The 116,773-nt window shown below is 47.4% G+C and overlaps 1 protein-coding gene and 1 long non-coding RNA gene across 2 annotated transcripts; one reads left to right on the forward strand and one right to left on the reverse strand.

Annotated features, from left to right (window-relative positions):
• Positions 1 to 7,502: 7,502 nt before the first annotated feature.
• LOC311587139 lies at positions 7,503 to 9,104 on the forward strand. The gene is made up of 2 exons (XR_014775789.1): positions 7,503 to 7,571; positions 8,636 to 9,104. It is a non-coding gene; the product is annotated as an uncharacterized lncRNA (long non-coding RNA).
• Positions 9,105 to 34,237: 25,133 nt separating this feature from the next.
• GLT1D1 (glycosyltransferase 1 domain containing 1) lies at positions 34,238 to 106,117 on the reverse strand. Its single transcript, XM_084763645.1, has 12 exons — positions 105,804 to 106,117; positions 94,484 to 94,632; positions 87,166 to 87,271; positions 81,788 to 81,839; positions 73,248 to 73,284; positions 71,832 to 71,888; positions 62,601 to 62,696; positions 61,788 to 61,837; positions 50,015 to 50,058; positions 49,416 to 49,536; positions 45,620 to 45,718; positions 34,238 to 36,009 (listed from the first exon to the last, which is right to left on the reverse strand). The coding sequence occupies exons 1-12, from the start codon at positions 105,869 to 105,871 to the stop codon at positions 35,788 to 35,790; spliced, it is 1,101 nt and encodes a 366-aa protein (XP_084619771.1). The 5' UTR covers positions 105,872 to 106,117; the 3' UTR covers positions 34,238 to 35,787.
• Positions 106,118 to 116,773: the final 10,656 nt, after the last annotated feature.

Consider the following 116,773-nt stretch of genomic DNA (forward strand, 5'->3'; position numbering starts at 1 on the left):
TTGGACCCTAATAGGTTTCCCCCTTGCTTAAAGCCAGCCTGGAGCCAGTGGGCCTGGCTACCACATTTGTGGCGATGCTGGCAGGACACCTGCCCTCTAGCAAGCTGGCCAGCCATCTGCCCAGGCTATGATAAAGATGGCTCTTGGCTCTTCCTGGAAGGCCCTGCCTCCTTCCAGCTCTCAGACACTGAGAGGGACATCTCACCAGTAGCCAAGCCTGATAGCCAGTGCCCCGCAATGAAGAGATGAATGGTTGTGTGAAAGCTGAGTGGGAGAGCTCCGTGAAGCTCTTAGAAGCTACCGCTTTGCAGCATCTGCAGCCAGGACCTGTCACCCCACTGCCACCCCCTCCACCCCCCCCACCCCCCCACCCCCCGCCGCCGCCGCCGCCTAGGCAAAGAAAAAAAAACTAATTAATAAAATTCACAGGTCCCATCTAAAAACCCACAGCCCCCACTACGGCTCTAGACACTCACACGTGAACCAAGCCAGCCTCTCACTGCTAGAGAGACAGGGGGGTGAGGGTAAGGGGCAGGGGGGAGGGAGGGTGTCTTTCTTTACACACTCAATTTGCAATTTATAGTCCCTCGTTGGTGCTTCTGAGCAGGAACAGCCTGCAGCGTGATTAGGATGTGAAGGCAGATGGACACTGTGGCTGTGAGACTTTCTGCACTAGGGAAATGTGTGCAGCCGTAGAATGTTGCGTTGGAAGCATGTGCAAGGAATGACTTGCCCCGTCCCTGGGGACGTGCTGTCCCTGAGTCTGAGAACCTCTGCCTGCCCTGTGGAAAGTAGACAGGAAAGAGAGAGAGGCCTGGAATGTGTTCATCCTTCCAGGCAGGCTTCTATGAAGGGCTTCTTTCAGTCGACCATGAAACAACCAAAATCTACAGCTACATGGGAGGGGAAGAAGAAGCCCCGGTGGCTGGGAGCTTCCTCTGGAGATGCCAGAAGTAGGGTGTGCTAGGTTCCTGCCTGGACAGGGGGGAAACATGGGATACAGTCCAAGTTCCTCAGAGTCACCATGCCTCTGTGCCTTGCTGCTCTGTTTATGATGCTGCCCCTCCACACACCTGACAGTGAGAGCACACAAAGTACACACACACACACACACACACACACACACACACACACACACACACACACACACATACCCCTAGCAGCAAGAGGGCACAGACACATAGTATAGTGCAGGGCTCTCCTCGGAGGTGAACTAAAACCATATGTTGGAGCCCAGCTGAACTTGCTCACCAAATATCATCCCATCTGGTCATCTAATGACCATTTACCTTCCCCCATGGAAGAAGTGGGCTAGGGAGAATATGGAACCTTCCCTGCGTATCCAACTTCCACTTCTAAGCAGTTGTATGTAATCCTTCCCTAATTGCTCATGGCCTTGGGGAGGGGCTAGAGCCTATAGGGAGGAGGCAACACTCCGCAGCCATGTGGGAGCCGCCATCCAAGCTGGGTGCAGCCCTTCCTGTGTGGCTGCTTTAAGGCCACCCACGCTTTTGCCGGGGTCATGGGGTCATGGTTTGAGTTGGAAAGGCCTCCCTAGGCTCAAATATTTGCATGCTTGGTCATTAGGGAGTGGCGCAACTTGAGAAGGATTAGGAGGTGTGGCCTTGTTGGAGTGGGTGTGGTCTTGTTGGAGGAAGTGTGTCACTGGGGGTGGGCTTTGAGGTTTCAAATATTCACACTAGACCTAAAGTCACTCTCTTCCTCCTGCCTGCAGACCCAGGTATAGAACTCTCAGCTCCTTGTCCAGCACCTTGTCTGCCTGTGTACTGCTCGTCATGCTTCCCGCCATGACGATAATGGACTAAACCTCTGAACTGTAAGTCAGCCCCAGTTAAATGCTTTCCTTTATAGGAGTTGCCATGGTCGTGGTGTCTCTTCACAATAGAGCATTGACTAAGACAGCCAGTAACCCCACACTCAGGCTCTATAAGGAATCCTAATGAACCCATCCATGCACTCCTCAGGGTAAACTTTGGTGGAACCACACCTCAGTTTGTCATTGAGACCTTAGCATGATTGAGAGACGAGGGGGCGATGCTGCTTTTGTCTCCCCTAGGAAAGGAATTTTAACCACACACACACACACACACACACACACACACACACACACAGTGACTGGGGCACACATGTACACACAGACTTAACAAGTAAGGAGGGGGATGGGTATATGTAAAGGTACATGTATATGTATTACACACACATATATTGATGCATATACACACAGCTAAAACCAGAAATCCAAGGGATCTGTAGCCAAACACTTTTTCTCCTAAATGCTGGGTCATTGCCCTCCCCATCAGTTTCCCTGTGTCTCTGTGTACACATGCGTCTCCTCACCGCTGCACACCTCACAGGGCTGCTTTTGTTCTCCAGACAGGGTCTCTCCCTGCCTCTGGTCTCATTGGAAGCCTAAGACATCTGCCCGCTTCTGTCTACCCAGCACTGGGATCTTAAATATGTACCATTATATCTGGTCTTTCTTTCTTTCTTTCTTTCTTTCTTTCTTTCTTTCTTTCTTTCTAGACAAGGTTTCTCTATGTAATAACCCGGGCTGTCCTGGACTCACTATGTATACCAGGCTGGCCTCAAACTCACAAAGATTGACCAGCCTCTGTCTCCGGAGTGCTCTGATTAAACTATTTTTTAATATGTATGGATGTTTTGCCTGCATGTGTATCTATCTTTACACAGGTGTGCCTAGTGCCCATGGAAGTCAAAACAGAGTGTCAGAGCCTCTAGGACTAGAGTTACAGGTGGTTGTGGGTGGCCATGTGGGGGCTAGGAATTGAACCCAGGTCCTCTGCAAGAGAAGCCAGTTGCTCTTAACTGCTGAGCCGTCTCTCCAGCCCCTACACTTGGCTTTGGAAAAAAACAAAAACAAAACAAAGCATTCTGGGGGTTGAAACCAAGTTGCCAGGCTTATATGACAAGTACTTTACTATTAGCCTACTATTTACTGTGACTAGTTTACACAATTTATTGTGCATATGTAAGTATAGAAAAACCAGAGTGAGCATGCACTAGGTTTGATACCATTCAGCATCCACCAAGGGTGAGAGACACAGGTCGTGTGTTGGCTGGTGCACAGATAGGTATATGGATGCAGTTCTCTCTCTCCCTCTCTCTCTCTCTCTCTCTCTCTCTCTCTCTCTCTCTCTCTCTCTCTCCCTCCCTCCCCGTCTGTGTGTGTGTGTGTTTTGTGTTGTGTTTTAAATTTTTTTGAGGTAGGAAGAACTCATACCTAGGTGTCCCAATGCCCTTTTCTGGGGCTTCTTGTGCAAACTGCATGCACACAGTGCACATACATGCACTCAGATACACATACAGACATGTGATATAAAATGGCTAAGTAAATCCTTCTTTAAAATTTATCGCATGGCCCACCCTGGCCCTTCCTTCCCTTCAACTCAAGACCAGCGCCATCCAGACTAGAGTTGCTGCTTCATGCTGATCTCAAAGGTTAGAGACATCATGACATCGTGACACGTCCAACATATGATCTGAGGTAAACCTCCAAATTTTCAGTTACTGTGATCAGCCCTTTGCTTCTGTGGCGTAAGTGGGCAGAGAACCCACTTAATTCCAAAAGTCTCTGCTGAGGCGCCCTTGACTCCATTTCACACGGATAGTTCCTAAGGCGTAGAGAGAGTCAGAAACTTGCTAAGGGTGGAAACACTGAGTGCCAGAAGAGTCTGACCTCAAACTGGGCCGATCTCACTGGTTTTGATCATCACATCAGCCCACGTCCCTCAGAGCCCACCCTATTCGAAGATGATGTCTTCCAACCGGAGAAGATTCTGGCTCCCTTCTTCCTTCCTGCAGCCTCCAGGTTCCAAAAAAGCACTCCAGCGCCTCATGGTTCGTGTATGTCTGCAGAGGCCAGTACTGCCATCTTCAGACTAGCCGGCCCAGAGTCTCATCAGAACACACTAACGAGGGAAGACTCTCCACTGAGTGGATTTATTTTCTTCCCTCCCGGGGTGCAAGCCGTATGGGTCAGAATAACTTACTCCATTCTACTGAAGAGAAATTATGCCTGGACGGCTCCCCGAAGGACAATCGCGGCCCGCAGTCCATATGTAAAGCAGCCTCGAAAGCTCTGCTCTGCAGCTGCGCCCTATTATCACCACGGCGGCAGGCCGCCTTCGTCTTTAACTGTAAACGCTCCTGACAGCTCCAGTGGAGATAATTACGATGCTTAAGGGAACTTTCGGCCTTGCTAAAAATACTGAGCAACAGTTCGAGGCGAGGGAAGTGCTTAGGAGTGATCTGGTAAAGACTCCGGAGCTGGGGGGCTGCAAGTGTGGTGTGGGAACCCCGTGGCTACCTGGTCACTGCTGTCTTCTTGGAGCCTCATCCATCATAGCTAATGCCGAAACACACGGTTTCAGCCAGTAGGATAGACCTGGTCCTGCCGGACAGGAGAGAACATTAAGGAGACGAAGCTGGTGAGTTTCATGGCTGTGGGAGGACCTGAGTGGTCATTTAAAGGCAGGGGCTTCTCTTGGGAACACAGTTCAACTCAAGCTCCCAGCGTTCTGGAGGCTGAGGCCTGGCCACTGGGCTGCAGAAGTGACAGGTGCCAAGAAAGCTGCTGGCCCTGTGCTCCCCGCCCCCCACCAGCTGAATGAGGATGCTTAGGAGGTGGAGAGAGTAGAAGAGGACATTCTTCTCCTCAGTCCACCGTGTGGGAGGATGCCCTCCACCGCACCTGCACTTTACTTAGTCTTACAGGAGAGGAAGGCTCACTCTTGAGCACACTTTGCACCAGTCAGTTACTTTAATCCCAGCACTGAAGAGGCAGAGACAGGAGAATCACAGGAGTTCATTGGCCAGCCAGTCTGGCTAAACCCATGATGAGTTCTGGGTTCTGTGAGAGACTCTGTCTCAAAATTATTATATTATTGTTGTTGTTGTTGTTGTTGTTATTAAATATAATTTATTATTATTGTTATTATTGTTGTTATTATTATTATTAATGTGGAGAGCAATTGAAGAAGGTACCCAATATCCACCTTTGACCTCAATGTTCTCACATGTATGCACACCAACACACACACACACACACATAGGAGCACATGTGTGAAAACACATACACTCAAAAGGAATAGGAGGGGAACGAAGAAATAACCAGTTTGTTTTCCTGCTTGTCAAAGGCAGACTACAAGAGAGAGCTGAACACGGCATTCAGCAGCAGGGACATCACAAGCGGCCTGGACAAGAGCTATGCTGTTCGGTGGCTGGCATCAAACAAGAGGTACAGCCAAGGGACGGAAAGGGGGAATGATGGGGACACCTTTCTGAAGGACAAAGCAGAGGAAAGAGGTATCCTGGGTACCTCGAAAGCCAGATCTACCCCCAACCTTTGCCAGCAAAGGAGAAGAGATAGCAAGAGGTCAAGCGGCAAACTGCGCGATGAGTGCCCGCCAGTAGCCGGTGGAGGGGAAGGGTGGCTGTCACTCAGAGCATGAGAGCTCATTCCAGACATGGGATAGACTCTGGAAGTTTGAAGAGCTGGGGTTCAGAGCATAAAAGGTTGTTTTCTCGCTGTTGTTAACTTGCTCAAAGAGCAAAGAAGCAGGTTGCTTTGGTGTTGAACTGAGGGTCCGTGGAAGAGAAGGATCGGAAATGTAGCTAAGACTTGTGGGCAAAGGTGTGCATTTCCATCAACACCTGGAGACAGGCGTGAGGCAGAGGAAGAGTTGAGGTGGCCTGTGGTCAGTGTCTCTCATAGCGAGAGACAGCAGAGGGTGTGGAGGGCTGCTGGGAACCATGGCATTGAAGCAAGAAAAGAAAAAAAAGGGGGGGAGGGGCTGGAGAGATGGCTCAGCAGTTAAGAGTACTGACTGCTCTTCCAAAGGACCCGGGTTCAATTCCCAGCACCCACATTGCAGCTCACAACTGTCTGTAACTCCGAGATCTGACACCCTCACACAGACATACATGCAGGCAAAACACTAATGCACATACAATAAAAATAAATAAATTATTTTTTTAAAAAAAGGGAAAGGTTGACTCAGTTCTGGCTGAAGATCAGCTGTCCTCCCCACAAGGATGGTAGATTGACAGCAAGGACTTAAAAGAATGCACCACTGAAAGCTAACTGGAGAGCTAGGAATGTGGCACAGGTGGTAGCCTGTATCCCTTGTACTCACAAAAGCCTGGGCTTAATCCCAGCCCTGCATAAATCAGGTGGTGCCTATAATCCTCGCACTTGGAAGGTAGAAGCAGGAAAATCTGAAATTCAAGGTCATACTCAGCTACTTAAACAGTTCAAGGGCACCTGGGGCTCCAAGAGACACTATCTTGATAAAACAAACTAATGGAAAAGGGCTTGCTGGAGCTGAGGAACAAAGGGGCTGAGCTGAAGAGATCGGAGGCAAGATCAGTGAGTGAGAAAGTGATGGGGACTTCAGAAAAAGCTCTGCAACACAGTCCTCATCACAGATCCTTTAGACTATCTCAGTTATATTAAAGGCCAGGGTCGGGGCTGGTGATATAGCGGCTACCAGCGCTTGCTGCTCTTACAGAGGGCCTGAGTTCACCATCCATGTCAGGTGGCTCACAGCCATCCGTAAGTACAGCAACAGGCAGATCTGACGCCCCCTTCTGGCTTCCTTGGTAACTGTACTCACATAAACACACACACACACACTTCAAAAGAAAATGAATTTTAAAGCATAAAGGCTAGCATTAATGACAGAAGGCCATGGCCTTGGTTTGAAAGCACAGGAAATGGGTAGTTAATTCTCACTTGTTCTCAGGCTTTATGTATAGGGGAACTTTGGGCCAACTCCGGAAGCAAGAGCAAAATCTCAGAGTGTGGTTGTTAGTGACATAGTTTCCTTTCTCAAAGGAACTAGTTTCCTCCTGGCTCCCTCTCCATGTGTGTCTGCATGTGCACATGCATGCATGCGTGTATGAAACTAGGAATGGAACTCAGATCTTCAGAATACCAGGCAATAGCCGGGCATGGTGGTGTACACATTTAATCCCAGCACTCAGGAGGCAGAGGCAGGTGGATTGCTGTGAGTTCGAAACCAGCCTGGTCTACAAAGTGAGTCCAGGACCGCCAAAGCTACACAGAGAGACCCTGTCTTAGGTTAAAAAAAAAAAAAGTAAAAACAAGTGAGCTACTCCAAGAGTGGCCTTCATATAGTGAGTCACTCAAAAAAAAGTAGACACTTGGGGACTTACAAGCAACAACAGTCCAAGCCAGAGAACTCCTGTCTCTAAAAACAAAACAAAACAAAAAAAGAAAAGAAAAGAAAGAAAGAGTACCAGGCAAGTACTCTACCAAAGAGCTACACTTGCAACTTGTCATGTTTGTTTTGACAGTCTAAGTTTCCCACATAGGCCAGGCAGCGCCTTGCCTTTCATTTCTCCTCCTTCATCTCCTAAATGCAGGGATGGGTGACAGGCATGAACCACTATGCCTTGGTTATGAATCCTTCTGACAGACTCCCAGGAAATCATATCTGAGCATTGGGGATGGCTTTCCTACTACAAGGTGGCTTTGGTTACCTGGGACCTTTCACCACCACCAAATAGTAAGTGGGACTTATGGTAGAGAAAAGAACATTCAGTTATCAGCTCAGCCTAAGGAAGGGCTGAGGATACAATCAGTTTGGATCTGAGTGTGGTCATCTGTGACCATGGTAGGCTGTGAGTGAAATCAGCCACAAGCATGGCCAGCTACATGGTCAATGGTGAGTGGTCAGATGTGAACATGGTCAGCCGTGATCTTGGTCACACCTGAGCTTGATCAGCTCTAAGCTTGGTCAATGGTGAATATGGTCAGCTACGAGTGTGGTCAATGGTGGGCACAGGCAACTGGGAGCCTGGTGAGTTTGTGATAACTCTCAATGGTGAGCCTGAGCCCTGGCAGTGTGGTTATCTACTGTCTGCAAGACCAATGTCCAGTGAAACCTCCAGAGAGTAAATTGTAGGCTTTTTGAGACTTGTTTGGCCTTTTGGGGAGTAAGACACATGGGCTGTGTGTGCTGGCTCTGTGGCTGTCCACTCAGCTCTTATGGGGGAGCTCAGCTCTCTTAGACCTGCCAAAGCATCTCTCCCATTTGGTGCTTTTGATCTGACCCTCCCACTGTAGTAAATTATAACCACAAAGGTAAAAGCTTGCTGAATTCTGTGAATCTTCTTAGTGGCATACTGCTCCTCAAGGTAGTCTTTAGGGGGAAAAAAAGGGATTATGGTTAAAGGTGAGGACCAAGGTATTCTGGGTAAGGTGAGAACCAGGGGAATCTGGATTAAGTTGAAAGCTAGAGCATTCTGGGTAAGGAGAGGACCAGGACATTCAAGATAAAGACCAGGGCATTCTTGCTAAGATTAAAGACCAGGGCATTCTGGGTAAGACAGGCACCTGGTCATTATGTAAGATAAGAACGGAGCATTCTGGGTAAGATAAGGGCCTGGGCCTTTCTAGGGAAACACCTGCTATGGGAAAAACAGAGAATTAGAAATGTCATTTTCACAAGGACAGTATAAAGAAAGAAGAAAAAAAATCCAAACACATAAAGAAGAGATTGAAGCAGACTCCATAATGTCCCAAGTGTGAATTAAAAGCAGGCAGCAGTAGTGTGTTTTTACCCCCCAGCAGATTGGCACAAATCCCAATGCACAGGAACATGCTGTGTTGGAGAAACTGTGGGAAGCAAGAGCCTCGCACGTCGCTGCTGGAGACACAAACCGATACAAGCTCCATATGGACGCACCTGGCAACAGCCACCGGCTTACAGCTGTATATCCCTCTGACCCTCCACCCACACCTGTGCGTTTCCCTCACCTGAAGACTCGCACGTGCCCAAGAATATTTAATGGCTGTGTTTTCTTGTAACTGATGGAAAAGAAACCATATGCTCATCCATAAGAGATTGTTTGGATAAAGTGCATTGAACCATTTACTGGAATATGTAATAGCATGGTGCATATCTAAAGGGGGAAAAAAAGGAATGGAAAGATCTCATACTGATGGAGAAAGAGAAGCGACTCAGAGTGAGAAGTAGGTAATGGTACAGTGTAGACAGCAGGCAACTGTGTATAAATAAAAGTCGAGGGAGCAAGAATGTATTTTGTATTTGTTCCTGCTTACATGAAGAAACCCTACAACCTACAAGAAACGAGTCAAAAAGCCATGACCGGCTTAGATTTGAACGGCGTAGGATGTATGCAGGTGAGTGTATTGCTCGCTCAAAGGATTAATTTAAAGAACGGCTTGTCTGTAAGTGGTGGGATGTGCAGATGCTTCCGAGCTAGTGGGCTGTAATTGGCTGCCAAAAGCTGTTTTGTGCTGCCATGCACCACGCTGTGGAGTCCGTCTCTAGGATGCCCTCTCTGGTGCCTACCTCACTACCTCACTCTATTTACATCGGGAGCCTTCCCTCTTTACATAGGTGCCACAATTAAATGCAGTGGAAGTGATGGGGCATTGTTTCCATATTAAGGTATAAAAGGGAGGACCCTTGGGCAGCATTATGTATGTGATTGGGTGCCCTCCAAAGTGTACAAGTCAAAGCCCTACCTTATAAGACTTGTGTCTTTACTAGATGAAAAAGAGGAAACTGCCGGGCGGTGGTGGCGCACGCCTTTAATCCCAGCACTCGGGAGGCAGAGGCAAGCAGATCACTGTGAGTTCAAGGCTAACCTGGTCTACAAAGCGAGTCCAGGACAGCCAAGACTACACAGAGAAACCCTGTCTTGAAAAAACAAAAACAATTGATACCCTATGAGCATATACAGGGGGAGGAGGTCCCCCTCAGGAACAGTCATAGGGGAGGGGAGTAAGGGGAAAATGGGAGGATACAAGGGATGGGATAACCATTGAGATGTAACAAGAATAAATTAATAAAAAAAATTTTTTTAATTGAAAAAAAAAGAAAAAGGAAAAACAAAAACAAAAAGAAGAAAACTAAAAAGATGGCTCCGCAGTTAAGAGCAATTGTTGCTCTTTCAGAGGACCGGAGTTTGATCACAAGAACACATTTGGTGGCTCAAAGCTGTCCATAACTCCAGCCCTAGGAGACCTGATGCTCTATCCCAGCCTCCACGGGCACCAGGCGTGAGCAAGGTACACATTTACACATGCAGGCAAAACACTAATATATGTATCAGATAAATAGCCTAAAAAACAGAGATGAAAAGGACATCCACACTTCATTCTTTCTCTCCCTCCCTCCTCTCTTTCTCCTTCCCTTGTTTCTTTTTCTTTCTTTCTCCCCCACTCTCTCTTTCTGTTGCCCTCTGTCTCTCTCTCCTCTGTATGTGTGCATCTCTCTTTTCTTTCTTTTCCTTTACACTCGTGTCCTCCACTATCTCTCTGCTCTGACTTTCTCCCACTCCCCTTATGTGTCTTCCCATCCCCCCATCTCTCCCTACACCATGTAAGCAGACAAGAATGGCAACCATCCTAATTTTAGTAAGGCAGGCTGGACCAGGCGTACTCTTTCTGAGCCCCTGACCTTGGGTTTCTACCTTCCTGAAGTATTGTTGAAGCTACACAATCTATGAGAGTTGTGAAGAACGAGGACACAAGAATTCACTCTTAGCCGGGCGTGGTGGCGCACGCCTTTAATCCCAGCACTCGGGAGGCAGAGGCAGGCGGATTACTGTGAGTTCGAGGCCAGCCTGATCTACAAAGTGAGTCCAGGACAGCCACGGCTAACACAGAGAGACCCTGTCTCAAAAAAACAAAACAAAAAACAAAAAAGAATTCACTCTTGTTCTAGAGCAGTGCTTTTCAATCTTTGGGTCATGACCCCTTCACAGGGGTCACTTAATACCCTTAGAAAGCCAGGCGTGGTGGGTGGTGGCGCACGCCTTTAATCCCAGCACTCGGGAGGCAGAGGCAGGTGGATCGCTGTGAGTTCGAGGCCAGCCTTGTCTACAAAAAGCATGTCCAGGACAGCCAGGACTATTACACAGAGAAACTCTGTCTGAAAAAGAAAAACTGAAAGAAAGAAAGAAAGAAAGGAAGGAAGGAAGGAAGGAAGGAAAAACAGAACAAGTGACCTGAGAAAGTATCTTGGTGTGAATTTGAGAGTCCCATGCTGTCGTTTTCAGGGTTATGTATTTGTGACATGGCAAGGGATATTCTGCACAGCTGCCAGAGTTGATACCGACACTGAGAGCATGAAGTGTCATTTTAGAGACCTCCCTGCAACATCTTTTATAGACTAGAGGTTCATATACCCTCGACCTGAAGGTGGGATAAGAGTGGGCCGGAAGGGTGCCGGGTGCAGAGTGGGAGTGAACGCAGGTTGACCCTTGAGCCTTGTGGGTGGGTGTCCATCGGCATCCGTCTTGTGTGCCTGCCTCCAGTCCTCTTTCTTTGTATCTACCCAGAACCTATAGGTGGGGGATGGGAACATGAATGACAGTGGACTCGGACTATCTGCCTGCCTCTTTCTATGTCTAGACGTCTGCCTTTGCCAGCACAGACAGCTCTAGCATGTGTTTTCTGCGCGGCAGGTCGCAGGATGCCAATAACTATTTATTAAGAATTCTCCTACTGCTGTGCTTTTAAGTTAGATCCAGTTTTTCGCTATTAGTAATAATCATAGCCAATCTCAAGGCTTGAGGATCACATGATTCCATTTCTGCAATGGCCTTTAAAAAGAATAAAACCCTCACAATCTATACTAAGGGGGAGGAAGTGAGGAATGCCTGAGATGTGGAGCTTAAAAAGATTGGTATGAGGACAAAGGGCAGCATCTGGAAACTTCTGGAATCTTGATCATGGGACAAGTTAGAATGCACATGGTACTGCCGGCCATAGAACTGAACATAGAAAGAAAATGAATCTTATTGCTTAATATTGATTTTGTGTGTATGAGGGGTAAGGGGTGGGGTGCGTGTGAGTACCCACAGAGGACACAGAGGCTGCTGGATTCCCTGGATTTGGAGCTTAAGTTACTGCCCTTGTGAGTCATCAGACATGGATGCTGGGAACAGAATACAGGTCCTCTGGAATAGGACTACTGAACCATAAATATATGTATACCAAGCATAGGTAGGTGCCCACAGACACCTGGCATTGTATCGCCAGTTCTGGAGTTACAGACACCTGGGAGCTGCCATATGGATATTAAGAACTGAATTCAGGTCTTCACAGCCAGTGCTGTTAACTGCTGAACACTGCTTTTGTTTTGTTGAGACACGGTCTTATTGCTCTCTAGGCTATCCTAAATCTGGAATTCACTAAATTAATACAGGCTGACCTCAAACCGTGGACAGTCCTTTTGCATTGGCCTCTTCCCAGATGCTGGGATTGTAGGTGTGAACCACTACACCCAGTTATATTTGGTTATTATTATTTTAAACAGAGTCTCCTATAGTCCACACTGGCTTCACACTTTCTCTGTAGCCAAGGATGACCTCGAACTCCTCATCCTCTTGCCTCCACCTCTTCAGTGCTAGAAATGCAGGACTATGCCAGTTTCCTGACTCCTCTAGTCTGGTTCTAACCAGCTTCTCGCTGCTTTATGGGCCCACATTCACAATGGAGGAGCAGAGGCACGGGAAGAAAAAGGTCTCCTCACAGGAGTGAATACCCTGACTGCCTGCAGGGCACACTGGGTTCCAAAGAAGACCCCAGCAATGGCGATAACATCAGAGAGGATTCCACGTGTCAGGCATGGGCCAGCTGACTCTCTGTGTCATAGTTCATCCGGTCTCAGAAGAACCTATCTCAGACCTGGGCTCACATACAGAGGTCTGGCTTCGGGGGAGGATTAAAAACCCAACAGTGCAACGTCCATCTGTAGCCCTGTGCCTGACCCCAGGGGAAAGGATGGGAGCTGGCGCTATGCAGATTCGACAGCTGGTTCTTATTTCTGTGCACCGCTGCCCTTAGGGAGAAACATTGACAGGTCTTTCATTTCTTGAAAGAGGTTGAAACCAGAATTTCTTATAAAATGTCCCAATTTTCAAATGTCAACTCAGCTTGTTTTTCATAAGCGCATGGACCCTAGCTCAGGTCTGCATTACAAGTCAGCAGAGGGACTCCATTTGAAAATGTCCACAGCAACGTAGCAGCATCTCTATGATTTTTTTTCCAGAATCTGGCCAAAGTGCAAGAAGAAACTCATCTTTCCATCACTTGTTATTGCTTAACAAACCACACAAAGTCCTAGAGAGCTAGACAGAACTGTGACATGACAATCATGTGACATGTGACAATCATCTGACATGGTTGTCAGCTGCACAGTACTCACAGTCACCTAGAAAAACACTTGAGATATGTCTTGTAAGGACATCCCCAGACAGATTTAACTGAGGAAGGAAGATGAATGTGGGCAGCACCATTCCATGGGCCAGGGTCCTTGATTAACTAAAAAGGAGGAAAAGTAAGCTGAGTCCTAGCATTCTTCCCACTATGATTCCTGACTGTGAATGCCGTGTGACCTGCCTCATACCTTCCTCACCATGATGGGGTCTTCCCTCAAACTGTGAGTTAAAAAAACACCCTTCCTTCCTTCATTGACTTACGAAAGAAAGAAAAGAAAAGAAAAAACAGAACAAGTGACCTGATAAAGTACCTTGGTGTGGGTTTGAGAATCCCATGCTGTCATTTCCAGAGTTACATATTTGTGACGTGGCAAGGGATATTCTGCACAGCAGGACACAGCTGACGGAGTTGTTACTGACACTGAGAACATGAAATGTCTTTTTGGAGACCTTCCTGCAACATCTTTTATAGACTGGAGGTTCAATATAGCCTCGACCTGAAGGTAGGATGAGAGTGGGGAGGAAGGGTGACGGGTGCAGAGTGGGAGTGAACGCAGGTTGACCCTTGAGCCTTGTGGGTGGGTGTCCAATGACATCTGTCTTGGGTGCCATATTTTCTGGCATATAAGATGACCCCCAACTTTTTAACTTTTCCAGTTAAAATATAGAGTTTTGGAATATATTCACTGTATACGACTACCCCTCTTCCAATGCATACCCTGTGCAGCAGACTCAAGGCTGCAAACTCTTTATTTTAACTTGAAAAGTTAAAGTTAAAGTTGAGGGTCATCTTATATGCCAGAAAATACAGAATCTGTGATCATATCATGGAGTTGGCTAATTATAACTTATTGTAGTAGCTTATGATGGTTATGGCCCATGAGTTTGCAGTTCTATTGTCTTAATCAAGATTGGTGGATAGTTGGGAGGCAGAGGCAGGTGAATTTCTGTGAATTCAAGGCTAGCCTGGTCTACAAAGCAAGTCCAGGACAGCCAAGGCTACACAGAGAAATCCTGTCTTGAAAAACAAAAAACAAACAAGATGGGTGGATAGTGCCTGGTCCTGCTCAGAAATCTATAAGCTGCCTGGCCTAAGCTGTCCTCATCTCAGGGAGTCTGTATGTATCACCACAAGGATCCTTGTCCTCCATCAAGCCATCCTGGGCTCCTCCACAATGAAGCACAGATGCATTTTTGAGCTTGGAGACACTGCTTGTCTTATTTAGCTTTGGCACAGCCAATAGTCACTCTCAGTTGTGGGATTCTCAGATCATATTGATCTGTAGGAATGTCTATGGAACAATGTCTTGGTTGCTAATTGATGTAGGAGGACCCAGCCCACTGCGGGTGGCACCATTCCCTAGGCAGAGAGTCCTGAGCTGTATAAGAAAGCTAGCTAAGCATGAGCATGCAAGTGACCCTGCAAGCAGCATCCTGTATGGCTTTTGCTTCAGTTCCTGCTTGAGTTCCCGCCCTAACTACTTATAAGCTGAAATGGCCCCTTGCCTTCCCTAGGTTGCATTTGGTCTGAGTGTTCTAGCACTGAAACTATGGCACTATTCCACTACATCCCTTTCCCCCTAGGCGATATAGTTTTTCTCATTCCAGATGAACCAAGCACCCAGACCAATATCCATGCTGAGGAGCGTACAAGGCCATACACCTGCCCCTGTGGCTTGTCACTGCAGGTATACCGCCTTTCTGCCTGGACTCCATGCTTCAGACTTCTCTGACTAAAGCCCTAGTAGGGAAGAAAAAATGAGAACCATCAAAAGAGCAGGCCAGTGTACTTAGTCACCAACACCAATGTTCACCTGTGACCCAATTACCAAAGGAAGCTGGGCTTTCAATCCCAAAACCACCATGAAGTTAGCTGTGTAGACTGAATACCCTTACATGTGATGGAGGATGAGACAAGACCTTGAAATTGTTCAGCCTTCATCAATATCATAGACCTCCTGTGAGGGCTTACTTTGCATCCTCCAGGAATGTATGGATCCATGGTACTGTAGTGTGCTGCTCTTTGGAAAGCAGTGCCTAGAAACAAGGAAGAATAGCCCATGGTCTCAGCAGCTTTGATGTATGTCATTGACTCCATTGCTTCTGGGGCATGCTCATCGAAAGTGTCATTCAGGAGACATATTGTAGAGCAAAGCTGCTCAATTCATGGCAGCCGGGAATCAGAGACACAGAAAGGGGCCCAGAGACAAAAGACATCCTTTTAACACCTGCCTAAGTAGCCTACTTGCTCATAGCTCATGACTCACAGTGTTCACAGAAGGATCGAGTAAATTCCTGTGTGGAGCTGTGTTTCTGGCTCCCCACACTACATAAAGGCCAAGTAATATATATGTAGGAAACATGTGCTCCAAATCTCCAGGGTCCCTCACACTAATTTTAGGAGTCATAGTAGCTAAGTATTAACATTACACATTCCCGTTGTCAAGTGAATTTAAGAAAAGAGTAGTAACTTGCATATGCCCATGTGCAATCTCTCTGCTTAAGCCCTAGAGACTCCTGTGATGGTGTGCATGCATGGGCCAGCTTATGTACACGTGTTTCAATGGATCTGTTTTTGTTATATTAGTTATTGCATCTTGTTCTATTTCCCTCCAAACTCCAGCAACTGCAGGACCTCTCTCTATATTTCTTATGAGTGTCTGGAAATGGTTCAGACCCTTTTGAATGTCGGTGAAGGTTTGAATGGATTAAATTTGAGCAACAAAGACGTTTTGTCTAGAGAAATGATTACACAGGAAGAAAACTGTCATGTGACACTCTGGATGCTAGGTTACCTTTTCTTCTCTCTAAAGCCTCTGCAAATCTAGATTCACACGAACATACTCTCATACTCAACTGATGCCCACCTGTGTCTCTAGAAAAGTGCAAGTGTTTTTTGAAGCCTGCAAGGGCTTTTTTTTTTTTAGGAGTCCTCTTATTTTCCACTGGGTCCTTTGCTCCTATGTCTAGTGCTGTCTGGAAGGAACAAGAGGTTGCCCAGTCCCTAGGCATATGCAGAGAAGGTAGCCAGCTAATTTATAACAGCCAGAATGGCAAAACATGTTTGCTTAGAGCATTGTGTCCAATTTCTATTCTCCAATTTCAGAAAGCTAATAAGGAAATTGATTTTCTTGCTGGGCATAGGAAAGACGTATTTCTTATATGCAGCAAGAAGGTTAGTAATTCACTAATGAGTTCTATATGTCTGTGGGGAGATCCATTTGACAATGGCACAATGACATCTAGAAGGCCGCCTGACTCTTCCTAGGCTCATAGATGCTTGGCCTCTTTTCTATGGTCATCTCTCACCCCCAAAACAAGGTCAACTGCATGGGACAGAAAGCTCAGAATGACGTTCACGCGAATACAATGAGCTCTGCTCTAACATGATGACTTAATAATAGAGTCTTTGGAGCTGGATGTGGTGGTGCACACCTTTAATCCCAGCACAAGAAGCAGAGGCAGGTGGATTTCTGCAAGTTCGAGGCCAGCCTAGTCTACAGAGTGAGTTCAAGAGCATCCAGAGCTACACAGAGAAACCCTGTCTCAAAAACAACAACAACAAAAAACCAAAAAAACATAAAACCACCACCACTACCAACAACAACAACAATAATAATAATGCCTTCAAATACCTAAGTCACTTCTCATTCATAGTCACCTCATGATAACCTCTGGAGCACCAATGATCACATGGTCATTCTGGACAATAAGAAGACAGAGAAAGAGACTCATCCCCTCTCAATAGAAATCAGATCTTCCTGGAAGCTCCTCCAAAGAGGCCTTCAACCTGATCTGACCAGAATCTGGCCACCTGCTGCTCACTCACACCTAGCTGCAAGGGATGCCAGCAAAGCAGACCTGAGCGATTGCCATCTGTATTAGTTACTTTTCTCAGCACTGTGACAAAAACCCCTGACAAGAAGTAACTTAAAGTGGAATGGGATGATTTCAGCTCACAGTTCAAGGGGCCACAGTCCATCATGGTGGGAAGGCATGGCAGCAGGACCATGAAGCAGTTGGCCATGTTGTATCTGTAGTCAGAAATAAACATCAGTTGACACTGGTGCTCAGCTCTCTCTTTCTCCTTTTTATTCAGTGTAGGCCATGGGTCCGTATTCCTTTCCTCAACCCAATCTCAAAACCTCCTCATAGACATGCCCAGAGATTTGTCTCCTTGGTGATCTTAGATCACGTCAAGCTGACAATCAATATTAATTAGTCATGGTCTTTCTGTAGCTGACAGTAAAGGAAGAAGAGACACTAGCCACACCCCAATCCTTGACAGTGGGGGCTTCCCCACCCCCATTCAGCTGCTCATGATCCCAAGGCTCATTTCCTGTGTTGCGTTACATACCTGACTTAACATCTCACACCTGCTCTGCCTTCAAAGTCATCCGGAGTCTGTCAGCTTCTGTCTCCTCCACAGCTCTACACAACCCACCACTGTACCCACCTGCTCCCCCACCACTCTCTTCACAGCAGAACATGATTCTGCCACTCTCCTGCCTGGTATGATCCAGTAGCTAGCGTTCCCTTACACAGGGAGTGACCACCGGAGCTCAGTGCACCTCCGAGCTGAGACCCTGTGAGATCTGAGTTCATGTCCCACCTCTGAACCTCAGTGGCAGTTGACTCCCAGTCCTTCCACGCCCCCAAGCCCCTTCCCACTGGAAGGGCAAAATTAATGCCGTATTCTATATGTAATGTATATTCTGCAATTAATAATGGTCGTATGAGAATTTGTCCCCTAGGTGTCCCTTCTCCCTCATTCTGGGAATGACACCTGCCAGCAGTCCCCAGAAACCCCACTAGAGCGACTACACACAATTAGCTCCCGATGTTCCTCTGAGACAAAAAAGACTTCCCCTCCAGACTCAGCCTCCACCCAACCTGCCTAAAGATCGGCATTCCTGTGACCCACAACCCTCACTTCCCTTTATAAGCCCATTGCCCTTGAAGCTCAGGGTCACTCTCCTGTCCTGCTGCATCAGGAAGGATTGTGATCCGAAGCTCTGAGCCCATAATACAGGACCCTATGTATGTTGCATTGGTATCGAGTCCTGGTGGTCTTTTTTCGGGGGGGGGGGGGTCTCGTGATCTGGATGATCTTGGTATTGCACTGAGCAATCTCGGCATAACACCACCACTGGGCTTCTTCACTTACTCTTTCTTCAACTTGAGCACCATGGTCCCCTGACACTGGTGAACTGCATCCTTCTGGACAGTCCTGTCTCAAGTAAAGACATCCTCCTTTCTCACAAATGCTTCCCTTCGCCCCCAGCCCCTTGGGATTCTGATGGATAAGGTTGACTTCTCTGGATAGCTGTTTCATGCTTGGCCTGTGAAGGCCGACTCCATTTCCTTAGTGGGGGTTTCACTCCACCTGATCTGGTAATCCCAGATCTTGTAAGGTCCGTCACAGCCTTCAGGGAAGATTACAAGCACCCCCCTTTCCTGATAAGGAAGTTGACCAGTAAGCACAGGGAATTCCTGGAAGCACCCCACCCTATGCTGAGATCCTAGCCTCCAGCAAACGACCTTTAACTGTAGCTAAAAGTCATCCCCTCACAGGTAGGATAATTAAGGACTGTTTTCTCCTTGTGATGGGACCTCCCCCAACCATGTCACTGCATGTAAATGAGCTACTGTACCACTGTATGTAGATTAAATATCTTGGTACCCTTAGCCCTAGTAAATCAGACACATTCACCCACAAAACCCCTCCCCTACTGCCGAACGTTTATAAATAAAAACTGGCTGGGGAGGCCTGGTGGCACTCAGAGGAAGGATAACAGGTCACCAAGAAGAGACTTGATACCCTATGAGCATATACAGGGAGAGGAGGTCCCCCTCAGTCACAGACATAGGGGAGGGGAGTAGGGCGGATACAAGGGATGGGCTAACAATTTGGATGTAATATGAATAAATTAATAAAGTTTAAAAAAATAAAAAATAAAAAAACAGGCTGACTTGCTGGGGGCTGGGGTGTCTTATGTGCTCATGCTCTCCATTCCTCCACTATGACAGTTTGAGACTCCATCTATTCCAAGGGGACCCGCTGCTAGATGCCCAGTGGTCAGACAGCAATAGCAGCCCTGCCTTTGCAGTGGTTGGGGCCTGCTCAACCCCTGCTCATAGCTCCGTGCTGCCTCCTGGCGAAGCACCACTGGGCCCGCATCTCACTGGACTCGCATCCGCCTGCTCCTGCTACTGCGCTTAGCACAGCAGCTCGAACAAGGAGCTGTAACATTTGTGCGGCTCCAAGTCTCCATTGCCTTTGGAGACCCGCAGTCTCATTACCAAAAGAGCTAACTGTAATACCCAGTGGAAATTCGACCTCTAGCCTCCCTGATCAAGGAACAGGACCTCTGGTCTCAAGGTCCATCCCTTCTCATCCTAAAGAAAGCAGCTCCTGGATTAACCTGCCAGACAACAGGGGGACCAGGACACACCCACCAGACGCTGAACTGACACACCAGGCATTCCTTCGATCTGTTTCTATCTTCTCTGCCACACTAAAGCCAGCGACAGAATTGTCTTTTTCAAGACTTGTTGGAAGCAGTATAGTCTGCCACTAGAACACAGCCCATCATCAAAAACAGCTGCTTCAGGCAGGCGTGGTGGTGCACGCCTACAATCCCAGCACTCAGGAGGCAGAGGCAGGTGGATCGCTGGGAGTTCAAGGCCAGCCTGGTCTACAAAGTGGGTCCAGAACAGCCAAGGCTACACAGAGAAACTCTGTCTTGAAAAAAACAACAAAACAAAACAAAACAAAAAACCCAGCTGCTTCCTTTAAAAAAAAAAACCCTATTTAAAATTTTTTCTTGTGAGTCTCATACATATGAAATATATATACATCTACATAAAATGGAATTTGATAATATATACCCCTGAATTTATCCCCTACTATTCTTTCCATGTTTTCTGGGAAAGCACCCCTTCCCAAATTAAAACTTACTTTTTTTCTGATAACCGACTAAATCCAATTAGTGTCACCCATATCATCATGTGTACATGTTGCCACCACTGGAGAGTGGGAAACCAACCAATGGCGGCACCCTCATTAAAGAATGATTTTTCTCTCCCCCAAGCCACTACCAATTGCCAACGGGTCCTCAGTAAAGGGTGGGCCTTGGAGAGCACCTCTACCCAACCTCCATCTGTGCAAGGTAGCCAAGGCTTCTAAGAGTTCATGAGTGCAAATGGCCATACGAAGTCCAAAATCTCGGCTCCAGTGCTATGCTTGCCTGCCTGCCGCCACACTCCCCAACAGGATGATAATGAACTAACCTCTGAAACTATAAGCCAGCCCCCAAGCAATTAAATGCCTTTCTCTATAAGGGTTGCTGTGGTCATGATGTCTCTTCACAGCAATAGAAAAGTAACTAAGATACCTCCAACCATTCTCTGGGAAGGAGCAAACCATGAGAAAGGCAAACCCTGCAATCAGTTAGGTGCAAAATCTGTAGGGAATGGCTCTTGGAGAGCATCTTCCAAGATACCTGTCCTGACCACTCAGAGCCATTGACTTCCTAGTGACTTTGTGTCCAACCCCAAAAGAACCTAGGAAAGAGCACTATCCCCACAATGTCCCCACAGTGATGAAGTTGCACCGGGTGACTTAATAAAAACTTCTCAGCTCCCGCTGAGGCATTAAACAGTTGATTTCCACATGGAAGCTCCCATCAGCTGTGACAAACCCATTTATAAACCATTACTTTCTCTCTCTCTTTTTTCTTCTTGGGAACGTGAAGAATGAAGAAGATTAGCCAAAGAGATTTTCTCCAAAATACAGCCTTGCCTTCGCGCTTCACCACTCACCAGTGGAGCCGCAGCTATGGGTAGAAGGACAAGAGTGTGCAAGACAGATTACGCTCTCACTTCCAATTATAATGAGCTATTAATTACACAGCTTGGCGTTAGCTTGGATTATAAACCACTCATACAGAAAGAGAGCTATTGTGCCTTTCCAGCTGAGTTCCCCGTGATCACCTTCCCACAGGAGAGATGAAGCCTCCTCTTAGAGACGCTTTACTCCCAATGGCTAACATTGCAAGGTTAAATTAAAAAAAAAAAAAGGAAAAGAAAAAGAAAAAGAAAGTCAACTTTAGGTCCCAGAGATTGAATCTTACCTTCGTGTAGCTGCTAACTCCTGGGCTGCCCACCAAGACTTTTTAGATCGCTCTGGATGACCTGGGATTGAAGCTGGCATTTCAAATGTCTGCAGTTAACCCATTGGGTATGCTTGCCACCAACTGTGAGGATTCCACAGAGCACTTCGCCTCTGACTCATCAGGGTGATGCCGCTTTTACCTGGGCTGAGAAGGGCTGGTTGGGTGGGAATTGGCACGGTATTTCCATCTTAACACCCGTGAAGATTAAAGTCCACTTCCTGAATTTCAGACCCAGGATGGCTCCATCCAGTCTATCACAATGTATCCATGGTGTTTCCAAGGGGCAAAGCTGGCCAAGACTGCTTTCACCTGAGACAAAGCTTACAATCCTTCCTACACCTTAGCTGTCCTCAGCTCACTTTGTAGACCAGGCTGGCCTCGAACTCACATCGATCTGCATGCCTCTGCCTCCCGAGTGCTGGGATTAAATGCGTGCGCCACCACACCCGGCTGCTGTTCTTATTGTCATTGTTGTTACTGTTTGAGATAGGGTCTCATGTAGGAATTGATCCCATGATCCTCCTGCCTCTACCGCCTCAGTGCTAGGATTACAGGCATGTGCCTCCATGTCTGGTTTTATGTGGTGGTGGGGAATCTGTAAGAAATCAAATCTAAGGGGCTGGAGAGATGGCTCATTGGTTAAGAGCACTGTCTGCTCTTCCAGATGTCTCGAGTTCAATCCCGAGAAACCACATAGTGGCTCACAATCATCTGTAATGTAATCTGGTACCCTCTTCTGGCCTGCAGGTATACATGCAGGCAGAGCACTGTATACATAAAAACTAAATAACATCTTTAAATTAAAAAAAAAAAGGTTGGGTGTGGTGGCGCACACTTTTAATCCCAGCACTCGAGAGGCAGAGGCAGGTGGATCACTGTGAGTTTGAGGCCAGCCTGGTCTACAAAGAGTCCAGGACAGCCAAAGCTAACACAGAGAAACCCTGTCTCAAAAAAACAAAAACAAAAACAAAAACAAAACAAAAAAAAACAACAAAAAAAAAAGAAAGAAAAAAGAAAACAAAGAAAGAAAACCTAAAGGTTCCTTTAAAAAACCAAACAAACCAGCCAGGCATGGTGGCACGTGCTAATCCCAGCTCTCAGAGAGACAGAAACAGGCAGATCTCTATAAGCCTGAGGCCAGCCTGGTCTACAGAGTGAGTTCCAGGACAGCCAAGGCTACACAGAGAAACCTTGTCTGGAAACAAAACAAAACAAACAAGCAAACAAAATGAATAAATATACCTTGAGTCATCTTATGATACAGATACAGATAAACAGAAGACACTGGGACCCTGGGAAGCCAGCTACTGAAAACCAACCTGTCTTAGCGTAGCTCTCACCCCTCCCCGCCCCCCTACCAAACCACAAGCCAAAGACTTGTAAGACAAAAAAGGCGCCAAACAAAGCAATGAGACAAGGAGTCTGTAAAAACACCACTGAGTTCTGTGTGTTGGCCATCTACTTCTGGGCACAGGGCCTACCTTAAGTGTGCTCTATATACCCAATGAGACTCCACTGGAGAAAATTAGTTTTTCCTTTGCACGTGTATGTCAATTGGACATAGTGTCTTGGTTAGGGTTGGAGACTTGTGTCCACTCCCCCGCCCTCTCAGCACTGGGACACCTGTTAAGTTTTCCAATAAGGAGGAAGTAAGGGAGAAGTGGAGAGACTCACCCAGGCCTTTTGTTGAAGGGGAAAATGTTATAAGCAAGAGAAGGAAAGATAAAGACAGTTGATACTCAGCTAATGAGGAAAGAGAAGCAGCAGCCTGTCTAGGGCTATGAAGACTGTTTTCCGCCTCCATCTACCCAGAGCTCCTGCTGGACTTTCAAGAATACAAAATAAACTGCCTCCTTTTCAAGACTCCAGGGCTCTTATTTTGAAGTGAAGGCCTGGGCTTCTGCTTGGATCCAACCCTTGGGTGTGCCAGACAAGCACTCTATTAACTGAGCTACATCCTAGCCCCACCCATGAAGTTGTTTTAAAAAAAGGACATTCAGTTGTAACATCTCTGGAAGACCACAAGATCTCTTGGAAGACATTATCTCTCCAGTGAGACACCTGGGAAATAGGTGGCGCATCCCAAGCCTACAGCTTCTTCATGGCATAAATAGTGTGTGCACATAGGTCCCTGAGTCACTGAGGAACGAGGCAATGCATAGCTAGTGACTACTTTTCTCACTTTGTCTTCTCTTATTTATTGTTATCTATTTGTTGTTTTTGTTTGTTTTGGTTGGGCTTGGTTTGGTTTGGTTAGTTGGTTGGTGGGTTTTTTGAGACCTCACTAGGTAGCTCTGGCTGCCTTGGAACTCTCTCTGTAGACCAGGCTGGTCTCGAACTCACAGAGATTCACTTGCCTCTGCTTCCCAAGTGCTGGGATTAAAGGTGTGTGCTGCTTACACCCAGCTACTGTTTGTTTTTGAGGCCGAGTCTTGCCACTTAGCCTAAGCTGGTCAGACACATATAATCCTTCTGCTTTACCTTCCTACATCCTAGGACAGCAGGCACACACCACTATGCTTAGTTATCCCCTTGTTTTTAATATAATTTGTTTTCTTTGTGTGCTTATACGTGCAGTATGCTTGCCCATGTGCATGCGTGTTTAGATGTGTGTATGCATCCCCATGTATGTGTGTGGAATGTACGTGCACATGCATGGGGAGGCCTAAGGGTGATGCCAAAAATCTTCCTTTTTGGTTCTTCTGTCTTATATTTTGAGTTGGAACATACCAATCAAACCCAGAGCTGGGCTTGACAAACCCTCATTTCAAAAACATATATTTGAAAAGAATTGAGATGCCATCCCAAGCTTCATCACCTAATATAAGGGTGCCCCTTTGAGTTCCAACTCATGGGCAGGAAGCGTCATTTGTAGTAAAACAGTCCTAACACACACACACACACACACACACACACACACACACACATAAACACACCTACACACTTACATACACTCAGCCTCACTGGTGATGTTTTTCCTTGCTGGGTAATGCCATCCACAATCTGATTTTATAACAAAACAATTGCTTAATTATGGAATCTATTATTTCAGGCCGTGTGCATTGTTTCAAATCTCCTACCATTGTAGTTGGTGTCCTGATGGCACCGTCTTCCACATAAATCTCTTTAATCATCTCTGATTGCATTGTTTGGGTAAATCCCTACAAGCAAAATGGTTAGGCAGAAGACAATTCATATTTTTAAGGCTCCTGAGGATGGGTGTATTGGGTTGTACACATATATGCTCAAATCTTTATTATCTTCATTATTTATCTTGCTATTTATGCTATGCACTTAAAGCCATCATCTATAACTTTATAAGTATCGTTTAAATAGATATGAATTTGAGAGCTATGATAAATTCTGCATTATAATTTCTGGCATATTCATTAAATATGCATCTTAGATAACTACTTAGATGTTAGTCTATTTTCTATCTGTACATTGTATATACACTGTATTCCTGCGACAGTTCTGCCAGTGATGCAGTGTTTCTACGGAGAGACACTGACTCTTGCTCTGAACCATGGCTTACCCCAAATTGAAAATTATAGCTCGTGAGGCCATGGGAGCTGGTGATGTTAACACGTTTACACCCTTAAGTATTGTTTTGAGCCACCAGAGTTTTTGCCATCTGTCACATGAAAGCCAAGGTGACAAATCCATGTTTGATAGCCCTTCTGGTCCCACAGGGCAGAAAGTGAGTGTGCTAGCTGAGTCAGGGATTAGGGATGCCGTAGCCCCTGCTGTCCTCGAGTCTCCATCCCACTGAACCCTGGGGCTTTTACTCAGTATTCCACATACACAAAAATGGCAGAAAATCCTGGGTCTTGTGATCATCTGTCTGTAAGGGTCTGGTTGATACATGAAAAGATGATATTAACTCAGCTTAAAAAAAAATCATGTGTACTGTGGAGCCCCATTGAACTGTGCCCCCCCCCGAAGATGCATGTCCCAAACTTCAGCGCACAGTGACATTTAGAAAGATCTCTGCAAACACAATAGAGGTAGCATCCTGCTGGAGCAGGGTGAACCCCAACAGGAGTTCTCGTTGGGTAGAGCGATGGGCAAGTCAGGAACACAGAGAGAGACAATGCAAATGCCAGGGATAGGAATCAGAGCAATGGGGCCATAAGCCGGGGATGGACTGGTACTGTGAGGACCTGGCTGAGTATCCTCCCCGAGAACCTGGGATGTAGCACAGTCCTGTCTGCATCTTCATTACAAGACTGCAAGCAGGCAGAGTCTGTTGTTTGAAATCACCAGAAACGTAGTCACCTGTCACGGAAGTGTTGGGTATGAATTAAGTTGAAGGACTCCCTCCACCCAGGGACTTACACTGCCCTCTTTTCTACCCCACCATCTGCCTGTAGGGGCTCCTGGTGCAGATGGACCTGCCTTGCTTCCCTGTGCCTCCCTGGTCTCACCATTGATGGCCCAGCATGAAAACATGATGAGGAATGAGAGAGGTCAAGTCTCTCCATGGAGCCAGGAGACCTGCACACACACCCAGAAAGCTGCATCTCCTATCAAGGGCCCCCTGTATGTAGCTCCTCTCTAGGTAAGCCACACCACCTCCGTGTCTTCAGGCTTATGGAAGGTATGTGTTCCCCCCACACACCAGGCTGTGACTTTCCTATCTACTGCTATATCAATATAAGAAAAAATTTTACAATACCCCTTCCTTAGTGTTGTTCCCACGGGGCTGTGACTGACAGCCATTTGTAGATGGTGAGTGACAGGTACATGGACACAGTGTTGTATTATTCCATTTGCTATTAGGTATGCTCAAATTTCTCTGTGACAAAGGGCCAAAAAAAAAAAAATACATGAGAACAGATTTATTTTCCCTGGAAACAGAAATGTTATAGCAGCCATGGAAAAAATACCATGGAACATCCCCGCTGTCTCCTCTTTCTCTGCCTAATGCCTCCAAGATAGCTGGCAGAGTACCAGCCATCATAGCTGAATCTTGCACGACAAGAAGGAAAGGCCCCTGTCTCTCATAGTGTCACTCCAGGTGATTCTACTCAGAACCTGTAGGTCACACCCGCAGACTCAGACTGCAGCTACGCAGCGTTGTCATTTAGGCACACTGCTTCCCTGAGCAAAGCCATGCTTTTGTTCATAGCGAAGGAGAGAGTAAACACTTGACATCCATCCATATGCAGTTAGCATTCTTTGTCCGAGACCAAGAACTCATGATTGCAAGTCTCAGACTACCAAGTGTGGTGACGGGCACAAAGGTCTAACCAAGGCGGAGACCGGTGTAAGGAGTTGCTGAATTGTTGGCTAGCCTCTCACACCGCAATCCAGCCCAACAAACTTATCTTTAAATTGTTTTAAAGATAAGATGGTGTTGTATAGTGTGGAACCAAGGCTAGCCTAGCGGAAACTGCCAGATCTAAGAATAAACAATCTTACTTGGTTTTTTGTTTGTTTGTTTGTTTGTTTATAGATAGGGTCTCAGTATATTTGCTATGTAGCCCTGCCTTGTTGTGTATAGATAGACCAGGCTGGCTCCTAGCACCATGCACACCAGTCTGAATGCTGCCATGCTGGTCCCGGACCAACACTATGAGACTGTAAGTCCCAATGACCGTGTCCAGGCGTCCAGTATAGGTCTGTGTCTTCACAACAATAGAAGAGTGCCTGTGACAGGGCTCCTCATGTCTTAGGCCTGTATATAAACCTGCTGAATTTTGCCACTGACTTCCTCATTCATGTATGAGGTGAAACCTCCAGATTTCATTTACATAATGATGCTGATAACACTTGAGATGATTAAAGATTTGTTCCATTTTTTAAAAATGTATGTGTCTCTCTGAGTGTACATGAGTCCAGGTGCCTCTGGAGGCCAGAAGAAGGTGCCAGGGACCTTGGTGCTGGAGTTAAGGAGGTTGTGAACCCCCTGATGTGGGTGCTGGGAACCAAACTGGGGTCTCTGCAAAGTAGTATACATTCTTCACCGCTGAGCCATCTCTCAAACCCCCAACATTTGGAATTTTATTTTATTTTTTGGTTTTTAGTTTTTGAGACAGGGTTTCTCTGTGTAGCCTTGGCTTTTCTGGACTTACTTTGTAGACCAGGCTGGCCTTGAACTCACAGCGATCTGCCTGCCTCTGCCTCCCGAGTGCTGGGATTAAAGGACTGCACCACCACGCCCGGCTTGGAATTTTATTATTATATTATATGAATATTTATACCATTCACCCTTTGGATTGGGGGGTAGTGGGTTGGGCAAATAGGCCACCATGACAGTGGGCCAACTTGTCGACAGAACACATCTCACGTGTGCATGATGATTGTGTATGACAATGACAAACAGAAGCATGGCAGGACTGTGGAATCCTCCCTCTTACCTGCACATGGGGCCCAGAGGGCAAGAATCTGCTTTGGCTGTGAAATTTTTCTCTAATGAAAATTCAGAAAGTTTCCCCGCCCCCATTTACAAAACTGTTAGATTGTTTTTAAATTATCTTGAGCAAGGACAATTTGCATGTAGTGTATGTGAGCCAATTTCTCCAGCCACCTTTCCGTGTAAGAAAAAGAATATTCTCTGTCTTGTAATAGAGGGGAGGAGGAGAGGGAGGGAGAGAGGGAGGGAGAGAGGGAGAGCTTCTCTTCTCTCCAGTCTGACAATTAAACCCCAGATATGCCTAGGCCTTCCAGACAGCTTCTGAGACACTTTCAGACCTTGCATTTGAAGGCTAAAACCTTTCTTCCCCAAGGCCCTACTTTGTGATTCAGATTTTGGCATTCAGGATAGCTACTCTTTAAGCTGACATTCAAAAGCCTCTTCTGAAATCCAAAGTCAAGAACCTGACTCGAAGCCAGGTGTGGTGGCACACGCCTTTAATCCCAGCACTCAGGAGGCAGACGCAGGTGGATCTCTGTGAATTCGAGGCCAGCCTGGTCTACAAAATGAGTCCAGGACAGCCAAGACTACACAGAGAAACCCTGTCTCAAAAAAGAACCTGACTCAAGGTCCTGGAGCAGACAGCTCAGCTCCATGATTAAGAATGTGTGCTGCTTTTTCAAAAGACCTGAGTTCAGTTCCCAGCACAAAATTGGGTACACACAACCACCTGGATCACCAGCTCCCTCTTCTGGCTTCACTAGGCAATGCATACACATGCACATAGCCACACACATACACATAAATAAAGATAATAAAATGAATCATAAAAAAAAAAACCAATTAGAAACTGACTCTGATATCAGACGGGGCCCTGCCTGTCTCAGCTCTCAATTGCAGAAAAGTTGTGAGTGTGAATTTTCCACAATAAACTATGGTCAGACGTGAGGGTACAGATATACAAAAAGTACCCAAGTCAGTGTTGGTGTGTTCTTTTGCACCCAGAAGCAAACAGATGTTCACACAGACACAGTAAAACAGTAGGATAGCCTGTGAGGTCTGTCCAGAGAAAACGTCCAGTCATTGATCAGAATCCCTGCCATGATATTGTCAACAGGCTGTGGTCTTTATACTGTGCAGCTTATATCTCTGTGTGTGTGCGTGTGTGAGTGAGTGTGTGTGTGTGTGTGTGTGTGTGTGTGTGTGTGTGTGTTCCCCAAAGTCCAGAAAAGGGTATCAGATCCCCTGAAGCTGAAGTTACAAGTGGCTGTGAACTGTCAGAAATAAGTGTTGGGAACTGAACTCAGCTCCTTTGTAAGAAAAAGCAGGATGTGGTCTTAATGACCAAGCCATCTCCCCTGCCCCCTGCACTCATTTAAAAAAAAACTTTTGTAGATTCATTTTATATTATGAGTATGGGTGTTTTACCTGCATGTGTGTCTGTGCCCTAGGAGGTCAGAAGATGTCAGATCTCCCGGATCTAGAATTACAGACAGTTGTGAGCCACCTTGTGGATGCTGGGAATCAAAGCTTGGTCCTCTTGCCGGGCAGTGGTGGTGGACGCCTTTAATCCCAGCACTCGGGAGGCAGAGGGCAGGTGGATTGCTGTGAGTTTGAGGCCAGCCTGGTCTACAGGACAGGACAGCCAAGGATACACAGAGAAACCCTGTGTAGAAAAACCAAAACAAACAAACAAACACACACCTTGGTCCTCTGCAAGAGCAGCCAGTGCTCTTAACTCCTGAGCTATCTCCCCAGCCCCATGAGTGACTTTAGTAGACACTGGCTGCCAGATCTCTTTGGAAAAGACCTCAATGCCCAGAACCGTTCAACACACACAACAAAATTCTGGCTCACTTCAGACTGCCGTGAGGACATTCAGAGGGGAGCGTGTGTTGGTGTACAATCAATATATTTTAGTTTACCGTTTCCCAGGGCTGTGCTTCACCTGAAGCAAAGGGACATTTTAGGCCAAAAAAATCACGTTCTCTCTTACACTGAGTTCTTAATTTAGGAATGGCGAAGTTTGAGAGGCTAATCAATACAGCGCGCTGGTGGGGAAACTTGGACTACAAATGAGCATCTGATGAAGAAAAGGTGAGCTGTAACCTTAAGGTCTAAATTAAAGCCCAGCAAAACACTGTTCTTGACATTAAAAGGCATTCAGTGATTATAGAAAGCAGGCTGCCTATGGCCACAACCAGCATCTCAGTTCAGTGTGTCGCAATGGCTGCTGCCACAGCGGGGCTGCCCTACGCATGCACCGCTCTCTTCTTCCCCAGTCACGGATTCCAGCTTTTCTATTGGATCCAGGAGTTTGCCATTCTCAGCTTCCCTTGCAGCTATATGTGGCTTTATGGGATATGACCCAAAGTAAGAATTGTCTTGAAGACAAGGATACATTTCTCTGTTCTTGCCTGGAATGCAGGCTTAATTGGCAGAGCATAGGCAACCTCACAGCATGAGCTAGTAATGGCCACATTGATGAGGGGGAAGAAGAGCAATTTGGAAACGAGTTGGTCTCCCACCCCATAGAAGACTGGATCCTCCCAGTGAGTCTTGTTACTTGAGAAGGAAAGAATTGTTTTCTCTACTGTTTAAAACCACCACTCATTTTGGGCTTTTTCTGGTGTGTGTTGTGTGTGTACCTGTGTGTGTGCTGGGAACTGAACCTAGGACCAAGAGAAGAATTATCAGTACTGTTTACCAATGAGCCATCTTTCCAGCCCCTGCATTATTTCTTTGAAACAGTCTCTCTCTCTGTCTCTCTGTCTGTCTCTGTCTCTCTATGTGTCTCTTTCTGTCTCTGTTTCTCTCTGTGTGTGTATCTCTGTCTCTCTGTCTCTCTGTCTCTCTGTCTCTGTCTCTCTCTCTCTCTCTCTCTCTCTCTCTCTCTCTCTCTCTCTCTCTCTCTTTCTCACCAGCAATCCTCAGTGACCCTCATGTCTGGGCTTCTCAGAGCACTGTGTTTACAGACATATATATATGGCTGTTAAATAGCAATTTCTCCTGTGTTGAAGCATTCCAATCTAGAGGGAGGCTCTTAAAACTCAGGAAGAAAACAACTCCCAAGTCTCAAGAAGACCCTGAAACTGAGCAGAGGCACAAAGCTTCTCCTTCCCCAAGTTATATGGAGACTCTGACCTATTAAACAGCTTGAACCTCATACTGAGAGGTACCCAGGCTGGCCTTTGCAGTGAGTCATTTATGTTCCTATGTAACTCCTCACCCACACTCCTATAAGTAACCCCAACAACCTCATTGTTTCACCAAATTGGGCCTTGGTGGTATTTCTACATTAGTCTGGCATCAGTTCCCTACCTGGGGTGAATAATTTATTTTCTAGTTGCCATGCTTGGCTTTTTACTTAGGTGTTAGGATTTGAACTCAGGTCCTCATGCTCACTTGACAAGTGCTCTTACATACTGAGCCATCTCCTCAGCTCCTTTTTTGTTTTGTTTTGTTTTCTTTTCTTTTGTCAGACACAATGTCCCCAGAATCCTCCTCCATATCCCTGTTAAGTTGGTCCCTCTGATGAGTGTTTAAAATGTTTAAAACACTTTAAATCCTACTACAGGGGCTGGAGAGATGGCTCAGCAGTTAAGAGTACCTATTGCTCTTGCAGAGGACTAGGGTTCAGTTCCAAGCACCCACAGTCACCTGTAACTCCTGCTTCAGGGACTCTGATGTCCTCTACTGGCCTCTGCAGGCTTCTGAATGCCTGCATTCACCCATGCAGGCTCACACATATACACATAAACGAAAACAAATCTAAATAAGTAACTAATGTGTTGTTTGCACCGTAAAGCAGAATTGCAAATGTTAGGACAGAGTCAGAAAGTGCTAGGGCTGACAAGACGGGGGTCAGGGAGCACTGCAGTTGAGTGAGAACCATCCACATTGACTTGTGTGTTGGACAACCCCGCTGATGGCACTTGCTAGAGAGGCTGTGGAACCTTGGGGTTGGAGTCACGGCCAATGGGGCAGGGGGTGGGAGGGGGACGGGAAGTCACTGGAAGCATGCCTCTAAAGATAATGGTCTGGCATAGCTTTTCCCACCCCAGCACTCTGATCAGCCATAGTAGGAATAAGCTAGGCCAACGCTCCTCCTGCCACAGACAGAGCCACCACAGCCTCCACGGCAGACTGAGTACCCTGGTCAAAGGAAACCTGACCTCACTTCAGTTGCTTCTGTTAGGGATTCTGTCCTGGTGACAGATATGGAAAGTTAATTGTGCCCCAGTCTGTGAGGAGCTGACATACTGAAAGTGTTGTGAGAGAAAGGGAGCAGTTAGAAGGCCAGGGTGTGCAGGGGACTGGGCATGCCTGAGCAGAAGCAGTCTCGAAAGCATCTTTGTGGTCTGGTCACGTGGTTGTTCCTTATTTACCTGTTTATGTGAAGTATTTCTTGTCTCTGTGTTCATGACTTCAACCACAGCCGCATCAACTAAGTTTGTTCAATGTTAAGAGACTTAGCCAGTCCTCAGTCAGAGACTCGCCCTTCAGAACCAATCATAGCCCGGCTCTTCTCAGAATGTTCTCACCTCCCATAAGATACTGGTCTCTGGGCCAGTGACATCACTCAGCAGCTAAAAATGTTTCCCATGCAGGCCTGCCAACCTGCGTTCAATCCCCCAGTGGGTTTGAACAGTGGAAGGAGAGAACCGACTCCTAAAAGTTATCCTCAGACCTCTGTATGCACGCAGTGGCATGTCTGCCCCACTCAACATAGCCAACACACCACACACAATAATAATAAGGAAAAATGTCTTTAAAAGATCCTGGCCCCAGCCGGGTAGCAGTGGTGGCGCATGCCTTTAATCCCAGCATTTGAGAGGCAGAGACAGGTGGATTGCTGTGAGTTCGAGGCCAGCCTGGTCTACAAAGCGAGTCCAGGACAGCCAAGGCTACACAGAGAAACCTTGTCTCGAGATTGCTGTTTTGAGTGTCCATCCTTGGGTAGACCACTTTCCCAGTATTTCAGTCCCTCTTGGGCCCACTGATGTTCTAAAGCAGTGGCTCACAACCTGTGGGTCTTGAACACTTTGGGGGGGGTGTGTGTCAAAAGATCCTTTCATAAGGGTCACCTATGACCATCTGAAAACAGATATTTACATGACAGTTCAAAAACGGTATCAAAATTAGTTATGAAGTAGCAATAAAAATAGTTTTTATGGGTGGAGGTCACCATAACACAAGGAACTGTATTAAAGGGTCTCAGCAGTAGGAGGATTGAGAACCACTGCCCTAAAGGGATGTCAGGGCGGGAGTGGTGAAGCCAGAATAGAGTGGAAGAAAGGAGGAAGGACAGGGAGATGTTACCAAGGTGTTCCCTGGAAACGTGTCCCCAGAGTCTGAATATTATTTTGTAGGGTGGGGTGGAGGGGTCTTTTTGAGAAAGACTCCTGTATCCCAGGCTGGCTTTGAACCTTCCTATGTAGCCAAGTTTGGCCTTGAACTCCAGATCCTCCATCCCCACCCTCCTGCCTCCTCCAAGTGCTGAGATTACAGCGGTGGTCCACGGCACCCAGCCATGATAGAACTGCAGTTCTCAGTGGAGATGGGAGTTGGGGCTAATGGAGGACGAGAGCACTATCAGGAGTGGGTTTCTTATAGAAGTGTAATTCCAGTGCGTCCCCCTCCCCCACCCCCTTCCCCTCCCACCCCAGCCGCCCATGCGTGAGCTCACTCTCTGTCCCTGGCTGTTTTTTTTGCCACAGAAGGATGAGTTCAACCCCTTGCTGAGTCTCAAACTCTGACCCACCAGCCACTCCATCTCAGTGCCTTCTGCATTTGCCAGCCTGCCGTGCTCTGCCAAGGCGGCGGCACAAAACGGGACCAGGAACCCATCCAGGGAGGCCCCACAGCAATTCTGAGCATTTCTGTCAACGGCAAGGCACTTAAAGTGTTCAAACATTTGCAAACCTCTCTCTTGGGCCTGCATGGTGGCGAGGGCGTCTCCCCATGGAGGGCCTGCCGCAGCCAACCCCACAGGCTCACTTGAAAGGACAGCTGCAATGGGCGGGTCAGAGGAGGTGGAATCTTTTTATAAGAGACACTGCCTACTGTGCTGTCTTTAAGGTCACTGTCCTTGACGGGGTCCTAGGACCTCTGCCTCTACTTTTTTTCACTTCCCAACCACAGGGAGCAGCTTTGCTCTGCCAACCACTCCTGAAATGCTTCTTTGCCACAGGCTCAGAGCAGTAAGGCCAACCAGGTGTAGACTAGGACCTCTAAACAGAGATCCTGCAATAACCTCTCATCTTTACCCGTTACTGAAGCGTCTGTTACTGAAAGGGAAAGCTGTCACACTTTAGTGTTAAGTTTATGTCAAACTCCTCTGATCAGACACATTGGACACCATGCATGACAGGGGATTGGGGGGCACTGCTCCCCACATGAGGTGCTCCCAGGATGAATAAGCAGAGGCTGGTTTTGTTTGGTTGATGGTATGGCGACAGGCTTTATTGATCACAAACCCTCCCTTCCCCAAAGTGCACATTTGCAGAAGATGTAGCTTAGTTAGTGATGCCATTGTGATGGAGGTCAGGCAGTGATGTCATCACCAGGCAAAGGAGGCAGCGCTCGCTTGTTCCAGGGTATCCCACTTTTGTAAACAACCATGGCTCCTGACCTTTGAATCCCACTTGGTAAACACTGACACCGGACCGGCAGGCCCCTCATGAGATGGATTTGGACTCTGGTCCCAGAAGAGCTGCCTCCAGGATTCAGGTTTCATTACTCCCCCACTTGCGCCCAGAGAGGTAGGACCCCAGCTCAAGCCAGAGGCAAAGGAAATGGGTGCATTGCTCAGCCCGCCCTCAGATGCTCAGCGCCTTCACGAAAGTGTGCCAGATCTGAGGTACAGAACATAAAGCCCAATTACACCCTACAGAACCGTGCTCTGCTCTCATCCCTGAAGCTCTGGCTTCTATTTTGCTTCCTTCCACCCTGCTTCTCTTAAGATGAGACGTTGCTGCTTCCATTTTTTTTTTTTTTTAAGAAAAGAAAAAGGCCCGGGATGTGCCTTCAGAGTTAGAACAAGGACAATATGGGTTCTGCCTGCTTCTTGGTTTCCTTGGGAGCCTGATACTTTCTTTCCAAGTGTGGCCCTTGGCTGCTTTCTTCTCTCCTCCTCCAAGCTCCTTGCTTCCGCACAGGTGGCCATTCCAAGCCATGTTGACAGCAGCACAGCCTTGTTGCACACAGAGCGCTGGTGTGGGGAGAGCCCATCAAAAGAGCCCGCCCCCTCCCCAGGCTGACCTCCCAGTACCCCCAGTGACCTCCTGTCACAATCTTGGGTCCCACCATTGTCTGGAGTCTTGTGACTCAGTCAACACTTTTGCTCAGTTCCCTAGCATTAAGAGGGAAGGAGGCCAACACGGAATTCAAGGTCTGAGTCTCCATCATAGGGACCATCCAATCATCCTCCAGGCTCCCTGTCATGTGATAGGAGTGGGCAGGGCCTGCAGGTGCAGCAGTGAGGAATGACAGGTCCAGGTACAACCCATTTGCTGCCTCTCCAGGGTAGCACAGGGTGTGGGGGGGGGGGGGGAGGGGGGAGGGCAGGGGTTGTCAGGGAAGGCATGTACCCATCAGATCAAGATTATGAAAAATCCTGCCATCTCTACTTAGTTGACAGTCCTGGCCTTTTTGTTTCTTCTTTGTGAACAGGCAAAGGTCACACTCTGAAGGCAGGGGAAGGGTCTGCACTGTGGTTGCTTAAAAATAAGCCTCCATAAGTTGTAAAAGCAGTCCTCAGAACACTCCCCCAGAGGCCCTGAGATGCACCTTCATGTCCTGCGCAGAGCTGCAAACATTATCTGGGACTGAGCCAAAGCACCTCTGGGACTGAGCCATAAGCACTTTCAGGAGTCAGCTATAAGCCCACCCAGACCTGAGCTGTCAGCACTTCCAGAACTGTGTCTGCCACACAGGAGAGTTTGGTGGGGACTTTAGGACTCCAATGGTCCAGGACTAGGTCCCATCTCAGAGCTGGACACCTGATGGTTCTTGGGGACCGGTGTGGCGAGCACAGACTTCCATCACCTCACCCTCCACAATCGTCTCCAGCTTCCTGATGAGGCGCTGGTAGGTGTCTCTCTCCACCTGCCAGGAATGGTGCGTCCTCACATATTCCCTTCCATTGGTCACGATTTCCTTCTCCAGCGCAGGATCGCTAACCAGCCTCTTTGCCAACTGAATGAATTCCTGAAAGACAGGAAGTGGGCGGGAAACACGCATGAGTGACGGGTGAGGGGAACCTGAGGACCCATCGGAAACCGAAAGCCTGTGTCTGCACCAGCTCCTGCTGCCTCATAGCCTAGAGAAACACACTTTCGGGGAGTCTGGGGTAGTCAGAGTAGTGCAAGCACTGCGATTAAGAAACACTGTTCACGTCAGGTGTCCAGATGGTTCAGTGAGTAAAGCTGTTTTCTACTAAGCTTAAGGACCTGAGTTCCATCCTCAGGTCCCAGACAGTGGAGAGAACTGACTCCCACAAGCTGTCACTTGACCTCCGTGTGTATGCCGTGGCGCGTTCACACCTGCACCCATGCACACACACATGCATACTCATGCATACACATGCAAAAACTGATAAAAATGTTAATATGTGTATTTGTAGACACAGACACAAATATATTTGTACACACACACACACACACACACACACACACAGACACACACACAATGGTGCCACGTCCACAAACATATACTCACTCCATTCTCATTGCAGCTTTATAAATCTGTACCTACAAGAAGCAGCACGCAGCTGGGTGTGGTAGCACCCGCCTTTAACCCCAGCGCTCAGTGAACGCTGTTATTATGTATAATTAATAAATGCTAATGAAAGAACTAAAAAAAAAAAAAAAAAAAACCCCATCTCCTTTCTTTTCAGTGACCCAAGAGTCTTCTCTCTTTTCTGGCCATAGCCAGAGACCCTTGCCTCACACACTGGGCCCAGAGAACCCTTTTTACACCAGGGGCAATGCCCAATAGACAAGGAAGCTCTAGGATTCAGGACCAAATCTGTGTTCGAGTTCCGCACCCCTTCACTTGACTGTGTGGTTCTGGACAGGCTAGTTACTACCTCTGAACTCACGGTGACCACCTGTGAAGGAGTAGAGGCCACTGTGCCTTCAGGCCACATGCGCAGAGCACAGGGCGGCCCTGCGTTTTTGTTTTGTTTCGTTTTGTTTTCTTGCCTCGTCCCCTGCAGCTTCATTTCAGACCACGCAGGCATTATTAATTGATGCACTGAGGGCCTCCTGCTGACCAGCACTTAATTTCAAAGCCCTTCCTAATTAGAAAAATTAAGATGTATTCTGATATCAAAGCTTGTTTAGGGAAAGGAGGGGGAGCATTCATTATTTATTACACTTGAGTCGAAGTCTCGGGAAGTGCTGAGCCAGGAAGCCTGGGTTAAGTTCACAAACTCCCCTGCCTGAGGGAGACAGCGAGGGAGGGCTGCAGATGGAACTCAGGCAGGGTTGTGAGGCAGGGCAGTGGTGGCAACTGCTCCAGAATCTCATGCTGACAGGGGTAGGGACCATGGCTCAGTCGGGAAAAGCGCTGGCCTTGCAAACGTGAGGACCCGAGTTCCATCCCCAGCACCACCATGTGGTGGCACACGCTTGTTGTCTCAGTGCCTGGAAGGAAGAGCCAGGTGGATCCTGGGGCACACTGGTCAGTGGGGCCTAGCTTACTTGTGAATTCGAAGCCAATGAAAGGCCCCGTCATACCAAAACAAGCAACAGGTGCACAGTGGCTGGGGAACAGCTGCTAATGTTGCTCTCTGGCCTCCACATGCGCCCCACCACCCACATGCATACTTGTGCCCACAACACAAGCAAACACATGTATGCACAATCATCTGTGCATGCACACAGACACTCACTCAGGAACTCATACACTCTTAATTATTATTATTCTCTTACTCTGTTGGCTTGAGTAAAGTCCAACCAGGGCCCTAGATTAACACACGACACTTTACTATCTAGAAGGAATGCCCACAGATTCTTAAAATTATTGTTAATTAAACGTCGAATGCCTTTTATAGCTGGCAATATAAACAGCAACATTTATGTGGGTGGGATTTTATTTTTATGTGGTCATGTATACACATTTTTCTAGTAAGCCGGTTTTTCTTTTCACCATAAAAACATAACGCATTTATTCACACTGCGTGGCAGAAATGCGTTCGTATTAAAATTCTTTGAGGGCTTAGTGCTTGGGAATATTACTTTATGATGCTGGCTGTATCTGTGATTTATCTGATGTGGAGGACTGGGCTGAAGCCAGGGCCCTTTGCTTCCTGTTGCTGCAGATTGCAGGGCAGTTCTAGAACAGAGTCCTGAAGGATGGGGGAGAGGCTCTGAGAAAGCAGTGTGTGTGTGTGTGTGTGTGTGTGTGTGTGTGTGTGTGTGTGTGTGTGTGTTTTCTCAGCAATGAAATCTGGGGAAAGAGGGCTTGAAGCATCAGACGTACCTTATGGCTGGCTTAAAGAGCACTGGGAAAGAGAGGGAAGGAAAGAAGAGAAAGAGCCAGCCAGAAAGAACAGAAGGAAGGAAGGAAGGAAGGAAGGAGAAGAGACAGAGACAGACAGACAGACAGACAGACAGAGCAAGCCTCCCCCCTGGCTCTGACTTAAGCAGGAGAAGTGGCTTTGAGAAAGGGGCTTTCTCTAGGACCAGTGACTCACTCTTAAAAGCCACAGGTGGAGAGCAGTAAAAGGCGAAGAAAATAAAATAAAAACCATGTACAGAAACCAGAAACCCAGTTCTTGCCGGGTGCGGTGGCGCATGGCTGTAATCCCAGCACTCGGGGAGGCAGAGGAAGGCAGATCTCTGAGTTCAAGGCCAGCCTGGTCTACAAAGCGAGTCCAGAAGAGCCAAGGCTACATGGAGAAACCCTGTCTCAAACTACCAAAGGAAAAAAAAAAAAAAAGAAAGAAAAGAAAAGAAAAAGGAAAAAAAAAGAAAAAAAGAAACCCAGTTCTTCGGAGAGCTTAGAAGTGAATGAGCATGGATACTTATAAATCAGCCTTAGGAAAAGCACGCACCTCCGGAGTGAGTAGTCAACTGGTTGTCACACTCAGTAAGTCACTCAGCAACACAAAGGGTACCTCCCACAAAGCAAAATGAAGGCACGGACCAGAGCTGCCTCCAGGGTTGCAAGTGTGCAGAGCTTTGCTCAGGTACCTGCACGAAGGTGTTTGTTTTTTATGTGACACAAAGAAATATCGTTTTGCTTTCAGATAAGTAAAGGAGTGCTTTTGGAGTTTACTTTCTTTCCATGCTATCCTCTATTTTGGTGGAGAGTGTATCCTTTCTTTCTTAAAAAAAAAAAAAAGATTTTGTTTGTTTATTTGTTTTGTTTTAGGTTTTTTGAGGCAGGGTCTCTCTGTGCATAGCCTTGGCTGTCCTAGACTCCCTTTGTAAACCAGGCTGGCCTTGAACTCACAGTGATCCATCTACCTTTGCCTCCCGAGTGCTGGCATTAAAGGTATGCACCACCACACCCAGTTTAATAAAAAACATTTTAAATTTATCTTTTAATAATTTCATATATGTATACAAAGTATCTCAATCCTATATACTTTCTGGCTCTACCTCCCTCATAGTCGCAACAGAATCTTAAAAAAAAGAAGTCCCTCAGAAGGTAGCCAAGGATTGTTTAAAAAACAAAACAAAACTGTGAGTCAATAAAAATAAAGGCCCCCAGAGTGATGTAGCATGTGCATTAGCCGCTATGCATGGGAAACAGAGGGTTCTCAGACGTGGTGGATGGGACTGAATTTTCATTATTTTAAACAGGTTCCTTTGGCTGCTTGGGGGGCCAGAAAAGGTGCTGCGATGGAACTGGCTGCTGAAATAAATAACCAGGTAGGACCAGGTGCTGCCTGGCAGAGATGGGACACACAGTAGCTACTGGGTTCTTGGAGACAGAGCCTACAGGAATTGGCGAGAGTAGGAAACACAAGCAGAGGCACCAAGCAGGTGACTGAGCTTGTTTGCAGTCTCTACCTTCTCCTCAGTCATCACCAGCCAGTGACAGCCCAAGGGTGTCCTCCAAGGGACGACACCTCAGACACCTGCAGACTTCCAGTGCGCTCACCAGCTAGTATCTCCTTTACAGTGAACTCACACAGAGCCTCACCAGCTTTGATCCAGCCTGGGGCAGGAACGCCATTACATCTGCCACACACCTGGGAACCAACGCTGTCCACCTACCTCTGTGCCCGGTGAGAGGCCCTGCAGGCACAGGTAGCCTGAAAGAATAAAGGAAGAAAGGAGAACCCTTCCCTTTCCAACCCTTTAGGCAACAACTAGCCCGTTCCCGGGGCGCAAGCACATCTCTAACTCATCTTGGTTTTTGCAGCAACACAGAGGCAGCGTTTGCAAGATGGCAGGTGACTATGCGGAAGCTGCGATGGTAGGGACACCATGCACATTCTCTCCCTCGTATTTTGGGAGCATTCTTGGCAAGCAGGATTCTCCTGACGTTGGTGCCCCCTGCCCCCCCCCCCGCCCCGCCGCAACGCCTTGGTACCCACACTGAGTCCAGGTGATGCTGAGGTCCAGGCTTGAACTCACCCCAGGTGCAGCTTCCATTTTTACCTAAGGCATGAGCCCCATCTGGTGGCTCTTGCCTTCCAGCCACATTCAGCAAGCCCAGGCTCCATGGGTCACTAGGGGCTTCCTTTCGGCCACACTGTGCCATCTGCCTCCAGCAAAGGGCGGATGGGTGTGGGCCTTTAAACAAGAAAGGTGCCTTCCCCAGATGAACCAGGATGAGTAAGGGCAAGAATCTGCTGTGGGGGGCTGCTAGGTGGGAAAGTGCCAGAACTCCTCTCAAAAGGAGAGCAGAAGGAAAAGAGGGGGAAAGAGTGGAGGGAGGGAGGGAGGGAGGGAGGGAAGGAGAAAGGAAGGGAGGACTGAGTCAAAGAGACAGGAGATGAAAACAACTATCAGGATTTGTGCAGGGTAGGAGTGTGGGTGTGCATGTATGCACGTGGGGGGGGGGACGGTGTGCGCATGCCCAGGACCATTTCTGCCTCTCTCACCTGGGCTGGGCTCTTTGCAGGACTTTCAGTCCCTGGAGCACAGATCCACTCTCTCAAGCCTCTTCATGGTAGTGTGACTGTCAGGATCCCCAGAGCTAACCCTTCCTGGTGCCTGCAGACCACACAGATAGACCAGGCTGGACCCCTCCCATAGGCCAGCCAAGGCCCAGGGCCCTTGTGTCCAACACTGGAACCGTGGCCTATTCCTACTGGGGCGGCTGAGCATCCAAATGCATGGGGACAGGAAACTGGATGCTTAGTGGCTGTTTACCTATCTTCTGTTTCTTTCTGTACACCTACTGGCTTTTTTTTTTTTTAAAGAAAGAAATAGCATGTAGACGTCAGAGGACAACTTGCGGGAGCTGGTTCTCTTCTCTTCTCCCGCCTTGTAGGTCTCAGGGTTGATACTCGAATCTTCAGGCTCACTGGTGCGTGAGCGCCTTTGTCATTGAGCCATCTGGCTGGCTCTAAATTTAAATTTGAAAACTGACACTGCCTAGATTCGATCATTCAAAATCTCCTTTGCGGCACAAAAAAAAATCTCCTTCGAGGCACTTGGCACAGCATTTGCTACTTCCAAAAAAGGGGCAGCCAGTGTTACGTCCATTTTCTGGATGAAAGAAGGAACAGCATGTAGCAGACATGCCTATGAGCCACTGTGCATTTCAAATGGGAACAAGACACCTCTCACCGTCCCCCCCCCCCAGTACCGCCTACCTCCCAGTCCGGACATAAGTTTGAGACTGATATTTCCCAGAGTGCCTTGCTTTCCCCAAAGGCAATCAAAGTCATTGCTGCTTAAAGAAAAAGGTGGTGGTGGGGGCACAGGCCTGTAATCCCAGCACTCAGGAGGCAGAGGCAGGTGAATAACTTTGAGTTCCAGGCCAGCTTGGTCTACAAAGTGAGTCCAGGACAGCCAAGGCTACAAAGAGAAAGCCTGTCTTGAAAACAAAAACAAAAACAAACAAAAAACCCAACCACAACAACAACAAAAAAGAAAGTCATCAGCCTTGAGACCAGATGTAGCTCAGTAGGTAGGGTACGGTCAGGAAGCCCTGACCCCCAGGACTGCATACACTCAGGGTAGTGGTAGCCACCTAGCATCTTATCACTGGGGAGATGAGGGAGGGCCGGGCATTCAAGGTCATGCTTGACTATATAGTGAGTTTGAGGACAGCCTGGGCTACATAGACATTGTCTCAAAAAAGAAAAAAAAAAAAAATATATATATATGTATGTATGTATGTATCTTTAAGAAGACACAAGGTGAGCCAGGCATGGTGGTGCATAGCACTCAGGAGGCAGAGGCAGGAGGATTGCTGTAAGTTCGAAGCCAGCCTGGTCTACAAAGCGAGTCCAGGACAGCTAAGACTACACAGAGAAACCTTGTCTCAAAAAAAAAAAAAAAAAAAAGAAAAAAAAAGAAAAAGAAAAAGACACAAGGTGACCGGACAGTGGTGGCACACACCTTTAATCCTAGCTCTTGGAAGGCAGAAGCAGGCAGATCTCTGAGTTCAAAGCCAGCCTGGTCTAAGAAAGCAAGTTCTAAGGACAGCTAAGGCTACACACACACACACACACACAAAAAAAAAAAAGACCAGAAAAGAAAAAAGAAAAAAAGAAAGAAAGAAAGAAAGAAAAGAAACCATAGCCATGCTGACCACGAAGAATAGGAGCTGAAATTTAGCGTCCCCCTCGTGAACAGTAGCCAACTGCCACCATTAATATTCCAAAATTTATTTCGCTACAGTTGTTTAAAGAACAAATAGAAAACCTTCTAGCAGGTAAGTGTGAACCACACTTGAAGAGCCCAAGCCTGGCAGAATATGAATTCATAGCTTCTATTAAATGTCGTATGGATCTTAATCCTGAAGCTATAAAAACTAAGCTATAAAAGCACCTCAGAAAGTCACTGGACTCTTTCCTTCTTAAATGGTGAAATAACCAGATTGTTGAGGTAATGAGAAATCAATGCTGCGCGGGTTTGGAAAGCTTCACTTAAATTGAAAATTTTTTCAGAGGTGAGGTATATAAAAAGAGAGATTAATTCTGTCCCTACAACAGTGAAATATGTTTAGCCATCAACTTTTTAGAAAAACAAATAGATCTAGGTATTAGATAGATATATACATTAGATAGAAATACAAAATCTAGACATACACATAGATGAGGATACAGATATAGACATAGATACACAGAGAGAGATAAAGGAGGTTCTCCTTATATGGTCCCCAAAGCAAAGGCCCTGTCAGCTTAGTTTCTGTCATCCAAACTAGAGTCACCTCGGAAGAGGGACCCTCAATAGAGGGAATTGTCTCCAATTGGTCTATAGGGCGTGCCTGTGAAGAATTTTCTTGATTGCTGATTGATGTGGGAGGGAGCAGCCCACTGCGGGTGGTGCTACCCCTGGCCAAAGTGAGAGCCACCCAAGGCACTCTGGGAAATACCAGGGAGTGGCCCTGGACTGTGTAAGAAAGCAGGTTGAGCAAACGATAGGGAAGAAGCCAGTCAGCAATGGTCCTGCTCCTGCTCCTACATGAGTCAGTGCCCCTAGTTCCCTCAGGGATGGACTGTGCGACCAGGATGTGCAAGCCACATAAAACCTTTTCCTCCCCAAGCTACTTTTTGCCATAGTATTTATGACAGCAATAGAAAACAAAAACAGCCCCTTCCTTCCAGATTCCTCCCCATGCGCCTGCAAGTGGCTGTCACAGGGGTGGGGGCGGAGGAGTGTACGGTTCCAACTTTTACCATTCAACGTCAAAGAACAAGGGCTTAGGGGCAGGTGCTCTCTCGGGTGCCGGAGGACTGCATAATGTGGAGGTCCTAAAGGGGCCCCTGAGGAGAAGGTTGGAGACAGAAAGGTGGCCACAAATAAAACCAGTGGTGCGGCACCCTGGACCACATAGCCGTCCCCAGGGACAAGCTTGAACTTTTCATCCTCCCAAACACTGGATTTATACACATTCACTACCATGTCCAGTTTCATACAGTGCTGGTGCCTGACCCCAGAGCTCCATGCATGCTAGGTTGGCACCTTACCAACTGAGCTGCTCCCCAGCATCTAAAAAATGACCCTCATGAGAGGCATGGCGGTGCACGCCTTTAATCCCAGCACTTGGGAGGCAGAGGCAAGTAGACTGCTGTGAGTTCGAGGCCAGCCTGGTCTACAAAGTGAGTCCAGGACAGCCAAGGCTACACAGAGAAACCCTGTCTCGGAAAATAAAAACAAATATAAAAATGGTCCTCAGTCTTCCTCAGTCTCCACACCCAGCTATGCTGCACAGTCCACGGGTTTCCGTTGCCCCTGCCCTCCCTCAAGCTTACGCGGTGCCTGGCCGAGTTCAGTGTTTACAAACTAAGACCACTTTTTTTTTTGCTGCTGCCTGTCCACAGGGCTCCCAGACTGCCCAAGGTTCCTGGCATGTACCCCACTCTCTTATACAGTCTCTACTGCACCCCACCCCATCTCTCTGAACCCTTCAGTCTTTTATCTCCAGCCCTACATGGAAAGATCTGTTTCTTTTTTGTTCTCAATTAAGGAGTAACAGCTAACACAGAATGAGTAGCTATATTTAGCTTGAATTCAAAGAGCATTTGTGCTTACACATTATTTATGTCCTATGCATTGCAAATACACATTTTAACTCCCATAGCTGGTGGTCTGACAGGACAGTTCTTCTTAATAAATGAAATGCTGATTCTCATACATATTTGAACGCATATTTGAAATTACTCTTGCCCTCCCTGCAGCCCAAGTCTGCGTTCCACGGTTAAAACTAAAAACAACGCCAGCCTGGAGTTCCGTAAAGTTTTGCATTATTTGTTTTCAGGGCAATGTATCCCACCATGCACTGGGTAAGGTCTGGTGGAGGCGATGAAGAAAACAAAGTACGTGAGACATCCGTGTCTCGCACACTTATTTCCGAGTGTGAAGAATCACAACTCTCCCCGCACAGAGCCAGGAAGGGCTGCTGTTCTAAACATCCTCCGGTAGGGCCAACGTGGTGAAGATGCTGGATTGAAACACGTTCTGCAAGTAAGTTCTAAACTCTGAAGTGCCGGGTTGGGCGGGAAGGGGCGGGGGGGCGGGGTTGGGGGCGGGAAGGGGCGGGGGCGGGGTTGGGGCGGGGTTGGGGGCGGGACAACCCTGGACTGTGTAAGTGACTCATAGGGGCTGGTACTAACCCTGAAAGGACCTGAACAGGGAGAGGGGCAGGAAGCTGTGCCTCCAGCTCCCAGAATGCATCAGGAGGCTAGAGAGGTCTCTCTCTTCTACTCTACCCCGCCCCAGACAACTACCAAGGAGGACACTTGCAGGCAAAGTCCTTGTGCATCTGTGTTTTGTTTGTTCTTTTGGGGTTAGTTACTGTTGTTGTTCTTGTTAGACAAAGTCTCATGTAGCTCAGGCTGGTCTCGAACTAGCTATATAGCAGAGGTTGACTTTTAAACTTATGATCCTCCTGGGCCCTGAATGCTCGGTGACAGGTGTGTGTGCACCACCAGGCCTGGTCTATGCGCGCCAGGCAAGCATTCAGCCAACTGGGCTAAACTCTTCAGGTCAGAAGTGCCCTGGGATTCTACATGCTGTGTGTCCCCTCCTGGGTGAGAACAGAAGCACAGAGCACGCTGGGTAGCTCTGCCTCCACCAGGGCCTGGGAGGCTTCCAAGAACCCTGAATTCACAGGCGTTCTTCATACAGACAGGCAGACATCACACTTACCGAGGCAAACATGGGGAAAGGACTCTCCTTACCTGAGGGTTCGAAAACAGCAGTCCTGTGACTCCGTGCTTCACCACAGCCGAGTTGCCGGGGATGTTCCTGGCTAACACGGGGACTTCCAAATCCATTGCCTGTGAAGATGAGAGGAGTGAAAGGGAGGGTGTCATTTAAGAGTCAGGCAAGGGGGCTGGAAGATGACGTAGGTGGCAACGTGTTTGCCCCTGCAAGCATGAAGACCTGAGTTCAATTCCCAGCAACCACATGGTGGCTTCCAACTGTCTATAATGCGATCTGGTGCCCTCTGCTGGCATTCAGGTGTACATGCAGGCAGAACACTATATATAATAAATGAATGTTAAAAAAAAAAAAAAAAAGAGTCAGGCAAGGGGGCTAAAAGATGGCTTAGGTGGTAAAGTATTTGCCCTGCAAGCATAAGGACCTGAGTTCAACCTCCTAGGATTCACGTTAAAAAAACAAAAACATAGCCAGGCACGGAAGGGCATATCTGCAATCTGAATACTGTACCAAGTGTGGATAGGGGGATCCATGGGGCTGACTGGCCAGCCAGACTAGCCTAATTGTCGGCTCCAGGCTGCGAAAGACCCTATTTCCAAAACTAAGGTGGATGGGGCTGAAGAGATGACTGGGGGATTAAGTGTGCTTGCTGCTCTTTCAAAAGATTAGAGTTTGGCTCCTAGCACTCAAGATGGACACAGCTCACAACCACCTGTGACTCTATTTTTTATTTTTATTTTTTTAAGATTTATTTACAGTGTTCTGCCTGCATGTACACCTTCAGGCCAGAAGAGGGCATCAGATCACATTATAGATGGTTGTGAGCCACCATGTGGTTGCTGGGAATTGAACTCAGGACCTCTGGAAGAGCAGACAGTGCTCTCTTAACCTCTGAGCCGTCTTTCCAGCCCCCCCCCCCCCCGTGACTGTAGCTCCAGGGGCTTCAGCGCCCTCTTCAGGTCACTACAGGCACTCCCACACATGTACACACACAAACACACACCCCCACACAGAAATACACGAGTGTACATTATTTAAAATAAAAGAAATCTTTTTTTATGGCAAATTCTGAGCACAGACAAGCTCTGAGAATATGAACATACTGAGAAGCCAGTCCTGATAGTGCGGCAGCTGGCAAAGCCACGCGCTAGACAGTGTTTGGAAATAGGCACGCTTGCGTTCAGAGCCGACTCACAGAGTGAGCAGAGAAAGACAGAGGGGGTGAGCTTGGCACTTGGGACGGACACATGAGGTGCCAGGACACAAGATGCACAGCTTCCCTTCCAAAAACAGACCTACCTGGCTTCCTCACACCAACTCAAGCTCCTCGTGGGTGAACAGACTCTTCCTATACCCGCCCCCCCCTTTAACATCTCTGCAGCCAGCCTCCCACCCCTTATGAGAGCTGCCTGGGATTTATAGAAACAGGTTTTGGGGGTGGGGCAAGTGAGACAAGGTTTCTTTGTGCTCTGACTGTCCTGGAACTAACTCTGTAGACTATGCTGGCCTCGAACTCATGGAGGTCTGCCTGCCTACTGCCCCCCCCCTCCCCCCGCCACACACACCTCCTGATTGCTGGGATGGCATATGTCACCACTGCCCGGCTGAAACTTCTCATGGCTGAGAAGTCATGAGAAACTCAGCTACCGGAACATTCACCCCCCCCCCAAAAAAAAAGAATAAGAACAGCCAGGCTTTAGAGGTGCACAGCTTACCCGCGTGTGTGGCTTGTGAAGGTTGCAGGCAGTGCAGTCCTGGGTCACACCTGAGGCTAAACTGCCCTATCTATATTTTCTCAAAGAAAAATAGGATTCACTTAGACTTTGTGGTGTGAGCGACCATTCTGAGTGATCACCGCCAGTGAGTTGGAGTGGGGACAGAACTTGATCTGAAGGTGTTCATAGAAACCCACAGAACTGAGTGGAGAGTACTTTCTTCTGTGGGATTGGCCAGTGGCCGGTGACATAGCTCATCTATGCAAAAGATGGCCTAGCCTCTTGCAAAATTCCTCACCTCTGGCAGCTTCCACATCCCAGATAAGTGCCCGTATCAAATCCTTTTGGTGCTGACATTTAAAAATAGCTTTGGGGGGGCTGGAGAGATGGCTCAGTGGTTAAGAACACTGTCTGCTCTTCTGGAGGTCCTGAGTTCAATTCCCAGCAACCATATGGTGGCTCACAACCATCTATCATGAGATCTGGTTTCCTCTTCTGGTGTACATGCAGGCAGAACACTGTATATGTAATTAATAAATAAATCTTAAAAAAAAAATAGCTTTGGCTGCATGGTGGTGCACGCCTTTAATCCCAGCACTTGGGAGGCAGAGGCAAGTGGATCTCTGTGAGTTCGAGGCCAGCCTGGTCTACAAAGCGCATCCAGGATGGCCAAGATAACACAGAGAAACCCTGTCTCGAAAAAACAAACAAACAAATAAAATAAAAATAGCTTTGGCTTTTCAAAAGGATACGAAATGGTCCTGCCTTGTGTACCCACATAAAAATCAATCTATCTATCTCCCTCTCTCCTTTCTCCTCACCCCCGCCCCCCAACACACACACACTGGCACCAAAATGGTTCCTGTGTTTTGAACCGTTCTTACAGGGTCCTTCAAGGCTCTCCAATCACTAGGGCTTTACACCTTTTGTGTGTGGAGGGGTATGTGTGGATTGTGTAGAAGACAGGCAATCTTGGGCTGACTCTCTTCAGAACGGTCCGCCTTGTTTTTTGAGACAGGGTCTCCCACTGCCTGGGGCTCAGACTCTATGAGGCTCAAGCGTCCAGCGAGCCCCAGGGATCTGCCTGCCTCCCCTCTCCTCCACCTTCGTCAGCTCTAGGCTTACACTCACAGGCAACCACGCCTGGCCTTTCCTGTGGGTCCAGGGGATTGACGTCAGCCAGCAAGCACCTTTACTGACTGAGCCAGCTCTCCATCCCCCTCTTTTAAAGTATTTCTATGTGGGGCCTCAAATCAACACTATAAATGGGAGGGGCCTGGCGGGCTTTTAGCGGTAATCACGCAGTCGTTGTGCGTGCGGCCGAGACTTGCTTCTGAGGAGTTTTCAGTGAGAAGCGTGTATTTTAGCCAAGGGGCAAATGTTCAGTTCTTGGGCCAGTGATCGGCATGTGCTCTGTGATTAACACACTGGCCATCTGAAGTGATTCTGAAGCGAGAGGCATGCTTACCACGCCCCCTAAAATCAACTTCATTCAGAGCCCTTAGCCCAAAGGTTATTTTGACTTCTCAAAGGATGGAGTGCCATATCGACATTTCAAGGGCATCAGAATTGCTAGCAGCTGCCTTTCCTAGGAGGTGAGCCAAGTCCCCACAGCAGTCACGCCCGCAGAGAGAGCTGGGTGTGCTGCTTATACAACCACTCAGCAGACGCCAGGCCTTTGACCTCTTCTTTAGAAATTGGGGGGGGGGAGGGGGGTGAATGTGTATTTACATATAAAATACACTTCTCTACACTGGTTTCAAACTTAATTGCTGAGGAGGCTGACACTTACCACAGCGCACAGGTAGAGCTGCCCTCTTTGCTGAACAGAAAGATGACATGCAGCCATGTCATGTACTTTCAGAGCAGCTGAAGCAGAGCCACACCCACGTGGGGAGGCTCACAACCACCTGCAAGCCCAGCTCCAGGGTATCTGGACGCCCTCTACTGGTCTCCAGCAGCAGCTGCACTCACTTGTACATACTCCCACACAGACACATGTGCACACACATACATTAAAAAAAAAAAAAAACTTTAAAAAAGAGAAGAGAGAAAGAACATCTGGTGCTCCATCCTCAGCATTCCGAGCTGTAGTTACCTCCAAGATGGCGGCCGACATGCCCTCGGAGACTGAGCTGTTGACCAGCGCAAAGCAGCTCTTTACCACAGCATGCAGGTCCTCCTGGCACATCTCTCGGATCAACCGCACCCCTGCGGCCCTGAAAGAACAGAGCAGGGAGAGCATAGCTGTTTCAGCCCTTCGCATAGTCCTGCCCAAATTTTATGTGTACAATGGACACTCAACTTGTACAGCCAGTGTCATTAGTTAAGGGGGAAAAAATCATCTTCAAGCGATCTTCACTAAGCCAGATATGGAATCACGCACACAGAATCCAGGCCAGGCTTGGATAGGCAGTGAGACCCTGACCCAGAAGCAAAGTGGTTTGCTCTGGCCTTTCTGCAGATGACTAGGGAAATAAGAGTCTTGCACTTTGAGTGTGTCCATTTATTTGCCTTTATATTGGAGCCCAAAGCATGACCTTGAGGAGTCACGGGGAACGTTACAGAAGGCAGCGCTTGTCACCTGCTTAGTCTGAGGTGGCCAAGCTGGGACTGCTGAACCGCCCACTCTGCCCCTCAGGATTCTTTGTGTGTAAGATGCCGGCTGCCTGTAGGTGCCACCTGCCTGCCACTCACCTCCTCACCCGGTCTTTCACTTCTCTTGTAAATGCAGGATCTACCTGGGAAAAGAGGGACAAGAAACACCTTTTTTGCCGTTTGTTTGTTTTGTGTTGTTTTTCGAGACAGGGTTTCTCTGTGTAGCCTTGGCTGTCCTGGACTCACTCTGTAGCCCAGGGTGGCCTGGAATTCATGGTGATCCACCTGCCTTTGCCTCCCAAGTACTAGGATTAGAGGAAGAAACACTTTTTTTTTTTTTTTTTGGTTTTTTGAGACAGGGTTTTTCTGTGTAGCCTTGGCTGTCCTGGACTCCTTTTGTAGAACAGGCTGGCCTCGAACTCACAGCGATCCGCCTGCCTCTGCCTCCTGAGTGCTGGGATTAAAGTTGTGCGCCACCACGCCTGGCCTACTTTTTTTTTTTTTAAAGTCTGACCCTCGGGCTGGCACGTGGCTTATCAGGTGAAGGCCCTTGCTGCAAAAGTCTGAGGGTCTAGATTTGATCCCAGAAGCTCACATGGTTGAAGGAGATAACAGACCCCCAAAAGTTGACCTCTGACCTCCACTTATGCACCATGGTATGCACAACACACATACATACACACTCATGCACACACGATTTTTTTTTTAAATCCGGACCCCGTAGGTGGGACCAAGTGGTAGAGCAACTAACTAGCATGCATAAATCCCTGGGTTCGAGCCCCGAGCACAGGATAAGCCAGGTGTGATGATGAGAGCCTCAGAAGTTAAAGGATTGGAAGGTCAAGGTCAAGGTCAAGGTCAAGGTTATCTTCCGCTACATGGCAAATTCCAGGCCAGCCTGGGATATCTGAAAGCTCCTGCCTGGAGCTGGGGTAAGCCTTATCTAAATCTCAGGCCATGGAAACAGGACAGAACCCACCCAATAGTGCAGAAAGGAAGAACCTAGGGACAAACAGAACAGTCCAAGTCCAGACTATGGGTGCCACCTTGTATGAGAGTTGAGCCCAGGGAAACCCAGAGGACAGCGGAGAGTGCCTACAGACGGGACAAAGTAACTGTCCGATCTCGCAGGGAAAGGCATGCTTGCTGGAATGACGTACGTGGAATTTGTCACAAAAGCACTCAAGAGAGTGAGGGGGAAAGCCTTAGCCTCTGACAAAGCAGCTCGTGGAATTAAAGCCTTTTTTCACCCCCTTTGTTTTGTTTTTACAGGGAGCCTCCTCAGAAATAAAGAGTTTCAAAGTCAAGGACGCGCCCCCTCGTCTGATGAATAACAAAATGTGTCTATTCATTCGAATATTACTCAGACACAAAGATTGCACAGCAGCATTATGCTAGTCCAGGCGTGGTGGTGCACACCTGTGGTGCAGCGTTGGGGGGGGGGGTGTAGGCAGGTACACCAGGAGTTCAAGGTCATACTTGGCTATCTACAGAGTTCAAGGTCAGTTTGCTTCTGAGACAGGTGCAATCACTCGTGTTTCAACCCAAACAGAAACTCTTCACAGAGACATCTGACATGGCTAACTCCATCAGACTGGTCCTTTGGTGTCTCCCTGCCTGACTGCTATTACCTGCCGTGGAAGCAGTTTTAGAACAATTGGAAGCCCCTTCTTCAAGCCAAAAGCCTAGAATCAGCAAGATGAAGATGACTCAGTGAGCACAGATGCTTTGACATCGAGCCTGACCCGAGTTAGACCTCCAGGACCCATATGCACCATGGCACACGTGCCTCCTCCAAAATAAGTAAGTAAATGGATATAACTAAACAAACGAACAAACAAACAGAGCCAGGAATGGTGGTGCTCACCTTTAACCCCAATACTTGGGAGGTAGAGGCAGGTAGATCTCTTGTGAGATCAAGGCCAGCCTGATCTACATAGTGACCTGTCTAGAGCTACCCAATGAGACCCTGTCTCAAAAAAAAAAAAAAAAAAAAAAAAAAAGGAAAAAGGGAGGAAAAGAAAGAGAAATAAGGAAGATGGAGAGATGGCATCTGCATACACAGACACAAATAAAAATATAAACACATTTTTAAAACTTTTCTTTTTAAACCCCAGACATTCATTGCTTCAAAAACACAGCAAGGGTGTGAAGCCAGCAGCCCCTCCCAACTGTGGCTCCAGCGGAGCTGCAAGGAAAGCAGACTCAATTCCTGTTCTCATTTGCACGTTGCCAATAGCCATCATGAATTACAAGCATGCTGGCTGCCTGAAAGCAAATGCCAGGACCGCTATCTTATAAAGCCAGGTGACATGAAGCCATCATCTGAACACCCTCGCTCCGCTTTCTTCTGACAGGAAGTGCTGTATGGTGCACCTCGAGTCCTTCCAACTGCTAGGATGCCTGCCCAAAATCACAAAGGATGGGGGTAGGCTTACTGCCATCCCTGGGGTCGCTATGTGGCTGGAAATGTATGGGGCTACATTGTATCAAACATGAATGCATAAGAATTTGTAACTTTCCACCGGGTGTTGTTGGTGGTGGTGGCGGCTGCCGCGCCCGCCTTTAATCTCAGCACTTGGGAGGCAGAGGCAGGTGGATCCCTGTGAGTTTGAGGCCAGCCTGGTCCCACAGGACTACACAGAGAAACCCTATCTGGGGAAAAAAAAAAGAATTTGTAACTTTCCCTAGGAAGATCTGTGCAGAGAGACACTCACGGCTATGGACAAGTTGCTGCTACTGTAGCCATTAATAATTAATCCTCAGTAGCCAGCTAAGCCAGAAGAACATGCTAAAGCCTTTTACAACCAGTAATTTAGTTCTAGTAACAATGTCATTACTGAACACTGTCACCGAGAAAGACGTGAGAGGCTGTGTAACTCCACCACTGTCACAGAGCAGGACGACTGGGCCAGTGTTCCAGTCTAGGCCAACTAGAAGCCAAGCTCTCTTGTTGTGCATGACTCATAGAAAGCTCAAGGGGCAGAGGCTAGAGAAATAACCAACCCAGTTGGTAAAGTGTGTGCCTTGCAACCATAAAGACCTGAATTCAATCCCCAGAACCCACATTTTAAAAGCACACGTAGGTGTCAGGGCTGGAGAGATGGCTCAATGCTTTCACAGCACATGCAGAGGAACAGTGGTCCCAGTATCCACACTGGGCAACTCAAGACCATCATTTGTAACTCCAGTTCCATGGGATCCAACATCATCTTCTGGCTCGATGACCCCCTACACTCAAGTGGTGAATATACATATGTATGTGTATGTGTATACGCACACACACAGGCACACATACATACACATAAAATAAATGATCTGAACCTTTAAAAAAGCAAGGTGTTGTAGTGTATGCTCATAATTCCAGCTTATGGCTGGGGAGTTGAGGATACCTGACCCTTCCTGGACAGTCACTCTCTCTCTCTCTCTCTCTCTCTCTCTCTCTCTCTCTCTCTCTCTCACACACACACACACACACACACACACACACACACACACACACTAAATAAATAAATAAATTAATTAATTAATTAAACCTAAAGAAAAAGCAAGGTATTACAGGCATGCTCATAATTGCAGCCTAGGGCAGGGGAGTGGAGGACACCTGACACTTCCTAGACAGTCAGCCCAGGCAAATCTGTGAGTCTCACAGCGGTGACAGACCCTGTCTCAAAACAATAACAAAAAGATAGATGGCCCTCCACAGGAATATGCACCAGTGTGTGTGTCACTGTGCGTGCGTGCGTGTGCGTGTGTGTGTGCGTGTGTGTGTGTGTGTGTGTGCTGTAAAGGTCCATGAAATTCCTGCCACCTTCTTCACTCTTGGCCCCCGCTGGCCAACCTGTGTCCCAGGCTCCAGAGTCATCCTCCGGGATGCAGCTGGTGCCACATCTCTCAGATGCTTTTTGTTTTGTTTTTTTTTTTTGGTTTTCAAGAGAGGGTTTCTCTGTGTAGCCTTGGCTGGTCTGAACTCGCTTTGTAGACCAGGCTGGTCTCGAACTCACAGCGATCCGCCTGCCTCTGCCTCCCGAGTGCTGGGATTAAAGGTGTGCGCCACCACACCCAGCTTCCGAGATGCTTTTAATCCAGAAGCAACACCTCCCCACCCGCCTCCATCCCTCCACCCCCACCCCCACTGTCCTGCCTGCTACCTGCCACCCCGGGGGAGTCACCATCTATGATAGCTCTGCCTCTTCCCTCTGTGCATCAGTCTCCTTCCCTGGCTGTCATGTGGTGACCGGAACAGTCCCAGACATGAGAACTCCTATTTTACTTCCCATTCCTGAGGCCTCGTGCTCAAATTAGTAAGCAGCTAGATTCCATAATAACCCTAGCCTATGACAATGTAAGAAGAGTAAATCCTCCACAACGAAAGCCTCCTTCTGGGCTGGCAAGATGGCTCAATGGGCAAAGGGCCTTGCCACCAAGCACAATGACCTAGGTTTAATCCCCCGGGAGCTCCCCCAACCTTGGACACTGTAGGAGAAAAACCAACAATTCCTACAAGTTGTCCTTTGACCTCTAGACACACGCATTATGTCATGGGCGCTCACACGTGCGTGCACATGCACACACTCACACAAATATAATTTTTAAAAAGTCTTTCATTCTACGTGTTAATTTTCATGCTAATACCGCACGTTGTTGGTTTACTCCGTCTTCTTCTTGTCTTTCTTAGCGTGCACTGGCTCTCATGATGAACTATTCTGGGAAAGATAATTTGTCAAGGATACAAGTCCTGTTCTGAGATGGCTGAAGTGTGAGGCTGGAATGTAGTTAAGGAACGAAGAGCGAGCCTAAAAATGAAACCACAATTGACGCCGCCTTCCCTGGGTTTACTTTCCACTTCGGTTCATTTTCAAATCTCTTAGTGAAGCCGAGTGGAACAAAACGCAAGATAAAGAGGAAAAGAAGAATGGATGTTTTTATTTAATGAAATTTTTAAGGGAGGAAAAAAAAAGCATTGAAAACGACAGAGAGAGGGAAAAAATTCTCATTTCTCCCTTTCAAGCTTGTTTATTTTCTAACAAAATATATTGTTTCAACTTCAGGGCTTAGGGGAAATCATCTTTGCTATAAGAAGTTACTGGGCAAAGCCATTAGGCCTGACGTGCCTAAAGCAAATATTCCTGGCTCCAGTGTGTCTTATCAGAGAGCTGGGGAGGGTACCGTACAACATGCACCGATAGCTGGAACATGTGCATCTCTCAAACCGAGGAACTGAGAGATCAAAGGAGCATTAACAGAAACCCGGAGCTGACCTCAGAGCATCCTGCAGCTAGAGCTAGATCCCAGCAGTGAGAGCAGAGAGGGGACGTTGGCTTTAATGGTGCCTTCTGCTTCCTGTATCCACTGGGACAGTCCCTTGAGGGCAGGACCTGCTCAAGTTTTCACCCAGCAAGCCAGGAGGAAGATAGGTACTACTGTCTTCGTAATTCCTGCTTTGCAGATGGGGAAACTGAGGCACATGGTTAAGTCAACAGCAGCCAGGTAGCTGCCCCCAAAGTCAATGAGGGGGCATGCAACCCTTCACACAGCCGCATGACCTAGCTTTTCTCACAACACAGAGGCAGGTCTGGCCCAGAGAAGGGGGGTGTAGTTTACTGACGAGCCACCAGGTAACGGCAGTGAGACCTTGGCAGACACCCAAGTGCTGCATATTTATAACGCAGGCCGAACACTCTCATATACATAAACTAAAATGAGGTAAGACTTGAAAACAAAATGCGTCTACACATAATCAGTTTGGGATTTTGTTGTGGCTGTCGCTGTTCGGCCCCTCCATCTCATCCCGCCTGCTCACAGCTCATGGTCACTTCTCCTCACTGGACAGGGTCTGGTGAGTGGCCTCACATGGAGGTCCTCTCCCTAGGAAAAGGCAGATCAAAGAGGCAAGGTGGGAGAGGTTCTTTTTTTCCTCCCAGGCACTCAGCCTTGAGTGACCCTTGTTCCAGTGAGCGTCTTATGTTCATTCCCAGGCATCTGGCCATTCCCAGTGAGCTCTTAGCCCTCTGGCAGGCTTTAGGACTGGGAGCCGTTGGATTTTTGTTTGTTTGTTTGTTTTTGTTTTTGGAGCCTACACATTGTCTTCACCAGCGTCCCTTGCATGAATGGGGCTAAGAATTGGCAACAAAATCATCTTATGTCTGGGCCATTAAAACAAGATTTTTCAGCTGGGCGTGGTGGTGCATGCCTATAATCCCAGCACTCGGGAGGCAGAGGCAGGTGGATTGCTGTGAGTTCAAAGCCAGCCTGGTCTACAAAGCGGGTCCAGGACAGCCACGGCTACACAGAGAAACCCTGTTTCGAAAAACAAAAAATAAAAAAATAAAACAAGAATTTTCATGTGTCCTGTCTCTCGGACACTTGGCAAACCCACCTTATCAGCATGCAAATACTCAAAAGTCAAGTACAAAATGGTTTACATCTTCTCCCGTTCCAGACTCAGAACAACAATAAATCAAGCACTCGAGTGTGACCATTATAGACAGGTAGAGGTTTAAAAGGAAAAAGAAAAAAAAAAAGGAGTCTGTATTGAGAGGTCAGAAAGGCACACCTGAGGAGGAGCCCCACCTGAGTCAGGCCCCACATTGGAGAATTTCATCTCAGGAGGCAGCAGCACCAACCTGACTCCATCAGGTTAACCTGTGGACAAGTCTGTGTGGAGGGCCCAGCCCACTGTGGGCGGTGTCACCCCTAGGCAGGTGGTCCTGGGTTATATAAGAAAGCAGGCTGGGCCTTTAATCCCAGCACTTGGGAGGCAGAGGCAAGCAGATCTCTGTGAGTTTGAGGCTAGCCTGGTCTACAGAGCGAATTCCAGGACAGCCAGAGCTGTTATACCAAGAAACTCTGTCTCAGGGAGGGGGAAAAAAAAAGGCAGACTGAGACAATCTTGAGGAAGCAAGCCAGTAAACAGCATTCCTCCACGGCCCGGTTCCTGCCCTGGCTCTCCTTCTCGATGGCCTGTAAACTGTAAGCCAGATGAACCCTTACCCCCCTCCCCAAACTGATTTTGTTATGGTGTTTATCAGGGCGGGAACTGGAATAGGAGGAGGTGGGATCTTACTGTGATGGAGCTGACATGTTATTAGGGGCAGGGTGGATTGTGGAAGGATCTGGGAGCTTTGGGGTGGCGGAGCCAGTGAGTACTCAAGGCTTGGGCTGCTCCTGTGGGAGATTGGAGGATAATGCTGAGAACAGAGCAAATATGGAGACCTGGCTTGATTACCTGAGGGAATTTGAGAGTCTCTCAGGGACTCTACCAGGACCTTCCTTCTTGTGACTTTTGTTTGTTGTTTGTTTTTTTTTGAAACAAGGTTTCTCTGTATAGCTTTGGCTGTCCTGGACTCCCTTTGTGGACCAGGCTGGCCTCGAGCTCGCTGTGATCTGCCTGCCTCTGGGTGCTGGCATTAAAGGCTTGTGCCACCTCAACTCAGCTTCGTGGGGCTCCTCCTCACGTGAGTTTTAAATTGCAAGTCTGTGGTTTCTGGTTTGCTGGGACAGGAAGGTCAGCAGTGACTTGTCCAGGAGAAGTCTTCTAGAAGGTGTTGCCCTGGGGACAGCACCCAAAAGTTGTGCTCCAGGGGCCACAGCTGTACCTCAAGCAAGCAAGCAAATTTAGTAAGATGTGGACATTTCCCACAGGGTCCTGGTTTGAGGGTATAGGGGACTCATGAGAGCAAGCTGTGGCAGGGCTGGAGTTCCTTCAGAGAGGTCAGGAGGCCATTGGTGGAGGTGTACCCTCAGCCGTGGCAGAGGCTTCAGGCTTGAAGGAGTCATGGAAAAGAAATCTGAGGCTTGCTGCATGGGGCAGAGGCAAAGTCCCTAAAGCAGTGGTTCTCAACCTCAGGGTCATGACCCCCTTGAGGGCAGGGCCAAATGACCTTTTCCCAGCGGTCACCAAAGGCCATTGGAAAACACAGATGTTACATTACGATTCATAAAACTAGCAAAATTACAGCTCTGAAATAGCAACAAAATCATCTTATGGTTGGGGGGTTCACCACAACGTGAGGAACAGTATTAAAGGGTCACAACATTAAGAGGAAGTTGAGACCCCCCCCCATCCTAAAAGGGGGCTAGAAAGAGGATATTGGTAAAGATACAGCCTCAGTGGTGACCCCAGGACTGAGGGTTTCATGGGGAGAGACCACTGGCGAGATGAAGCCTCAGCAGCAAGGGGGGAGGGGACCCCAGAATACTGGAGATACCAGACAGTGAACCGACCACTCAGGGACAGTGGCAGGGGTGGGGTGGAGCTAACCTAAGTATGCAGGACAGGTTAGGTGTGCTGCACTGGCAGAACCAGAGAGCTGGGACTGCCCCAAGTCATTTGGAGCCTGGTTCATGAGAGTCCCAGCTATTTATATTGTTGGAGTTTGGTTTTGCTTTGATCTGATTCTAACTGTGCCCTGGTTTGTCCCTCCTGAAATAAGAAGTGCATAGCTTATTTTGAATTTGATAGGACGCCACAGTTAAGAGACTTGGATTTTTGTTTGTTTGTTTGTTTTTCAAGACAGGGTTTCTCTGTGTAGCCTTGGCTGTCCTGGACTCGCTTTGTAGACCAGGCTGGCCTCGAACTCACAGCGATCCGCCTGCCTTTGCCTTGACTTGGATATTTTTAAAGAGACGTTGAAAGTTTAAAGTGTTGGGATTTTCTTCTGAAGATTGAGGGATTTCTTTTTGTTTTGTTGTGTTGTGTTGTGGTTTGGTTTGGTTTGGTTTTTTTTCGAGACAGGGTCTCTCTGTGTAGCCTTGGCCATCCTGGACTCACTTTGTAGACCAGGCTGGCCTCGAACTCACAGCGATCCGCCTGCCTCTGCCTCCTGAGTGCTGGGATTAAAGGTGTGCGCCACCTCGCCCGGCTGTATGATGTATATTTTAAATCTGTTTTATGTGTCTGGCTGCACATGTTCCATAGGACAACGTCTGGGAATTGGGTCTCTCCTTTCGTCATGTAGCTCCCTGGGATTGAACTCGGGTCATCAGGCTTAACAGCAAGCGCCTTTACCCACTGAGCCATTTTACCAGCCCCCCTCCCCTCTTGGTTGTCTTTAGTAGCATCTCTGGCCTTGTTCTAGGTAAAGACGGCCATTTGCAAAGTCTGTGAGAACACAGAGAACAGCAATGCATGCCGGGAAGGTCCACAGGGACCCAGAATAGGACAAATAGATGAGGCTCGGAGAGGTTGTACAAAGCGGTCACTAGACTCCAAAGAAGTGAGTGGACGTGAGGCCAGCTACTCCATTAACACATGGAAATTCTGTTTCCTTCCGATTGAAGCATTTCTTCCTGATTGGAGGCTTAGGAAAGACATAAGAAAGTCACAGGACTCACGGGGCCTCCTGCGGTCACAGAAGCAGGAAGCAAGGACTCTCTTCAGTGGATCTGCCTGCATGTTAGACAGGAAGCCATGGGGATGCCATCATCACCCGGGGCTGAGGTGGGTTTTGGTGATACAAGCCCGTCCTCTCGTAATTAACACCAATAATCTCACTGGTTCACCAAGATGGGCTTGCATACATTGCACGCAGTCCTCGGTGTACCCTCCCTGTCAGACTGTCAGTTAGCAAAAACCTTCCAGCTTGCCTATTACCATCTGGCCAAACAAAACAAGGTGGTGGGAGAGGTGGCTCCTATCACACAGGGGAGAATTCCAATCAGTACTCCAGATGACGTATCTGTCTTAGCTCAGATGAGTGCTGCAGCGGTAGCCATCTTGGGTGACCTACAAACTTAGCAGAGAGTCAGAGAGGCGAGAAGCCAGGATCAGGGCGTAGAGCAGGCTGAGCATCTGGTGAGGCGTGCTTCCTGGTTCATAGGGGTTGGCCTCTTGCTGTGTCCACACACAATGAAAAAAACAAGGCAGCTGCTCCTTGGGGCTTCTCTATAAGGGATCACACTGATGAGGGCTCCCTCCATCCCCTCGCTATACCCACCTCCCAGGGGACTCATCTCATCACACTGCAAGAAAGGATCCCAGCAGCGGAGTTTGGGAAGAACAGACGCACAGTGGGAAGCCTGGATTAGAAGCCACACGAGGACAGGGTTGTAATGGCCACGCAGATCCCATCGGGCTAGGAGCACAGGGTACACTTTGTTTTCCAAACTGCTCGGGGCAAATGAAAGTCCACACGCATGAGGTGTGGCCTCAGCGCTGAGCAAGGAATAGGAGGCACAGGAGATGGTCGCTCCTCACCCACCAAGAGTCAACACAGGACACAGAGGGGCAGTTCCCCTGGCAACAGCCACCACACGTCAAACTTGGTGTGTATGAGGGCCCTGCTCCCAACAGCAGGGTCCCTAACCAGAGGCCAGCAGCTCGATCCGACACTGGGTTAAGAGCACTTGTGCATTTGCAGTTTGAGCAGCTAAAGGGCTTAAGAATCCTTTGGACCAATCAGAGAGTTTGGCTTCTGCACTGACTCAGATAAACTTCTCATCTTGTGTATTTTAAGACGAGTGTCCTCTTTCTATGACCCGCCAGTTTCCCCACGAGAATTATCTACTTATCCTTTGCGGCAGTCAATTAGTTTGAATTAATTGTAATCTTTACAGTAAGTAAAGCCATAAAGGAAAACAGCTATAATCTTTCTCTCTCTCTCTCTCTCTCTCTCTCTCTCTCTCTCTCTGTGTGTGTGTGTGTGTGTGTGTGTGTGTGTGTGCGCGTGCATGCGTGCGTGCGTGTTTGCGCATGCATGTGTACCCACATGGTATGGTTCTGGGAACTGAATCCAAGGCCTCGCACATACAAGTTTTGGGAGTGCTCTGCCACTGAGATATGACCCAGGTGGTTTTTTGTTGTTGTTGTTGTTTTTTAATATTTTTCCATGTATGCATGTGCACCGCATGTATGTATTGCCTAAAGAGCTAGATGAGGAAGTTGGACCCCTTGGAACTAGAGTTACAAATGGGTGTAAGCTGCCATTTGGGTGCAGAGGACCAAACCCAGGTCCTCTGGAATAATAGTCAGTGCTTTTAATGGCCGAGCTAGCTCTCCAGCCCCATCCTTTTCATTAAAAAAAAAAAAAAAAGAAGAAGAAGAAGAAGAAAAAAAAGGCAAATTATGGGCCAAAGGAGTTACCTCAGCAATAGAGGTGCTTACCATCAAGCCAGACACCTGAGTTCAATCCCACATGGTAGAAAGACCCCTTAAATGCTATGACACATGGCCATACCCGCACATAACACAAATAAATAATAAAATGTAACAAAAAGGCAAATTTACTTTGGTTTCTTAAAGAGGAAAAAAGGCCTACATACATAGAAGAGGAACACAAACTAGTTTTGGAAAATGAACTATAAGTCAGTAGAAGAGAGGCTGGAGAGATGGCTACACAGAGTGCATGCTGTTCTTGCAGAGAACCCGGGTTCCATTCAGAGCACCCACACTGGGCACCTGACAATCACTTGTGAATTCAGGTGTAGGGGGATTCAATGCCCTCTGCTGGCCACAGTAGGAACTGCATACACATGGAACAACACACACACACACACACACACACACACACACACACACACACACACGGCATACACAATTAACCAAAAAAAAAGTGAAAGTCCTTGCAACTTAAAAAAAGAAGGAAAAGGAGCTGGAGAGATGGCTCAGAGGTTAAGAGCACTGGCTACTCTTCCAAAGGTCTTGAGTTCAATTCCCAACAAGCACATGGTGGCTCACAACCCTCTATAATGAGATCTGGTTCCCTCTTCTGGCATGCAGGTGTACATGCAGACAGAACACTGTATGTGTAATAAATACATCTTTTTGGCAGAAAATTGTATACATAATAAATAAATAAATCTTTTTTTTAAAAAATGGAAAAGAAAGCAAAGGTCAATAGGAAAGATTGGTGTTCATGGCACTTGGACTCACCTCAGGACCCACAATCACCATGTAAACATTGGGTGCTTCTTGATGCCATTCTTGAGAAGAAAAAGAAAGAAAGAAAGAAAGACCTTGAATGGGCCTAACATGGCTTCAAGTCACGGTGGAGGATGGGAATACGGACAATTCAACTTAACTACAAATTACCCCCATGGTATGTTTTGTGTTCTTAGGTCACTAAGCATTTATCCGTGCTAGCCAGCATCCTTTACTTAGAATGCCTATATGTGGCATTGCACACTTTTACTTAAAGATTTGGTTTTTTGGGGGGTGGGGGCTGGAGCAATGGCTCAGTGGTTAAAAACACTTGCTACTCTTGCAGAGGATCAGATTTTGTTTCCCAGCATCCCGCTGCCTGTAACTCCAGTTTTGGGGGACCCAATGCCCTCTTCTGGTACCCACAGGTACTGCACACATATCATAAACACACACACAGGCAAACACATAAAATAACAATAAGGGGATCTTTATAAATAAATGGTAGGATTTTTTTAAAACAATAATTTAGCCTTATAGTTATTTCCAAATTGTCTAACATCCTTCATACATGAAGCTGCAAGTCTACACAGAGATATTAATCCCATAAATTACCCTTTCTGGCAGTTTCCAAAGTGACAATCTAGGAAAAGGGAAAAGAGGTCCCCCTGGGCAAGGTGGCTTATGCTGTAGTCCCTGTGTATGGAATGCTAAAGCAGGAGAATTGAGAGTTCAAGGCCAGCTTGGGCACCCAGTAAGAGCACAAAGCCAAAGGCACGTCTCTGTTCACAAATCCACACACCAAGGAGGGGGGATAACACATACCTGAGAACGCGTCTACCAAGTACAGAGGATCCTTCACGGGTCTGAGTCCACATATGACAAGGAAAACATACAGGTTGTCGGCACTTTGGTCAATCTCTGCAATGTAAGAGCACAGGACACATCAGTGGACACGGGAGGTTCAGCTAAGTTACACAGCGAGTGAGTGACACTACCTAGGTGAGCAGACCAGAGGTCCCTAACTCACATGTCTTCTTGCTGCATATTAGTTTTTCCAAGCGTAAAGAAACCTGAGCTTTACTTTACCTCTGAAATGTAAGGTCTCTGTCATAAAGAGGGAAGGGATGGAGGTGACCCAGGCATTAGTGATAGGAGTCAGAAGTCCCAGGAAGGACGTGGGCACAGTTTCATTGAGAAAAGTCTTGTCTTTTTTTCTTTCTTCCTTTCGTTCTTTATTTGTTTTTAGACAGGGTTTCTCTGTGTAGCCCTGGCTCTCCTGGACTCACTTTGTAGACAAGGCTGGCCTTGAACTCACAGAGATCTGCCTGCCTCTGCCTCCCAAGTGTTGGGATTAAAGGTGTGTGCCACCTTCCATAAATGTCTTCTGAAAAACTCTACCCAGCAGGGGACCGAAGTAGATGCTGAAACTCATAGCCAAACTTTAGGCAAAGCACGGGGGGGGGGGGGGGGGTTCTTTTGGAAGAGTAGGGGAATAGAAGGACCTAGAGGGGACAGGAATTCCACAAGAAGACCAACACAGAGTCGACAAATCTGAGCCCAGGGGGGCCCGAGGAGATTGAAGCACAAACCAAGGACCAGGTATGGAGAGGATCCAGGCTCCCTGCTCAGAGGTAGCTGATAGGAAACTCAGTATCCATGTAGGTCACCTAGTAAGGGGAACACGGGCTGTCTCCAATATGAGCTCTGTTGCCTACACTTTGAGGAGGCCTTGCCAGGCCACAGAGGAAGAGGATGCAGGCAGTCCTGAAGAGACTTGATAGTCTGTGATCAGTTGGGAAGGGAGGAAGGTGCCCCTTTTCTGAGGACTATGGGATGGGGGAGGGTGGGACCTGGAAGAGATGAGGGAGAAAGCTATGATTAAGATGTAAAGGGAATAAGTTAACTAAAGGAGGGAGGGCGGGCCACTACCACCCAGCTAGTGTGTTTCTTTATGCAACTAAAAAAGTGGCTTACGGATGGCTTGGGAATTCACGGATGCATAGTGGGTTTGAGCATATGTCCCTAGGAATAGGAAACACACATACGTCTCTCCGTCCTGTTGTTTTTTTTTCTGCATGTGCCAGTTGGACTTGCCAACTCTACCTCAGAAAACTGTAACAGTTCTAAAAGTAGACCTATATGTTTGCCGAATGTTCTGGGTTGGTTTTTTTTTTTCTCTCTCTCTCTCTCTCGTTTGTTTATATTTTGTTTCTCATGCGTAGTTCATTAGATGGCGTCTTCTATAATAGTCCAGGCTGGCCTTGAACTCGTTCTGTAGCTGAGGAGGACCTTGAACTCCTGATCCTCCTGACTCTTACTTTTCAAGTCTAGGATTGCAGGCATGTACGGCCGTACCCTGTTGGGATCCAACCCAGGGCTTCCTGCATGCTAGACAGGCACTCTGCCAACTGAGGTCTCTGTATAGCTTTTTAAAAGACCAAGAGAGAAAGGGTCTGGAAAGATGGTTCAGAAGTTAAAAGCACTGGCTGCCCTTGCAGAGATCCAGGTCCAGTTCCCAGGACTTACACAGTAGCTCACACTCATCTGTAACTCTAGTTCCAAAGGATGTGGCACGCCCTCTTCTGGCCTCTATGGATAGTGCAAGCATGTAGTGCACAGACATACATACTGGCAAAATACCAATACATTAAATCATCATCATCATCATCATCATCATCATCATCATGGCTTAGGAGTGCCATACCTTTGTTGTAGGACCAGCAATAGGTACCAGTCTTGGTAACTCTTCCCATGACAACTGAAGGTGACAGGCTCACCTCTGGACTCTAAATGTAGCAGGAACCTTCCTGACCAACAAAACGCAGGGACAGTGGCCATATGTGACCTTTGAGCCTTGGTTATGAGAGGCCTTGTGACTCCCTAGTCATCTGGACACATAACCTTGTTGGGAAAAAGTCTTGATAGAGAGACTCACCCTGGCAGAGTGAGGTCCCAGACTTGAAATGAGGCTGGGCCTCAGGCACTGATGGGCACGGAACAGACAGAGGCCACCCAGCAGAGCCACAGACCACAACAATTCATACCCACAAAAATCATGAGAAACAGCCATAGGTATTTGCAGCCAGGAGCTCTTGAGGTGTTTTATGGCAACTGGTAGATAATTGATTTAACAGCAATTATTAATAGACTTAGCATAAAAGCTAATCTAAAATATCAGCATTTATAGCCTGCATAACTAGCCATAAAACCATGCTGTGCAAGAATGACTTTTCCAACATGGATATTTTTTTCTCTTTCCTTTTCTTTTTTTCTTTTTTAAATACAATCCATTTTCTGAACTTACCTAAGTCTTGAGAATGAAAATGGCATATGGGTCATACATGTAACTAAGTGCATGAGGGACATGATCAGCAAAAATAATAGACTAATACAAATGACTCTGGACAGAACCACACAGGACCTTGTTGTAGAAAAACCTTAAAAGCAATCACCAGGACTGGGGACATGTCTCACTGGCAGTGTGCTGGCCTTATACATCCAGATACCTTGGTTTGATCCCCAGCACTTACCCTCACACTCACTCCCAACACACACACACACACACACACACACACACACACACACTACACACAAAATTTAAGCCAGGTGCTGTGGCACAAGCCTTCAATCCTAAGCTAAGTCAGAAAGATAACAAGTTTGAGGTCAGCCTAGGTTACAGTGAGTTCAAGACCAGCATGGGCTACAGAACAAAGCCTTGTCTTGAAAAGAGAAAGAAAGGAAAAGAAAAAGGAAAGAAGGAAAGGAAAGGGGTAAAAAAAAAAAAAGGAAGAAAATTCAGGGTAAATATGTTCAAGAAACTTTAAATGTTGGGCCAGGAGAGGGGACATGATGGTTAAGTGTGCTTACTGATCTTGCAGAGGACCCAAGTTTAGTTACAGGCACCCATGTGGCAGCTCTCAAGGGTCTACAACTCCAGCTCCAGAGGATTCAATGCCCTCTTCTGGCCTTCTTGAGCACTGCACCCAAGTGCACAGACCCACACATAGATACACATCCATAACTTAAAATAAAAGAAAATCTTTTTTAAAAATGTCTTATATGCATGTATGAAAATGTCATATATATATATTGAATAATGAATATAAACATAAAATGTCACTACAGTCTCTGAATTAACTTTGACAATATCACTAGGCTGTGCTGAGGGTTTTATATCCCGGCCCCATACTCTGAACCTCATGAATGAACCTCAGCAGAGAGATTACAGTGAGTGCATACTTGACTAAAGTCTGAGCCCAAAGCTATGGGCAGAATGTGGTCTCAAGGTCAGAGAATTGGAATTCAGGCACTGGAATGCAAGGCCAGGAGTCAAGCGATTGTCTTTAATAAATGATAAGCTATTCTCCTTAATAAAAATCCAAGGGGAGGAGAGGTCAGAATGAGAAGGCAGCCTATGTGTACCTGAGCCTCAGCCTGAAGGTCTGCGGGGAACGGAGATCAAAATTACCTTCAAAAGACTTGCTTATTCATTTCAACTTAAATATAATTCTTTACATGGGAAAACCAGGGAGGAGGCTCCCTAGCTAAAGCAGGCGACCTCAGTCTCACACGCAGGATCTGTGTATTCACAGACACAACCCACATGCCACCTACATACACCCCACACCGCCACACAGGTGCCCGTACAACATGTGTATACATACACACTGTAGTTCATATACTCAGAAATTACAGTCAGCGATGGGACAGTCCAACCAGCACCAGAGTGAAACACAACTTCAATTTGCTCACGCCCTCGATGTGGGGACACATGTTCAATCCATGACAGAAAGAAGAAGGAAAGGGAAGCAGTGGGCCAGCCGTGAGGACCCCTGAGGTGGGAAAGTGGTCTCACTGAATTAGAAGAAAAATCTAAATACGTAAGCCAAATGCTGCACCAAGATGGCATTCCAGGAGCTTATAGAATTGCCTGGGGAGACTCTCATGTGTCCCTGGGGTGACACGGGTGCTGAGGACACACATCCCTTCCTGGACCACCTCTCAAAACAGCCCCTTGAGCTCCTGTTGGCCCAGTTGGGAGGTACTGGGGAAATCTAGCCTTGTACCCTCTAGGATCCAGATAATTTGGAAAGACAGCCCTAGGGAGAGGCTGGTCCATGGACTCCGCCCCCCCCCCCCAGCTCTGTTTTCCACAGGATCCTGCTTATAACTCACAGGAAGATATGCTGAGAACACATGAGGCCTGTGTGTCAGACACGGTGCTTACACACGATGAAAAACATACTCCAGGGCATGGAGAGAGAGACTCCAGTGGTTAAGGGTACTCGCTGCTCCTGCAGAGGGCACGGGATCAGTGCCCATCATCTATAGGGCAGCATCAAACCACCTGAAACTCTGAGTTCCAGGGGATCCGATGCTCTCCTCTGGCCTCTGTGGGCACCAGATGTGTTATCTTCGTCATGCACATAAAAGCACACACACATGGACATATAAAAATAAATTTTAAGAAACCCAAACACACTCCAAGCTGCAGGCGGATGATGGTAGAATGACGCGCCCTCAAAATAGGATTCCTATGCCGGGCGGTGGTGGCGCGCGCCTTTAATCCCAGCACTGGGGAGGCAGAGGCAGGCGGATCGCTGTGAGTTCGAGGCCAGCCTGGTCTACAAAGCGAGTCCAGGACAGCCAAGGCTACACAGAGAAACCCTGTCTCGAAAAACCAAAAAAAAAAAAAAAAAAAAAAAAGGATTCCTACAAGGTTACAGATAATCTTGCTCCCCCTTGCTCGGCCACCTGTTGGGAGAGCCTGTCCCACCTTGAGCTGGCAACTCTGGGAGGTAGGGGCACAGAAAGGAAATGAGAGCTACGCGCTGCAATTATTTCTGTCCCCTTTCCCCTTCGGGAAAGGGACTGCCCTCTCATGGTGTGCACCAATAAACGCAGTCCCGTCTAGACTCCTGTGTCTTTCCATCTACTGTCCCTTGGAGCTACCTCAGAGAGCGTGTCTAGCCTGGAGGAAGCCCTGGATCCTCTCATTAGCGAGGCATAAACCAGGTATGGTGACGCATGCCCACAATGCTAGCAACTCAGAAGGTGGAGGCAGGGGGATTTAGAAGTTCAAGGCCACGCGCACCTATACAGCAAATGTAAAGCCATCCTGGGCTACATGAAACCCTCTATCAAAAACGTTATTTAAGTGAAAATAAAATTTAAAAAAACCACATCCTTCGGATGGACTTCGTGCTAGGTGCCCTGATATTTTCTATTCAATTTTTTAAAGTGCTCACCCCCAACTCTCTAAATTGATTTTGAGCCTCCTGACCCAGAAGACCCTGGAGGGAGAGACGGAGTAAATCCTATATCCGTTGCACCTCTCAAAGCATCTTGCTGGGCTGGAGATTAAATGTAATGAAAATTCAGGAAACTAAATTAGGGAGTGACAGACGAGGGCATTCCCTGCATGATCTTCTTCCGGAAATAAAAAAAGGGGGGGGGGGGGAATGAAGAAAGAAAGAAAATTCAGAGAAGAAACTGGCATGTCCTGCCCACAGAGAGAAGGCTCACTTACAAACAGATGAACACTCAAAAACCCCAACCAGAGAGCCGAGGGCTGGAGTCCAGCACACTTGGGTGCGACTGGACTCCATCTAGCACAGACGGTCTCAACCTGTGGATCGTGACCCGTCCTTCGGCAAACCTCTATCTCCCAAAATATCCACATTATGACTCATAGCAGTAGCAAGATTACAATCATGACGTAGCAACAAAAATAACCTTATGGCTGGGGGTCGTAGCAGTAGGAAGGCTGGGAACCTGGCAGGGCCCCCCCCCACCCCCCGCAGCCCTTGGCAGCCTTAAGGGAAATTGTTCTGCTTGTTTTCAGTTTTAAAAAGGGGACAGAAAGAGATGGGCCTGAGGAGGCTTGAATAAAGCAGGTGCTACCTAAAGCCTGAGTGACTCGTGTTCGCTGTGTAAGTCAGAGCTGGTGCCTGCAGCCTGCCCGTGCTCATGCTGCGCTATAACTAATGATAGGTGCAGGTGTGAGCCCAACCCTGTCACGTACACAGTTGTGTGTGTGTTTAACATAGGTTGGCATATTTTTAGCTCCAAAACAAAACGTGCCCACCCCCCACCACCACACATCCCCACCCCTACCCCCCTCACACACACACACCCTGCTACCTTCTTTTTTGTTTGTTTCTTTTGTTTTTTGGTTTTTCGAGACAGGGTTTCTTTGTGTAGCCTTGGCTGTCCTAGACTCGCTTTGTAGACCAAGCTGGCCTGGAACTCACAGCGATCCACCTGCCTCTGCCTCCCGAGTGCTGGGATTAAAGGCGTGTGCCACCACCGCCCAGCCTGAAACCCTGTCTTGAAAAAACAAAACAACAAAAACCAACCAAACAAGAATAGAGATTCAGTAGCACCGTCACCCCATAGGAAAACCAAATGGGTTTTCTTAGAAATACACAGGAGCTGGGCGGTGGTGGCGCATGCCGTTAATCCCAGCACTCGAGAAGCAGAGGCAGGCGGATCATTGTAAGTTCGAGGCTAGCCTGGTCTACAGAGTTAGTCTAGGACAGCCAAGGCTACACGGCGAAACCTTGTCTTGAAAAACCAAAAAGAAAAAAAGAAAAAAAAGAAAGAAATACACAAGGAAGGGGGGTTTAGGATGTTAGGGTCTCCACCACTTAGAAAAACAAACAGGTTCGAGAGAGTTGAAGGAGGGCGGGAGGAGACGCGGGTATGGTGGCACAAGTCTGTGGTCCCAGCACTTGGGAAGAAGAGTCAGGAGTTCAAGACCAGCCTCCATGGCATAGCAAGTTTAAGGCCAAGCTGGGCTACCTGTGACCTTGTTTCAAAGAAGAGGAAGAGGAATGGGGAAAAGGAGGAAAAGGAAGATAGACAAGCGCGTAGGGGTATATGTGGAGACAGACAGACAGACAGACGGAATGTGTGCGAGAGAGATGATGACGACGATGATGATGATATAAATAAGCAATATAAACAAGATAAAAATGGGTGATGGCTATTTTGTGTGCTGGACACAGTCTGGGATATCTTGGGAAGAGTCTCAGTGAGGGATTGTAGAGGATGACCTGTAATCGGATGTTTGAGGAGCAGGCTATAAACTTGGTGACTCACCAACTTGAATAGTCACACGAGGTTCTACTCTACCTGCCCACCCTCCACACCCTCAGTGGGCATCTGCTCACTCAGAGCCCAAATCAAATACATTACATCTTCTGTTCATCATCTGAGGCTCAGAGAAGTGCCAGATGAGACAGAGAAGGGACGACGGGCCAGGCTATCCGCTAAGACCAAAACTCAATAGAGACGATCAACTGTACAAAGGGGAACTCACACCTGACTGGAAAACCCAGAGAGAAATTCTAAGGGCTTCCCTGCTTAGCTGTCTTCCCTCCTGCAATCGGCTACTACCCCAGCCACAACCAGCGTCCACGTGCACCGACGATTCTAAACCAAGTTTCTAACTATTCCCATTGAGATGGAACAGTGGTAGCCAAGTCCCCTCATGGGGAAAAAAAATGCCTTCAGTGGAGTATTTTAAACCTCCTGGCTGTTCTGTTACTCCACTCCAAGTCCAAACATCAACCCTGAGACTAAGGGTTGCCATTCAGCTTTCAGTAATTATGGGTCTCAGTCACGCCTCCTTCATGTCCTAATATAATGAAACTGAAATAACCTTAAGGCAGGCAATCTAAAGGGCCCTCCCTGCCCTCCCCCCTCCCCCCGCTTAGTTTTGACAAATTGTACCCACATGCTGACATGAAGAAACAATGGGGTCTCAGGGGTTCATTTGTAATGTAGGGGAACAGCCATGCCGCTGTCACGGGGATTGATGAGCATGCTACGGAAATTTTTTCTAAGAAAGTGCTTGGGATTTTTCTTGTCCATGGAAATGAAGGCTGATGTGCCGTCTGTGGCGGAGATTTTGGGTGAGCCTTTTGCGGGTGGAAACAGGCTTCGGGGATGCCCTCACATCAGCTGTGGATGGGGAGCTGATTTCAAATTTAGACTCTTGGGAGTTTACAGCAAAAGCCTGTAGCTTCAATTCCCCACCCACCCACCCCCACTCCTGGGGTCCCACAGTTTGGACCCTGAAAACACTACTAAACACAGGGTTGGGGAGACAGGAGGATTCATGGGGCTCACTGCCCAGCCATCCTGGACTACTTGGTGATGAGCTCCAGGCCACTGAGAGACAGTGTCTCAATCACCAAGGTGGATGGCTCCTAAGGATGACACCTGAGGTTGCCCTCCGGCATCTACACACACCCACGGGCACACACCTGAATGAACACACACAAGCAACCAACACTAAACAGCCCTGTTGCCATCTGGGAAAACATGTTGGGTTAAAACAGAAGAATTCTTGTCTTCAAATCTCGTATCAGTAGACAGCTTTGCCTGTTCTAGCATTTATGACCCAGAAAGTCTGGGGTGGCAATCTAATTGGAAACTTTTGATCCTAAAAAACATCATATACTGCAGCTCTTGTTTATAGGCAGCCTGTATTTAAAATCCTTTTCACAGTGAACTTCTGCTCAAGCACGATGGCTGAGCTTACTTCACACCATGAGTGGAAGCCAAAGAAAGTGGCTACGTTTCTCTGAGCTCCACCACAGGCTAGAAACAGCCCCTCCCCGACACCAGCGATAGGCTGTGCCCTGATGCCACCTTGGCAGGCAACAGTCTTGCAGGGTGCATGGGGCTCAGATGCTAAGTGTACAGTCTCACGCAGAAACCCGCTGTTGAGGATGCTCCCTCAGAAACCATCCAAGCAAACGCATGAAGAAGAACGAGGGGGGGGGAGGGCAGGGGGGGAGGGTGGGGGGGCAGGGGGGGGAGGGTGGGGGGGCAGGGGGGGAGGGTGGGGGGGAGGGGGAGGGTGGGGGGGGAGGGGAGGGCAGGGGGAGGGGGGAGGGGGGAGGGGGGGAGGGTGGGGGGGGAGGGGGGGTCACACAAAGCATTGTAGAAAGAGAAAAGCGGGGACCAGCAAGATGGTTTCAAACAGGGGCAGATGGCAAAGGATGCTTCTGGCAAAGTCCCAGGAAGGGAGCCATTCCTTACCTGATTGCCGGAGGAAGGTGTTCCAATTAAAGTTGGCATTTGGTATCGTTGCGATTCCTGGTGGAAGCAGTATGAGAGAGAGAGAGAGAGAGAGAGAGAGAGAGAGAGAGAGAGAGAGAGATGGGGTGGGGGAAAGAGAGAGAGGGAGGGAGAGAAATGAGGTTTTGGTTCTTACAAAATCATTCCAACTTCCCGAGCACTACAGTGGAGCTTCATGGGCCCCTGAGCCCAGAGGTTGAATGCACCCGTGGATTCCACTAGCACCATCCCGCCTGCTCGCACCACCCTGCTCGCACCATCCCATTCGCTTGCCATCCCATTCGCTTGCCATCCCACTAGCACTATCCTATCCCTCTTGCTTGCCATCCTTTCACAACCATCCCACACACATCATCCCTGCTTACAACCATCCGGTCCCGCTGGCACCATCCCACTTGTACCAACCCATCTCACTCGCACCATCCCACTTTTTTTTGTTTGTTTGTTTCTGTTTTTGTCTTGTTTTGCTTTTGTTTTTCAAGACAGGGTCTCTCTGTGTAGCCTTGGCTGTCCTGGACTCACTTTGTAGACCAGGCCTGCCTCTGCCTCCTGAGTGCTGGGATTAAAGGCGTGCAACAACACGCCCAGCCCTGTCTTTTCTTCTAATGTTAGAAAACAATAGAAATGTATCCTCTCCTACTTGTTCTAAGTACATCTCAGAAACTATATTATCTCATCAGCCGACAGTTTCTTCAAGTTGGGAGTGTCTGGGGGCTAGCAAAATGCCTCCATAGCTGGAGTGAAGGCACTTGCCACCAAGCCTGACTTCAATCCTTGGGACTTACATAGTGGAAAGAGAGAGCCAAGCCAGGTGGTGGTAGCACTGTCTCAAACAAAGAGGAAGAAGCTGGGCGTGGTGGTGCATGCCTGTAATGCCAGCATTCAGGAGGCAGAGGCAGGTGGATCACTGTGAGTTCGAGGCCAGCCTGGACTACAAAGCAAGTCCAGGATAGCCAAGGCTACACAGAGAAACCCTGTCTCAAAAGAGAGAGAGAGAGAGAGAGAGAGAGAGAGAGAGAGAGAGAGGGAGGGAGGGAATGAAAACTAAATACTGAAAGTTGTCCTCTTTCATATGTGTGTTGTGTATGTGAACACAAATGAGTAAAATAAATGTAATAAGTTGACAGGTGGTGGTGGCTCACGTCTTTAGTCCTAGCACTCAGGAGGCAGAAGCAGGAGGATCGCTGTGAGTTTGAGGCCTGCCTGGTCTACAAAGTGAGTCCAGTATTGTCAAGGCTGCCCAGATAAACCCTGTCTCAAAAAACCAAAATGTAATAAGTTGTATATGTACTATATAATATATATATTTGTGTATGTATGTATGTATGTGTGTGTGTATGTATGTATGTATGTATGTATGTATATATCAATTCTTACCTTGACTCTGGACAAAGATCTTCCCAATAGCATGTGGCTTTTGAAAGGGGAAGAAAAATGGGGAGAGTTAATCTGATGGTCCAAGCATTCTATACATTTTAGATATTAAGATAAATATCCTCTTGGAAACATCTCTAAGCCACCCACAAGGGCCTGTAAGGAGAACAGAGTTACTTCCACTCCTAATGGGCTTTGTTGTTAATAACACAGAGTCTCTAAGAAGAACAAAGAAAGAAATCCATCTTAATGCAGCCTCACCGGGCTGTCAGCAGGAAAAGTCCCAAAGCCCAGGAGTGCATCTGCGCCTGCGCCTGCACCTGCGCCCGAAGCAGAGGTGGGTGGGACTTGGCAGTCAGCAACTTTGTTTCCGGTCCGAGGAAGAAGGAGAGAGGAGGGAGAGAGGGAAAGAAAAGGGAGAGGGACAGACAGGGAGGAAGAGGAGAGGAGGAGGGGGAGGAGCCAAAGACCGCAAGAGTTGGCCAATGGGAAAGATAGGTTGACCTCAAGACTTGGCAGCGCCCTCAGTGTTTCCGGAATCCAGGAAGAGGCAGAGGTCCCCACTTTTGCACTCTCCCTCCTCCCTCTCTTCGTCCTCTTCCCCTCCTTCAATCCTATCCTACCTCCCCTTTCTCCTCTTCCCCTTTTGAACCTAGATACCAACTTCTTATTCATCGTGGCATTTCCTGGTGAAAAGTGTACAGAGCCACCAAGTGGCAGAGTTCATTTCTCCAGGTCCTAGAAAAGCTTAAATGAAAAAAAAAAAAAAGGGGTGGGGGGTGGAGGGGTTCGGGCCTGGAGAGATGGCTCAGAGGTTAAGAGCACTAATGGTACTCTTCCTGAGGTCCTGAGTTCGATTCCCCGCAACCACATGGTGGCGCACAACCATCTGCAATACCTTCTGGTCTGCAGATGTACACACAAGCAGAGCACTGTATAATAATAAATAAATAGACCCCCCCCCAAAAGAAAACAGAAATCCTTAAATGTCACATTTGACACAGAGGTGGGAGCTGCAGAGGGGCAGGAAATCCTCTGTCCCACGGCGGATGCTTGTAGTCAAAATATAGACCTCTGGAGGTGAGAAAGAGGCGGATGGAGGTGAGCAGCTGGGACCAACATCGCTTATCTTGTGATCTAAATAGTCTGATGAAGGCAGATGAAGCGCATGCGGGTGTGGAGCGTGTACACATATGCATGCGCACGCACATATATGTGGAGGGCACAGCACCACCGCTAACAAAGCAAGGCCTGACACGTATAGGGTACGTACACCGGTCCTCAAACTAATTTGCCAGGTGGGGGAGCAAGCTGTGATAACACAGCCTAGACAGGCAGACACTCCATGGTAAGATGCAGAACCAGCCACTGGTAAGAGAAAGAATGGCTTCCATTCCAGAACACTGAGGTTCGCTTCATTTGGGGGTTGCCTTCCCTGTCCTACTCAAGGCACCATCCAGCAGGCACAGCTGTCCCTGAGGGAATCCCTTGAACCCCCGCCCCCAAGCCTTTAACAAGGAAATAATTCATAATTTTCTCAGCTAGGCACAGTGGCATGTGCCTATATTTTCCTCACTTCGGAGATGAAAGCAGGAGGATTGCCTTGAGTTTGAGGCCAGCCTGGGCTATAAGAGGGACCCTGCCTCAAAACAAAACAAGATGAAAATCTCCCACTTAAGGTAATTGAGGCCATCTGCAAAATGAAACATAAAATGAGGAATGTAGACAGGCAAGTTATCCTGTGGTACCCTAGCCCTCACTCGCACATAAAAATTAGAAAACAGTAACAAGCTCAAAGGCACGCTAGGTAAACCTGCAAGGTGGGCTGTGGTCTTCAGGGCCTCACTGCTTCGGAGCAGGACTCTCTCAGGGCCTTCCAGTGGCCCTGTGCCTGAACTGACATGTCTCCGTAGACCGTGTGCCATGCCCCGAGCCCAGCTTTTGCCAGGGTTCCAAACCACTCATCTTCAGGCTCGAAGCCTCTCCATTGTTAGATTCCATATTTGGGACCATATCCACATCCTGGGCCTTCCCTGCCCCCCCCACCCCCACCCTATGTATTTAAAACGGGCCTCCTGTAGCTGGGGCTAGCCTCAAACAAGCTAGGTAGCTGAGGGTGACCTTTAATTTCAGATTCTCCACTCCTGAGTAATTTGCATTACAGAGGCACACCACCAAGAGTGGGGGGCTAGGGGATGGAACTGGGGGGCAGGGAGGGGTTGCGCATGCTAAGGGGCACACTATCTACTGAATTATACCCCCAGGCCGGTTATAAAAATGCGTTCCGAATCTGCCCCGCGTGTGTTTTCACGGTGAGACCCTGCCTTGTTTTACAGTGTTCGCTTCTCTCCTTGCTTTGTGAGAGATTTATATGTAAGCAAGTAGAAAGGTAAACAGCCTCTCAGAGAAGTGCCAGTCTGTGTGTGATCTGCATTGATACAACGTGTGAACACTGTGTGGATGGATGGTGATTTCCTCGGAGCAATTTGTAACCATTATATATACATTCTTTTAAGAGAGCTACGGAGCGGGAGTCATTTTTGTTATTTCAAGCCGAAGTTATTATTTTTGCCGCCTGTTGAGCCTTAGACACTGCATCTATATTACAAGAACTTTTAATGTAGTTCCCACGTGCAGGACGTTTAATATCAGAAGATTGGCTTTTTTTTTTATTATACTAACTGGAGACCGGGAGGTCTTTTCATAGCTGTAGCCTAATCTTTCTTTTTCTCTGCCTTCTCCCTCATCTTGTGGTACTGGGGGGCGGGGGCGGAGGGGCTGGAGGGTGGGGTCAGAGACAAGTGCTATAATTGAGCCACGCCTCCATCCCTCATCCATCAAGTTAAGCCCCAGCCCCTCCCTGGTGGGTTCTAGGAAGGCGCTGTACAGCGGAGAGCCCCGCCCCCAAGGTTGCCACGCCCCCTCCCGCCCCGGTATTAGTTTTATTCTTTCTATAAAACGAGTCTCTTACAAAGCCACACTTTTTTTTTCAGAACATGTACCTAACGGGATATTGCCTTTTCATATCAACTGATTAGTCAAATTAAGTAATAAGTTCCCATGGGCATTAAAATGGATTCTTAATGCTCTCCCCCTTCTTCTTAAAATAGCACATAAGTCAGCCTCGGTTCTTAGCATTTTAGGCTTTCATTAGATCCCAGAGAAGTGGCCCTGAGAGATGAGTGACAAATTCACAAGTGTCCCAGTGCAGCAGCTATTTCTTCCCATTGCAGGGTTCAGTAGCCAGCTTGATTAATTCTGGGTAGAAAAGGGACCTAAAGGGGGACATCTTGACTTTTTATACTTGTATTCGAAAGTTTATTTCTTAGCCGGGCACCGTGGTACACATCTTTAATCTCAGCACTCGGGGAGGCTGAGGCAGAGGCAGGCGGATCTCTGTGAGGTTGAGGCCAGCCTGGTCTACAAAGAGAGTCCAGGGCAGCCAAGGCTACGCAGAGAAACCCTGTCTCACAACCACCACCACCCCAAGAAAAGAAAGAAAGACAGAAAGAAAGAGTGCCCAGCTCAGAAAGTGTACTTCTAATGAGGATAGTAGGAAGGTTCTGGGTTTAGCATGTCACCACACCCAACTTAATCACCTTTCTAAATGAAGGTGGAGAAAATACAGGTTTAAGTTTTGAACTGGATTTTCTGCTCAAAACTACATTTATATTCATGATCTGTATATATGCATATATGCATATTCTCTTTTTTAAAATGCCAGAGAAGGGGAGGGGAGGAGAAGGAAAGGGGTAGGGAGAGGGGGGGAGGGGTAGAGGGAGGGAGGGGAGGGAAGAGAAACCATGCACACGCAGTACCCACAGAGGCCAGAAGAGGGCACAGGATCTCCTGGGACTGGAGGTACAGACAGTTAAGCTGCCATACGGACAATGGGAATTGAACCTGGGTCCTCTGCGAGAGCAGCTAGTGCTCCAAACCACTGAGCCATCTCTGCAGCCTCCATAGTCTCTCTTTTGAAGTCACAAAGTGCTAGGCATGGTAGTGGCTCCAAAACTCTTAATCCTAGCACTCAGGAGGCAGAGGCAGGCCCATCTCTTTGAGTTCAAGGTCAGCCTGGACTACATAGGGAATTTCAGGTCAGCCAGGGATACATGGTGAGACCCTGCCTTTAAAAAAAAAAAAAAAAAAGAGGAGGAGGAAAGAAAGCACAGAGCACTAGAAACAAAAATCTTTGTAAACTAGGATTGCTGATATCTGGTCACATTTTGCTAATACTTAGATAAGATGAACAAAACTACAGCCTGAGTCAAGCCTGCCTTCAAAACAGACAACATAAAATTAAAAACCAAAGCTGGCTTTTCCTCCAGGAAGATTAAGGACCGAGTTGTTCAAAACACATTATCCCCGTTCACGGTACACGAATCAAAGTCTCTCCTCAAAAATCTATCCAAGAGAATTCCATAAACACAGCGGGGAAAGAAATCTTTATATTATTTATACATATTTGTATTTGAGAGAAATTGAATCAGATAAAGGTATTGGGCTGAACTTTATTGCAAAATCCACCCACCAATCCTGTACAAAAATGCGTATTAAAAACAGCTTCACTTTCAAATTTAATAACTGTCCCCCAGCCTTTAAGCTATGAAAACAAGTTAATCTCCTCTTTTATTAGGTTTATGTCAGTACCTCCTACATCCTCATCCGGGACCAAGCCATCTTAGCTACTTCACAGTTTTTTCCTTCCTTATTGTTTTTTTTTTTTAATTAAAGATTTATTTTTGTTTTTGATTTTTTTAGGGTTTTTTTGTTTGTTTGTTTGTTTTTTTAATGAAACAGGGTTTCTCTGTTTAGCCTTGACTGTCCTGGACTCACTTTGTAGACCAGGCTGGCCTCAAACTCACAGTGATCCACCTACCTCTGACTCCCAAGTGCTGGGATTAAAGGCGTGAGTAAAGATTTATTTTAAATTATAGAACATTTGTGGGTGTGAGTGTTTGTGCAACATGAGTGCAGGTGCCTATGGAGGCCAGAAGAGGGCGTCAGATATCCTGGATCCGGACTTAACAGGCAGTTGTGAGCTACTTAATGTTGGTGCTGGGACACGAACTCAGGTCTTCTTCGAGAGCAGTGTGTGTTCTTTATTGCTGACTTATCTTTGCAGTCCTCGTTTTTTTTTTTTTAATTAAAACACATTTGTTTTAATTATTTTATTTTATGCACATGAGTGTTTTGTATGTGTACCACATGCATGCTTGGGGCCTGCAGATGTCTTAACAGAGCATTAAATCCCCTGGAACTGGAGTTAAAGATGGTTGTGAGCTGCCACGTGTGTGCTGGGAATCAAAGCTGGGTTTTCTGGAAGTCAGTACTCTTGTTGTTTGTTTGTTTGTTTTTTCGAGACAGGGTTTCTCTGTGTAGCCTTGGTTGTCCTGGACTCACTTTGTAGACCAGGCTGGCCTCGAACTCACAGAGCTCCACCTGCCTCTGCCTCCTGAGTGCTGGGATTAGCGCCATGCAGTACTCTTAAGCACTGAGCTGTATCCAGCCTTTCAGTGTTTGCTTGTTTTCTCAAATGCTTGGTTACTATTCTTGGAAGAAGACTGCCAGAGCACAGATCCGGCTGAAGCCGGGTAGTATAGGAAACTGAGCTGGCATCCTGCCTGCCTCACTCTCAGATGACTGCCTTCTGCCCCTGAGCTTGCTAAAATTCTCTCTCTCTCTCTCTCTCTCTCTCTCTCTCTCTCTCTCTCTCTCTCGCTCTCGCTCTCGCTCTCTCTCGCTCTCTCTTCAAATTTTGACTTTATTGTTGGTAATCAATAAGGTGTTTTTCTTGTTTGGGTTTTTTTTAACCATATGTATTTATTTGTTTTGAGAGGGGCTTTGTGTGCACGTACTGTGGGCCATGTGTGGAGGCTGAAGATAACGTGAGGTAGTCAGTTCTCTCCTTCTGCCATGGAGGGATCTAGGGACTGAACTCAGGTCATCAGGCTTAAACGGCACCTATCACCTGCTGAGCAATGCATCTCACCAGCCTCCACTGGGATTTAAGTAAACGCCTGACAAACAGCTAAACAGGCAACATGCCTGCAACTTCACCCATGAGATTAAAATGAAAATGGTGTTTAAAAAAATAAAAAAAGGGCTTGTTTTGCACACTTGTGACCCTGGCACTTGTGAGGCGGAAGCGGAATAATCGGGACCACAGCATGAGATGGTTTCAAAAATGATTTATTAATGGTATGGCTTTCCGGGTGTGTTGGTGCACACCCTTTATCCCAGCACTTGGGAAGCAGAGGCAGATGGATCTCTGTGAGTTCGAGGCCAGCATGGTCTATAAAGCGAGCCTAGGACTCCAAGATAACACAGGGAAACCCTGTCTTGAAAAACTAAAATAATAATAATAATGATATGGCTTGGTGCGAACTGAGGTAAGCATTTGTCTTTTATGCTCACCTCCCTAGGTTCAACACCCCAGTGCAGCCCAAACAAAAGGAGAACCAGGGCTGCATGTGCTCTAAGCCAGGCGTGGGAGATGGCAGATGCCTGTAACCGCAGCACTTGGGAGGTAGAGGCTCAAGGAAAGCGCCAAGGTCAAGGCCAACCAAAGCAATACAGTGAAAAGCACATCCCCAGACTCAGTGGTAGAGTGCTTGCCTATGGAGCATAAGGCCCTGAGTTCAGTCCTCAATTCCAGTGCAGAGAAGAAGGAGGCAAAATTTAAAATTAAAAAAAAAAAGGAAAGAAAGAAAAATAAAGACAATAGCTACAAAAACAAGGGCTGGAGAGATGGCTCAGAGGTTAAGAACACTGACTGCTCTTCCAGAGGTCCTGAGTTCAAGTCCTAGCAACCACTAGGTGGCTCACAACCATCTATAATGTGATCTGATGCCCTCTTCTGGCCTGCAGGTGTACATGCAGGCAGAGCACTGTATGCATAATAATAAATAAATCTTTAAAAAACAAAAACAAGAAACAAAACCTGTGGCGTAGGGCCTGGAGAGATGACTCAGTCAGCGTTTAAGAGCCCTGGCTTCTCCTCCAGTGAATCTGGGTTTGAGTCCTTGCACCCACATGGTGGCTTACAACCATTCATAACTCTGATCCCAGAGGATCTAACACCCTCTACACCGTCTTCTCACACCCACTGGCACCAGGCACACGTGCGGTGTGCACAGACACATGCACAGGTAAAACATCTATACACAGCAAATACATCGCTATTAAACTGTGGCCTGGTCAATGCGCTGCTCAAATTTCATATCAGGGTATCGTAGAGATAGCCACGACACTTTGTTTAGTAGGCACAGAAGTGCCTTCCACATGTATGAATGTACCAGTCGGACTCAGACCATTTCAAAGCTGTACTAAGGGACTGGAGAGGGGCTGGAGAGATGGCTCAGAGGTTAAGAGCGCTGGCTGCTCTTCTAGAGGTCCTGAGTTCAATTCCCAGCAACCACAGGGTGGCTCACAACCATCTGTAATGGGATCTGATTCCCTCTTCTGGTGTTTGTAAAGACAGAGCACACACAGAGAATATTATATATATGCATATGTATATATGTATCCATATATAGAGAGAGAGAGACTGGAGCCGGGCGTGGTGGTGCACGCCTTTAATCCCACCCACTGGGGAGGCAGAGGCAGACAGATCACTGTGAGTTCGAGGCCAGCCTGGTCTACAAAGCGAGTCTAGGACAGCCAAGGCTACACAGAGAAACCCTGACTCAAAAAAAAACAAAAACAAAAACAAACAAATAAACAAAGAACCCAGCGTGGAGGAGGAGGAGGAAGGCACAAAGTCCTACTCCTTGCTGAGGAGCTTTTTGGCAAACGGATGGCTGCTGGGGAAAGGCGAGAGTCGGCTTTCTCTTGCCATGTGGTCCCTGGTAGGGCTGAGCACACTTCGGGGCAGTTCCGGCATGAAAGAGTACATGTGCCGCCAACTGGACTCCAGGGGTTTAAGAGGCAAGAGAGGATGCAAAGCTGGGTGGGTTGGGAAGGAAGGTAGTGCTGGGAAGGGGAGCTGAGAGGGATGAACGTGATCAATATACATTGTATGGGGTGGGGGAGGCGGTTCACTGGCCAATAACATGGACAGTTCTTGCAGAGGGCCGGGGTTCAATTCCCAGCACCAACATGGGATTCCCAGCTGTCTGTAATTCCAGCTCCAGGAAGCTCAGGCACCGGACAAGCATGCAGTGTGGTAGTCAGATACACGTGCAGGCAAAAAGTACCCAAACACACTGTCTTTTCAACTTTAAAAAGTTTGTCATACAATGTATGAAATTTGCAAAGAATTGATTTAAAAAAAATATTATTCCTTGCCGGGCGTGGTGGCTCATGCCTTTAATCCCAGCACTCGGGAGGCAGAGGCAGGCAGATCGCTGTGAGTTCAAGGCCAGCCTGGTCTACAAAGCTAGTCCAGGACAGCCAAGGCTAACACAGAGAGAGACCCTGTGTCTTTGTAGGGCACCCACACTGGAGAAGTGCAGCACACAACTGTGACATGCCACTGTGGCCCACTAGACTTCTTCCTTGTCCCCCAAACCCCACTGAAATGACAAGGGAAGAGCACGTACCCACTGCACCTGTGCTGTGTCCTTCATCGCCTCTGTGAAAGCCACGGCAAACCTGGTCAATGGGTAGAGATAACAGCCAATTAGGCTGGAATTCAATTAGCACAGCTGTGGAACAGCACTCACTGCCCAGCCGCTCATGAGACGGGGAGGATGCAGCTCTCAGCTCCATCCGTTGTCATTACTCCTGGTCACTGCCCATTAGGCCCCATCTCCACCCACAGCAGAGAAAGGTGTGGGGGGAGGGGAAATAAACTCAGTGATGCTCAAAGCCTCTTATTCCTCTTGTTCCTTTCACAAAAAAATAAAAAATAAATAAAAAAGTGCTGGGGAAGCAGAGATGAAAAATCAAAAGGCCAGGGCTGGGGAAGATGGCTCAGAAGTGAAGAGCACTGGCTGCTGTTCTTCCAGAAGACCCAGGTTCAATTCCCAGCAGCCGCATGGCAGCTCACAACTGTCTGTACCTGCAGTTCCAGGGGATCCAACACCCACACACAGACAGACATGCAGGTGAAACACCAACGCACAGAGAGAGATAAATAAATAAATAAATAAATAAATAAATAAATAAATAAATAGTCAAAGGCCAGAGCTGGTTGTGGTAGCACAGACCTGTAATCCCAGCACTGAGGAAGGCAGAGGTAGGCAGATCTCTGTGAGTTCGAGGCCAGCCTGGTCTACAATGCGAGTCCAGGACAACCAAGGCTACACAGAGAAACCCTGTCTTGAACTCCACCTCCCCCCTCCAAAAAGACCAGAAAACTACAATTCAGTAGATGACATAGTCAATATACTATGAGCATTCCAGGAGAACGCTGTGTGCCGCAGCGCCCAGATCTGGTATTGAGAACGCCTGCCTACCTGTTAAAATCACGTGGCGTGCACACATACCCTCGGGCACTAGTGTCATCTAAAAGAAAGTCTCTGGACATGTCTCTGAGGGGGGTTCTAGATTAGAAAACCTAAGTTGGGAAAGCCCACCCTATGAGCACCACCACGCCAGGGAGGAGTGGAACTGAGGCGCCTAACAAAAGGAAGTGAGCCGAGTGCCGGAGCAGCATTGTTCTCTGCTTCCTGAGTTGGGGGGTACTACGTAACCGGCGGCCTCATACTCCTGCTGTCATACCTGCCTCACGCTGATGGACTGGGGTGGACTGTGTACCCTCAAACACTGAGCCAGATTTAACCCTTCCTTTGTTTGTTGTTGTTGTTGTTGCTTTGAGACAGGTTTTCTCTGTGTAGCCCTGACTGGCCTGAGACTCCCTATGTAGAACAGGCTAACCTTGACCTTAAGAGGTCTGCCTGAGTGCTGGGGTGAAAAGTGTGCACTGCACCTGGGTCCTTCCTTCCTTCAGATGCTTCCGTCAAGTGTTTTGTCACAGCAGTGAGAGGTACTGTCCTGACTGATTTTATGTCATCTTGACCTGAGTTAGAGTCATCCCAGAGGAAGGAGCCTCAGGTAAGAAAATGCCTCCCTAAGATCAAGCCATGGCCAGGGCTGTAGGGCATTTTCTTAATTAGTCATTTATGGAGGAAGGCAGAGACCACTGTGGGCGGTGCCATCCCTGGGCAGGTGGTCCAGGGTTCTATAAGAAAGCAGGCTGGACGGGGCTGGAGAGAGTTAGGAGACTGCTCTTCCAGAGGTCGTGAGTTCAATTCCCAGCAACCACATGGTGGCTCACAACCATCTACGCCCTCTAATGCCCTCTTCTGTCATAAAGGGGCACAGGTAGATAGAGCACTCATGTACATGAAATAAATAAAATATTAAAAAAAAAAAAAAAAGAAAAGAAAGACAGCAATTTAGCAGGCCGGGCAAGCCATGAGGAGCAAGCCAGTAAGCAGCATCCCTCTGTGGCCTCTGGCTGCATCAGCTCCTGCCTCCAGGTTCCTGCCCTGACGTGCTTTGATGATGAACCGTGATGTGGAAGCACAAGCCAAATAAACCCTTTCCTCCCCAGCTTGTGTTTGATCATGGTGTTTGATCTCAGCCGTAGGAATCCCAACTAAGACAAAAATCAAACATGTAGGGCCCGGTGTGGTGGCGCACACCTTTAATCCCAGCACTCGGGAGGCAGAGGCAGGCGGATCTCTGTGAGTCTGAGCAGCCAGCCTGGTCTACAAAGCAAGTTCAGGACAGCCAAGGCTACACAAAGAGACCCTGTCTCAAAAAAACAAAAACAAACCATTCGAGGAAAGAATGCAAAGATGAGACTTGCAGGACAAACTGACATCCATGCCAAGTACAAAGTACACGCAAAGACTGGACCAGTACCGGCAATGAGGAAAAGAATGAGAGATCTAACGTGAACAAAAGGCCAGGGTCAGACTGAGACACACCTGCGAACAGCACAGCACAAAGGCAGAGAAGGGGTTAAATAGGTAGAAAAGGTTCCCACCCTCCTACACGGGATGAATCTTAAAACATGTAATGATAAAATTGGGGCCAGGATGGACAGATTGCTCAGTGGTTAGAGCGCTGGCTGCTCTACCAGAAGACTTTGGTTCAGTTTCCAGGACCCACATGATAGCTAAAACCATCTGTAACTCCAGTTCCATTTGACCTGCCTCCAAGAACACGACACACATATAATGCCAGACACATATGCAGGAAAACACCCATACACATGAAATAAAAATAAAGCAAAAGCACTTTTTAAAAATAAACAGTAAGAAGGGATAAGCGTTATTTTTCAGAAATGTACCTGGAAAGTAACTGATCCCAATTTTCAGATACACATCATTTAATTTTGATATTTATGATGTAATTTTTAGGCACTTATTACATCATAATTCTTAGAAGCTGGAAACCTAATCCTAAATTACGATTTAAAACTATACTGTAGGGCTGGAGAGATGGCTTAGAGGTTAAGAGCACTGTCTGTCCTTCCAAAGGTCCTGAGTTCAATTCCCAGCAACCACAGGTGGCTCACAACCATCTATATGAGATCTGGTGCCCTCTTCTGGTATACAGGCATACATGAGGGCAGAATACTTACTGTACAAATAATAAATAAATAAATCTTTAAAGAAAAAAAAACCCTATATTGGGGAGTAAGGGGGAAATGGGAGGGAGGGAAGAATGGGAGGATACAAGGGATGGGATAACCATTGAGATGTAACAAGAATAAATTAATAAAAAAAATTTTAAAAAAAACCCTATACTGTATAGGTCAGGCGGTGGTGGCATACACCTTTAATCCCAACATTTGGGAGGCAGAGGCAGGCGGATCTCTATGAGTTCAAGGCCAGCTTTGCCTACAGAGCGAGTTCCAGGACAGTTAGAGCTGTTACAGGGAATCTCTGTCTTGAAAAACCAAAAAACTATACTGTATAGGATGAAAGTTTATAATACTAAAAAAATTCACACAGCCCCAATAGAAAAAAAAAACCCACCTATTTTAAAAAGTGTCTGATTAAAAACGAAATGCTCAGCCGGGTGGTGGTAGCACATGCCATTAATTCCAGCACTCCGGAGGCAGAGACAGGCGGATTGCTGTGAGTTCAAGGCCAGCCTGGTCTACAGAGTGAGTCCAGGACAGTCAAGGATACACAGAGAAACCCTGTCTCAAAAAAACAAAAAAAACAAAAAAACAAAATTAAAAAAAAATTTAATTAATTAATTAAAAATGAAATGCTCACTATAAAGCCAGGCAAGCCCAATAGCCTCTCATTTATAGACACATGAGTCATGTGGTATCAGCAAGACATTCATGATTCATGTGTCTCTCTTGCCCACTGGCCTCAATCAATAACCCCCCCCCAAGAAAAAGGCAATATTTGTTTTAATAACAATGCAATAAATAACCCTAATGATAACACTGCAAGATGGATTTGTTCAATAATGTTTTCAGTAAATAGAATTACTTTTCTTCCACAAGGCTGTGCGGCATGAACTATGTAAACAGAAAGGTAATGTGTTTTTAGAATGTGCAAATAGTAGTAAGAAATCTGCACTAGTGGGTCATTTTTATTTTTAAGGGATGTGGTGTGTGTGTGTGTGTGTGTGTGTGTGTGTGTGTGTGTTTGCACCATGTGAGTGCAGTGCCTATGGAGGCCAGAAGAGGGCGCATATTCCCTGGAGCTGGAGTTATACTGCAGTTATGTCAGGAACTACCTTAATGTGGGTACAGGGAAAGGAACTCTGGTCCTCTGCAAAGGCAGCAAGTACTGTTGTTATTGTTGTTGTTGTCATCATTGTTGTATTTGGTTTCTTGGTTTTGTTTTATTTTGATTTTCTGTATATGAGTGTTTTTCCACATTCACACAGTGCTCACATAGGTCAGGAGGTGCTGGTCACAGCTAGTGTCTGGGGCAGGAGTTCCCGTACTATCCCCCACAGAACCATCAGATGCTTCATCACACAGAAGCACACCTGCATCCAACAGAGCTATGCTCTTGGAGGCTCTCTGGTCCTGGATGGCTAAGCCAAGATACAGAACCCCACTGGTGACTGTCGCTCCAATGCTTTACAGAAATCACAAGGCAGCACAGACAGGAGCCATACTGAATAGTGAATAGCCATATTGCAGAACAGTTACAAGGGTGACCCTTGGGCTGAGAAACCTAGCTTAGGCCTGCTTTGCTCTTTTTTTGTTTTGTTTTGTTTTGTTTTTCAAGACAGGGTTTCTTTGTGGGTTTTTTGTTTTGTTTTGTTTCTTTTTTTCTTTTTTTTCAAGACAAGGTTTCTCTGTTTTCTCTGTGTAACAGCTCTGGCTGTCCTGGACTCTCTCTCTGTAGACCAGGCTGGCCTCGAACTCACAGAGATCCACTCACCTCTGCCTCCCAAGTGCTAAAGGTGTGCTCCACTGTGCCTGGCTTGCTTTGCTCTTTTAAATCATCTATTCAGCCCTGAATCATGCTACGTTTCTGTAGTCCCAACGCTTAGGAGGTGCAGGCAAGAGCAGAATTCAAGGTCATCCTCAGCTGCCCAGAGGTCAAGACCTAGCCTGAGTTTACAAAAGAGCCTATTTCAGCATACACACACACACACACACACACACACACACACACACACACACCAGCTCTATACAGAACCTTCTGGAATGCTTGTGTAATATTAACAGTAGACCAGGTGCATTGTAACCTTGTTTGGTTACAATAAGAATTTTTAGCAAAATAAAACTATACTAGGCGCCAGTTTCCTTTTGTTGTTGTTGTTTTGAGACAGGGCCTCTTTATGTAGCCCTGGCTATCCGGGAACTTGCTATGTAAATCAGGCTTGCCTTAACTTTCAGATATCCACCTACCTCTGTCTCCCAAGTTTTTGGAATTAAAGGCGTGCACCACCGTGCCTGGCAAAAGCCCCATGACTGAGGGTGTGAGTTTGTTTTCCCTGGCAAGATGAAAACCCTCCCACAGAAAAGCACCCACAGCCTTACCTGGCTTCCTCCAGAACCTTTCCCATGACTTCATTTTTCTCTTTGTGATTGGCATCTTCATTTAAATCAGTCCCACCAAAGATGACCCCGAAAGGAATGCCGTGCCCTGCAAAATGGTGACACATGGAACAGACTGCGCAACAGGAGGCGTCCCTGACAGCTAGGCCTCAGCCATGAGGCAAAAGCAGAGGTTCCCTTAACACAGGGCTGTGTGGCTTGCCTGTCTGTCTGTCTGCCTGTCTGTCTGTCTTGAAAGACAGCTCTGTAGCCCAAGCTGGCCTGGGACTCTCAATTCTGCCTCAGCACTCCCAGGGCTGCTGTAATTACAGGTATGCACTACCACTCTCAGATGTGGGGTGTGTGTGTGTGTGTGTGTGTGTGTGTGTGTGTGTGTGTGTGTGTGAGAGAGAGAGAGAGAGAGAGAGAGAGAGAGAGAGAGAGAGAGATCTAGTTAATATAAAATATGGCTAATGTTTATTATTAGCTTTATAATTATTACAGCTTTTATACATATTATGCAGCTATAATATGCAGATATTAAAGATACCTAACCCGCTATCACAATCAATAAAGACACAGACACCTGATAGATTTTAGAATAGCCTTATTTCACCTGGAGCATGGCAGATATTACCTCCAGAGCTATCCTCACCTTCCTCCAAGCCCCCATATCACGTCATCTGCTCTAATAAATTCTATCTGAGCTACCGCCCACCCATAATTCCAAAATACTTGCTAATTCTGGGCTGCTTTCCTGTATCCATGCTGATCCGGCCATGTGTTTCTCTCCACCTAAGCCATCTCGGTGGTGGTTCTGCTTTCTTCTTCCTCCAATACCTGTCTGCTCCTTCCCAAGATCCTCCTCTTCGCCCAAAGCCCAAGAACCTAGGCCACGCCTACCTTCCTCTGGCCCTGCCGAAGTATCAGTGGTCAAACAGGAATAATTTCTTAGGCAAAGTTTACAGAACAAGGCCAGGTGTATGTATGTGAGACTCTGCTCCTCTGAGCAGCAACTAGATCTTGGGAGCCATCCGTGCATGCATGCGGACAAAACGTCCTGATAGGTAAAAAAAAAAAAAAAAAAAAAAAAGAAAATATATTAGCCAATGCTACACAGAAAAACCCTGTCTCAAACCACCATGCACACACCCCCCAAAAAAAATCTTCCAGGCATGGTGGTGTACGCCTTTAATCCCAGCACTTGGGAGGCAGAGGCAGGTAGGTCTCTGTGAGTTTAAGGCTGGCCTGGTCTACAAAGTGAGTCCAGGACAGCCAAGGCTACACAAAGAAACCTTGTCTGGAAAATCTTAAAAAAAAAAAAAAAAAAAAAAAAAAGGTCATCATTCATAACTGATTGCTGTGGAAGACCTGGCAAAGATGGAAGATGTTTTTGCTTTATTTCAAGTAAGAAAACTGAAGCTGGGGGGCCTGGCGCACACTTGTGAGCCAAGGCAGGGGAATTGTCAGGAGCTCAAGGCCAGCCTGGGCTACATAATGAGTTCTAGGTTAGCCTGGGCTATAAAACTGTAAGATCCTATCTCAAAAGCCTGAGTGTTGTGTTGCCTCCTGTAACCCTAGCATTTGGAAAGATGAAAGAGAACCAAAAGTCAAGGTCAACCTTACCTACATCCCAAGTTCAAGGCCTACCTGGGCTAGACAAGCCAGGCAGAGGTGGTACACACCTTTAATCCCAGCACTCAGGAGGCAGACACTTGTAGATCTGAGTTCAAGGCCAGCCTGCTCTATAAGCAAGTTCCAGGGCATCCAGGGCTACACAGGGAAACCCTGTTGGGGGTAGAAGCAGGGGACACACACACACACACACACACACACACAACAGTCAACCATGGGCCAGTGAGATAGCTCATGAGGTTGAGGTACTTGCCACCAAGCCTGAAGACCTGAGATCAATTCTTGGGACTAACATGAGAGAAGAAAAGAACAGACAGTCATGGGATGTCCTCACAGGCTAATTAATCTTAGCCACATGACCCTATGTGCTTCTTTATTATGTTCCAGCCTAGAGCATATTTTTTATATATATTATTATTTTGTGTGCAGTGGTAGTTTGCCTAAATGTATGTCTGTATGAGAACATTGGATCCCCTAGAACTGGAATTACAGACAATTCTGAGCCACTGTGTGGGTGCTGAGAATTGAACCCTGGTACTCTGGAAGAGCAGCCAGGGCTCTTAACTGCTGAGGCATCGCTCCAGGCCCCTAGTGCATATTCTTAAGACTCCATTAAAGCACTACCGCCTGCCCCAAATTAACTCCCAAGTTGTGTGTTTTATAGGCTAGTTAAATCGTATGAGAGTTCCCAGAATGCACCCTGTACAGTGCCCTGGCTGTATTCCGTCTTTAGTAAGAACAGCTATAAAAGTCTGTCATAAAACACTTGAAAACTTGATTGATGTACACAGGGAGGGGGGGGGGGGAGTCTTTTACGCACATCCCCAGGAGGGAAGAACAAATCCCTTGAGTTAGTTCAGTGTTCATGCAGTATGAACCACAAAGAAAGGTAGGAATTGAGCCAGTAATTTTTTTTAAAGATCTATTTATTTGGGGCTGGAGAGATGGCTCAGAGGATAAGAGCACTGCTTGCTCTTCCAAAGGTCCTGAATTCAATTCCCAGCAACCATATGGTGGCTCACAACCATCTGTAATAAGATCCGGTGCCCGTACATGCTGACAAAGTACTGTGTACATAATAAATAAATAAATAAATATTTTTAAAAGATTTATTTACTTATGTTTTATGCATATAAATATTTTGTCTGAATTGTGTCTGCATATCAGAAGGAGGGCATCTGATCACGTGGGACTACAGGTATAGATATAAATGTTTTTGTAAGCTGCTGTGTGGTTGCTGGGAATTGAACTCAGGACTTGCAGAAGAGTAGCCAGCACTCCTGACTACTGAGCCATCCTCATAACCTTGAACCTGTAGCCAGGACATGTCTGTACTGATGTTGCCATGTGCACGTACCTGTCATCTCCATATTCTACTGAGAAATTGTATTCCCCTGACCACTCCCTTGCCAATCATTTGCCTTTGCCTTTTAAAAAGGGCTGGTGGGGGTGGGAGGCTGGAGAGATGGCTCAGCAGTTAAGAGCACTGGCTCCTCTTCCAGAGGTCCTGAGTTCAATTTCCCAGCAACCACATGATGGCTCACAACCATCTGTAATAGGATACAACACCCTCTTCTGGTGTGCATGAAGACAGTGTACTCATAAACATAAAATATATAAATTAAAAATATTAAAAAGAGTTGTTAAACTGGCTCGGCAAATAAAGGCATGTGCCGCTGAGCCAGTCTGAATGTTTTGCTTTTTGTTTGTTTGTTTGTTTGTTTGTTTTTTGTTTTTTTGAGACAGGGTTTCTTGTGTAGCCTTGGCTGTCCTAGACTCATTTTGTAGACCAGGCTGGCCTCAAACTCCAATCCGCCTGCCTCTGCCTCAGCAGTTAAGGGCTTGCACCATCACTCCCGCCCCAAGCCTGTCTAATTTTGATTGCCAGGATGGACACAGTAGGAGAACCAACTCCTCCTACTGTCCTCTGACCTCTAAACATGTGCATGACATGCAAGCAAGCACGCACTCACACTTTTGAATGAAAAATCTCTCTGCCCCAGACATTTCAGGAAGAAAAAAATGCCCCGCTTGTACCACGACACCTTTAAAAGGAGGAAGGAAGGTGAAACTTTGCAAACACAAGAGAACACAAGATACAAAATAAAATATAATAACCCCACCATGGGAGTAAAATACAGTGTGTGTGTGTGTGTGTGTGTGTGTGTGTGTGTGAGAACCACTTTAAAATAAGTGTTAGGCTGGGCATGGTGGCAAATGCCTTTAAAATCCTAGCACTTGGGAGGCAGAGGCAGACAGATCTTAGTGAGTTCAAAGCCAGCCTGGTCTACAAAGTGTGTCTAGGACACAAAGAAACCTTGTTTCAGGGGGGGAAAAAAGTGTTACTTTACAAAGCATACATCTCATGGTTGGCAGAATATAGCCACTAGGAACTGATGACCATACTGTCATATATGGCCTCTGTGGTCACTTCTCAAAGCCTCTAGGCAGCCAGAGGAGAGCTGGGTGGTACACTGGATCTTGGCTCCATGAAAAGCATTATCCTCATCACTTCTTCCACATTCTGGGAGAACCTCAGAGGATGCCTGGGGGACCCTCCCAATGGACTTGGGAGTCAGCCTTGGTCTGTAGAATTCAGAATGTTGTTCTCAGAGTAACTGTTCTTTGAGTGTATGTACATAGCGTATGTGTGTGTGTGTATAATTGCACACACACACCTGTTTACAGGCTCACCTGCACACAGAGGAGAGAAGGTGAAGTCAGAAGTCTTCTTCAATCACTCTCCATTTTACACACTGAGGCAGGGTCTCTCCCTTAATCAACCAGCGGCACTAGACAGCTTGATGCGGAGATCTGGTCTCTGCCTCTTGTATACTAGGATTACTGTTGGACCATTGTGGTCACCTGGTGTTACATGGGTGCTGAGGACCTAAAATCGGGTCTTCAGGCTTGTAGGGCAAATGCTTTGCATGCTGAGCCATCTCCAGAGACCCTTGAAATAAGTCCTTTGGGAGCGCTGTCCTTATTCCTGGGACACAGCAGCTTCTGGAGGTCAGGCAGGGTCACAACAGTGGGACAGCAATTGTCCTGCTCAACAGGCATATGCTGAGTGTCTGTGCAGACAACTCACTGTGAGAGTTATAAGGAAACTTAACTGTCTGTTCACTGAAGTCTCCAGATGACTTTGGGGGAGCCGGGTATGGTAAGGTACACAAGTGACCCCAGCATTCTGGGGGTGGAGGCAAGAGACCAGAGTTCAAAGCTAACCTCAACCACATAATGGGAATGAGGCCAGCCTGAGATATGTAGGATTAAGGCAGCAACAAAAAAGGAGGCTAGCCAAGGAGTTGATTGAGTTGGTAAAGTTTCTGCCATGTGAGATTGTGACCTGAACCTCTACAGAAACCCAGGTATGGCAATGCATCCCTGTAACCCCAGCCTTGGCAGGCAGTGGGTATAGGGTGTATATAGGCAGATCCTCAAACCCACTGCCCAGTCAGCCTAACTAAACTGGTGACCTTTGTGTTCAGTTAAGAGTCTCTGTCTTGGGGCTGGAGAGATGGCTCAGCGGTTAAGAGCACTGACTGCTATTCCAGAGGACCTGGGTTCAATTCCCAGCACCCATATGGCAGTTCACAACTGTCTGTAACTCCAAGATCTGACACCCTCACACAGACACGCATGCAGGCAAAACACCAATGCACATAAAAAATAAAAATAATTAATAAATAAAGAGTCTCTGTCTAAAAGCGTAAGACAGAGGGACTGGCAAGATGGCTTGGGTAGTTCAGGCACCTGGTGCCAAGCCTTTTGACCTGGGTTCAATCCCTGAGATCCACATGGTAGAAACAGAGAACCAACTCCCAAAGTTGCCCTTTTGCCTCCATATGCACTGCAGCATGGGTGCGGAGCCACTTCCACTATCATAAAAGATACATAAGTTAATGAAAGAAATTAATAAAATAATGTAGAGCCAGGTGTGGCGGTGCACCCCTTTAATCCCAGCACTTAGGAGGCAGAGGCAGGAGGAACACTGTTGAGTTTGAGGCCACCCTGGTCTACAAAGTGAGTCCAGGACATCCAGGGCTACACAGAGAAACCCTGTCTCAAAAAAAAAAATAAATAAATAAATAAATAAATCAAAAAATAAAAAATAAAAATAAAAGTAATGCAGAGAAGTCGTTGAGAAAAGACACCAGCCGCAGTGAGGGTACACAGAGGGCCAAATATACACCTACATGCACACGCACACACCATGATGCACACACTAAGAAAAGAGAAAAGGAGAAGGGGAGGGTTGAGGTGGATGTGCACTTGTGCTGTGGGAAGGAGGCCTCAGATGTGTCACGTGTAACAGTCAGGATGAAGAATAGGTGTGCGTGCCCTCAGTTATGCCACGTACAGCTGGAGATGACCATAAACAGATGTGTGAGTACAAGCCATGGCCACACTCCAGGACGGTCGCCTCCTTGTCCTGATTTCCTGCCTAGTAGCTGCCACCTGCATGTTGACAAGACACTGAATTCACTGAAAGACTTTTGTTTTTCTTTCTTTCTTTCTTTCTTTCTTTCTTTCTTTCTTTCTTTCTTTCTTTCTTTCTGTCTTTCTGAGACAGGGTGTTATTAGGTTGTCCTAAAACTTACATGTCCCTATGCCTGACATTAAGGTGGTTTCAGAGGCTGAGTCATAGAAGGAAAAGTGACTTCTGATTTTGTCTCTCTAGAATGTTCTTTACAGGAGAAGTGGGCCACTATGTCTAAAACTACCTGGAATGTTTCTTTTTCCTCTTTTTCTTTCTTTCTTTCTTTTTTTTTTTTTTTTTTTTTTTTTTGGTGTGGTTTTTCAAGACAGGGTTTCTCTGTGTAGCCCTGGCTGTCCTAGACTCACCTTGTAGACCAGGCTCTGCCTCCGAGTGCTGGGATTAAAGGCACGGGCCACCACACCCTGTGAGGATTCATTTTAATCGTCAACTTGACACAGTCTAGAATGACCTGGGAAGAGAGATTCAGCGAGGGTTCGTCTAGGTCAGCTTGGCCTGTGGGCACGTCTGTGTGGAGACTGTCTTAGTTTAGTTGATGCGGAAAGACCCAGCCCGCTGTAGGTGTTAACACTGCCTAGGCAGGGAGGGGGTCCTGAACCGCGTAAATATGGAGAGTTATTTGTAGACAATGTGCAAGCTTTCACTTCTCTTGGCTTCAGATATGAAGTGCCTGGCTGACCGTAACCCGGAACTGTGTAACCCGGAACTGTAAGCCATAAAAGCAAACCCTTCTTCTCTTAAAATTCCTTCTGCCAGAGTATTTTATCTTAGCAATGGGAAAATAAACTAGCCCACCGCCCGCGGAGAAACCCAGGTAGGGAAGAAAGAGAGAGGCCTCTTGTCCATGGTGAGTGAGGGGACCACCATAGACACAAACGCTCTGACCAATGGCTTCCATGGCTTTGTGAAAGACCCTGTGCTGCAGACACAGGCATGTCCCCAACCACGCCTGGCCTCGGGGTGACACTCAAATATCTATACAGTAAAGACACCATCCGTATCTATCTGTTCTGAACTGGCAAGTTTACCAAATATAGAAAACGGCTGAACAGAAGGAAAAAAAAAAGAAAGAAAGAAAGGAAAAGAAAAGGAGGGCTTGTCTAATGCTTCAGTTTGTCTTCGCGTGTCCTTGGGTGTGTTTTTCAGCACTTCCCCTGTGTGACTTTGGAAGCGTGAGAGGGTTACCTTGCAGAAGGCGGCCTCCTCGGTAGAGGTGAAGGGCTAGGGCTGCTTCCAGCTTCTCGGCTGTGATGAGGTTGGCAATTTCAGATGGGCTTTCAAAGTCAAAGGCATCTCTCAGAACACACATGTGGCCTGCGGCTTCTAGGTGGTCCCTTTATTTAAAAAAAAAAAAAAAGACAGACAGGAAAAGTTAGAGTAGGCATTTTGCTTAAGGCTTTAAGTCAGTTCCAATTATAAGCTTATCAACACTTCTTTTGGAGGCCGTCTGACCTAAAACACAGATGGAAACTTAAAGATGGTGGCAGTGACCATCCATTTCTCCAGCCTGCAGGACCTGACATGGTGGCTGGGGATCAAGGCCAAGGGAATCACAGCTTTGAGACAGAGAGCCTCACGCCACATTCCGAGGCATGGGCCTACCTCAGGGCTCCGTCTGCAGCTCTCTAATTCGGTTTCCTTTGTTCACTGTCCCTTTGCTCCAGATGGTGCCAAGATGCATCTTCTAGTCGCTGTCAGTCATTTTTTTTAAAAAGGTGTATTTATTTACTATTTATAAAGTCTTCTGCCTGCATGTACGCCTGCACGCCAGAAGAGGGCACCAGATCTCATTATCGATGGTTGTGAGCCACCATGTGGTTGCTAGGAATTGAACTCATGACCTCTGGAAGAGCAGACAGCGCTCTTAACCCCTGAGCCATCTCTCCAGCCCCCCCGCCCTCATCAGTCATGTTTTACAATCTCTTTTACGTTTCTTTCATGTTATGCTTGTGAGTGTCTGTGCACCACATGTAAGGCTGGTGCCTGCAGAGGTCGGAAGATGTCAGATCCACCAGCGCTGGGGTCCTAGATGATGCTGAGCTGCCGTGTGGGTGCTGGGACCCAAGCCCAGGTCCTCTGTAAGAGCTGCAGTGCTCTTAACCATAAGTCACCTCTCTAGCCTGTCACTCGCTTCTTTTAAGAAAGATTTTAAGGGGGAGGTATGATGGCTCCATGGTGTAAATCCAATTTAATTCTATTCCTCCAAGCTGTCCTCTTACCTCCACAGATATGCCATGGATAATGGTATGTGAAATCACTCCCCCACCCCCTGCCGTCTCCTGCTCCACAATTAATAAATGTGGTTTGTTTTTTGGGTTTTTTGTTTGTTTGTTTGTTTGTTTGTTTTTTCCGAGACAAGGTTTCTCTGTGTAGCTTTGGCTGTCCTAGACTCACTTTGTAGACCAGGCTGGCCTCGAACTCACAGCAATCCACCTGTCTCTGCCTCCCAAGTGCTGAGATTAAAGGCATGCACCACCACGCCTGGCTATTTTTTTTTAATTATTTATTTTTTTATGTATATAAATATGCTGTCTTCATGCACACCAGAAAAGGGAATCAAATTGCGAGCCACTATGTGGTTGCTGGGAATTGAACTCAGGACCTCTGGAACAACAGTCAGTAGTGCTCTTACCCGCTGAGCCATCTCTCCAGCCCGGGCCTCCACCTTGAATCTCCGGAAGTAGGGACACAATAAACCTTAGTTTCTTTATAAAGTTACTCAGCCTCAGGTATTGTGTTAACATAAGCAAGCCTGGACTAGCATGGGTCATCTGGTATCCAAATGTGCTGTGTAAACAAAAAATGCCTTGGGAAGAAGCATCAGGCTGAGTACGCACTACTGTGCTCACTCTGGGGCACAGGGTGGGACTCGTCCACCGCACTAACATGTGAACAGTAACATCTCTTTGTACAAAGTAAAGACATACGTTGCATAGCATGCTAATGGCCCTGTGCAAATTAAGCAAATCCTGGAGCTGGAAAGATGTCTCAGAGGTGAGAACTCTAGCTGCTCTTGCAGAGGACCCAGGGTTCGATTCCCAGCATCTAACTACAGCTCTCAACCATCTGTAACTCCAGTTCCAGGGGAATCTAATGCCCTCTTCTGGTCACTGTGGGAACTGCACACACACAGTGCGTGTGTGTGTGTGTGTGTGTGTGTGTGTGTGTGTGTGTGTGTGTGTGTGTGTGTAAAAGTTCTAATCTTTAAAAAGTGCTTTTAAAAATAAATAAATAGAAGCACGACTTGGGTCTGAGTATTTACGTGGCTTACCTACTGAAATACATTGTATTATTTCTATATTTTTATTGACCTAGGGTTTTTTTTTGTTTTTTTTTTCTTTTTTTTTTTCTTTTTTTCTTTCTTTCTTTTTTTTTTTTTTGCTTTGCTTTGTTTTGTTTTCTGAGACAGGGTTTCTGTTATCTTGGCTGTCCTGGACTCCCTTAGTAGACTAGACTGGCCTTGAATTCACAGAGATCTGCCTGCCTCTGCCTCCCGAGTGCTGGGATTAAAGTTGTGAGCCACCATGCCCAGCTAGAACTAGGTTTTTACTTATTGTCCAACCTATGGCTTGGCACAAGCAAGCGAGGCAAGATTTGTCATTAAACTGCATTCCCAGGGTCTACCCGGTTACCAGGCTGGCCTTGAACTCACTCTGTAACCCAGGCAGATCTCAAACCTGCAATCCTCCTGCCTCAACATCCCAAGTAACTGGGATAACAAAGCGGTGTGACTGACGATACGGCTAGCTCACGTTGTATAAACTTGGACAGACCCTTTTCATTCTTCAATCCAGAGCAGTCACTGTAGGTCAGTAGTGCTGTTCTCCCCGCACTCAACTCTCCCTGGCGCCCCCCCCCCCCCAGCACACCAGGAAGAATCCTGTCAACCCTGCAACGAGCGGAAGCCCCGCCCCCCCCCCCCAGAAGTCTACGTGCTCTGAGCAGGTGTGAGTCACTGCTATCCCATTTCCTGAGAGCTCGAGGAAATGAGATGCTGTTGACAGAAGGCAGAGTCTGAATTCTACCGGGGAACGAGTGCCTGGGAGACCCGTGACCTCTGCCTAATCCACACAGGAGAAAGGGAAAGGGGGCCATTGTCATAGATAATAAGAGTCATGATTACGCGTTGCTCTTCTTCTACTAAGTGTCCTTTAAACCGCACCTTGACACTCACTGCACAAGCTCATAAACATTCTAAATATACAAATAAGTTTAATCTTCATACCATGTGGACTGAATTTTTACCCTGGTGCCTAGCTGACTTATTACATTTTTTTTTTTAAAGTTCTTTTTGAGACAAGTTTCCCTGTATAGCCTTGGCTGTCCTGGACGGACTCGCTTTGTAGACCAGGCTGGGCTCGAACTCACAGTGATTCGCCCATCTCCGCCTCCCCAGGGCTGGGGATAAAAGGCTTGCACCACCACGCCTGGCGACTTACAACATTTTTAAGTTGTTTTGTCCTTCATTCCTTCTCTCAAAACATAACTCAATTCAACAGTTAATTGAGGAATAATTAGGGAATTATGTTTTTTGTTTTCTGGCAAAAGATTTTTAAAGAAAGGAGCTGATACACACAGAGAGAGAGAGAGAGAGGGAGGGAGGGAGGGAGGGGGAGAGGGAGGGGGAGAGGGAGCGACTTTAATAAGTTGTTACCTGCCCCTTTTGTTCTTTGGCCTCTTTGCTGCTGCACCTGATTCCCCTTCCCCCTTCCCCCTTCCTCCCTTCCTACCCCATCCCTACAAAGCCCAGCTCAGTCTGGTCCTCTCCACTCTGAACTCTCCCAGATGTCTCTGATTCTGGCTCTGCTCTCCCTCAGATCGTAAATAAGCCTTCTCCTCCACCGTACCTAGCAGTTATTTCTTTTATTTATTTTATTATTATTATTATTATTATTATTATTATTATTATTATTATTATTATTATTCACCTTATGGCAGAAAGAAAAACATTCTCTTTCCTTGCACTTTCCCAGGCACCTATGATGCCCTTCGAGTCCTCGTTAGGGTTTGGGTGTGAGATAGCCACCAGAAGTTCATGCATGCGTTGAACGGGTTGGTGTGTGTGTGTGTTGCAGTGCTGTATAGTCATTGGGTGGTGACCGATTCATAAAAGCACTGATGCCATTGATAAATCAATCTATGGGTGAGTTCTGGTTTCATGGGTTTGGAGGAAGGCCACGCCCTCCACACTCGGAGAGCCGAAACCTTCATCCAAAAATTCTCCTTTCTTTCTCTGGCCTCCCTCATATTTCGTGTCATGGCAATTTTATTTAGTTTAGTCTGTGTTTGTTTGTGGAGACTGAGTTTCTCTGTGTAACCCTGGCTGTCTTGGCCAGCACTGTAGACCAGGCTGGCCTTGAACTCTCGGAGCTCCACCTGTCTCTGCTGGGATTAAAGGCATATACCATCACTGCCAGGCTTGTCACAATTGGCTAGTTGATTCGTTGGTTGGTTAGTTGGTTCTTATAAAACATCAGCTCTCAGACGGGTGTGGTGGCACACACCTGTAATCCCAGCAACTCAAGGGAGGCAGAGATGAGGGGATCTCTGTGAATTTGAGGCCAGCCTGGTCTACAAAGTGAGTCCAGGATAGCCAAGGGTACACTGAGAAACCCTGTCATGAAAAATCAAATAAATAAATAAATAAATAAATAAATAAATAAAATCAGCTCTCAACCTGTGGGTCTCAACCCCTTTGGGAGTTAAACAACCCTTTCACAGGATTCACCTAAGACTATGGAAGAAACACACATTTATATTATGACTCACAACAGTAGCAAAATTACAACTATGAAGTAGCAACGAAAATAATTTTATGGTTGGGGTGGTCACCACAACATGAGGAACTGTATTAAAGGGCCACAGTGTTGACAACCACTGCTCTAAAGAAAAACCCAGAAAACTTGAAAAAAAAATTCCTGTTATCAATTCTTGGAAAAGCCTCCCTACCTAAAGTCCTGGCAGTGGCCTCAGACCTCAGGAGGGAAGCAGCAAGAGCTGTGGTGAGAAAAGGGAAAGTGACTGCTGGCTGCAAATGACATTCTCCCCGGGAGGAGGGGCCGCCTCCCCCCCCCCTTCCCCTGAGGCTTTAGATTGGCTCCTTTCCCTGAGGTACCTCCTCCTCCTCCCAACTGTTAAGCTGAAAACATGTTTGCCCACTAGCTTGCTCCAGGTGATGTAAGAGGAGCCGCCACCCACCAAACAAAGTCCGGCTGTCCCCAGGGCAATTCTGGTGCAACACGCTCTGCCCTAAGCCAACCTGACCCTAACTGTGTGCAGTCTTGGGAGTTGAGGATGCCCTGGCACTTGCCTCAGGCCCTATGATCCCTGGGGAACTCAATGGTGGTGGGGGTGGGGGGAGGGGTGGGGGGAGGGGGAGGGGTGGGGGAGGGGGGAGGGGCAGGGGGGAGGGGGCTGCAGCACATTAAGATTTGAAACACAGGTCAGGGAACTTTTCGTGGTAGGGGGTGTGGTGGCACAGGCGCCTGCCATCCGAGCACTCAGCAGGTAGACAGAGGATCAGAAGTTCAAGGTCTTGCCTAGCACAGCCCAGACCTATTCCCATGGTGGGGTGGGGGAGGTAGGTGTTCAAGGTCATCCTCAGTTACATGGCCTCAATAATGATGACTATGGTGACAGTGGTGACTAGAGAAATGGCACTGGATGGTCCTCCTAGGACACAGACTCAGTTTCCAACACCCAAACAGGGGCTCACAATCATCTGTAACTCCAGCTCCAGAGGATCTGATACTTCCTCCCAACCTCCATGGGCACCAGGCACACGTGGGGTACACAGACATACGTGCATATAGACATACCCAAAAGATAAAATTATATTAATAATAACAAATTTTAAAACAGCAGAAAAACCTATTTGAGAAGGGTGGGTGGTCTATGTCTCAGCTGCTCAATTCAACCACTGCCGTGAGGAAGCCACTCATTCAGTGGAGGACCCCATCGAGGCTTCATTATAACAAAAGAGGTTAGCAAGCCTGGCGTGGTGGCACACGCCTTTAATCCCAGCACTAGGGGAGGCAGAGGCAGGCGCATCTTTGTGAGTTCAAGGCTACTCTGGTCTACAAAGGGAGTTCCAGGACAGCCAGGGCTACACAGAGAAACCTTGTGTCAAAAAAACAGAAGCAGGGGTGGGGGTGAGGGAGTTATCTTGGGATATAGCCCAGTGGTAGAGTGCCTGCTTGGCCTGCATGAGACCCTGAGGTCCCAGCATCCCAAGATTGGGGCGGGGGAAGGCAGAAGAGGGAGCAGGCGATTTCAGCTCTTCACAAAAACAGGGGTTCGCCCAGGTAACTGTTTTTAAATGGACTTGAGTTACTGAAAGGTTTTGGAGGAGTGGTCTCCTTTCCGAGAGGGTAAGGGCTCTTTGTTTTTTGTTTGTTTGTTTTTTGTTTTTGTTTTTGTTTTTGTTTTTTTGTTTTTTGAGACAGGGTTTCTCTGTGTATCCTTGGCTGTCCTGGACTCGCTTTGTAGACCAGGCTGGCCTCGAACTCACAGCTATCCACCTGCCTCTGCCTCCCGAGTGCTGGGATTAAAGGCATGCGCCACCACGCCCGGCTCTGTAAGGGCTCTTTGAATCCTGGGCCCGCTACTAGCTGGACAGAGCAACTAAGAACACAGCCCTGTGCCATTTCTCTCCATCGAGATGAAGTGAAAGTGCACTCACTTGTTTTGAGACAGGTTTATGTAGCCTATCTAACCTTGAACTCACTGAAATCCTCCTGCCTCGGTCTTCTAAATGCTGGATCAGAGGCAGGAGCCAAGAGCCCCCACACCTGCATGTACTCTAAGCTTCTGGCTCTACACTTTTGTTGTTGCTGTTGTTGTTGTTATGTTTTAGCCATGCCATGCAGTGGTGGCTCATGCCTTTAATCCCAGCACTAGGGAGACAAAGGCGGGCAGATCTGGGAGTTTGAAGCCAGCCTGGTCTACAGAATGAGTTCCAGGACAGCCAGGGCTACACAGTCTTGAAACAAAAAACAAAACAAAACAAAACGATTCAATTATTTTTGTGTGCATGTCTATGTCTATGAATGTATGTGTGTGTGGGGGAGGGGTGCCCAAGGAAACTAAAAACTGTGTCAGATTCCCTGAAGCTGGATTTACAGCTGCTTGTGGGCTGCCTGATGTGGGTGTTGGGAACTAAACTTCTGTCTTCTGGAAGAGAAACATGTCCTATTAACTGCTGAGCCATAAGTAAACCAGGCTGGCCTTGAACTCACAGACATCTCTGCCTTCCTCCACACACAGCCTTTGTATTTTTTTGTTTATAGGTAGTGTCTCATGTAGCTTTAGCTGGCCTTGAACTCTTAGTAGAAAATTAGCATAAGTGCCTGATCTTTAGACTTCCACGTTCAAAGTGCAGAGGTCACAGATGTGTACCATCACACACACCCAGTCGGCACAATGCCAGGGATAGAACCCAAGGCCTAATGCCTGCTAAGAAAGCACTCTACCAGCTAAGCCACAAGCACTCTAGCAGCTGAGCCACAGCACTCTACCAACTGAGCCACAAGCACTCTAGCAGCTGAGCCACAGCACTCTACCAACTGAGCCACAAGTACTCTAGCAACTGAGCCACAGCACTCTACCAACTGAGCCACAAGCACACTAGCAGCTGAGCCCCAGCACTCTCCAACTGAGCCACAGCACTCTACCAGCTCAGCCACAAGCACTCTAGCAGCTGAGCCACAGCACTCTACCAGCTGAGCCACAAGCACTCTACCAACTAAGCCACAAGCACTCTAGCAGCTGAGCCACAGCACTCTAGCAATTGAGCCATAAGCACTCTAGCAGCTGAGCCACAGCACTCTAGCAACTGAGCCACAGCACTCTAGCAACTGAGCCATAAGCACTCTAGCAGCTGAGCCACAAGCACTCTACCAGCTGAGCCACAAGCACTCTAGCAGCTGAGCCACAGCACTCTACCAGCTGAGCCACAACACTCTACCCACTAAGCCACAAGCACTCTACTTGCTGAGCCACAAGCACTCTACCAACTGAGCCACAAACACTCTAGCATCTGAGCTACACTCTACCAACTGAGCCACAGCACACTACACTCTATCAACTGAGCCACAGCTTTCTACCAACTGAACCACAAGCACTCTACCAACTGGGCAACAGCACTCTACCAAATGAGCAATAGCACTCTACTAAGCTATGAGCACTCTACCAACTGAGCCATAGCACTCTACCAACTGGGCAACAGCACTCTACTGACTCAGCCATAGCACTGTACCAACATAGCTACATCTGCAGCCCCCCCCCCCATTGCTTCTTATACCCACAGACTTCCAGATTCAGCCTCTCTTACCTGCCTCCATTCTTGGCCTTTTGTGAAAAGAGTCCTGCTCGCATCCCCAGCCTCATCCCCAGCCCTGACTACAGACAGGTTACTTGCCTCGGCACTACTAACACCTTGATGTTGGGCCTCAGAAAATGACACCCCACCCCCCATGTGCGAGCTCTAAAGCTGACCTCCTATGCTTTAGTTTCCTGTTCGTTCCCTTTCTTGTGCAAAGCGAGTAAAGAACAGTAACAAAATACTGAGAGAATTTCTCTTCCCCAGAGTAGTCCTAGAAATCAGAGCCTTCTTTTCCTGAGACCAACCATGAAATTAAACCTGGAAATCACACACACACACACACACACACACACACACACACACACACACACACACCTTTCTTCTCTTAGAACTAGCTATTAAGAAACTCTCTGCCGAGCCAGGAGTGGTGGTGGCGCACGCCTCTAATCCCAGCACTCAGGAGGCAGAGGCAGGTGGATCACTGTGAGTCCGAGGCCAGCCTGGTCTATAAAGCAAGTCCAGGACAGCCAAGATAACGTAGAGAAACCCTGTCTCGAACCTCCCACCCAACCCCGCCACCCCCAAAAAGAAACTCTCTGCCTTTAGTATATAAACTGAAGTTCTCAGTCACCTCGGGAGCCTGGGAAATGAATCAGTGGAGGAGGGTGTTTGTTACATGGACCTGAGTTCAAATCCCCGGCACCCATGTCAAAAAGAAGGGTTCAGGCATAGAGAAAAGGCTTAAAAAGCACAGTTTTTATAGCACCAGTGACCAAAGGCTCACAACCACCTGTAAACCAGATCCAAGGGACCCAATGTCCCCTTCTGGCCCTTTGTGACTCTACACTCACACATATCACTACACAAGACACATGTAAGTACACAATATTTTAAACATTAAAATACATATTTTTAGCAGGGCACAGTGGCATGCTCCTTTAATCCCAGCACTTGCAAGGCAGAGTCAGGCAGATTTCTGAATCTGAGGCCAGCCTGGACTACAAGAGTGAATTCCAGGACAGCCAGGGTTACATGGAGAAACCCTGTCTTGAAAAACAAACAAAATATTATATAGATTAAAGTCACACTTACATTAAAGCTTCTCTGAGGCTAAATAATTAGGTATTAGTGACTATAACTCTTTTAATTGGTTTATTGAGGGCAGGGAGTCACTTATGGGGGGACTCACACTGTGATCCCCCAAGTCCCATAATCTCATGAGGGATGGGCAGATCTTTGTCATATCCCATTGTGTCTGACTTTGATACCATCCAATATTACATAGGAATCAGTTACAGCCAATCACTGTTCTGTGGGTCTACAACTTCATTCCAAGGCAACGTGAGCTTCACTAAGCACACCAAGGCCTCCCCCGAATCAGTTACTCTCCCTTTAGGAATGGCACCTACCCTCCGAGCACCCCCACTTTGGAGAAGGGCATACAATGTTCCCGGCAAATAAGCAATTATACTATGTGAAGTCCTCCTTGTACGTAATAAATGTTTTCTACTATTTTATTCACCCATGATCAGTTCGTTCCGGAGACTCTTGGACCTTTCCCTCCCACGGAGTCAAATGTTAGCTAACAGGTGCTTAATGTTTAAATGCTAATCTTAAATAAATCTCTTCTTCTCATCGTGTGCACAAGACAGCTGGCTGACTCTCACCACCCTTGAGGCGCTCAAGTTAGCACTGGCCTCAGGACCTGTGTTATTGATAGCCCTTCCAGACCTCTCCTCCCAGATCTGGAGGCTTCCTCTGTGGTCTTTGCTTACATGCTAGCTATTTCTGCAGAGAGCACAGCCTGGACGCATTTCCGGAAGGAGCCCCTCCAACTCGGAAGGGTTATATTGTTTTGGGTTTGGTTTACTTTTGAGATAGAATCTCAAGTCACAGTCTGACAGGGAACTTGATAGTAGCAGAGAGTGACCTTGCACTTTTGACCCTCCCTGCATCACCTCCCAAAAGCTGGGGTAATGGGCGTGTATCACCACACCTGGTTTTATGCACTGCTTGGCAAACACTTTTACTGACTTGGCCACACCCTCAGCCTCTTTTTGTTTGCTTGATAGAGCCAGTCACTTTGGAATGATTTACCTCTCTGTTTACTCTCCTTGACTCTCCGGAGGCAAAGAGCTCGGCACACAGAGAGCTCCAAAGAGTGACTTATAGAGGAGAATCTCACGCAATCAAAAGCCCATTTCTTCCTCAGGAAACTTCAGAAAAGCGTCCACCCTCCATTGGTTGTTCACTGTGGTCTTTTTTTTTTTGGTTTTTCGAGACAGGGTTTCTCTGTGTAGCCTTGGCTGTCCTGAACTCGCATTGTAGACCAGGCTGGCCTCGAACTCACAGGGATCCACCTGACTCTGCCTCCCGAGTGCTGGGATTAAAGGCGTGTGCCCCCACCGCCTGGCTATTCACTGTGATCTCTAGAGGAACTGTCACATTTTGTAGCTGAAAGTGGCCTGTGAAAGCTGGAGTAGCCTCAACGGCCCTTTCCCAAGATGAAGAAACAGACCCATAGAGGGGGAAGCCGTTGGGAAATTTCACGAAGCAAGTGGAGGGGGAGAGAAAGACAGAGGAAGGGGTGCGGGGAGCCAGCGAGCACGGGGCACATAAGCATCTGCCTCCCAATGATACAGAGCAGCCCGGCTTGATCCAGGCAACCAGATGGCCAGACGTGTATAGACCCACCTTCTCTGCCTTGTCCCGGCTCCAGGCTTCCGTCCCGGGTAAACACACAAAGCAAAAAGGCCTAATTAAATAAGATAAACTGAGCATTCAAAAGAGAACCAAATGGAAAGTGAGGGACGCCGAGGGACAGAACACGGACCCTGGATTTCTGCACGTGCTGGACCATCCAACGCACCGGGACTCTCTTCCTCTTTCCAGCCACGTGGGTCCCCCTTTGCAACCCAGGCCACTCTGCCCAAAACCCACTTCTGCAAGCGAGGCCTTTGCTGACCCTCTAGTCGTCCCTAGCTCTGGTCAGGGCTGCTCCTTTGCCGCATCCTAGGGCACTCACAATAGGCAGACAGGACAGCAGGCAGCTGGAATCAAAGCTGCAGCCCCTCGCGCAGCACCTGCGCCCATGGCCCCGGCCGTTTGTGCACGCGCGCTCCGTCGCCCAGCCCAGCCCGGCATCCCCAGGCGAGAGATGCTCAGGGCCCCCACGCAACATACCGCAGGCGCCCAGCCGTGACTGCGTTGCCGGTGTGAGGCCGCAGCACCGCCAGGAACAGGAGCCGCATGTCGCTATACCGCCAACAACTGGGCCACAGGCCCCGGGCGGCGGGGTAGGGGTGGATTCGGTCCCGCCTGCCGCTCCCAGGCGGAGCCTACAGGTTCAGGAACGGGGAGGGGCAGGGGCGGGAAGGAAAGGAGGGACGGGGAGAGGAGAGGAGGGGAAGGGAAGGGAAGGGACGGGAAGGGAAGGAGGGGGAACTACACGAAAGGAAGGGAGGAGGGAAGGGAGAAGGGAGAGGGGGGCAGGGTGGAGCTGGGGACCAAAGGAGACAAGCGGGTGGGAAGGGTCACGAGCCCATGTGTCAGGCAGCCACGAGCTCAGAAAGGGGGCGGTGTCCACTGTTCCGGGGGCCCAGAACACAGGTGGCTCTGTATGTCCTCCCAGGATGGCTTTGAAAGGGCTCCTTCATGCAACATGGTGGCTACGAGACTGAGACTGCTCCCTGAGAGACCAGGACCGAGTGAGGTGTGGGATACAAGCCCACAAGGGGAGAAGAGAAGGGATTTGAGCCTCACTCTGCACAACCTTATTTATAAGGAGACCCTGGATCCTAGGATGCCCTGGATATAGGGCATAGGGCACGCAGGTCATCCCTGGACTAACTCCCTGAACTTCCAGAGAAAGAAAATGGGGGAACAAAACCATAACAGAGACAGCTGTTGGGGAGCTAGGTTCAGAGGCGCAGGTTTGCAATTCAAGCATACAGAGACCGAGGCAGGGGGATTGCTGTAAGTTGAAGACCAACCACAAGATTCCAAGGAAGGGAGGGAAAGAGGAAGCTTCCAGCAAGTCTGGGATTTCTTGCTTGCTAGCTTCTGTGCACTGAGCCACATCTGCAGCCCGAGAAAGACAGCTTCTGAGGACTATGGCTGGGAGGCCAGGTTTGTGGGGAAGCCAGGGCCTCTTGCACTAAGGGCACCTGAGCAGGCACTAGGAAGGGTGTGAAGAGACAAAGCCTTCTGGCAACATGACATCTGGGTGAACTGATGGTGTTTTACAAAGATATGTGCAGCATTGAAAGCAGAGCAAGATTATAGAACCAATATTATATATGTGTGTATATATTATATAATATATAATCTATATTAAAGACGTGCGCCACCTAGGAGGCAATGCTACTACAAGAGGGTTGGCTAGGCTCAAGCTCACATTGGATGTTTCTGGAATATGAGTGTTCCATCAGGTGGGAGAGGCTGACATATCTTTTGAAACTCATAACTTTGACATGCCCACTGCTTCATTTTATTCATTTGTAAAGTGAGAAGAAGACCGTAAACAGTATCATGGCTAACCGGCTTGTTTTTCATCGAGTCCTTAATGATTGTCTCAAGTAAGCAATAGAAAAGAGCACAGGAGAAGATATGTTATGGTGGGAAATGCAGAGATGGTTACAGGGGAAGGGGACCTGCTGGTACTGCTCCAGCTGCTCCTAACATAAGGGTCTTAAAATATATGCAAAGATCGCAGTGCTTGCTCAGATCCTTTCTTGGTTCCTAGCACCAGGGAGAACAAAACATTTTATCACCAACTCTGAAAAGATGATAAGATATTGTAAGAAGAGCTGAGGGCCTGCTGCTGCCGCCTTTAGAAACGACTCAGTTGTCAAAATCAACATTTGAACTGTTGTCCCTTTTCTGCTCATCATAGGCCAGGCAGCCACGGCTCTGTTGCTATGGCACCTTTTTTTTTTTTTTAATTTATTGGTTTTTAAAAATTTATTCTTGTTACATCTCAATGGTTTTCCCAGCCCTTGTATCCTCCCATTCTTCCCTCCCTCCCATTTTCCCCTTATTCCCCTCCCCTATGACTGTTCCTGAGGGGGACTACCTCCCCCTGTATATGCTCATAGGGTATCAAGTCTCTTCTTGGTAACCTGCTATCCTTCCTCTGAGTACCACCAGGACTCCCCCTCCAGGGGACATGGTCAAATGTGAGGCACCAGAGTACGTGAGAAAGTCATATCCCACTTTCCACTCAACTGTGGAGAATGTTCTGACCATTGGCTAGATCTGGGTAGGGGTTTAAGGTTTACCACCTGTATTGTCCTTGGCTGGTGCCTTAGTTTGAGAGGCACCCCTGGGCCCAAATCTGCCTATCATAATGTTCTACTTGTAGGTTTCTAGGACCCTTTGGATCCTTCTACTTTACTATTCTCCCATGCTTCTCTCATCTAGAGTCCCAATAGGATGTCCTCCCCTCTATCCCAGTTTTCTGGTAAGTGAAGGCTTTTGTGGGACATGCCCTTTGGGCTAATATGCAGATATAAGTGAGTATATACCAGTTGACTCTTTCTGCTTCTGGGTTAACTCACTCATTATAATCATTTCTAGATCAATCCATTTGTCCACAAATTTCGGGAATTCCTTGTTTTTAATAGCTGAGTAGTATTCCATAGTGTATATGTACCACAGTTTCTTTATCCATTCTTCTAATGATGGACACTTAGGCTGTTTCCATGTTCTGGCTATTATGAATAAGGCTGCTATGAACATGGTTGAGCAAATTTTTTTTGTTGTGTGCTGGAGCATCTTCTGGGTATATTCCAAGGAGTGGAATAGCTGGGTCTTGAGGAAGCCCTATTCCCATTTTTCTGAAATAGCACCAGATAGATTTCCAAAGTGGCTGTACTAGTTTGCATTCCCACCAGCAATGAAGGAGTGTTCCTCTCTCCCCACATCCTCGCCAGCATGTGGTGTCGCTTGAATTTTTGATCTTAGGCTATGGGACCTTTGAGTCCTTGTGTCACTGTTCTTCTCCGTGCTGCTGCAGGCTGTGGGTTGCTATGTGCATGTGCACATGGGTGTGCAGTAGTGTGTGAGAGAAAAGTAAAGGTTGATAGACCCAGAGAAGAGATAAGTGAGGGGAAGAGGCAGAAGAGTAGGGAGTAGGGTCTTGTTTTGTTTTAACACATTCATGCTCACTCTTTTCTTCTTCTTCTTCTTCTTCTTCTTCTTCTTCTTCTTCTTCTTCTTCTTCTTCTTCCTCCTCCTCCTCCTCCTCCTCTTCCTCTTCCTCCTCCTCCTCTTCTTCCTCCTCTTCCGCCTCCTCTTCCTTCTTTTTCTAAGACAGGTTTTCTTTTTTTATTTTGTTTTGTTTTTTGGTTTTTCGAGACAGGGTCTCTCTGTCTAGCCTTGGCTGTCCTGGGCTTGTTTTGTAGACCAGGCTGGCCTCACAATCCACCTGCCTCTGCCTCCTGAGTGCTGGGATTAAAGGTGTGGGCCACTACCACCCGGCTCTGAGACAAGTTTTCTCTGTGTAGCCCTGGCTGTCCTGAACTCACTTTGTAGCCAAGATTGGCCTCCAATTCACAGAGATCTGCTTGCCTCTGCCTCCCAGAGTGCTGGGATTAGATTACCAGCCTACTATGCCTGGACTTTTTGTTTTGTTTTGTTTTATTTTGGGGTTTGTTTGGTTGGTTGATTGGTTTTTGAGACAAGGTTTCTCTGTGTATCAGCCCTGGCTGTCCTAGACTTGCTTTGTAGACCAGGCTGGCCTCGAAACCACAGAGATCCATCTGCCTCTGCCTCCCAAGTGCTGGGATTAAAGGTGTGCGCTACCATGCCCGGCTACCTCTGCCAGAATTAAGGACATGTGCCACCACTGTCCAGCATATTCTCCTTTCATGAATCAAAAATCACATACAATCCCAATTGCCCTGAGAAAAGCGCTGTGCTGCATTGGATGAGAAAGGTCCTGCAAAGGCTGGTGTTCTGGTGTGCTTGATGCCCAGCTGGCGGCACTGTTGCCATTTTGAACGGTTGTGGAATATTTAGAAAGTGGAGTCTCGGTGGAAGAAGTGAGCCACTGGAGGGGTAAGGGTATGCGGTGCGGAGGGGTGATGGGTTTGACAACTTGCTCCTTTTTCCTGTCAATCTGTGCTTGCTGACCTGTCCCGGTATCAGCAGGCTCCCACTGCAAATGCCTCCCCACCGGATACCTTCTGGGTCATGATGGGTTCTTCCATCCTTCAGGCTGCTTGTTTTATGTATTTTTAGCATGGTGACGTGCACAGTGGCTGACTAGAACTCTGTTGGCGTTTTCATGTTTTCCAGACCTTAGAGCATGTTCCCAGTAATACAGCTGGTCACAGGGTGATGACTGTGTGGACATTGTTTCAGGCTCTGAAGTGCGAGCTTTCTGTCCCCGGCTTCCCTCAGCAGTGGTGGGTTCTACTCTCTGTACCCTCTACCCAGGACTCTGAGAATCAGGAAGGCCTGGAGTCTCCCACTAGTACATCTGGGGAACTCACACACTCCGTTTCTCTGGCTTCTCTATTAAAACACGTATTTATATGTATATTTTGTAGACGGGGCTTCATGTAATCCAGGTTGTCTTCAAGCTCACTGTGCTAGTTAGGTTTTGTTGGTGGTGGTGGTATTTTTTTTTGTTTGTTTGTTTTGTTTTGTTTGTTTGTTTTTTGTTTTGTTTTTTTGGTCAACCTGACACGTACTAGGGCCATCTAGGAAGAAGAACCTCACCGGAGAAAATACCTCCATCAGATTGGCCAGTAGGCAGGTCTGTACAGCACTTTCTTCATTAATGATTGATATGGGAGGCAGAGGTAGGTGGATCCCTGTGAGTTCAAGGCCAGCCTGGTCTACAAGTGAGTCCAGGACAGCCAAGGCTACAGAGAGAAACCCTGTCTCAAAAACCAAACAAGAAAAAAGAAGAAAAAGGGAAGAAATGTAACTTAATGGTTTTAGGCAAGACTGTGGGGATGAGGGAGAAGGGCAGTGCCTTTCAGAGCCCTGCTCGCCACGCTCGAGCTGGCCAGAGTCCCTTCAGGCCTGCCTCTAGCCTGACCTTATCGAGGCATTTTCTCAATTGAGGCTTCCTCCTCCCCAGTGATTCTAGCTTGTGTCATCAAATAAAGACACTTACTATGCATCCAAGGGATGGCCTTGAACTTGTGATTCTCCTGCCCCCACCTTCAGAACACTGGGATTGTGGGTACGGGTGCATGATTTTCTGTGGTGCCGTGGATGCAACCCAAGACTTTGAGCACACTAGGCAAGCGTGCCACCCACTGAGCCCCAGCCCCAGCCCCAGCCACAGCCACAGCCACAGCCCTAGCGACAGCCACAGCCACAGCCACAGCCACAGCCCCAGCCACAGCCCCAGCCCCAGCCACAGCCCCAGCCCCAGCCACAGCCACAGCCACAGCCACAGCCACAGCCACAGCCACAGCCACAGCCACAGCCACAGCACATCCTTTTCCATGATGATCTTCATTCTGCTTTGGTTTGCATTCATCCTTGCTAGGAAAGAAGGAGGGGCCGTAGGTGTTTTGTTTGTATTTGGTAAGCACCGTAGGTGGTAGGTGGTCTGATAGGATGTCTCAGTGTGGGAAAGCGCCTACCACCAAGCCCGACCACCTGAATTCAATCCCCAGGACACACATGATGGAGAGGACAGGCTCCTGTGAGTTGTCCCCTGCCCTCCTCATGTATGTCCTGATACACACATGCACCACACCCCCCAGGAAAATAAATAAATAAATGTAATTTAAAACTTTAAAATAGGAGTTGGAGGAGGTTGGAGAGATGGGTCAGAGGGTAAGAGCACTGTCTGCTCTTCCAGAGGTTTTGAGTTCAGTTCCCAGCAACCACATGGTGGCTCACAACCATCTATAATGAGATATGGCGCCCTCTTCTGGCCTGCAGGTGTACATGCAGGCAGAACACTGTAAACACAATAAATTTTTTAAAATGAGCTGGGCTATGGTGACGCATGCCTTTAATCCCAGCACTTGGGAGGTAGAGGCAGGCGGATCGCTGTGAGTTTGAGGCCAGCCTGGTCTACAAAGCAAGTCCAGGACAGCAAAGGCTACACAGAGAAACCCTGTCTGGAAAAAAATCTCAAAAAGGTTGGGCGGGGGTGGGGGGTGGGGGCGGGGCTGGAGGGATGGCTCAGTAGTTAGGCCGCTCTTGCAGAGGATCCAAGTTTAGTTCCAAGCACTCACCTTAGATAGTTCAAAACCTACTGTAAATCCAGCTCACGCGCCTGTGAGGCCATTGTGCTCCAGCGGCACCCACATTCGTGTACAGACCCACACAGAGACACATAATTCAGTAGAATAAAATAATTTTAAAAAAAAGTTTAGATCTGGGGAGCTGACTCGGTAGTTAAGAGTACATACTGCTCTTCCAGAGGACCTGAGTTCAATTCCTAGCACCCACATCAGGTGACTCACTGCTACGTCGAACTCCAGCTGCAGGAGATCTGACACCTCTGGCCTGTGCAGGCCAGTTTTTTTTTTTTGTGGGTGTGTTTGTTTTTGTTTTGTTTTGTTTTTAATGGTTCACAATTCCAAGGTTCACAATGGGATCAAATATCCTGCCACATCTATGGCCTCCAGGGAAACTGCATTCATGTGCACATAACCCTACACAGACATACAGCATAATTAAACATAAAAACAAATCTTTACAATTCTAATAAAAAATAGACAAGGCGGACTGAAACTATAACTTTGAAATTATAACTTTAGATCCTGAGCCTACCTAGAACCGCGTGTTGATAGGTCCCATTGTTTATCAGCATCCAAGATTCCTCAATATGTTAGCTAAGGATAGAAACAAGGCCACATATAATGGCAGGGTGTGGTGGCACATGCCTTTAATCCTAGCACTCAGGAGGCAGAGGCAGGCAGATTTTTGTGAGTTTGAGGTCAGCCTGGCCTACAAAGTCCAAGACAGCCAAGGCTGCACGGAAAAATGCTGTCTCAAAAAAACCAAACAAACAACCCCCCCCCCCAAAAAAAAACCCAAAAACCAAACAAACCAAACAAAAAAGAGTATGTTGGACATGGTGCCCACAAGCCTATAATCCCAGCATTCAGGAGGTAGAGGCAGGTGGATCATTGTGAGTTCGAGGTCAGCCTGGTCTATAAAGTGAGACCAGGACAGCCAAGGCTACACAGAGAACCTTTTCTTGAAAAGCCACAAAAAAAAAAAAAAAAAAAAAAAAAAGAAAGAAAGAAAGAAAAGAAAAGAAAGAAAGAAAGAAAAAAGGTATAATGGATGCTTTTACCTCCCCTTGCACCCCTCCAAGACTTGACTAGTAAGTATCCCAGCCAGAATTCATTGTATCAGTGCCTACTTGTACCCAAAGCTGTTTCCAAGCCTTGGGGATACTTTGAGCAACACTGTAATAAACAGTTTAGAGCCAAGTCTGCAGTTCATAACCTGTAACTGGGCAGAGAGGCCTGATGCCAAATCTCCCTAGGAGTGTTTCATCCTCTCTTTTTTTTTTTTTTTTTCCGAGACAGGGTCTCTCTGTGTAGCCTTGGCTGTCCTGGACTCACTTTGTAGATCAGGCTGGCCTTGAACTCACAGCGATCTGCCTGCCTCTGCCTCCCAAGTGCTGGGATTAAAGACGTGCACTACCACGCCCGGCGAGGGTTTCATCCTCAAGACTGTCCACTCAGTGCACCAGCTGCCAAAGTGTCTCCATCACTGACACCTGGCATTTTTCCAGGTGAAATTACAAAAAGTGCCCTCCTTTCGAATTTTAAATTTATTGTTTCATTTAATATTTTATAAAAGGCTCATTTCTTTCTTTCTTTCTTCCTTCCTTCCTTTCTTTCTTTCTTTCTTTTTTTTTTTTTGAGACAGAGTTTCTCTGTGTAGCCCTGGCTGTGTCCTGGACTCACTTTGTAGACCAGGCTGTCCTCCAACTCATAGAGACCCACCTGCCTCTACCTCCCAGAGTCCTGGGATTACAGGTGTGTGACACCGTGCCAGGCTTTCATGTTTCCTTTTTTCCCCTCTCTGTGTACTGCGTATACATTACTTGTATGAGTTGGAAAGTTTGTATTTACTGGATTTTTTTTTTAGATATAGGGACTCGCTATGTAGAATAGACTGGCCTCGAACTCATAGAGATCCACCTGCCTCTGCCTCCTGAGTGATAGGATTATAGGCATGTGCCACCACCATGAACCATGGGAATGTCTTATCTCAGGTGAATAGATGCCTGTTCCGTCTCCTCAAAAGCAGTTGTGTAATATGGCTTCTGCTAGCATCAGCCTTTAAAAAAATCACCAACTTCTTTTCATTTTATAAAGTATTTCAGCTCCTTCATTTTAATATTTCCTCTACTAAGAATGTAGTGGCATTGCTTTTCCTGTGTTCAGTAGCTTTTCCCAGCAGAATTAAACAATTGTCCCTTTCCCACTGGGTCTCAAATCTCAATCTCTCTCTCTCTCTCTCTCTCTCTCTCTCTCTCTCTTTTTTCCTTTTTTTGGTTTTTCGAGATAGGGTTTCTCTGTGTGTCGCCTTGGTTGGCTGTCCTGGACTCACTTTGTAGATCAGGCTGGCCTCGAACTCACAGCGATCCGCCTACCTCTGCCTCCCAAGTGCTGGGATTAAAGTCGTGCACCACCACTGTCCAGCTCAAATCTCTTTATGGGTGTGGGCTCAGTTTTTTTTCCTTTCACTTTTAAATCTTGTGTGTGTGTGTGTGTGTAGGCAGGCACATGCCACCGTTCATGTGTGCAGGTCAGAGAACAACTTGCGGGAGTCAGTTTTCTCCCTCCACCCCATGGGTCCCAAGAGATCAAGTCTGGTGGCAAGTCCCTTTAGGCACTGAGTCATCTTGCTAGGCCCGGGCTGAGTTATTTTTATATCTGTGTTTCAAGTCTTACTCATTGTCTTCGTCCCCATTAATGTTTTCCCAGCAGTCTAACCTAAATGCACATGCATGCAGTTTAGCTGCAAATTATCTGGGGTTTTTTTTTTTTCATTTCAATATAGAAATAAGATTGAAAAAAAAAAACTCAGGAGGCAGAGGCAGGCAGATCGCTGTGAGTTCAAAGTCAGCCTGGTCTACAGAGTGAGTCTAGGACAGCCAAGGCTACACAGAAAAAGCCTGTCTCAAAAAAACCAAAAAAAAACAAAAAACAAAAAAAAACAAAAAACAAAAACCAAAAACCAAAAAAGGATAAAAAATTTTTTTTGAGAGGCCCCCTCATGATGTGGCCCACCATGCCCTCAAATCCTCTCTGTGGCTGAGGATTTGGCTTTCCTGCCTCTGCCCTCCAAGTGCTAGGCTTACTGGTGTGTGGCACCACACCAGTCAAGACTAAGATTTTGCTTATGAAATTATAAGGGGATAACTAGGGCCTGGAGAGATGGCTCAGCAATGAGAGCACTTGCTACTCTCTGGATGCTCATGGCTGCCTGTGACTCCACCTTTAGAAGAGGTAACACCTACTTCTGGCTTCCACGGGCACTTATACACCACACACACACACACACACACACACACACACACACACACATACCTTTAATCCTGGCACACTGGGAGGTAGAAGCAGAGGCAGGTGGATCTCTGTGAACTTGATGCCACCCTCATCTGGTGATTAAAAAGTGCTGATCAGCAGAGGACAGGTGGGCATGACATCAGGCACATCTGTTGACATCTTGAATGGCTTGTGATGGGCAGAAATGGAAGTTGCTTTTCTTTCACTTACCCCTAGTCTCCCCTCCTGCCCTTTTCCCTTTCTATTGGTGGATGATTGATGTTCATACACATCCTGTAGGTTTTTATTTATTATTTATTTATTTACTGGTTTTGCTTTTCTTCGAGACAGGGTTTCTCTGTGTGTAGTCCTGGCTGTCCTGGAACTTGCTTTGTAGACCAGGCTGGCCTTGAACTCACAGAGATCCACCTGCCTCTGCCTCCCGAGTGCTGATTAAAGGCCACCCACTGCCAGGCTCATCTTGTGGGTTTTAAATCATGGGAGAAACAGCAACCAAGAAGCACAGATTTCTCTCCAGAAGGAAAAAAAAAATGAGAGCTTGAAAAAAACAAAACAAAACAAAAAAAACAAAACAAAAAACAAAACAAAAAACAAAAAACAAAACCAAACAAAAAACCCCCCTCATCTCTCTAAGCAGACAGTCTCACATCCTCTACGGAAAGAACCCAAACCATCTTGAGAGCAGGATTAATACATCAGAGCCCAGACTGCTGGTCTCTGTTTATTTTATTTTATTTTTTAATTTATGTCTTCTGCTTCCTTTCAGGTTGTCTGGAATCTTAGTTGCTACAACTACCCTGGAATAAACAGAAGTCGTGACAACTGTCTGCACCTAAGGGGAGTCAGAGGACAAGAGCACAGTCCCTGACCACAGTGTGGCTTGCTGTAGGGGATGCACAGCAGCCCTGCCAGTGTCACTCTCTGGGGAACTAGAGGAGTCTAGAAATGCAGAAGTGGCCTGAGGGCCAAGGCTGAGCAGCTATCACATCCTGTTTCTGGGACTGTTTACCTGGAGGGACTTAAATGCCTACCCCCTTCCTTCCTTGTAGAGGGCACCGATGACACACCAAAATCCAACTTGGGGAATCAGTGAGATTTGGGCTTGCTCACAGGGCACGGGTGAGGGTTTGTTGACAAGGGTGTGGGCTAAGCAAAGCAGCCTCACATGGCTGACAACTTCTCAGAGCATAGACAGAGGTGTCCTACTGTCTGTACATTGTAGCAGCTCCCCGAGACCACATGGCCACAGGCAGCCAGGCCAGAACTGCACATAGCTACCTGGGAGGTGCAAAGCCGAGCTGTTGGAGTCTCAGGGGAGGGATCCATGCCTCTTCTCACCCACTCCCACTGTGAGGGAATGCCAGAAGCCACTCCCCCATTGTGACCCTCTTCCCATCTTGCTTTCTTTCAAATTCGTGGCCTCATGGTGGCGCCCGCCTTTAATCCCAGCACTAGGGAGGCTGAGGCAGGCAGATCTCAGTGAGTTCGGAGTCTAGCCTGGTCTACAAAGCAAGTCCAGGACAGCCAGGACTGAAGAAGAAGAAGAAGAGGGAGGAGGAGGAAGAGGAAGAAGAGGAGGAGTAGGAAGAGGAGGAGGAGGAGGAGGAGGAGGAGAAGAAGAAGAAGAAGAAGGAGAAGAAG

Source organism: Acomys minous (genome assembly GCF_964271855.1).
Source record: "Acomys minous genome assembly, chromosome: 16".
NCBI lineage: Eukaryota > Metazoa > Chordata > Mammalia > Rodentia > Muridae > Acomys > Acomys minous.

Bases quoted from the DNA above. Each gene is read 5' to 3' on its own strand.
- GLT1D1 (XM_084763645.1), bottom strand. From the start codon at position 105,871: ATGCGGCTCCTGTTCCTGGCGGTGCTGCGGCCTCACACCGGCAACGCA. The intron at 50,059-61,787 runs GTGAGTCCAAGT...CTCTTTTCCCAG, and splicing joins TGGTGATTGTGGGTCCTGAG to GTAGATCCTGCATTTACAAG. The intron at 45,719-49,415 runs GTAACTACAGCT...TCATCTTCACAG, and splicing joins TGTCGGCCGCCATCTTGGAG to GCAATGGATTTGGAAGTCCC.